This window comes from Corella eumyota, chromosome 4 (assembly GCF_963082875.1).
Source record: "Corella eumyota chromosome 4, kaCorEumy4.1, whole genome shotgun sequence".
NCBI classification, from domain to species: domain Eukaryota; kingdom Metazoa; phylum Chordata; class Ascidiacea; order Phlebobranchia; family Corellidae; genus Corella; species Corella eumyota.
The window spans coordinates 2,363,567-2,506,256 of NC_137493.1; the positions used below are offsets into that span (position 1 = coordinate 2,363,567).

At 27.3% G+C, this 142,690-nt stretch overlaps 17 protein-coding genes across 23 annotated transcripts; 8 read left to right on the plus strand and 9 right to left on the minus strand.

Annotated features, from left to right (window-relative positions):
- Positions 1–6,183: 6,183 nt before the first annotated feature.
- On the plus strand, positions 6,184–11,178 carry LOC145750084 (uncharacterized). Its single transcript, XM_082566021.1, has 5 exons — positions 6,184–8,164; positions 8,339–8,438; positions 8,545–9,604; positions 9,956–10,112; positions 10,439–11,178. Exons 1-5 carry the CDS (start codon positions 8,043–8,045, stop codon positions 10,701–10,703), a joined length of 1,704 nt encoding a protein of 567 aa, XP_082422147.1. The 5' UTR covers positions 6,184–8,042; the 3' UTR covers positions 10,704–11,178.
- A 4-nt stretch (positions 11,179–11,182) lies between these two features.
- Positions 11,183–13,348, plus strand: LOC145750085 (uncharacterized). The gene is made up of 3 exons (XM_082566022.1): positions 11,183–11,291; positions 11,438–11,625; positions 12,128–13,348. The coding sequence occupies exons 1-3, from the start codon at positions 11,275–11,277 to the stop codon at positions 12,721–12,723; spliced, it is 801 nt and encodes a 266-aa protein (XP_082422148.1). The 5' UTR covers positions 11,183–11,274; the 3' UTR covers positions 12,724–13,348.
- Positions 13,349–14,796: 1,448 nt separating this feature from the next.
- On the minus strand, positions 14,797–33,728 carry LOC145751647 (rap guanine nucleotide exchange factor 1-like). 4 transcript variants are annotated; one of them, XM_082567836.1, is made up of 27 exons: positions 33,542–33,728; positions 33,245–33,373; positions 32,934–33,034; positions 32,518–32,699; positions 31,905–32,038; positions 31,611–31,701; positions 30,582–30,665; positions 29,139–29,289; positions 28,010–28,178; positions 27,029–27,188; positions 26,308–26,421; positions 22,462–22,563; positions 22,083–22,177; positions 21,650–21,888; positions 21,262–21,450; positions 20,178–20,594; positions 19,853–19,964; positions 19,386–19,643; positions 19,092–19,173; positions 18,505–18,609; positions 18,092–18,277; positions 17,782–17,866; positions 17,467–17,640; positions 17,116–17,315; positions 16,860–16,991; positions 16,621–16,753; positions 14,797–16,098 (listed from the first exon to the last, which is right to left on the minus strand). In XM_082567836.1, the coding sequence occupies exons 1-27, from the start codon at positions 33,564–33,566 to the stop codon at positions 15,985–15,987; spliced, it is 3,963 nt and encodes a 1,320-aa protein (XP_082423962.1). In that variant the 5' UTR covers positions 33,567–33,728; the 3' UTR covers positions 14,797–15,984. The 4 variants fall into 4 exon arrangements, with proteins under 4 accessions (XP_082423962.1, XP_082423963.1, XP_082423964.1 ...); XM_082567837.1 differs by lacking the exon at positions 30,582–30,665; XM_082567838.1 differs by lacking the exon at positions 26,308–26,421.
- Positions 33,729–37,076: 3,348 nt separating this feature from the next.
- On the minus strand, positions 37,077–37,527 carry LOC145751193 (uncharacterized). Its single transcript, XM_082567296.1, has one exon. The coding sequence runs from the start codon at positions 37,455–37,457 to the stop codon at positions 37,140–37,142; it is 318 nt and encodes a 105-aa protein (XP_082423422.1). The 5' UTR covers positions 37,458–37,527; the 3' UTR covers positions 37,077–37,139.
- Positions 37,528–38,522: 995 nt separating this feature from the next.
- On the plus strand, positions 38,523–49,251 carry LOC145751445 (threonine--tRNA ligase 1, cytoplasmic-like). 2 transcript variants are annotated; one of them, XM_082567588.1, is made up of 18 exons: positions 38,523–38,606; positions 38,702–38,783; positions 38,953–39,078; positions 39,380–39,488; positions 43,834–43,954; positions 44,178–44,302; positions 44,578–44,713; positions 45,044–45,172; positions 45,389–45,496; positions 45,621–45,758; positions 46,095–46,261; positions 46,408–46,579; positions 46,848–46,976; positions 47,202–47,291; positions 47,450–47,538; positions 47,740–47,869; positions 48,181–48,402; positions 48,815–49,251. In XM_082567588.1, exons 1-18 carry the CDS (start codon positions 38,544–38,546, stop codon positions 48,920–48,922), a joined length of 2,244 nt encoding a protein of 747 aa, XP_082423714.1. In that variant the 5' UTR covers positions 38,523–38,543; the 3' UTR covers positions 48,923–49,251. The 2 variants fall into 2 exon arrangements, with proteins under 2 accessions (XP_082423714.1, XP_082423715.1); XM_082567589.1 differs by having other exon boundaries at positions 38,525–38,606; positions 38,690–38,783.
- LOC145751446 (uncharacterized) lies at positions 39,610–43,299 on the minus strand. The gene is made up of 8 exons (XM_082567590.1): positions 43,163–43,299; positions 42,895–43,009; positions 42,680–42,734; positions 42,350–42,464; positions 41,873–41,968; positions 41,580–41,680; positions 41,352–41,418; positions 39,610–41,251 (listed from the first exon to the last, which is right to left on the minus strand). The coding sequence occupies exons 1-8, from the start codon at positions 43,206–43,208 to the stop codon at positions 39,825–39,827; spliced, it is 2,022 nt and encodes a 673-aa protein (XP_082423716.1). The 5' UTR covers positions 43,209–43,299; the 3' UTR covers positions 39,610–39,824.
- LOC145751447 (uncharacterized) lies at positions 48,963–50,485 on the minus strand. The gene is made up of 3 exons (XM_082567591.1): positions 50,266–50,485; positions 49,730–49,885; positions 48,963–49,446 (listed from the first exon to the last, which is right to left on the minus strand). The coding sequence occupies exons 1-3, from the start codon at positions 50,460–50,462 to the stop codon at positions 49,281–49,283; spliced, it is 519 nt and encodes a 172-aa protein (XP_082423717.1). The 5' UTR covers positions 50,463–50,485; the 3' UTR covers positions 48,963–49,280.
- A 419-nt stretch (positions 50,486–50,904) lies between these two features.
- Positions 50,905–57,112, plus strand: LOC145749783 (DDB1- and CUL4-associated factor 8-like). 2 transcript variants are annotated; one of them, XM_082565644.1, is made up of 15 exons: positions 50,905–51,013; positions 51,264–51,498; positions 51,739–51,992; positions 52,107–52,178; positions 52,351–52,383; positions 52,555–52,790; positions 53,060–53,123; positions 53,287–53,495; positions 53,787–53,953; positions 54,151–54,371; positions 54,772–54,889; positions 55,241–55,364; positions 55,633–55,797; positions 55,993–56,096; positions 56,395–57,112. In XM_082565644.1, exons 2-15 carry the CDS (start codon positions 51,266–51,268, stop codon positions 56,498–56,500), a joined length of 2,106 nt encoding a protein of 701 aa, XP_082421770.1. In that variant the 5' UTR covers positions 50,905–51,013; positions 51,264–51,265; the 3' UTR covers positions 56,501–57,112. The 2 variants fall into 2 exon arrangements, with proteins under 2 accessions (XP_082421770.1, XP_082421771.1); XM_082565645.1 differs by having other exon boundaries at positions 56,398–57,112.
- A 163-nt stretch (positions 57,113–57,275) lies between these two features.
- LOC145749902 (N-terminal Xaa-Pro-Lys N-methyltransferase 1-like) lies at positions 57,276–58,320 on the minus strand. Its single transcript, XM_082565785.1, has 3 exons — positions 58,132–58,320; positions 57,704–57,956; positions 57,276–57,538 (listed from the first exon to the last, which is right to left on the minus strand). The coding sequence occupies exons 1-3, from the start codon at positions 58,303–58,305 to the stop codon at positions 57,276–57,278; spliced, it is 690 nt and encodes a 229-aa protein (XP_082421911.1). The 5' UTR covers positions 58,306–58,320.
- A 9-nt stretch (positions 58,321–58,329) lies between these two features.
- Positions 58,330–60,854, minus strand: LOC145749901 (uncharacterized). The gene has a single exon (XM_082565784.1). The coding sequence runs from the start codon at positions 60,761–60,763 to the stop codon at positions 58,628–58,630; it is 2,136 nt and encodes a 711-aa protein (XP_082421910.1). The 5' UTR covers positions 60,764–60,854; the 3' UTR covers positions 58,330–58,627.
- A 577-nt stretch (positions 60,855–61,431) lies between these two features.
- LOC145749792 (ATP-dependent DNA helicase DDX11-like) lies at positions 61,432–64,047 on the minus strand. The gene has a single exon (XM_082565654.1). The coding sequence runs from the start codon at positions 64,045–64,047 to the stop codon at positions 61,432–61,434; it is 2,616 nt and encodes an 871-aa protein (XP_082421780.1).
- Positions 64,048–64,568: 521 nt separating this feature from the next.
- LOC145751624 (GTP-binding protein 2-like) lies at positions 64,569–70,003 on the minus strand. Its single transcript, XM_082567810.1, has 10 exons — positions 69,670–70,003; positions 69,346–69,557; positions 69,112–69,223; positions 68,794–68,991; positions 67,754–67,928; positions 67,344–67,560; positions 67,013–67,151; positions 66,644–66,874; positions 65,700–65,870; positions 64,569–65,517 (listed from the first exon to the last, which is right to left on the minus strand). Exons 1-10 carry the CDS (start codon positions 69,838–69,840, stop codon positions 65,248–65,250), a joined length of 1,896 nt encoding a protein of 631 aa, XP_082423936.1. The 5' UTR covers positions 69,841–70,003; the 3' UTR covers positions 64,569–65,247.
- A 5,918-nt stretch (positions 70,004–75,921) lies between these two features.
- LOC145750454 (ciliogenesis-associated TTC17-interacting protein-like) lies at positions 75,922–77,170 on the minus strand. The gene has a single exon (XM_082566493.1). It carries the CDS (start codon positions 77,129–77,131, stop codon positions 76,070–76,072), a length of 1,062 nt encoding a protein of 353 aa, XP_082422619.1. The 5' UTR covers positions 77,132–77,170; the 3' UTR covers positions 75,922–76,069.
- A 2,646-nt stretch (positions 77,171–79,816) lies between these two features.
- LOC145749796 (uncharacterized) lies at positions 79,817–80,284 on the plus strand. The gene is made up of 2 exons (XM_082565659.1): positions 79,817–79,947; positions 80,089–80,284. The coding sequence occupies exons 1-2, from the start codon at positions 79,817–79,819 to the stop codon at positions 80,282–80,284; spliced, it is 327 nt and encodes a 108-aa protein (XP_082421785.1).
- An 8,834-nt stretch (positions 80,285–89,118) lies between these two features.
- Positions 89,119–94,449, plus strand: LOC145749797 (uncharacterized). The gene is made up of 12 exons (XM_082565660.1): positions 89,119–89,125; positions 89,214–89,239; positions 89,661–89,763; positions 90,147–90,251; positions 91,126–91,141; positions 91,458–91,590; positions 91,732–91,894; positions 92,472–92,502; positions 92,707–92,839; positions 93,222–93,360; positions 93,513–93,752; positions 94,313–94,449. The coding sequence occupies exons 1-12, from the start codon at positions 89,119–89,121 to the stop codon at positions 94,321–94,323; spliced, it is 1,107 nt and encodes a 368-aa protein (XP_082421786.1). The 3' UTR covers positions 94,324–94,449.
- Positions 94,450–95,063: 614 nt separating this feature from the next.
- Positions 95,064–97,124, plus strand: LOC145750219 (large ribosomal subunit protein eL33-like). The gene is made up of 5 exons (XM_082566199.1): positions 95,064–95,087; positions 95,306–95,340; positions 95,638–95,790; positions 96,371–96,515; positions 97,066–97,124. The coding sequence occupies exons 2-5, from the start codon at positions 95,330–95,332 to the stop codon at positions 97,087–97,089; spliced, it is 333 nt and encodes a 110-aa protein (XP_082422325.1). The 5' UTR covers positions 95,064–95,087; positions 95,306–95,329; the 3' UTR covers positions 97,090–97,124.
- A 1,385-nt stretch (positions 97,125–98,509) lies between these two features.
- On the plus strand, positions 98,510–106,920 carry LOC145750256 (uncharacterized). Of its 2 annotated transcripts, XM_082566246.1 has the most exons (16): positions 98,510–98,621; positions 99,036–99,219; positions 100,113–100,269; positions 100,792–100,952; positions 101,106–101,231; positions 101,640–101,724; positions 102,246–102,349; positions 102,591–102,755; positions 103,045–103,182; positions 103,628–103,756; positions 104,096–104,238; positions 104,630–104,843; positions 105,148–105,329; positions 105,802–105,940; positions 106,061–106,142; positions 106,233–106,920. In XM_082566246.1, the coding sequence occupies exons 1-16, from the start codon at positions 98,550–98,552 to the stop codon at positions 106,357–106,359; spliced, it is 2,208 nt and encodes a 735-aa protein (XP_082422372.1). In that variant the 5' UTR covers positions 98,510–98,549; the 3' UTR covers positions 106,360–106,920. The 2 variants fall into 2 exon arrangements, with proteins under 2 accessions (XP_082422372.1, XP_082422373.1); XM_082566247.1 differs by lacking the exon at positions 103,045–103,182.
- Positions 106,921–142,690: the final 35,770 nt, after the last annotated feature.

Consider the following 142,690-nt stretch of genomic DNA (forward strand, 5'->3'; position numbering starts at 1 on the left):
AAGTAATTTTCCTTTCTTAGCTGTTGTATGACGTCATATAATATAAATTGTTTATTAATTCTTGAACTTCTGCTTTCTAGGTGGTTTGTGCTTTAGTACGTCATAATATACTCTATCGATTATGTTGTAGAATTGTTGCAAAAACATAAGAATTGACGATTAAAGTTGATATGAACTAAGCATAGATTTTTAGAACCTTCTACCACGCGGTCCAGACAAGAAAAAGTCACGTGTCTCAGTTTCTAGAATTTCTTGCGCTTCTTGTAAACCCGGGGCCGAAAATTGAAATCTTGGCGCGAATTTAATCAACGCGCGCGCCTCTCCTGGTTGGTTAAAGAGATAAAATGTTTCTCTAGAAGAGAACTTGCGAATTTTTCTGTAGACACTTCACGTTTTATTTAATTTTTTTTTATTTCAAATAGTTTACGTTCTTTATGTGTTGATAGAAAATGGACTTGTATTTAATCCCCGCATTTTGGGTTAACAAAAATATACAACCTTTTACACAATATACAAACCTTTTACAAATATACAAACCTTTTAAAATAGTCGAAAGCATAAATTAAAATAAACTGTCAAATATTAAATCAGTTGTAAATATTTTGTTTTGTATGAGTTTTAATCTCTTATAAAGTTGGATTACTGATTCTTTTTTAATAAAAGTTAAAGACTTAAACATATTTGGTTGCCCTAAAAATTTTGTTTCGGTGATTTTGCAAAAATTAATATTTTTTGTCATAACTCTAGCGTAAATTAATAATTTTATTAATATATTGTAAAAACGCTTATCAGGCTAATTGAATTGCTTTAAAATAGTTGAATTTAAAATCTACAAAAAAAACTATTTGGTATTTTTGCGTTGAATATTCTATATGGCTTATAGCATGTAGGTCAAAGGTCGCTTAAAAAAGCCGTTGGAAAATGCTGTATATTTTGTTCTACTGAATATTGTTTTTAAATATTAGTTAGACCATTGCCAATATATAAAAAGTTGATTAATTTGATTTCGGTGATTTAAAAACAATATGTTTTATGTTAAAACTCACGCATATATTAATAATTTTAACTTTTTTGTAAATACACTTAATAGGCCGATATAAAAATTCCATAAATCATTTAAACGAACTTATAAACAAAGCTTGTTAAGAATGAAATATTTTTATAAACTTATAAACAAAGATTGTTAAGACTGAAATATTTTAAGTGTTTAAATTGAAACTTTTACTCAACCCCAATTATAAAATTTGTTTTAACTTAACCTTAAGTTTATTTTAATTTAATATTAATTTGTGCTATACTTCATCCGCTAGGTCATGACAATACGCCGTCTACACAAACAAGTACGCCACACAAATCGCTTAGCTCACCTTACAACCGACTATTACATGAACAAAGATATATTTAGTCTGGTAGTGTGATTAAGCGGTCATGGCAGCAGATTACGAACCGAAAGGTTTCGGGTTCGAGCCGCACCATTGTCACACTATTCGCCCTTGAGCCCGGCGTTTACGGATAGCTCATACGCGTCACAATATCACCCCTACCCAATACAAAATGTAAAAAAACAACTATATTTAAACACACCTTTTTATGTTGTTATAAATGGTAATGTTTATACAATAAAATATAAAATTGTTTATTATAATCATCTGTTTTTTTAACTAATGGAATATACTTTTTTTTTTATTAAAAAAATTGTTATTAGTGTATTTTTAAAAAAAAACAGAAACATTCAATCATTTAACCCCTAGCTATGTTTAACAAACATATTTTTTTACATGTCAGTAAAAAAAATTGTTTTGTGTAGGTATAAAATACAATACAAAGATATTTGATCTTCTTTGTTCGAGTAAATATAAGAAACCATTGACGTACATAGTCAGACAACGTATTCAGTAAATGTTGTTAACAACATTAAGATAAATGAGTTGTGAAACTAACCTTTTATTATTTTTAAAGCAAATAAAAACAGGAACAAAAGGTGATATGACATCAACTTTACCGACCTACAGTAGTGAATAAAATTTCAATACCTTTGGTTTCAATAAAAGGGACTGAGGTACATTTAAGATTACTAATACGTACTTGTTGACGCGGCAACGTTAGACGAGATAGGGTTATATGGATATAAAAGTAACCAGACAAAGTTATATTGCATAAAGTTGTTACATTTTTGTTAAAAAATGTTATGACAATAGAATTTTAAATAGTATAAAAAAACGGCTAATTAATTAAAATTTTATTAAAAACTGAAATTTAAACAGGTAATTTAGATAATATGTTACTGGGAATTATTTTTAAAAAGGTAGGTTAACAAAGTACAAATCCGTTTGTTATACAAGATAAATTTTCAGTTTTAAAAAATGGAGAACATTACATTTTTAAAGTACTACTTTAAATTTGTTGTACTTAGGCCAGAATACGATATTACTAAACAATTCCTACAAAATGAAAAAGACTTACAAAATAAAATGTTTAAAGACATTTTAAAAGAAACTAAACTGTTAAAGGATAGCGTCAGCGAAGTAGATTACGAATTATTTGTTTTATCAGTTGAAAGCGAAATTGCAACAAATCTTCAAAAAATGTGCGACATTAATGGAAAAGAAAAACAACCAAAAGAATCTGCAAAATTGCTTCACGAACTTGGTTTACTTTATTCGGGAAAACTTTGTGAAAAAAGTTTAAAGCGTAATATAAATGCATTTGATCTTTTTATCCCTTGGGGTAACGTTGTTACACTCAAACCAGAATACGAAACTGCAAAACAGCACTTAGAAAAGAATGCATTTATAAAAAAAAAGCAATCAGCACCCTTAAAAAATTTAATTCACATATTCGGCGCAACTTCCTGGCCTGAAAGTCCTGAAAAAATCAAATTGATACGATGTGCAGGTTTACTAAATGCAGCCATCGTCAGAAACCCTGAAAACGTTAAAAAAATAAAACAAGATCTTAAAAAATTCTGCTTTCAATTATTACAAACTGCTAATGCATCAAATACTAAAGTAAACTTGTTTGCAGTTGCAAATTGTATTAAGAATAATTTAACTAAGATAAGAGACAACGTTATACAAAAGTTGAATAAATTTGAACGCGTTCCATTAGAAATATCTAATGAGGACTTTGTTAAACTAAAAAAACTTGAAATCGAAAAGGTTATTAGTTTGCAAAATGAAATCACCGACAATTACAAAAGACTAATGTGTCAACTTAGTGAACTTTGTATAGAAATCATGGGTGAACCACCTTGTAAATATGCTTTGGTTGGACTTGGGTCACTTGTCCGAAAAGAAATTACTCCTTACTCTGATTTCGAAAATATCATTGTTTTAGAGGAAGGAATTCAACATTTAGAAAGTTATGAAACAACAAAGGAGTACTTTAGATGGTTTGCTGTGATTTTTCAAGTTGTATTAATTAACTTGGGAGAAACAATTATACCTTGTTTAGATATACCGTGTTTAAATGGATCAAAATCCAGTTTCAAGTTTTATGATGCTATTACACCACGTGGGGTTTCATCTGATGGGATGGTGCCTTATGCTTGTAAATCTCCTCTTGGAAGACAGTTCGAAACAGAAAATAAACCGTTTAAACTTGAACTTATTCAACCAGTTAGCATAATGGCAAGTTATGTTAACGAAGATGCAGACTTAAAGAATGGATATCATTTAGCCGATATGTTAATGACGACATGTTTTGTTGCCGGCGATCAGGATATTCACGATGATTTTCAAGAAAATGTATTAAAAAGGAATCCTGATAACAACTTTATCAAATCGACAGTACAAAGGGAAGTGGAAAAAAATACGTTCAATTTTTCTATAGATAAAGAAGTTGGGCATCCAAGAAGAAACTTGACAACAAACATTAAACGAATGTTATATCGTTCGTCAACTTTGTTTATCTCAGCTTTGGGAAAACTCAACGGAATCTTAGACCCTAGTTGCTTCGACATTTTGGATACTCTATTTCAACAAAATAAAATATTGGAAATGGATTGTTTAAATCTTAAGTTTGCTGTTGCAGTTGCTTGCGAATCCAGATTAAAAGTTTATAGTAAGAAAAGAAAACAAGATGATTATGTTGCATATTCTAAAGATTTTGATGAAATTCTACAGATATGTGATATAAGGCTCATTGTAGAATACTTGGCGATCGTGAATATTTTACAATTAAACATATTATCTGACCATCAACGTTATTGGTTTGACCACTTGGACATTTTCGAGGGATTTAAACTACTTGAATTATACCAACTAGCACAAGATTGGATATCTACGCAACAAGAAACGATGGATAAATCAACACAATATTGTTTTCTTGGGGTTTGTAAGTTAAATCTTGGCAATCACGAAGGAGCAATAAAAGACTTAGAATATGCATTAGAACTAAACTTATTTCCATCTTTTAGAAAATTTGAAATGTATCACCTATGTATCTTAAGCTTAGGAACAAGTAAGCGTGCTTTATATAAAGGTGAAGAAGAAAATCCCGAAAATAAAAACTGTTATGAATTTGAATTTAAAAAAGGAGTTACTGTATTCCTGCCTTTAGTAGTAGCAAAACCAAACATGGAAGATGAAGATATAGCATTATATGCATGTTCTACAAATGTAGTTAATTATACGAGAAAAGATTTTTCAGATATTTTCGGTTCAATTTTAAAGTCATTTAATCTTTTTGCATATACGACTGATGTGTTATTTAAACAAAATGAAATAACGTCGTTTTCCTTGTTATCACAAATTATGAAAATAATACCTGATGAATTTATTTGTAAAGAAGGTAAAGATCCAGTTAATTTAATGCAAGTTCCACTGTTAAAAGTAATTAATACATGGAACGAAGACCTTTTATCATTTTGTTCCCCAGTAAAGGGCAAAGTGGACTTTAAGGATGTACTTACTAGCATTGCTAAAACAATGATGGGTCAAGGGTTTGATTTTATATCAAACCCTGTGTTACCAAGAGAAGTGTTAAAAAGAGAGAAGGAAAAGCCTAAAACTGTTAAGTTAAGCGAACTTAAAAAAGAATTGTTTCAAACACGTGTAATAACGACACATCGTTTGATTTGTTTGGACTTACTCAAAGAGGATAAATATCAAAAACTAATGTTAGAATTATTTTGTTCACTACAAAAAGACAATGATTTCGAACATTTTAATAAAATTGTAGACGCTCAATATCCAACATATGAATCATTTTTGAAACGCTTAAAAAGTATTATAGCAAACTTGTTAACAGAAAAGATCCCTCCTTGCTGATCCACGCGAACAACTTTTACAAGTGTAAAACCAGCTGTACACAACATGTCTCTTTTTTTCAGCATTTTGTTTAGTTAAAATAACCACCACAAGCCTAATTCCCCGTTTTAATTAAGGTTACAAATTTAAATAAATATACGGGTAGTACTAAAATACGGGATACGAAAGGTTGCGGGGTGCGGGAAAAAATGTAAACGTCAACAAAAAAACGCTGAATGCGGAAAAGGACGGGATTTTTATACCCTTCCCCAATCTTCCCTTGCACTTTATAGTCGTTTTAGCATCATTCTATTTATTCCTATGCCTTTAACACCAATCCCGCATTGTCTCTAAGAACTTGAGGTAAATACTGCATTTATTCCACATTAAAGTACAAAAATGCCGTTCCATCCCGCATTCTGCGAATTTTTATTAACGTTTACATACGGCCCCGCACTATCCAGCATCCCGTACTTTAGTATAGTCCTAAATATACACAAGTTTATCATAATTTTTAAGGCTAAGAATTTTATTTGTTTATTTGCAACAATATTTTTAACCTACCTTTTTTGTTTTTTTTGAATTATGTTAATATGAACATTTTTGTGTTTTATAAGGTTGTGATTAAAACCTAAAAAAGTTCACCTGTTTTGTTTTTACATTTTTGCCTTTATATGTATATGAATTAAGTTTTATTCTTGTTTAGTTTTTGTTTTTACTTACAATAACAATTTAAACACTATATTGTCCTTGTGGTGTGATTTTAAATTTTATTTTGTTGGTAAAATTTATTATATTGCTAAAATAATAAACATTTTTTTTTAAATTACAACAGATACTGGAAAAATACAAAAGTTTCTAAATACAGAACAAAGGCTAAGAACGACAAACTTTTAACAATGATGTTGTATTATGTTACAACCTTCCACACACCTGGCAATTGCTCGGGTTTAATTAAAAAACTTTGTTTTTTAAAGATCAAATTACTAAGTTGCCATGACATCAGATAAATAAAGAAAAAAACATTGTAAATGATTAAACCTGGGTAAATTTACGCAAACTAGGTTTAAATATTAAACAACAAAATTCACATAATCTTGTTAGTTATTAAAAATAATGGCATAGAATTTAAAAAAATAAAATTTTGCCCTTCAAGAAAACGCGATTAAAATAGCCTTTTTTTGTTGGAACAATTCTAGGTATTTAAAACAAAAGTAATTGAAAGTCTCTATTAAGCGAGTCGCGTTTAAAAACAACATCTTAAACAACGACATTAACAATGTTGCTGTATCATATTACATTACATACCATCTGGAGTCTATTAGAAATAGATCGTCCTTGAATGTAATGACGTCATAAAGTACCGATTTACAACACTTGTTATATAACGGAATGCTATAGGCGGCACGACGTCTGCGCAAACTTAAAAAAAAACCTTAAAACCTATTCGATAAAGAGTGTAATAACCGTATTTAGTTCTGAACAGCAAGGCTAAAAAGTCATTCAAACTTTCCAAACACCAAACATAACCTAGTGGCGTCGATTCGCGAGCCGAAAGGTTTCGGGTCCAACCCTTTTTGTTATTTGCCTTTGCGCCCAGTGTCTACAGATAGACCAAACACGCCTTAATACCTCACTCTAACCCAAATAACATAAACCCTGTTAAGGTAGTATAGAAAAAATTATATTATAATAAATAAACAAACTTCTAAAACAATTAAATTGTGTACTATTAAAATTTAAACTACGAAATGCCGCTATATTATGTTCGTTGGTTAAAAGAGGAAAACTCGTAATATTTTATATTATCTAAAAACGCAGCTGTTTCGCCATTCTGTTTTTTTTTTCTATAACAATGTTGTTTGTACAGAGTTGAACTGGAAAGGGTTACAATACATAATGAGTTGGTATTTTTGACAGTTCACATTCTTTTAAGATATTCATTTTTGTTACGTCAGTGAAAATTAATATCCTGTAATTAAACAAAAGATTTCGAAGCGTTGCGATGTGTATTTGGTTGTCAATAAATATATCGAATATCTTTTATTTTATTCTCGTATGTATCACCATAGTAACATGGGTTCCAATTCGGTTTTGGTTCCCAATTTTAAGCGAGTTCCCTTTTTTTAAATTAAAAAAAATGTAATTCTGTCGTATTAACATGACATCACCGTTACGGTTTAGTAATAGATACTCTTCGACGTACATAAATTGTAGGCGAGGTAAAAAGAGTTATTTGAACAAACGCATAAATATAAAATCAATCACTAACGTAAAGTTATAATAAACATTGTATTGGTAATGTGGTTTTCTTATTTTAAATATTGAATAACTTACAATAGAACATCTTGTTTGAATGCAATAAAGACAAGACTTTATCACAACAAAATATTCTGTTCCAAATCAACATGAAAAATAAACATATTTTTGTAAATGTTAAAACTTGTGTTAATGTTCAAATAAAGAAATGCGGTTCATGCATGTAAAATGTTGCTTTATTTTATTAATTGTGGTGCAGTCGAAGTTGTATTTTAACTTAAATTGTTGACCTTATATTTATTATCTATGCTTGGACGACTAAAATTTTAAGTTCTTTGTAAATAAGAAGTCTTTAAAAATGCATTGCGATAAACAGAACACTAAGGCAAGCTAAGCAATTTGTTATCAATAGTTTCATGTAAAACATCTAATCAGATCACAAGATAAAAGGAGTATATTAAACTTTTACTATATAACTATTTAACCCAGAACAATACATATTTTTAAGTTACGAAACTTTTATTAACAGGCGTCATGGGGACATCTAGTAACAGTAAATCAGTGTTTTTTATTAACCAAAATACTGAGTTCGATTCTGTTATCGATTTAGGGGATATTTCAGGACCGATTTTAAAGCAAAAATATTGCAAATCAAGGTAACAAGTAATTTAATTTTTTTTCTACTACAATTTAGATAGTTTTAGTTAAAAATATTAGTTGAAGGCTCTCCTAATAAAACACAATTCTAAAAATGCTGTTGTTTTATGAAATATTATAGTTTAACTTAAGTATTTGCCCAAGATCTCAGGTATTTTTTTATTATTTTTCAGGTATATTAAAGTCTTAGCAATTATTCTTGCATTATTATTTCTACTTGTTATCGGAGTTATTGTGTGTACGAAGTTTGTTAGTGCAACGCCCAAAACCTCGGTAAAATTTGGTTTATTTAATTCGATTAAACTAATAAAGGCAATAAATTAACACAGGTTTTTATGTAACTGATTTTTTTCACAGATATTACTTAATTTTTTTGTAGGGGCAAGTCAGCAATACAAAAAACCAATCCTCTACTCCTTTACCCAGCTATACAAATAGTTCAAAAACCCACAATTTGGATTTTAAAAATCACCCAAGCAACAACAAAAATAATACACCTGGTGATATAGACAACAATAATAAAAACAACAACATTAGCTACAAGCGCAAGACTAACAAAAACGTCAGAGAATACAGCTACAACAGCAACTTTCTCGACTACAATGATGATAATATTACGACAATTGATCTTCTAAATGTTAAGATTCACGTAAACAAGATTTTCAAAGAAAATCAAATTTTGATGGAAAATTTACAAAACAATCTAACTTTTGCCAACAGTAAAATTGAACTTTTCGAAAAAGTTATCAAAAATCTAACGAACAAAATTGAATTAATGGGAAACAACTTGAACAAAAATATATTTAAATTACAGAAGAACTTCACTAACAAAATTGCTAAAGTTACATCAAAAATTGGCGAAAATTTTACTTCAATTTTGGGCTTGTTTAGACGTGAATTTATTAACTCAGTAAACACATCTCAAACCATAACCAACCAGCAGATTGGTAACATTAAACAAACCTTTATTGAAAAAATGGAAAAGTTTCAAAACAGTACATTATCGAAAATCCTAAAAATCAACAACAACTTTAAAGAAATGAATAATACAACTAACTTTTGGAATGAAAAAAATCAACTGGAGCTTGCCTCTGAACATAACAAAACTATTGACCAAATGTTTATTTCAATGCGCCAGGATTTTTTAAACTTTCAACTCAACAAAACTAAAGAAATTTTTAACATTCTAAATAGCTTTAATATCAGCAAAATAATAAACCTGATCTCCCCACAAATTCATGGTTTAATCAATCAAGAATTGGAGGCAAGAAAAAACGAATTCCTAAATATCTCAGCTTTTTTTACAAACCAAAAAATCATAGATGACAGAATCAAATATCGTTTAAACCATTTACAAAGAGAAAGTTCGCTACAAACTCCGTTAAAGAAAATTGTCAACCTAGAAACAACGATAAATTCACTGTCCAAGAAACTAGATGGTAATATTACATTTTAATAGTTTTTGTTGTTTTTCATGGTTAAAATATTGCATTTATTGTCATTCCGATCACTGTGGCACTTTAGAACGATTAAAGTGCTAATCATGTGTGTAAAATATAAATTGGCTTCAACTTTTCTTGTATTTAGTAATAACGCATTATACACGACGTAAAAAAAATTAACATAACAATGATACAGAACAACCGGTTCTTAATTGCGTTACATGTGATTAAGCACAATAATTATGTAAGCACAACTTAACCATAATGCTAATGTAAAGCACAAGTTGAATTAAGTGGCTAAAACAGCAATACCCTACTATACATTAAGCCTAAATATTTTGTGTTCAGGTAAAGCAGATTCTGGCTGGTTTCAAGCGACAAACGGCAACGCTTACTATGTAACAAATATACCGCGACAATCTTGGTTTGATGCTAAAAACGACTGTGCTCAAAGGGGAGCTCATTTAGCTTGTTTTGGACTGCGAAGCAACACAGCTTATACAGGGTAAACATATGTTGTATATTTAAATGTGCAAAGGGAGGGAAAATGAACAAATTAAGTGGGTATTTCCAACACAGAGCTTCTTATAAGCCAACTTGTTTCCTAATGCAAATAAAACTTTTTTTAAATTTAATACATTTTTAAATTAATGAATATTTGGTTTTAGTGACTATGCCATAATATACTTTAAAATTCTGCAAACATTATTATTTTAGGCGAATATAGCCTACATTTTTTAAACCTAATTTAAATTTAATAATTGTTGAATTTATAAACATTTTATTAGAAAGATAACACAAACACTTTAATAATATATAATATTTTGATAGGTATATATACCAGAACTTAATAAAACCAACTGGTAAGTCTGTATGGATAGGACTTCATGATTTTATAACAGAAGGCGACTGGCAATGGCTAGATGGCGTTAAACTACAGAAATCAAATGCAAAATGGGCACTTGGGCAACCTAACAACTATAAAGATGGCCAGGATTGTGCCCTAATGACCCTCTCTAATGGAAAATGGAATGATTTAAGTTGTAATGATAAAAGCAATGCATACCCAGCGTTATGCGAAAAAGTTAACGCCTAAACCTATTTTGTGTATAATTCTGTTTACAAATAAAACTGTATTAATATAGAACTAGTCACATGTTGTAAAAATCATTACGTTTTGTTGTAAACACTTTGGACAATACCAACATATACAATACTCTGTTTATTATTGATTATTAATGGATATTAAATAATAGACTTCCTTGTGTATAAAAATAAAACATGAAGTCGTTACTTCCTGCATAATAAGTTGGATGTAAAAAAATTACAAAACACTGACAAAATATATAAATTATGCTTACTTGTTTTTATGCTATTTTTCTGTGTGGTGTATTTTTTGTTTACTACTGTAAAATATTTGCAAAGAAATAAATTTGAAGATGTCAAGACAAATCTTGGTGATTTTTCTTGTATTTTTATTAACCAAAACTACAGGTAAAAATGGTTTATTAATTTATTTGTTGTTAGAAATTAAAATTGTCTAAATAATTAATGAGAATATTGCTTTAGGGGCAATTCTTGAGCATATTTGTGAAGGGAATTCAACTATTCTTGAATGTAAGAATGGACAAGTTATACAAATAGAAGACGCTTTCTATGGGAGAAATATGAAAGGAAATTCAATGTTAGTTATAACTTAAACTGTAAACTAACTAAAAATTAAAACAAATGTAAATACACTACGCAAACTCATCTATTAAGAATTTTAAACTGTAAAAGAATAAAGCTAAATAATATCAAAACTCTACACTAAATTATTATTTAATTAAGATGCTGTCCAAAAACTCCAAAGTGTAACAGAGACAACTGTAAAGCACAAAGCTCAATAGAAATTATTTCGAAGAGTTGCAATTGTAATAAAGCCTGTTCTATATTGGCGGACAATTCTATCTTTGAAGATCCCTGCGTAAATATATATAAATATGTTCAAGTGGAATACAATTGCGCAGACCCATGTGGTAAGTTAGTACTTTTAAATGCCTAAATTCTACATTTATATAACATATAATTTTCATATAATAAATTGTTTTACATTTTTGTACATTTTCTTCGTGACTTTTTTTGTAAAGAATAATAAATTTTAAATTAAAACTACGTTCTATTGGACAACACTAAAGTACGGGATGCGGGATAATGCGGGACCGTATGTAAACGTTAACGAAAATTCGCGGAATGCGGGACGGAACGAAATTTTTGCACTTTTCTGCGGGATGATTGCTGTTTTAATCTAAAGGGCCAAGGGGTGATGCGGAATTGACTTTAGTGGTCAAAAAATGATGCGAAATTGAATATAAAGCACAAGGAAAGATTGGGGGAGGGTATAAAATGTCCGTCCTTTTCCGCATTCAGCGTTTTTTTGTTGACGTTTACATACGGCCTCGGTATTTCCCGCACCCCGCAACTTCCCGCATCCCGTATTTTAGTACCACCCGTTCTATTTTAACAAATTATTGATAACAGATCACTGCTTTTCCTGTACAACAACAAACACGGCAACAACTTCAACGACTTCGAAGAACTCCATAAATACAGCAGCTTCTAAAACTCGTCTTCCTTGGAAAATTATACTAGGAGTTTGTCTCCTTATAATTGGTATGCTAGTTCTAACTATCGTTATAATTAAGAAACGGCAGCACGACAACAACTCTGTAGAATACAAAAACATGAACCACGATTCCGAAAGAAAAAATTATAGTCAAAACAATCCTGAACAATCAGCAAATATAGCTCCTAAAACTACCTCCGTTCAAACAAAAGTCATGGTAAGCAATGGTAAAGTTCACGAAAATCCCCCTAATCGTAACCACGGTAATATTAATACTAGTGACGTCATTAGGGCTGCGAATTACGAAATGGTTGACAATATTTTATATAATGATGACGGCAATGCTAGTGACGTCACTAATGCTCCGAATTACGAAATGGTTGACAATATTTTATACAATGGTGACGACAACACTAGTGACGTCACTAATGCTCCGAATTACGAAATGGTTTACAATATTTTATACAATGATAACGCCAATACCAGTGACGTCAGACGTCAATACCAGTGACGTCACTAATGCTCCGAAATACAAAATGGTTGACAATATTTTATATAATGACGACGTCAATACCAGTGACGTCACTAATGCTCCGAAATACAAATTGGTTTACAATATTTTATACAATGATGACGTCACTACCAGTGACGTCACTAATGCTCCGAAATACAAATTGGTTTACAATATTTTATACAATGATGACGTCACTACCAGTGACGTCACTAATGCTTCAAAAAACGAAATTGTTGACAATATTTTATATAATGATGACGTCAATACTAGTGACGTCACTAATGCTTAGAAATACGAAATGGTTGACAATATTTTATACAATGATGAAGTCACTACCAGTGACGTCACTAATGCTTCAAAAAACGAAGTTGTTGACAATATTTTATATAATGATGACGTCAATACTAGTGACGTCACTAATGCTTAGAAATACGAAATGGTTGACATTGGTTGATATTTTATACAAAATGGTTGATATTTTATACAATGGTAACGTCACTACCAGTGATGTATATGTAAATAAAAAAATGAACAACAAACAAAAAAATTTTGTATTTAGATTTTTTGTATGCACAAAGTTGTAAAGAGTTTTAACTGTCGACCAAAATAAAAAACACAAGTTCCTTAAATGCGTTTTTTTTATATTTGTGTTTTTGGTGTTATGCGGAACTTTTACATGTATTTATAGTATAATATAATTTCGAAAGAATATTTCTCATATGGTGAAATATAACGAACATAACTTTTTTACAGAAATTGTCGTAAACATCAAAGCATTTATAAAAAGTTTTCTTCTTTTGCAATTTAGCTTTATTAATATGTATTTTTGCTAAAAACAACTTTTAATAATGAGAAAGTCGTAAGACTACAAAGAATATCTTATTGCATTAGTTTTATTGTTATTAAAGGTTTTGTGTGTTTGCTTGAGTATTGCAATACCTAAAATTTTAAAGCATATTTTTTGTTAAAGCATATTTAACACGTACAAATGATATGCTGGCTTTGTTGTACGACATTTCAAGTAGTTCAAAATCAAAAGGGGTTGATGTCACAGATGAAATCCAAAAAATTAGGAACGTTCTGAAACTATATAAAGGCCCGATACCTATATATTCGCCAGAAAACGACAGAATTCGTCAAATAATAAAAAAAATTGAGAAAAAGCATTTTGAAAAAAAGATTTCCATTATTTTAAAATATATAAAAGAACTAATAGCTCTAGATATTTCTGTTAAAGATTTTTTTGGAGTTGAATCCGAAGAAGATTTTCTTAACATGCTACAAGACAAACCTTTTATATCTTGGTTGGCTGGTTCTCAAGACCAAACATGAACTTATTTTAAACAACATTTAAACAAGAATAATTAACCATTAAAAGTTTTGAAAACTAAAATTAATTTAATAACCATAGAAAGTATCTTTTTATACATAACACAACGTTTTCAAGGCTAAGAACCATTAACAGCAATAGAAAACAATAGTTTTACAAAATATTAAGTCATGTTTCTGTTAAAATAGATAAAATGGAAATTAAACTAACAGTTTTTTTGTGATTTTAAATCTTATTATGCTATTAGTATAACAATATTAACTTTAGTACAAAAATATTTAAACATGTGTTTTATTCCTAATTATTGTTGATATTTAAATCAAAATCTCATCAACAACTGTGTAAATAACATTAAGATAATAAATAATTTGTCAGAGAAAAAATGCTAACTAAAGAAAAACTTCAGGGAAATTATCATTGTTTCTGCGGGAAATAATGCTTATTTTTACGCAAATTTTATAAGTTGATACCTCGGATAAATATGTTAGAATGTACCGGACACTTAACTCAAAAATCCCGTCAAACAACATTAAACAACAACGGTCTTTAATCAACTGGTAACTGGTGTACGAATGTTTCTTGCCAAGACTTAAAAATTAAATTATCAAAATTTTAAAAACTATTTAATAACGACCTGCCTTTTAAAATTACTTTTAAACAAAACTCCAACAATGTTTAAGTTAAAAACATTTCTTAAATATTAACTTCTTTTTTTTTATAACACCAATCTTTAGTCACGTGATATTAGTATATTTAAGTAAACGAGTCAGATTAACCTATGACGTCACATAGGGTATGATGTCACATGACCTTAAAAAACAAACGAACTTGATAAGAAAAAAAACATTCTACTACGATATAAAATACTGCACAACAAAAAGCAAAATAGCACAATAAACATCTTATAACAAAAAATAATGACGTCATTACAATACAAAATGTAAACAAAAAAGTAACAATGTTAATAAAAAAGAAAATTTAAAACAAAAAAGTTGAATCTATGCAAATTTGTAAATTTTTGTTTGATATTATTGTTAGATAATTTAAATATACAACTCGTGAATAATGAATATTTATTGTTAAATTATTGACGTTAAAATTTAACAGGCCACCAGCACTTTTACACTCGCCATAAAAAAAAAATAAAAAAAAAATTGAAGAATCAAAAATTTGATTAAAAAATGGCTTAAACCTATTAAAAAAAAAGTTTGTAAAATTAACATGGTTTTTAGTTTTAGATAACGTAACAATTAGGAATTTTTTCGTAATTTAAAAACAACTTTTATCATAAAATAATAAAAAATACCACATTGCCCGACCAATAAATAAAAGCAGCGGTAGACAAAAATTTTAAAAACTTCACTTGAAACGTTAAAATACTGCAGTGGGTGACGTCACGTGACTCTAGGTAACCGTCACGTGATCCCTATAGCGACAACGAGTGTTAAAATTTGATATCCATAAATCACAATTATTTAATTAGATCTAGTAAGAAGTGCATTAAATATAATTTGCTAATTAGTAAAATAAAGAACAGTAGTAACTTCATAAAGGTAGTATTTTTATCACTTGATTGCAAACCTTATTAATATTAATTTATTCATTTAATTAACTTAAAAATGATTTATCAATTTTTTTTTGTAAATGACTTTAAAACGCACGCTATTGGTTAAAACGACAAAATCATTTTAACTTGGGTTGGGCAGTTCAGTCGATTTATTTGATTAAAAGTTTATTTTTATTATTTTTAAACTCTTGTAGTAATGGTATTAGGGTAATAGCTTATGTGTATACGATTTAAACTCTTAAAATCCCATTACTCTTTGGTATGGAGTCGGACTTTTCATAGTAACTAGTAACAAAGATTTTGCGAAAATGAATTTATTATGGCATGACTCTTTACCCCCATCTTGCGGATATTAAAATGACTAACTAGTTCCGTTAGTTTGAATGGAAACCTGGTCATCGTCCTTCGTCGACGTAGAAGCGGTGTCGGCTTCCCCAATTTGATCAATGGATGAAATGGTTACTTGGTCGTCCTCCTATAATATATCAGACAAGTTAGTATCAAATTAAGTATAATAAGAAATAAAGCTAATGGAGTTTGATGGCTGCTGGCTTGGAGTATTCCTTGTAGAGCATAAGACGCTATCCCTTATGGAGCAACAGACGCAGAAATATGTAGATTGTAGTGGTGTAACCCTTTACAGGAATAAAAGTGGCGTTCATGCATATAGAATAGAATTTCCAGTTAAGGATTGTAGCCAACTGAGATAGGGCCTGATAGAAAACAGTTCACAAACAAGTTCCATGATATATATGTTGCATCAAGAAATAGAATCGAAGAGTCTTAAGGCCAAATTAGAATCATATCATTTAAATACTATCTAGTCTTCTTAAAAATAAAAGGTATTGCAATATAAAAATGCTGTGAATCGAACCCAAGACCTTCTGGCAAACAGTCGAATACCATGACTTAAAATGCCACAATAAAATAACCAACAAATTTTATTTAAATATGATCTTAAGTTAAGTTAAAAATAACCCCCTAAAATTCAACTTACGATGGGTCGGCGTGGTCTTCTCACTCTCGGTTTAATTTCTAATGACAAATCCCACAATGCATCTTCGGATAAGTGCTCACTAAAGTGATCCAAAAATTTGATGACATCTTCATCACTCGTGAATAAATATTGACTAAAAAAAAAATTTAAATTAGATAATAGAATATGCGGAAAAGTTAATAAAAATCTGAAATTTTTTTTTTATAAGAGCCAAAAATGTCAAAAAGTGATTAATTTACCTCTGTTTAAATCTTCTCATGGTATCAAGGATGTTGAATTGCTGCCACCTCTTCCGGAAGTTGATGATCCCTGGAGCAAGTTCATCCTGGTTGCCAAGATGGATAAAAGTCAAATCCTGGAGAATCAATCCTCTGTTGGAAAAAAAATTTAATGTTAAAAAAAAAAATTTAAAAATTGTTTTTAAAAATATACAAAATAAAAGAATTTTATGAAATAAGTAACAAATACATTTTATAAATTAAAAATTTGACTTACAAGTAAGGTATGCAAGGTTGTGAAGCTTCCATTAATGCTTCCCTGTAAGTTCGAAATGACGAAGAACTGTCAATCAAAGCACAATATTCCTGTAAACCTTCACTCGTCTGTCGCTGCCACTCTAACCTCCTCACAGGGGCGCTATCGAGTGCAGAGAGCACGGCAAGGTAAGAGTTAAAGTTGTTTAATTTTCGCAAATGCTAAAAATAAAATATTTTAAAACAAAGTTTTAGTAAAACGATATTTTTAGACATAAATTTCAAATTAAATCTCCCTTAATTTTGTTACCTAAATAATATCTTTAGCAATTTAAAAAAGATCTTTAATATTTAGATAAAATTAAAGACTTACTCTCATGATTCGAATAAATTTGTTGAGTAATTTTTCACGATCTTGAGGTCTCTGTTGTTTCAAGATTACAGTTCTTGTCCAGTAAGACATCTTGTTAAAATGTTCGGTAAATCTTGTTAAATGCGGAGATAATTCTTCAGACTGCTCTTGAGCCCATTGTAAAACTTCAGGAATCTGAAAAATTAAACACTTAATAATTTTCAGTATAAAAAAAACTTTTAATTTTTAAGAAAAAAAATTTTTTTAGTGTAATTTTTTTTGAATTTATTTGTAATATTTTAATCAACTTGACTTTATTTATTTTATGTTACCTACCTCTATTCTTTGAAACATTTCAAGGTCAAGCAAGGTCATTTGTTCAGCTATTTTCTCACTACTGAAATCATGGATACTATGTACTCTGTAACACAAAATAAATCATGTTAGTAAAAGTTTGAAAAAATCAAACATAATCTAAAGAAAAAGGATTTTAAATAAATAGTATTCTAAAGAAAAAGGGTTGCAAAACCAGTAGTAAAACAGCTGAGTTATAATTTAAAAATCTACCATACAGCCGATTACCAAAATAACCTATTCACAACTATCTAAAACTTTATCTTTTTTTTTGTTTTTAACATTCACTTACTTTGAGTTTACGCTTAAGTTTGTCAATGGGCCCAACAGGTTATTTATTGAACTTGTTTTTCTATGTTCATATTTAGCCAGCACTTTGTTCCTTAACAACTTAGCTAATGTAAGTTCACTTCTACATAATAACTCGTATACCAGGTTCATTAAAATATCCAATATTGTGTCAGTGATATCTGCCAAGCTGTGAAACAAAAAGAAAAATTTATAAATTTGTTTGTATATTTGAATGTTTCAGCATGTCTAATTTAGCATAATATATAAATTAAGTGCATTAAAATTAGTTTTTTTTTACAATAATTACAAAGGCCATAGTTTTATTATCAATAAACGCTATAAAATAATAAAATACTGCTTTAATAATCACATTTAAATATTAAACAACATTTAATTTTATCTTGTTTTTATTACCTTAATTCGTCCACCACTCTTAGTATAAGGAAGAAGGCGTTCCTACTTGCTCTTTTACTCGGTCTATCTGCTTCGGTGTTAGATTCAGAACCAAACTCCGTATGCGTGATAACATCAATATTAAGGTTAAGGAAATATAAGATTATTTTTTTATTATTTTGTATATAAATTTATCCTCAATGTGGGAAAGTCGAATGCACGACTTAAACATAGAGTAACATCAGTTACTTAGACCCAGTTTCGAGTTGTCTTTAGCAGTTTGGGATATTATAGATTATAACTGCCCGATAATTATGCTGCTGATTAAGTACTGGCTTAGCAGGAGTTCATACCGTTTATAGCGCCTTACCCAAGGGCGCTACAGCATGAGATCAGTAGATATTGAACCCACGACCCCATGTGTGGTGTAGCAAGTGTTCTTACCACTACACCACGCTGCCGGTGTTTATATACTTTTTATATTTTAAGCTGTATTATTTTATTGAAAAACATTATTTAAATATTCACAATATTATTACTTATCATTCGTTTAAGGGTATGCGATGTAACTTAAAAAAAAGTTTTTTTTTTGAAATAAAAAAGGATATCTTTGCAGCAGCTTTTTAAGTAATTCCAGAGGTGTTATAAAAGTCCTGTAGGTTGTTAAGAAGGCTTCATAATATATCAGATCTAAAAATACAATTCCTTTATTTATATTCTTATAAGGTGGTAATACATAACCCAACATATGGTAAACAACTAAATACAATCAATTTAAAACAAAACATTTTTATAAAGCATTTTATTTAATTCTGTGTATTTCTAACTTTTCACTCTAATAAATTAAGCAGGAAAGAGTAGAAATCATTAAAATGGGGAAAAAAGTAATCCTAAAAACTTACTTTTTTTGTTTGAATCGGAAGCATAAACGATGAGAGCATCGACACACGCTCCACAAACTTCCGGAGTGTTCTGATCCTTGTGCTGAATGAAAGATAAATAAGTTGTCACATCTTCCTGCTCCAGAAGGTTGCCTGGATCCCCTGGAGGAAGGTTTGGGTCCTCTTTTGTGGTACTGGGGCGCCGGGAATGTGAAGATTTTTCTTCTGTTTTGGTAGGGGTAGAAGGGGGTTGAGAGTGAGTTGGGCTTGTAGGTTCATCTATCAAAAATAAAAAATTTAAAATTAAAAAAAATATAATTTAAATATTTTTCCAAAAACAGTTAAAAATGTATTTACACAAATAAAAGATAAAATTTAAACAAAAAACAAAAAAAAAATTTTTTTATTTTAAAAGTACAGTTAAAAGAATTTAGGTTTTAAAAATTATGTAAACCTTAGAAAACTTTCGAAATAAAATATTTTTTTACTTGTTGATGTAGTTGGTTGTTGTTGGTCAGCCTCGGTTGCAATTCCAGAATCAACCGAGGATAAACTCAGCATCGAAACTCCGTTTCTTGCAGGAGAAACTTCTGCTGGTCGCTGGAAAAAATATTAAAATTTTAACTTTTAGTAATTGTAAAAAAAAATAGTTTTTGACAAAAAACATGTTTTTTGAAAATAAATAAAAATAATAAAAAAATGTTAATTTTGTTTTATCATTTAAAAAAAAAAAATACAAAATATCCATGCACTTTTGATTTAAAGAATCAAAAAATAAATTTAAAACAAAAATTTTCGAGCTTTTATTTTTACCACAGTTGGTTCAACTCTTGCTGTTGTTTTTTTGGGTAAAGGAGGAACAAAATTTTGTTCGGAAAAATGTTCAGAATCAGCGACACCTACTGTAGTCCGTCGTGGTAGTCTATGATCCGTCGTATGAGTATCAAACCTAACATGAGTATGTTCGATATTATGAACTGTAGCACTTCTAGTTTGCCGATTTAATATCGAAGTCCGTCGAATACTTGAGTTACGTTTGGGTAAAAGAGGAGGGGGTTTTTCGGGGTCAACCCCGTTATGATGAACCCCATTTGAGGTTGGAAACATGAATATATTTTCTGCATCATTGGTTTTTATTGTTTGATTCATATGATGGGCTGTATGTGGTCTGTGATGGTTATATTCGTCCATAGGTGGCGATATAGAGCCAGGATTGCTAACCGTTCCTTTCTGTATACAACCAAACATAAAAAACTTAAAATTCATGCAACTTTTAAATTTTGATTGAACAAGATATAACAAAAAACAAGCAAAATCATAATTTAAAGTTTTATTAAATTTTTTAAAATAAAAAAAAAAAAGTTTTCATGCCTTTGTTTAACTTAAAATAGTTATTTTTAATGTTAGTTTTACTCTAGAATGTCAAATTTGAAATGTCATGGAAACACTAAATGTCACTTAAACTTTTCTCACCTTTGATTATTTGATTAACATTTAAAAAGCAGACAATATTCTTGTAGAAAATTTTAAAACGCAGTTTGTAAAGCAATATACTTTAGAAGTTAAAATTTAGCTAAAAAAGTTAAAATTTAGCTAAAATAAGAAGACCTTTTTTAAAATACAGATAGATACGTAGTTGGCCAAATGAGGACTTATAAGAAATGCGACCAAATTTCTTTGTTTAGACTAACACTGTATTTTAATCACAACTTAAATCTAAAACAACTAATTGGCAAATGCAGATATTAAGACTTAGATAAAATGCAATTTAATTTAATTCCTTGTTCAGACTAACAAGATTTTTAAATTACAACTCAAATTATCAAACATTTAAAAAAAATATTTGCAACACAAATAAACCAAAATTTATTAAAAAAAAAAAGATTTTCCAACTTACAAGTTTGGGTTTCTTAGGAGGAAGAGCAGGAGGTTTCTCCACCACAGAAGTTAGAGGAGTGGGAATAATAGATGAGGAGGAAGGAGTAAGGTCGGTCTCGGAGGAGGACATTGGAGTTGGGGTCCAGTATCCTGAAGATGTTGACGAGATCGTGGAGTCACGAAGAGCTTGTGGAGGAGGAGAAGTTGGCTAGAAATTAAATTAAAAAAAAAAACGATAAAAAATGACAAAAAATAAACAAATTAAAAAATGAAATAATTTTTAATAAAATTTAGTTTCTGTGGCATCTTTTTAGCAATTTATTTAATTTTATGACCTTAAGTTAAGTGGGAAATTATTTTTTGTAATTAGTTTTTAAAAATAACAACAAAACGTCCAGGAAACTCACCTGTGTGTTAAAGTTGTGACTTCCTATGTCACCAGAATGAGTCACTTCCTTGAAACTAGAGCCACGGCGATCTTTCGCCTCACCTAGTGGTGAGGAAGCGGGCATCGTGGATTGGTATCTCCGAAACTCTCCACCCGAAAACTTGTTGTTTTTGTACCTCCGAGCTGTCTCCCGGAAGATAGCTTTCATGGGAGGGGGTTGGGGTTCTTCTTGTTTGAATAATTGCATGTACAAGTCGACTAAAAATAAAAGTTTTAATATTTAAAACAAGTCTAAAAGGATAATAAATGAAAGTTTAAAGCCAAATAAAACCAAATAAACCTAGCCCTCAAGACATTGTTATGAATACTCCAATGTCAACAAAAGTGTGTTGACTTGGACCATTTAAGAATGCAAATATAGATAATAATATATGTAAGAAATAAAGTTTTACTTTTGTTCTTCTTGGTAGGAAGTGGAGGAGGCTCTTCATCATCGCTTCGATCCAGAAGACCTGCATCCGTGAAGTTGGAATTCTGCAACGACTTTCTGAAAAATAAAAACAAATACTTACAAATTTGTTTGTGTTGTTAATTTATTTAACTCCTTCAAAAAATAAAATATTCCAAAGTCTAATTATAATGCAAAATTAACAAAAAAGGATTAAAAGGGTTTAAAAATAAAATATGTTATCATATTTATATTACTTTTTGTAAATAAAATTATAATAAGTGTATATAAATCTCAAAGAAATGAATAAATAGACAAAACCTGTTATCATTTTTTAATTTTGGAGCAGTAAAAAAATTATCATACACTAAGAGAGTTTTTACCTGTGTAGTTTAACAGGCAGAGCTGGTGGTATTTCATACCCACTGTTGACTGATTGTCTTGATGTATTATCCTCCTCATAATTACTATTTGCTTGGGAGGAACTAAAATCAAATCAAAATTATTTAGAGTAAAAAAAAATTAAAAATTAAGACAACTATACAAATTAATTTTTGGTTTACTAGATTTTAATATTTGCAACTTAAAACTATAAAAAGTTTTTTATGTCATTAAAATTGTTAAGTTTTTATATGTATTAAAAGATATATCAAAAGCAAAATCTACTAAAAATGCAAATGTTTATATAATATTACCATATAAAGAAAAATTTTACCCATAAAAAGTCTAACAAAATGAATTTATTTTGATCTATGTATTGTACATAAATGGCATATTAAACTGCATTACAAATTTGAGTTAATTAATTAAACCAGTAAACAAATGAGTCATCAAAAATGACAACAGATTAAACTATGATGTCATAACATCGAAAAATGAGTCAAATATTTGTTGAAATTGGCCATAAAAAAATCAAAAACTTACAATACCATATATACTAAATTGTCATAATTTTAACAAAATACCAAAAATGGGATTTAAATTTAAATTTGTATGATTTCCATTGTTATTTTTGCTATCCGTTTGTTGGTAACAGTTCCTGCATAAATAAATTTTCCAATACATTATGTAATAGTATTGTTGGTGAATGATGTAATGATAATGCTGTTTGGGAAACTTTATAGGTGTTTTTTATTCCGATATTCCACAAATCACTGTCAATGCCTTTATTGTAAAACCATTTTGAAATAAAATTTAAACTATAGTTAACATTAATATTTAAATTATTGATTTAAAAAAATTAAAAAAATCAGTATTTTAATTTAGTCGTTTTCCAGATAATTAAACAACAACAACTAATTGTTAAATTAAGCGTCAATAATGAAAGTTAATTTAAATGCAAAGTTAACATTAATTTCTATCTCTTGAGAATAACCGCAACTTTAACAACCCAAACAACAAATTTAATTCTTAAGTTTTTAATTAATTTAAAAATGTAATTTTTTTCGAAAAATTTTCAATGCAAAACCATACAAAAATACATTATTTTAAATAGTAATCTATGCTTTGTATTTTTAGGGAATTACTGAGATTATAAATGTAAGTTAACTTGTAATAAAATGATGTACTATTAACAGCTGATTTATTAAAGTTTGAAGAAAACTAACAACTGCAATACACTTTATGGCAATTAATTATTTATATCTAATGGCTTATAATTATAAAACTTAAAAGCATAAAAAATTCTAAATAATCAATAAAAAATTAATTAGGAAAAAAAATGTTGCAAAACCAAAAAATATGTTTTTTAAAATAAATAAGATAAAGACGCAAACAATACGTATTTTTGGAAAGTTGTTTTAATTAAAACAACCAATTGTTTAATTTTATTTTGATAAAACAAACAAACTAAAAATAGAATTTAAAAAAACAAACTCAGCATAAGGTTATGTAAATTGTTGGCCCAAAATTTGAAAAAACAAACAAAATAGTAAAAGTTATAATATTTAAACAACTGATACAACACTTACGTTAAAGGAATGTATAACAAAAATGTGGTTATGCTACCTCTTTTTATTTACAAATAAATATTATCACAATACAACAAATTTGGACAAAATTCTCCATCCAAAAACTAACAAATATGTATATTAAAAAAGAAAAGCATTAATATATGTGAAAAACCTAGACTATGCCCAAATATTTATTTTACCAAGTAATAGTAAAAGGTTAATAAAAGATACAATATAAGGAAGTAGAATTGTGAGTCACTTTTTCACCTACTCACACTCAGTGAATAGAAATGTAAATTTTAAATAACTTAACACTTATTTGGTGTATATTATAACAATACCACACCTGATGGAGAAAAAATGGAAATATTGTATAATATATATTTATAATATAGTTCTTAAAAGAACTTAAAATTTTTATTTATTTTTTAAAGTTTTTGATAATAAAAAAAATTAGGAAATTGGGAAAAAATAATTAAATTCTTTAAAAAATAAAAACTTTATCCAAACAAACAAAACCACAAAGTTGTCGGCCAAATATTTAAAGTTTAAACCACAAGTTTAAACCAGGAAATCAATTTGTTTTTGCCAACCACTAAGGTAAAGTCTTAAACAGGTGCCACAAGTTTGACTTCCTCAAGCCTTACCTAAGAACCAAATTACTCAGTTACAATAATGTTATAAGTCACAACCCAGAGTTGCAAGTACGAAAATAGTTTCTTATCACGCTGGAAATCGCAGAATAATTTCCGGACGATAGCTTCCTATGACGCAAAGTGAACTCAGTGATGATTAAAATTAAAGAAAAATTGTTAAATAAAAGGGGGGAACGCTCTGATTAAAATAACTCAAAACGTAGTACAACGTATTTTGATTTTTCCTGTATTACAGGCACTCATAGGCGACGTGCCTTAGTAAGCAAATACAGACAAGTAAGCAAATACAGACAATTATAAAACTTTTATACTAAATAAAAAATTGTAAAACAAGTTATACAAGTTTTAAAAAACTGCCTAACATTCTTGTAAATGTACAAACTTAACAAAAATTGGCTTTTTTGGGAAAATTACAAAGGTTATTATCATGACACCCTACATGTTTTAGTATTGTTGCCTATACCTGTGTTGTTGTAATTGCTTATGACATAACAATGAGTAAAAAACAATATTTTGCAAATTTGTTGGAACCATGTTTTAAACATAGGCTAGACATACAGGATTCACCTGTGGTTTATGTTCAAAGTTCAATATCAAAACTTAATAAGAAAAGCACAGTTTTTTTTTACACAACACCAATTTTTTCACAAAAAAAAACGTATAAAAACTTTCCTACGGAAACGTAGTTAAAAAGTATTTATTTTCACTATCCCAGTCATCTACGTGTTAATGACATCATAGAAGCAATAACACTTCCTCTCAAAATATAAAACTTTCATAACTTCCAAGCAATTACATCATAGTTTATATTCATGTCAGTTTTCCTTATTAGGGGATTAAAATTTTCATACTTTTGTTTATGTTTTAAAATGTGGTTTACAGACCTCGTTTGAACTGATTATATTCAGGTTAATCCTATCAACTTTTAACTAATCTACAAACCCAAATAAATAATTGACAACAAAATAATTTCAGCACAATTTTAAATGAGTTTAAATAAAGTTTATATATACCTTTAAAAATAAACGAATTTAATTTAGAAAGTAACCAAATAACATCATTTTAACTCCAAAAATGTCAAGTTTCTGTATAATTAGGAACATAAAATAAATTCTTATTGTGATTTTTGATAACCAATTAAAAAGTTTAAATTAAAAGTTGACTTATAAATGAACTGGGTATTTTTATGTTTAATTATTTTAAAAGCATGATTAATAATTAGCACATGCAGATTATGATTAGTTAGCAATATGATTATGAGTGGGTAGAATTGCAATACCAATAAACCATTGATTATACCAATAATTACTTTGAACAAACTTGATCAAATTAATTAAATAAATATATAAAAGTTCATATTTTACATGTGTATTATACAATTAAGGTATAATTTGTTCAAGTCATAATACAAAGTGTCTATTTGTATATTGAACCAAGTTTAAAAAATATTTAACACTATTTTATGTAAACAATTTATTTAAAATATAACACTACAACATGTGTGCATACATTCGTAAATTAAACCAATGTTGTATGTGCAAATGCTATGTGATTACGTGTAAATCACTTGTACAAAAAGCTACTCGTCCACAACCTTTATTAAATGTATTATCAGGCTTACCTCTCAAATAGACAACCTGTAGAGCTGGCATGCCTGGGTGATCCCCATTCATTTGGAGTTAACAAGTCACCCGATTTGTAAAGAGGTGAAGATGGTGTATCATTCAAATTTAATCTAATTAATAACATGCACAATTCAGATGGTAATTACATGCAATAATTAACATTAGGATGATATGATTTTTTGTAAATAATTTCATAAAAATGCTTTTTATACGTATAATATAATGATGATAATGTTAAAATTAAATTAGTTATTTAAAGTTGCAAATATGATTTCTTTAATCAATTTTAATGCTAATTAATAACTATTTAATTAATAAATTACTTAACAAATGCACTGATTATATTAATACCAAGATGTTTTAATTAATGAAATAACAATTAAATCGAAAAAAATTGAGAGTAATTGCATTGATTTTGGAAACAATTATTTGGCTAAACTCAGTGGAAGAAATTAGGCACAACACATAGTTTGTCTTATTTAATATCTAGTATAACAAAAACCCTAATTCTTATCCTGATTTAAAGTATCCAATAATAAAAAAATAAAAAATTTACCTAAAACCGACTTAGCAACCTGTAATATAAAATGCCATTCCTAAAATGCTGAAAATTTCAACAATTTTAACTTTCTACCAATACCACCAATACAAGTTAGTAAAGGGTAAAATAGGTTCAAAATGTTATTACAATACTATTTTTTATATATATTCACTCACCTAACATGCATCAGAACATTGGGAAAGGAAAGGGGTCGATTGTTATGGGAACCATGTGAGTTGTCATAATCACCATCACCACTAGTTTTAATATTGTGTTTTCTTAAAATAATATTCGCCATTTCTGATATTTCACCATTAGACCCAACCTCACAACTATCTGTATATAGAAAAATACAAATTAGCAATCTTAAAATTAAAATTTGCAATGCAAAATATTTACAAAATCTTAAAAACCACTGAAAGTATTAAAGTTAGACTAAATTATATCATGAAGTCTGCTAAGAAAACATAAATTTCTAAAAAAAAGTGATTTAATGGTTGTACTACTTGTTTTAAGTGCAGAAAATATTCTTTTATGCAATTTAGGAACTAATTAACTATGCCACAATGACTTTAACAAGTTAAAAAAATTAATTAATTAAGTTGGATCCCTAGGTAGCCAAAACAGATTAATTACCAGCTTTTGACAATTTTAAAACTGCCAATTTGCCATTTAAGGAATGAAAAATAATCTCAAGAAATTTTGCAATGTTATATTAGAAAATCCAAAATTTTTTTAGCAACTTTGGTATTTTTTAACAGAATGGTAATGGTAGCAGACTATAAACAGTAATCCGCTAATAGAAAAATCCCTATTGGTCATGGGATTAATTTAAACCAACTGGTTAACTACAACACCCTAGAGACTTGGTTAAAGTTAATTTGTTTCATGTTTTCTTTGATCTCATTAATTTTACTTTCTTTTATCCTAATTTTACTTTTATCTTTTAACGTACAAGTTTAAAAAAAAACTTTTTTTTAGAGAATCCAATTGTAAATAATACCATCATAGTTATATTTAGCAATTACAAAAACACCTATATGTATAACCCACACAAAACACAACCAATGAACTAAATAAATAACAATGATATCACAAAAAAAACTAATTCCAAAAATAAAAAATAAATATCAACTTTAATTTTAATTTTTCGTTACCTGTTGTATCTGTGCTGACAACACTTGAACAAAAACTCGTTCTATCTCCACCTTCTCTGTGGTTAAAATGTTGAAGCAACATGTTTTGTTGCTGGAGTTCGCTGTGCTCCAACAAGGATTCTTCTGATCTGGTCAACCCAGTCACTCCAAATACAGTGTAGCTGTTACCCTGGAAAATAATATTCTTAATGAATTGGCACAAAAATTTAAATAGTGTTGGATTTAAAATAATAAAAACACCAAAAAATTTCAAAAAATAATAAAATATATTGTTTCTATTTCCAAATACTTTAAACTGAGACACCCCCAAAAAAGTTAATAAGATTCTAAAAAAAGGCTTTAGATAATAATTACACATTTCATTTTAAAAAATAAATCCAGTACATAACAATCAAATCACAATTTAAGACCAGATAAATTAAAGCCATAACAAGAAATACAAAACAATTAAAGAGGTGTTGTTTTGAAAGGAAATGGTTTAAAGTGACGACTTTTATTTATATTTCCTGAGCAGATATTCTATTTGTTTCTACTTAACCTGAACCCTAATTAATGTAAACAACAACTGATGGTAGCAGTAATAACAAAAAATAAATAAACATTTTAATAATTTAAAAATAGTGAGTAAAAATTTTTTGAAAGTCTAACACTTATTATTTTTCTTGGTATATTTTTCCCTTTTAAATGGTAGGAAATCTATAATCATTAAAAATTTAACAGCATCAAGTCAATTATTTCCTATTTTTACAATATTGTGACCTTATTTTACAGAAAATTAATCATCTTTTAAAGTGAAAATCCATTATAAGATTAACTATTGGCTTGTAACTAGTGTTGTTTTTAATTTAACTCACAACGTTTTATTAAAAAAATTGACAAACCACCAACATAATTGTTACAAAGACTACAAAGAAGTTATTCTTTTTGTTATTTAAAGTTTAAAAGTTGTTATATAAATTATAAAAAAAAATAAAATCCATACAAAACAAAACTTTATAAAACATAGCCTATAGATTTATAACAATCAACTGCAAGTGGGTTTTGCGACCATATTTCGACAATTAAAAAGCAGCACACAGAACGTTCAATCGATTAGTTATTAAATAATAAAAAATATTTAAACACTTACATCTTCAGCTGGGTTGAATGGCGATACAATCCCGACAGGTTTATGTTTTTTAGGGGGAATTGGGGGTACGGCACTGAAATTTATTCCTGAGGGTGGACCATTTGAGTTTTGAGGAGATACTTCGTTCTCTGGAATTCCGTTGCATTCAATTCTGTATAAATATCAATAAAAATATTATTTTTTTTTGTTTATAAAGTGTTTATAAAACTGTGTAATTTTTTGTGTTTATAATTATCAAAAAAAAAATTATGCTTTAGTTTGAAAGAGCCAAAAATTGTTAATCTTTTTTAAAATAAACATAATAATAAACAAGATTTAACAGAGAACAGTTTGGCCCAGATTAATTTGTAAATTAGTTTAACTATTTGTCCTAATATTTGGTGTGAATTTATTAACCTAGATTGTACTTAACAGGTCATAAATTACAAGTCAACTTAATTTACGAAATGTTTATTTTTTTATATTTTAAAAATTGTTGTAAAAAATTAAATATTAATTTTAGTGTAATTTTTAGTTTTGCTTTTTAATGTACACTAATATATTAGTATTTCTAAAAAAAACCTTATTATATAAATTTAAAATTAGTTAGTAAAACTTAAACCTTAACCAAATAAAACCCTTCACATTTTAATAAACAAATAAAAGTTAAACAAAGTAGTTAAAACCCACAACAACAATAAAAATAAAATTTAATTTAAAAATCCATCTGAGTGTTGTATAAAATATGGATTATTTTTAAACAACATAATGAAAAATCAATATAAAAATTTAGAGTTGAATTTTACCATTTTATTTCAATTTTTTATTTTGAATTTTAATATATACAAAAATAAATATAAGTTTGTAAATATTTGTGGTTGCAACAACTTTTATATGTGTTTCTAACCAGCGATTATAACACAAATAATTGCAATGGTGTGATGCCTGGAATGTGAAAAAAAATACAAAGTAAGCCAACTAATATGCAGTTGTTTAAATCCAATGTCAGTTTAACATTAACCAATTGTTTGTTTGTTTAGCAGACAGCAAAAGCTGCATTAAAATAATAAATTTGGTAAGTGAACACAATTATTTACATTGGATTCAACAAACAAATTAAACATTAAAAAGGCATTACTTTGTGTATTTAACAACATACAAATAATTATATTCTATGTTAAACAAAATTGTAAATAATCGAGCTAGAATATCTAATGCTATAACAGCACTATATTTCATTAACAAGTCATGCATTTACTATTGTCAACTATAATGCCAAGTCATGTAATTTAATGTAAAACAAACCATTTTTTCTGCCATTCTTGCGAAAAAATACAATTCACAAAAGAAAGTTACACATCTATTGCAAGTATGCTCTTATGTTGCAATTCATGCAAAATCAAAAGCAACTGAAAGTCATGCAAACGAAACCAACAACGCAAGCAAAACATGAAAGCAGGATACCTGCCAAAATTGTAAGCCAACGAAGAACTTCGAGGGTTATCAGAGGCATGCCGTGAAGCGCGAAAGAGCTCAATATCTGGCAAGCTAAGTGAAAAGCAATCAAAATGTTTACCACAACAATTTAAGAAACATAGTATGTGTTTAATGCACAATCAGGTTCAATGTATTTAAAATGACATTTACAGGTAAGGTAAGATTTGTGATATATTGTGTGCTTTAAAAACTATAAAAAACACAAAATGCAGTGAACCAAAAGAATAAGTGTTTTGGTTGGTAAATATTTAGATTGTGCCATAACAAACAATACCATGAAACTTTTTATTACTTTCTACTAAAATTGAAATGAATTCATGCATTAAAAATTGCGCTTTGATTTCTTAGGAATAGTAATGTAAGTTGTGAGTCACAAGCTTACAAAAAGTGCAAATAAACCTTATATTATATATAGCCTACACACTTAATACATTTCTATAAACAATTTTAAAGTTTAAATAATCCTTATATTTTTCAAATTCGAAAATTAGCAATTTAATAAGTCTTTGTTTAAAAGGATTAAGTTAAAGCTTAGACTTTGTGCCCACTGGATTATTACAAAACAGTAAACACAATCTCACTTCAAGTGACGTCACAAAACCAGCAGGATACTGGCTATGAAATCACTTTAAATGATTACAAACTGTGTGTAGGTGGAGGCATTTACGGAATTTCAAAGAAATTTATTTAAAGGATCAAGTTACATTTAATTATAATGGTCTTATTTGATCCCAATACGGTAATAGGTAAGTGTAGTAAGTTAACTTTTTTATTATTTGTAAAAAGTTTAAACTAATTGCTTTTAAATAAAAATTTATCTAAATTAAATAAGAGATTACCATGTTAAATACCAATTAGCCTGACTACTTTACCACAGCCAATTTAGTTTAGACATTATATCAAAAACACACCACTTAACTGTCTAACAGATCACAAAACTTTCCAACAACAAAGCCTTAAAATCAAACAAAAGATTTCATGCAAATATTTACAAACCTAACAGAACGGTTTGGTGACATAAAAGTTCGATCTTGAATTTTCTCCAAAGCCTCGTTTACCAATTCTTCAACACCTTTCTGAACTGAATCTACAAAAATAAATTGAAATAGGTTTACTCTTGTTTAGAAACATAAAAACATTACTACTAATGTTTTCACATTTTATTATTTTTAGTTACATTAAATGTATTTAATTTATTGGTATTTACAACAGAGTACTGGTACTACACATTAAAATTATATACATTTAGTAATTTAAATTATCAAAACATTTAATTTTGTTTTTACTTACCAATAATAGTTGGAACATTTTTAAGTTTCATATCAACAGTGTTTGTATCAGCCTCCAACAGCATTGTATCTGACCAATGAATAAGCTGAGCTAAACATTGAATTACATGGGTTCGACACGACATCAATGAAGCACTAAATGTTTAAAATTAAGTTACAAAAATAGAATAAAACAAAATCAAAAGTGGGCACAAAAACTATATATATATATACAATATTTCAATAAACATGTTTTGCCAATACCCTATTTTAAGTTGTCATTTTTGGTTTAATTATTTTAAATTTTTCTACAGGTATATTTTTTTTGGTAAATGAATCAATTTTGTGAGTCACTTTTATTTGAAAAATATAGATCAGAAATATAAAGGGATATTAAATATGTTCTGTATTAAATAACTAAAAAGATATATTTAGATTGAAGTTAATCTAGTTTTGCTTTTAAAAATAACTTTTTAATTAGTTCAGAGCAAAGTTAAAACAGCCCACTCTTTGTGAAACAATTTATTACTATCAAAATAAATGCTCAATTATCCAATTTTAGCCAAAAAACAACACGAACTTTTGATTAGGCCTATTCATGTTATTTACTACAACTTTTATAAACTACTTTTTACCTAAATTCTGGCGAATATTGGGCCCTTGACAATTTTTCTAAAATTGTGATCACAGATTCCAAAATTTTGGTTGCAGACTCAGAAAATTGATCGTTCATCTTACTTGAAACAATTGCTTTAAAATACATCAAAGCAACTTTAACTTCCTTAAAAGATTCCTGGATCTTTTCCTTGTCACTATCCTGTTAAAAAAATAAAGTTTTAATATATCGATATAAACAATTGAAAACTAACTCACCTAAAAAAAACTTATTTAAAAAAACAAATTTAAATGCAAAAATTTTCTAACAAAACAACTTTTATTTGGACATATGTTTATGCAACACTATTTAAATATATTTTAAATTTAAACCTAATAGTTAGTCCTTTTTAAAAAAGAATTTTTGTAAATTAAGACGAATAATATAAAGTCCCACCTTGTGTTTGTTCAAGTGATTTCCATTTCCTAGATCTTCAGTACTTCCAGATGGTGATTGATGAATGTGAAGTCGCTCTCTTTTATGCTGACCCCTCGCTCCTAAAAAAAAATGTTAATTGTAGTGCTTTGAATATTTTCAAATATTTCTTTAAAAGAAAATGTCTACAGAATTTATTTAAAAATAATTGAAAAATTTTTTTTTTGAAATTCATTTTAAAATAAATAATCATAGTAATAAATGTTATAATAGCAGTAGTTTAAAATGTAAATAAAAAAATCTTAATTAAAATAAAGTTTTTAATTTCTTACTATTTGGTTTAATCTTGTTGTATTTATCTTTATAAAATTCTTTTAAGGCAGAACTTTTAAATGAGTTTTTCAACATTTTTCCGGTGACTTTTAATTTTTTCGTCACGCGTTCTTGACTGCTTGGAGAGTCTAAATTTAAAAATTAATTGAAATTTTTTTTGAATTACAACATGAATTAAATGCAAGAACTATTTAAGTATAAATTACTAGCAGACTAAAAAGGCATCATAAATTAAGCATACTCAATTTAATTAAGCAAAGTAATTACTAAAAATACAATTAATTATTGCACTTTACCTCTTTTTTCTGCACTTTCGGACATTTTGAATTTATCCGAAAAAAGTTATTCCAAAAATAATTATTCTTGCATGATTGGTTTAATTATTGCCACTATTTATTTGTTTTTACTATAAAATCAAACTCTAACAAAAATCATTGCTTTTAACTAATAATCCAATTCCAATTTACAAAATATATGTTCCGTTCTATGTCTATAAATCCACAAATTCCATTAGAAAATCAGAAAATTAAGGTTCAAAAAAATGAGCTTATAAATAAATTCCTAATAACATAACCTATTAAAAAACTATTAAAAAATATTAAACAGCTTAAAGTCATTTTAATTATATTTGGTCGTTGCTTCAAACCGCAACAAAACAACAAACACTAAAAACAAATATCGCGACACAACACAATAGGACTTTATTACCGAACAGAAACTTCTGACGACAACAAACATCCCCTACTTAACGAACAGCGCCCCTGGTGTCACGGTTCGCCTAGTCGTTACCATTCAATTTTTTGAGGTTTTTGCTTTTATAAGGTATACTATGTAGTATAAAATCCAAATCCAAAACAGATTTATAGAAGAAAATATTTTAAAAAATACTTCAAAAAATATAGACTTTTGTAAAGAAGTCGAAAACTAGACAGCACCTTTCCTCATAAGCCGTCAGCTAAAAAAAAAGCAAGCCTTGGTTAGTTTTTCATAAAATGTGACTTTTTTAGGTAAAACTACCGAAATTCATCTTAAAAAAAGACCAGAAGCAATAATAAACTAACTTTTAACCTTGTGTAGGCTTTAACACGTTAGGCTTTTGTGTTTTATTAAGTTTTTGTGGATTTAGAAATGTATTCAGCTTATGGGGCTGGCGGCGATGGCCAGCACATGGCGAAGTCACTGTTTAGCTGGAATCCACTTCGTTTGCCAAATTCAGCCTTGAATCCTGCTTTATGGAGATACAAGCAGAAGTTAAACGTTTATCCACGTATTAATTTTCAGGAACAGCGCAGGTATTGTAGTTGTACTTTCTTGCCAACGTGTTAAGTTAATATAGATGACTATTTAAATGTCAATTTAACGTAACTTTAGCTGTTACATGTTACATTGACAAAATTTTGTGTTGCCCGTTGTACGTTTTTATAGTACTTTGCATCAACGAGTACAAGCTGGGTACTGTACGTTAAATGAATTAATAGAAAAACCAACTTTAGGACCTGTTTTAGCGACAAGGTAAATTATTATTAAAATTAATAGGTTTTTCTATGGTATATTAAATCAATTTGTATTTTAGGCCTTCCGGAACTAAAATAACTAATGGGGCTGGAGACGCCAGACGTTGTGATAATTTGGCAGGTATAGGCTACATTTTATTTTTTTTTATAAACAGTTTTGACTATATAGCCCTTTTGGTTACATAAAGATAAAAAAAAATTACACTTTAAAATGTCAAAGGAAGTTAAGTCTCAGCTACATTTATAGTTGTTTTTGATTAAAGGCTTAAGGTTCATATACACAGATTCACAGACAAAAACTGTGGAAAGAACAGTCTTTAATACCCCGAATAATAGGGCCACCAATATTCCAACAAGCGGTTGTAGTCAAGACAAAATACCTGGGTTGAAATCCCCAAAAACTAACAGTGAAAGATTATTTTTGGAGAGATTTCAGAAAATTTTAGATAAAACCGTTCAGCTTTATGACGATCTTTACCAAAACAAAGGCCCAAGGTATACTGATCATTTAGCATTCACTTAATCTTTTTTACGTCAATCCATGTATTGGTTTAAAGAAAAGACTGTTGTATATTACAAATCACAGAAAGTGACAAGCCTAAGCGTCAAGATGACCCTAAACTGTTTAGAATTCTAGCTGTAAAAGATAAAAAATCGATCTAAAAAACGAATTTCCTATTTTTACATTAAAAATTTGTGATTGTATCCAATGTATCTATTAATATAATTAAGTCACAGGTTTCGATATTCCCGCGACCACTACCAAACTGCTATAAAAAAGTTATTGGAAAAATCAAGAAAGTTCTTTTTCCAACTCGAAAGCAAAGCTGTGCGCGAAATATTAACAACAAACAAGAAATGGGAATCAACCGCTGACGTAGAAAATATATTTAATCATGACGTAAGAAATAAAACTTAAAAAAAAGTTTAAAAAATATTTTCAATGCCGTTTATGCCTAAAGTTTATATATATATTAGTATTTAACAATGGCGGAAAATCTGGCAATGCATCTACTCCAATTAATCTTGGCTTATAGTGATCGTGGATTTGTTTGTGTAGATCAAGCTGAACCTTTAAGGTGAATTTGTGTGTTATAAGATTAAAAACCTTATTTAGATGTTAATTAGTAAGTTAGTTTTTAATTAGAAATTATATTTTTACTATTTTTTTTATTACAAGAATATTGTATTTAAAAAACTGACACACATGACTTTAAATTTTCAGTTTAGCGTCTTACTATCGGGGAGAATTTCGACTAGGACAAGCAATGGTAATGTCAGGAGTTTATCAGATTCATGTTCAATCATTTCAGTATACAACACTCACAAACCTTCTTCAACTATCTAACTGCCCTCTACAATCAGTTAAAATTGGTCATAAAAGTAAATGGAAGGGAAATTTATCTTGGTATGCGATGTATTGTTAAGTTTAACTATAGGTTAATAAGGAAGATTAAATTTTTATAATGACGTCACTCTCAGAAAGCTATTCTTACGATGACGTCATTTTTTACTACTTTTAGCAATGAGTTTGAAAACTTGGACATCGATATTTTCGATCGAGCTTTTCACGACGGGAAATCCCCACGCAGTCTTCGTGACGAACCGATGACGTCAGAAGAGATTGAGGATACCTCACAATACCTAAAAATATTGCGATGGCAGGTTTGCTTTAAACAAAACCCAGACCAAGAGGATGAAAGGTAAAGGTTATTTAAGTTATTAATATCTAATGAACTTAAATGCTTTTAAACTTTCATTTAACTTGTTGTTTTAGTTACTATTTATGCTGTAAAGCTATCAGACCACAATTAAAAGCTCCGAAATATATATTTCAATCCGATTCTGTTAATTATTACTTTGGAAAATTCTGCTCACCCAAAATGAAGTAAGTGTCTACTTTTTTATATAACTGGTCAAATTTGTGCGTTTTGTTTTTCTAATTAAATTAACTACATATTTACATGTTTTTAAGTTTTCAAAACCCCTCAATTGACGAAATATTCCTGGATTGTAGACCAGTTGGTAGATTTGATATTTTGCATTATTTTGGAATAGTTTTTCCAACATACCACCATGTTATCGGGGTACTAGTTGACTACCTTAGGCACAAACGTTTTAAAAGAACAATATTTTAACTAAAGGGCAGGCTACTCTTTCTTTCACCCAGTTCTTTCAAATTCATGTTATTTTGTTATAGGTTTCTTTAAAAGAAAACTATGTATAGCTATAAAATAGCAAGAAAAGTTGTAATATATAAATTTAGTTTTTACTTAGTAACAGAAATTTTTATTTGCTTGCTTTGAAAAACGCAGAACAATGTATATATCTTTAAATAAACACAAACAAAAATTAAAATCTAAATATCAAGATGTAAAATTTAGTTGTATCTTCCTTCGGCGTAGATTTCGGCTAAAAGATTTTGAACCGGTGGTCGTTCTTGAAAGCTTTCTTTAGCTTCTTTAGTAACTGTCATAAACAGATGTTGATTCTTATTCCATTTAACTTTGTCGTCCACAACCTTTTGGCTGCTTCTAGTTGTCCGGGTTGCTCTAATCTCAGGCTTGTTCCAGTTATGTACTAGAATTGATGTTGTCATGGAGCCGACCAGAGCACATGACCCAACAATAGCCCACAATGCTGAATGTTGTTTAAGCAGTCCAACGCTGTCAACAACCATTTTTTTGGTGAACACCATTTTGCTGGTTTTGTTTCGATTTATTTTAAATAAAACTTACGTAAAAGTATTTAAGAACTTTCAGGTTGTATTAAGCTAAATAAAGTAAAATATATTATAACAAAACTTAACAACTATTTTAAACTTTACTTACTACTAACGAAATGTATATAACCTAATTAAATATGCAATTAACAAACAGTAATTTTAAAAGCTAATTATTTTTGACAAATATTTGTTTTGTTTACACATTTTATCTAACTCTTATGACGCAACCATGTGTTTTGTTTCCTTATATACAGAATATAATTGCAAAACCAGATGTGATTAGCAACGTTATTAGTGGTAACAGATTGGAAATTGGGTCAAGTATTAACACCATGTTCAAGTTTATGTAAAGTGTTAAAATTACTTTCGACGCCTAATAAAATACATAACATTTGTTATACCAATACAATAGACTTTAAACCAATACATAATACCGCAGCTCATGTTTGAAAATGTTAATTTTATGATAATTTTGAATTTATAAGAACTACCAAAATATATTAAAACAAAATAATATTTTAATGGAAAAAGTCACTACTTAAAAAAAGTATCTACCAGCACATTTCTGAAGACACGTTGCGTCATCATGTTACGTTTGTTTTGATTTTTAAATGGAACAGAAAACGTTTATTTTTTTTTTTTGATTTCCTGGGTGTTTTGTTTACATCTCTAAAACATAGTTGGGTTTATGTTAAATGTGGAATCTTGTATATTACGCCTAGTACAGATTTAGGCGTTATGTTAGAAGTTGGAAACCACACATGAGGTCAAGGGTTCAATCCCCACTGATCTCATGCTGTAGCTTCCTTGAGTAAGGTGCTATAAACGGTTTGAACTCCTGCTGAGCCAATACTTAATCAGCAGCATAATAACCGGGCAATTATAATCTATAATATCCCAAACTGCCACAGGCAACTTGAGACTGGGTCGGAGTAACTGATTTTTTTTACTATACACAAAATTGTTTTGTATAAGAAATAATGATTATTAAACAAATAAATGTCCAGAACAAAACAACTAAAACTTAATTTTTTTGCAGTAGTTGATTAGGAATTTTTTATGCTGTTAAAATCTGTTCTTTTAAGAATTGGATCTGCTAGAAAATTTAATCAAATAAAGTTGGTAAGATTGAACATGTTTTAATTATGTTTATTTTTATAACCTAATATTTATGAATAATTCTGATAATTTTTATTAATGTTCAGATATTGTTATAGGCAACATATAGCAGCAAGCAATTTATGATGGATAATAAGGAAAATCAATCTAAGAAACCAACTCAACAAAAAGGGAAAAAGGGTAAGTTTCTGGCCGGCGTTGTTATTAATTGAAAAATAAAATTTAGGAGAAAAACGCTATTAATATGTTTTAAATACTCCAATGCATATGTATATATTTTTTTTATCTGTTAATATACAAAAATATAAATGCAACATCGTGAATAATAATTTTTATGTGCACTGTTAAGGTAAGAAAGGGGGTGGTAATAATAATTCATCTGTAACCAAAGAACTAAACCCCTGGCCATCTTACATTCAAGAAAGATTAGATCTTTACGATCAACTAAAAATCGAATCAGATCAAATACTAGCAGGTCTCAATTTTTAACTTGTTATAAAGGTTATTTACTTGTGATTATAAATATTATTATTGTATGCTGTCTCTAATTTCTACTGGTTTGCTCATAAAATTTATTAAATTAATCATATATATAAAAAAGTATGGTAATGCTTTATTAGTTACATAAGTGTCTAAAAAATTTATAAAATATCTACCAAAAAGTTACCTCAACTTATCACCACATTGTTACATACTACATAAATAAAACTAAAATACCATGACAAACCTATTATAAAAGAATTATTTATAAAGTATATTACTGATTTTGTTTACAGAAAAGCGAGAATCTTGTTCAGAACCAATCTGCATAACTTTACCTGATGGAAAAGTTGTGGATGGAAAGTCATGGGTATCAACTCCTTACACTATTGCTCAAGGAATAAGGTATTTTGTTTTACAAATCTATGTTTTTTGTTCTAGCACGTAGATTATTTTAAAGCACAAGACTGAGTTAGTTTGTTCTAAAGTTCTATTCAACTATAAGGGGCTTTTTGTTGATTGTTAATAAGTTTTTATTTACACTCATAATATATAACTATACCAAACAATTATTCACAATTTTTTTTCTTTCTCTACAATGTTTAAAACCAAACTATAAGGGCGCAACAAAACTATATAAGATGAACATTTAAAATTTAACATATGTTAAGAATATAAATACAATTAGTTTTTATGCTGTATATACACATTAGTAGCAAATACGGACTAATAGTTTTGTATTCATGGAACCATTAACTTAGCTGCCAGATTTTCAAGTCCAAGATTTTCAAGTTCCTCTTGTTTTGTTGTTTGTTTGTCTTCAATTTCAATGTTATCTGATAATTTATCTGTGACATCATCACTGGAACCTGTGACGTTATCTTCCGTTATTGTCATCTTCTCAGAGTCATTGTTGATGGAGGTATCTGCTGTATCATCATTTTGTTCGATGACATCATCATTGCTCTGGTCACTTGTATTATCATCATTATGATGAACACTGACTACAACCTGCTCTTTATGATCATTAACAACATCCTCATTATTCTTTGGTTTGTCCTCACTTGAAGAGCCATCATATTTTTCGTGGTTTATGACATCATCAATAAGGTGGACAACAGAATTATGTTCTTGTTCTATGATGTCATCACTCTTCTGCATGCTAACACTTTCTACCTTTTCTTCTTCGTTACTTTCCTTATTTCCTTCTATACTTTTTATGACATCACATTCACCGAGTTGAATTGTAATGTCATCGGGTTTGACAACCACTTCATTGTTTGGTATGGCCGCATTATCTTCAGGTAGACTTGTGATGTCATCATTAGAAACCACTGCTTCATCTTGTGGTGCGTTGCCATTCATCTGCTTTGGTGTAACATCATTGCTTTCCGGCATTGAGATAGCATCACTAGGTGGAGGGCTTGAATTTTCATTTTGTTGTGCTTTGACCTCATCATTTGGTGTTGAAACTATTTCATCGTCACTTTGTTGTATTATGATATCATCATAGGAGATTGGAATGTATGAAGTTGGTTGATCTTTTTTTCGCTCTTCAGCCAATAATTTCTTCTCAACATACTTCTTTTTCTTCTTAGCCTTTGTGTTTGATGTTGATTTCTTTGCTTTTTTAACTCTTTTTGGTTTTGGACTAGCTTGTGGAGTTGCTAAACTAGAAGAAGGTAAATTTTCTTGTGCGGTTTCTTCTAATATTGGTGGAGTTGTTAGAATCATGGGAGTTGAAGTTAAAGGGGTTTCATAAGTAGCATCATATGTGGATTTAGGTAAAGTTTTAGGCATGGAAGGGATAGTGACTGTTGTGTGGGCAGTAGAAATAACAGGACTTGTAGCAGAAGTATTTACCTCATTAGAAGAAATAGAGGAAGCAGATGAAACGTTTTCTGGTATTTCAGTGATTGGTGAAGGGATGTTACTGGTTGCTTGCGAACTATTTTCATTTATTCTCGGGAGCGAGAGTAAAGATGCTGTTATCACATGACTCGGTATTTCCTCTTCCACCACTGGGGGAGCCGTTGGAGTCGGTTCTATGTGCTCGTAGATTGAGTTGTAATCATCAGTGTCGTTTGTTGTTGGATTGTTGATCGACAAACTTGTTGATTGTATGTTGTGTCGTGATGTTGAGGACTGATTTTGTTGACTGTTGTGTGCTAAAAAATAATTAAAATTTTATTTTCTTAATTTAACAAAAAGATTTCAATTTTTGTTTGCTGATTTTTAAATTTTTTGAAGGTAATTAATTAAAATTACCTGGAAGTCGGGAAGATGCTAACGAAGCTCTAATAGATTCTTGTGCATGCCGATTTATGTTTGCTTTCTATAAAATGAAGTATAAAAATTAATTATCTCCTGTTTTACAATTTTCAAAGACTCAAAGTGAGAAATTGATTGTACTGGTGTACAAATCTATGTATGGAATTCCTTTAGTTAGATGTTTTATTATTACATCATAAAATTAAAAAATCCAAATCTTTTCACCTGTAACTGTCTGAGTTGTGCCTCATGAGTTTCATACATGGGGAATCCTGGTCTTGGGCGAACTGTATGTGAACTCATACCAGAATAATCCATTGGACCCCCTGGGTTATAGAATAATTTGTGTGTTTTTATTAGCGATCTATGCAGTTTAAATTGTTTAAGGGTAATGCTATGGTATTACCTAATTTAAAGCTATAATTTGCACTGTTATACTATATAATTACTGACTAGCTGTAGACAATTTATTTGCCTAGTTTAAAATATCAGACTTATTGGTTAATATTAAAAATTACTTTGGCTTTCAATAGGAATATGTGATCGATATTGATCGGGTGCAGGGATGGGGGTTTGTACTTCTTCTTGGTATGGGGGTGGGAGGGAAGGGGTGCCTTAAAAATAAAGTCTTTGATTATTATAATGTTTAAAAACACTTTTTTATTTAAAAACCTAAAATTTTTTAAAATTAAAATCAAGTTAGGTTGTAGCTCTTAGTTTGATTAAAGTTAAAGCACTAATTTTGCTATATTTGTGTTAACTAAATTATTTCTAAATTGTGACATAATTAGCATCAAGTTTTAATTTATTTATTTAAATAATGTTAGTTTTTTTGTTGGTTTTGGTGTGACAGATGTATTTTTTTCTTTATATTGGTTATGATTCAAAGATTATTAAATAGTCCAGCTTAATATGCCACCAGTTCATTTTTTGTATTATGGTTTTGCTGAGCACCTAATTATTTTACGCAGCATAAATTACTTAATTATACTCACGAACAACGTAGGATCTGAGGTCTACGGGTTCAGTAGATGTTGGTAGTAAATAGGGGTGAGATTCAGGGTTTGTAGCGATGATTGGGGGGCTGGTGTGTGCCACTGTTGTTGGTCTCTGAATGTTAAATATTAGTGTTAACTTACATTTTTTTTCTCTCGAATAAATTTGTTTTTTTGATTGTCAGATTATTTGTATCAAATTATTTTCACAATTTTTTTTTTTTTATAAAAGGCTATCATATATAGTATAAAAAAGCTTTTTGTTTTTTTTTTATCTATGGATTTTGTTTTTTAAACTTTTCGAAGTTTTGTGAATTGAAAAGTTGTTACCGTTTCACTTTCTATTATTTGTTGGGCTTGGGGATTATCATTTCCCCTTATTCGACTAAAACATAAATGTAATTGTTAGGTAATTATAACACAATTATCCAAATTAATGTAATTGCTGTCTTAACAATATTAAGGAGGGTTTAAATTCACAGCAAAATTTTTATTTTATGTCATTAAATTAAAACATTTAAAAAAGAGAAATTTCTTGTTATTACTTGTCTTCAGCTCTTGCTTCTTTTCTTGCCTTCCTTCTTGCATATTTCACAACTTTAGTATCCCAAAACACTGCACTGGACACAACAAAGGCAATAAACAATGCCATTCCAGCAACTTAAAAAAAACAGACGAAATTTTATTAAAAAATATAAATTAAAAAAAAATGGTTTAGAAACAAAAATAAAACAAAACAATTTTTATTTTTTGATTTAAATAGATTTAGATTTTATTTTTATTACCATTTAAATTAGTCATATAATTATTTACCTGACCCCAAGCTAATGTAAAGATATTCCACTGCTTCTAACGCCATATTTATATTCAAAACACTTTTAAAAATATTAAAAAATCAACAACTTAAAACAAATCTAAAAAAACACGATATGTTAACCTGAAAAATTTACACATTAAGCCTGGTAACTTAGGTGTGTATTTAAAAAACTGTTACACTTTTGTTGTACTTAGAATAAAGAATAATGTTGCACACAAATAGTCGTTATGCCTGGCTTGATATCACATGAGCACTAAATATAGGGGAGCATTCAACCAGAAATATGGTTTCTTGGTTACTTTTTTTGCTACGTAATTCCCCCTGTATTGTAAGATTCTTGTGATTTAAGTTATAAATATATTCCCAAGGATTTAATTTATGCACAAGCTAACAAAACAACTATACATTTATGTAAAAATACCAAGAACTTTGTAAATAATAATTTATTCTTACTTTTGCAGAATTTTTATTTTATTGTTTATTTTAGATAACTCTATCCATTCTATACTGTTGCTAAAATTTTAAAGTAACATATTATTAGTTACAATAATTGTAGCAATTTTTAGCATAAACTTAAACACAATTTCTATATAAATGATTTCAATGTAACATTACGATTAAATATTGAATTTTTCTTTTTTAATTTACTTCAATATTTTGTTTCCAGCCAAGGCCTAGCAGATAACACTGTGGTTGCGAAAGTGAATAATGTGGTGTGGGATCTGGATAGACCACTAGAGGGGGATAGTAAGCTGCAGTTACTCAAGTTCGATGATGAAGAAGCTCAGGTTAAAATCAAAACTTTAATTATTTTATATTTTTACTAAAAATAAGGAGAAGGCTACAGTACAAAACAAAATTCTTACTCTTTTTAATGTTTATTTTCCCCCAAAAAATTGACTAAAATATCACATTTTAGACCATCTCCCTATTTTAATTTACTGATAAATGCTAGGCAAATAGGGGCCTTTATTTAAATGCAATTTACTATAGTATTTAATTTATTAATAGGCAGTATACTGGCATTCTACTGCTCATATATTGGGTGAAGCTATGGAGAGAACTTATGATGGATGTTTGTGTTATGGACCTCCTATTGAACAAGGATTTTATTATGATATGTTTATGGATGAAACGTAAGTGTAAAAATCTAGATCTTAAATGCAATATTAAAGTGTAACTAATGAGTGAAATTAATGAAACCTTTAGTTGATATAGTTTGTTATATAGTTTAATTTAAACTGTATTAAAATACCAGCAAACTTAGGGAAAAAAAACAACCTAAAATTAATTTAAACTTTTTTTAAAGTCAATCAAAGTTATTGTGCCTATCTTAATTAAATTTTTTTCAAATTAAGTTACAAAAAACATTTATCCTTAATTTTAATATTACATTTTCTTTTAATTTCAGGCAAGTTTCAGATAAGAATGACTTCCCAGCAATAGAAGGAATAATGAAGTCAATATTAAAGGAAAAACAACCATTTGAAAGATTAGTTGTCACCAAGGAAAATCTATTAAAGATGTTTGCTTACAACAAGTTTAAGGTAAAAGTAATATGCATGTGTAAGAAATAACTGTATAATTTCCTATTTAAGTTTTAATATACAACCTTCCACAAACTCAACCAAAACTCACAAAAAAACTCAACCAAAACTCACAAAAATCTTATACAAAACTCAATCGGTTCACTTTACTATCTGCCTAGATACTTTTACAAGAAATTTTTACTATAATATACCGAGAGGAGCTTGTACCATTTACAGCACCTAACTTAGGTACACTGTAGAAGCCATAGGAATCAAACCTAGGACCTTATGTAGTGAAGCCAAGTATTCTATCTATTCATAATTATAACCACTTGACCATTGTTGTAGTTAAGGATCTTGAACGAGAAAGTTACGACCCCAACTACAACAGTTTATAGATGTGGGCCTCTTATTGATTTATGCAGAGGACCTCATGTTAGACATACTGGAAAAATTAAGGCTTTTCAGCTTTACAAGGTACATGGAATACTGTAATATTTTAAACTAAACATATTCAGAGTTTTACTAGTGCAGAAAATAATGTTTTTGTCAAGACTATAGTTAAAAAAATTACATTTTAGCTAGAACAAAATTTTTAATAAAATACAAATTTCAAATCAGTTTTATTTTGGCTTTCTTTTACTTATTTTTAAAAAATAATATTTATTAAAAACTGTTTAATTTTTTTGACAGAACTCGGCAACTTACTGGGAAGGAAAAGCTGAGATGGAATCCCTGCAGAGGATTTACGGAATAAGTTTCCCTGATAAGAAGGAGCTAAAACAATGGCAACAATTCCAAGTAAACACTTTTAAATGTTAGATCATGTTAATTTGAAGTCCTTACCTTATTTATATTCAATAAACAATCTTGTTGGCAAAATTTGATTTTTTAATTTTAATTTTTTTTTTAATTTTTTTTTCAGGAAGAAGCAAAGCAGAGAGATCACAGAAGAATTGGAAGAGAGCAGGAACTTTTCTTCTTCCACGAATTGAGTCCTGGAAGTTGCTTCTTCTTTCCTAGAGGAGCTTTTATCTATAACACCCTTATCAACTTCATCAGAGTAAGAATTACTTTCCAATTTTGAAAAAAGTATTACATAATTGTCAAAATATTGGTCAACTTTAGGAACTTAACATAAAGTAACATCAGTTACCCCCACCCAGTATGAAGTTGCCTTTGGCAGTTAGAGGTATTATAGATTATGATAATCAAGCTGCTGATTAATTGTTCACTTAGCAGAAGTTCATACTGTTCATAGTGCCTTACTCAAGGGCGCTACAGCATGTGGCCAATATGGATTGAACACAGGACCTCATGTAGTGAAACTAAGTGTTCTGACCACTACACAACACAGCCACTTGCTTTTTGATCTTTAAAAAAATAATTTTTTTTCAAGAGTGAATACAGAAAGAGAGGTTTCCAAGAAGTAATCACTCCAAATATTTACAACTCAAAAGTTTGGATCACGTCCGGACATTGGCAACATTATGCTGACAATATATTCAAGTGTGAAATTGAAAAAGATATGTTTGCACTAAAGCCAATGAACTGTCCAGGACATTGGTTAGTATATTTAGTATGTTTTTTATTGTTTATTTATTTTAAATGTATAGAGAATTGCTTCACAACCTTTTGACAATATCTCAAAATATTTTTGACAATATCTCAAAAATTGACATTATCTCAAAATACTTTTCAAAATAAAATAGTTTGATGTTTGCGCATCGCAATCGTTCTTGGAGGGAGTTGCCGCTGCGGTTTGCCGACTTTGGAGTTTTGCATCGAAATGAGTTATCTGGAGCGTTAACTGGACTCACGAGAGTGCGAAGGTTTCAACAAGATGATGCTCATATATTTTGTAGACCTGAACAAATTAAACAGGTTTGTGGTTAAATTGTAATATTATGTTTGGTATAGTAAGTTGTAGTTAATGTATATAAGTATTATGAATATAATTTTGAAGTTGTAAATAATAATTGTTTTGCCAGTGGTCTATGCTCAATAATATTACATTTTTATTTATACAGTTTATTTGTTTTAATTAAACTTTATCACTACCAAGTTTGACTTTAGATAAAAATTTAATTTGTTGATAAATCTATGGTATAAAACAGAAATAAAATTTAAAATTTTTGAAATGTTTTTTCAGGAAATTCTCGGAGCATTTGATTTTCTTAAAACAGTTTACGATATTTTCGGTTTCACTTTTAAACTCTTCCTTTCCACCAGACCTGAGAAATATATGGGGGATATTGAGATGTGGAACGATGCAGAAAAGGTGGGATTAAGTTGTTTCATTTTTTTTAATTTAAAATTACCTTTTTTTAAATATATCTTTTTTTAAGGTTTTAAATGTACACAAAAGATATCACTTACATATAGTTTATTTATATACTGTTAATTATATTAAAGATATACATGAACAATGGTAGTAAAAAAAATCAAAATTATTAATTTAATAACCATCAAAATTTAACTTGCTAGTTCTCATTATATTAAATAGACATTGGAGGAATGTTTAAATGAGTTCAACAACCCATGGAAGTTAAATCCTGGGGATGGAGCTTTCTATGGACCCAAGATTGATATTCAGGTTAAAATATTAACTTATTGGTTAATTTTAACCCATATAGTAATCATAAAAAAACTATATTTAAGGTTTTTTGCCAAGAGTTAAACTTGTATTACTTGTGTCAAAATAATAAAAAAATGTTATTGGTGTGATAATAATAGTTTGTTATAATGTCATAGATCTTGGATGCACTGAGAAGACCACATCAATGTGCAACCATTCAACTTGACTTTCAACTTCCAATTAGATTTGATCTCAATTATGTCTCGTAAGTATTCAAATTGTATTCTAAGATTTCAAAATATTTATCTAGATAAATTCCAAGTCTTGCTTGTTAAAATTTATTGTATTTATATTAGAATTCAACTTGTTTGTATAATATTTAAAATTTAATTTAAATTTCCATTTTCTTTTATATCACACAAGTTTAAATATCATTTTGGTAATTTTTCTATTTTCCTATCCATAGTGGGGAAGGAACTGAAAAGAAACGTCCGGTGATAATTCATCGAGCTATACTAGGTTCAGTTGAAAGAATAATGGCAGTTCTTACTGAAAATTTTGGAGGAAAGTGGCCTCTATGGCTCTCACCTAGACAGGTTTGATGCTTTGATGTTATGTTTATTTTTTTCAGGTTGTGAGTAGCATAATGGTATAAGGCAAAAGGTATTAAAACTTTATATATATTTAATAAAATCAGTTTTGGGTTTAATTTCTACCGTTTTTATATAAGGTATTTAAGCAGAGCAAAAACTGTTCCCTTGCTAAAATTATTAAAACTGTCTTAGATAAGTATTGTAAAAGTAACAATGTCAATTAATATAATTTAACCCTTAAGTTTTATTAAACTATATGCAGATAATATTTTATTTCTTAATATTATTTTATTTTCTTAATTTTACACATTAAGGTTATGATATTATCTGTGTCCGGCAAATTTGATGACTATGCAGATTCTGTCCGCCAACAACTTCATGACGCAGGATTTCAGGTGGACATGGAGCATGACCCTGGTTTGACCTTGAACAAAAAGATCCGAAATGCTCAGGTTGAACAATATAACTTTATTTGTGTTGTTGGAGAGAGGGAGCAAGAGAATGGGACGGTTAACATTCGCACAAGAGATAACAAGGTAAAATGTTAAGTTTTAACATCCTATGACGAAATTGATATGTAATAGAGTAAACAATATATAATTATATATATATAAAAATTTCCAAGTATGATTAATTTATATGCCTATAACTTATTAAAACTGACCGAATGTGGTGTGGGGTTAAATTTTATCAGGCAAATATGAGTGAAGTGTTGTGACCATATTATGACCTTTAAAATGCCATATTATGACCATTAAAATTAAGTAATAATAATAACATTAATAGAAGGGTATATAACTTAAAAGATTAGAAAATAAGATTTTAAATGGAGAAATATATTAAAACAAATTTTTTTCCATGGTAAAACATGTTTTTTTGGGCAAAGTGGTCTTTTCTTGATAAAAGTAATTCTAAAGTTGTAAAAAACTTTAACAATTTTTAACGTAGGTACATGGTGAGCACAGTGTAGAAAATGTGATCAAAAAACTGAGACATCTAGTGGACACTAAACATAAGAACGCAGAAGACGCTTTTGATGATCCACAAGAAAATTAGAATTTTAATTTATTAACTAGATGTAGTTTTGTAAGCCTGAGATTTTCCATCGCTAACCTAAAATAATTTCATACAACAATGTAGTCATGACAACATTTTAGATTTTGTATTTTTGTTCCATAAATTTTAAAGCAAAATTGTAAATGCAAATTTTTATTTGCACATTAGTATTGCAATCTCGAATATTCCAATAATAGTTAATACCTATTAGACCTAGCATTTATGGTTGATTTTTACTACTACCTGTTCCAAAACGTTACAGATTTTGGTTTTGTATATATTTAACATCATCACATGGTGAAATAAAAAAACAAACATGAAAGTAAAAACATTGTATGATATATTTAGTTTTTATCAACTATGAAGAATCCTTTTTCTCTTTTAAACCGAATCCTTCAATTTTGTTCCATTCTTCCCAATTTTCTTTAGTTGGTGGCCAAAAATCGGGGAATTTTTTAGGTATACTACATTCAGCTAACTTTTGATAAACTCTTTTGTTCTTGAAGTATTCACTTTCTATCCATCTGAGCAAAAAAACAGTTTCAGAAACTGGTTTGTTTTGTTAATTTATATACTTGAAATTTTAAAAACTGGGGCACCAAACACTAAGGGTAAAAAAGAGATAAATTTTTAGTTTTGAAAGTTGTATTTTTATTATACAAAATCCAAACAACACATTGCCCTTGGCAGTTTATTTTAAGGGCATTTTTTTAAGTTGAGGCCATTTAATAACATAAGGCAGGTATAAGATGAAAATATATTATTTATTTATAATACATGAATTATTTTGTTTTTATATTTTCTTACTTGCTGTCATTCTCCAAGCAGCTCCATCTTTTATCGAAGTGAACATGAGGTTTCATTTTAATTCTGTATTTCAAACTTCTCTTTTGTTGAATGTCTTCTTTGTTCACCATTTTATAAATATCTAGCTTTGTTTTAATCAATTTGGATGATAGTGTTCTGTATAAAAATAAACTTTTAATGGTTTAAGGTCTATAACTTAAAAAACATTAATGGGTAAGCAACCTTAAATTAGGTCAAAGTGTTTGTTTAATGATCATTATTTATCAGATCTTACGTAGAAACGTGACCAATGTAGAAAGGTATTACTTTTACAAAATTTTAAACTAAACTTCACCCCAACTTTTTAATACAAGAGTTAAGGTAGTATTTAAAATTGAATTCTACAGAACCACAAAATAACAGCTCTATACCTTACATGGGATCCTAAATATTTTATATAGGCTATATCAGGCATAAATTAATAAACTTATGAATATTAAAAAAGGCGCTTTAAAATGGAGTAAAAATGATGTAACTTGTGATATAACAAAACCTACTTTTCTTCTTCTTTTGATAAGTAGGGTCGCGTCAACCACATTTCGTTTGTACATTCAACTTTTAGTGCATCAACAAACTTCTCTCTTTCCATAGCAGTAATCCTATGGGGTACTTGGGACTTTCCCCTGTGTGGGTCTCCTCTAACTATTTTATATCTTCTTTGCTTCCCAAGACGCAACAATAAAGTTAACCTCATTTTTATAAGAAGAACTATCTGACTATTTCTAAAATTAATAAAATATGTTGAATTAATTTGATGGACAATTATAATATTGATATGATAATTGCTCAACATAATTATATAATTTGTTGTAAGTAAAACGTATTTTGTTGAGTTAACTTGCTTTGCTCATACTTAAAAATTCGCAGCAATTATCTGAAAACATTTATAAACTTGCTTAAAAAAGTTCACGTGAGACTGTTTACAAAATAAACTTTAACGTGCTATTTTAAATACGGTAATGACGCTACTTTTTTAACATTTATGTTTGGTACTTTTTTAACATTTAATTTGTTTTCATTAAAACACTTTTTAATTTTAAACAAAAAACCTAATTATAATATGTATTTGTTATTTAAATTTAAACGTTAATCTAATGAATGATTTGATTTACTTTTATGCAAATTGTGAAGCATTTTTTATTAACATTAACCTGCTCAGTAGAGCGCAAACGTTTTGTTTTGTTTGTTAACGTGTTTTTCTTATCTGTTTTAGACGAAACTGTGCAAGAAACAAAGAAAAATTCAGTAAGCATTTGCAATACATTACTTATTTTTTACTTTAAAATATTATTTTGTAGTTGTAAAGAAAATTAAATGCAAGTATTCTAATCAATGCAAAATTGCATTAAAATTTGTAAAAAATTATTATTGTTGCTTTATCTTTAATTATGAATAACTAACGTCTAACAATATAAACATTTTACCTATTTTTAATATTTATATTTTTTGTAAATTATATTTTGTTTATTGAAATTTATTTTTAACACATATTTAGCAATGGAAAATATCACGACAAAAGAAAAAGAAGAAGAAAAATATTTCTCCTCCAAGGAGGAGGCGGAGGAGGAAGACATAAATGATTCCGGGTTTGTTACCGGAGGCTCTGTTTCCATAGCTACTCCCACTAGTGTTGAAAAAATGGATTTAAATGACGAAGCATTTGAAAAACAAATAAATGTAGATCTTGACTTTGATGTTTCAGCTTCAAAAGAATTATCTTCAAATAATTGGTTTGTTATTTTAAACATTTAAAATATTTCAATTTATTTGTGGTTAATGTAGTTTTTAGTTTTTAATTTTTTTTTCATTTTAAAACTTTTAAATGTTTTGCTATTGTGCGGTAAACTGCAATTTTTTTACATTTTCGCCCAATACTTAATCAAAACCATTTTATGGACTCATTAAAATATTGTTAATATATGAAGTAACAATTGACCAGACTATAATATCTTTGATTAATATTTAATTAGTGAAATAAATCAATCTGGTGGAGAAAATGATCAATCAACTTCAACTAAAAACTCTGACAACAAATCAGATTCTGAGATCTGTGATGGGGTGGTGGGAAAATGTAAAATAAATGCACAAAATGACGAAGTGAAATCGTTATTTAAAAGACCAAGACATAAAATAAACCCGAAAAATTTAAGAGAAAAATTAAACCAAGAAGAAAATGTTGAATTAGAGGAATCTTTACCTTCAGATGCAAAGAAACAAAAACAAGGTAAAAATTATTTTAATTGGCTAATTTTTATAATTTGGAAAAACTGGATTTAATTTACACCCAACATATGAATATATTCTAGGTATTAAAGTTAACTTTAACATAATTTAATAGAAAAACAGACAAATGCAAAAGAAAAAGAAAACAAAGGTTCCAATGAAGAAACTTCTTTAATCAATGATAAAGGTTTTATTTTTTTAGTTCCTGTGTTAAAATTAATTTCTTTAAAACTTATATAATTGAATTGTTAAAAAAAATTATTTATTACTTGATTTTTCTATTTTATTGCTTTATAGAATTTTTGGTTAACTATTAACTTTTCTTTTTTTTTCATTGTGTAATTTAAATTTTTCTGTAGATTCTGATTTAGACAATTCTTCAAACAGTGAAGGTATTTTATGTTACTTTTATTTTAAAGATTACATAAATTTATGCAGAATGTATGTTTAATTAAAATACTGATATACCAAAACAGACTGTCTAAAACATCTTAACACCAATTATGGTATATTGTAGAAAAAAATTAAGCCATCTTTGACTCAGAAAAATTTTAATTTTTTAGATCAACACGATACTGAACATCTTTTTTCGGACTGGACTGATGATGATAGTGAAGAAGAAGAAAAGGAGGAAGAGGCAGAAGAAGAGAAACCAAAGAAGAGCAAGGAGGAGATAGAGGAAGAGGATCGGATCTGGTTGGAGAAGGATGTTGATAAACTTCCAAAAATCAATTGGAGAGTGTTAAGAGAGTTAAAAGGAAGAGAAATGGGGTTTAAACAACATAATTGGACATACAGGGTAAAAAAAATTAATATTTGCTTTTAATACTTACATTTTACAAAGCTACAATTAAAACAATCATTTTTAAATATTTCAATTTTAAAATTTCTTTTGTGAATGTATATATATATATACACTTGATTTTAAAACACTAAGTTTTCACCTTTTTATATATAAATTCACTTAATAATTCTAGTTTTTGGTTTTGTTTTTCTTGGTTGTATTGTACAAAACTAAAGAATGGAAGCACTGTTAGCTTCTGATAATTTTTGTTTTAAATGTTTTAGGTTCGTGGGGCTAGAGCAATGGTTAAAAGATTGGAATTAATGTGGACAATGGACAAACATGAAGGTGATAAAGATATAAACAAATAATTTAATTTTTTTCCATTTAGGAATTTGTTTAATAAAAATTTTAAAATTTTTCAAGGTTAGTGGCTAAAAGTTTTCATGTTTAGTAATTTTAAAGTTTTAAAAAGTGACCACTTAAACATACAGATTATTTTTATTTAAAGGCTGTGTGAATGCAATCAACTTTAACCAAACTGGGACCCTATTAGCATCAGGAAGTGACGACCTTAAGGTGATATTATGGGACTGGTGCAGCAAGGGTGGTTACCCTGTCGTGACCTATGACTCTGGTCACAGAAGTAATGTGTTCCAGGCCAAGTTTATGCCAGATTGCGGTGACTCGACTGTTGTTAGCTCAGCTAGAGATGGTGAGGTAAAAATGACCGAAATTATGAAATTTCTTTTAAGTGAAGAATATTGGTTGTCTTGATATTTTACCTTTAAAATCTTTGATCACTTACACTTGACTTATTAGTGATTTCTTACTAAAATTTATGCACTAAGAATATTAAATTCATATCCACATAATTTTTTTGTGTTAAAAAAAAGTTAAGAATTTTAACAGCAGTATTTTTAAAATATCAAGTACCAAATATATTTTTCTTTATGTGTTTAACTGGACAAATCTTGGTAAATTTTTTTTAAATTGAGAAATTGTTTAAAGGTAAGAGTCGCTGATATATCGAGCACTGGAACTTGTAAAGGAACAAAGAAAGTTGCTCAACATCGAGGTTCAGCTCATAAATTAAGTTTAGATCCAGGTTCAAGATCAACACTGCTCTCATGTGGTGAGGATGGTGTTGTCATGGGGATCGATCTCAGACAAAAAAAGTAAATTTTTAACAGTTAAAAAATGTTGTTTTTAATTTTTTTAAATTTAATTTGATTTAATATAAAGAAAACACGGTTTTAATTATAAAGTGTACAAATTATTAAGTAAATTATTAGTTATTTTAATATTTATCAATGTATTTGTTTGATCTGTTTCACACCAAAAAAATTAACAATTTAAATATTTAAACAAACAGGTCGTCAGAAAAACTTGTCACAGTTAAATCTGGGATTCGTAAAATCCCTCTTTATTCCATCCACAACAATCCCTTAATTTCCAACCAGTTTGCAGTAAGTGGGAGGGATCAATTTGCTCGAGTGTTCGATGTTCGAATGTTGACAGAAACTGACGGAAACACTGAACCCGTGAAAACGTTTTGTCCGGATAGGTTGAAAAATGCCAGCGGGGATGCTAAAGGTTTTAATCTTATTTTAATTAAACTTAAATTGTAATTAGTCTTTTGGGATTTTACAAAAAAATAACCATGCAATCTTTGCATGGAATCCTCTGTTAAATGTATCAATTTTTTACTAATTAACATATTATTGTGCATAATGGGAGTTACATACATGCATGACTTATTCACAGGCCTTTTAAAAAAGCTGCTATTTGTGGTGCATAAGGTAAAAAACTATGGCTAATTTTTTGTTATATCACATAATGACGAGCAATGAAACAGTAACTGGCTAAATATTGGGTGAAATTGCAGTTTGTAGATTGGGTATGCAACTGGTATTGATAATGAAAATAAAGTATTTTAATTTATATTTTTAAAATTTAAAACATTGATCTCTAAACGCCTTTTTAAACTTTCTAGTTAACATAACATGTTTGATGTACAACTGGTGTGGTAGTGAACTGCTTTGTAGTTACAACGATGACGATATTTACTTGTTCGATGTTTCCCATTCTTCTGGTGCTGAATATATTAAACGGTAACTTTTTTGGTTTTAACAAAGTTTTAAAACATTTTTAAGTCAACTGAAAGCTGTAAATTTATGATAAAATAGATCTGTTAAAAGGTTTGTAGTTGTGTTGAAATAAGCCTAAAATTTTAAATTTATTAATATTAAGCTTAGTTGCTGATATATTTATATATGTTGATCCAATTTATTGGCCTGCAAAATAAATAAACTGCCAGTTGTGGTGCAGAGGGGAATATTAGTTGAGAGTTTCGACTGTATTATTACAATTAAATTCCTGATCATTAGCCTGTTATCAACTAGTTATTTTAAAGTTTTAAAATCTATATAAAATTAAAAGTGTAACAAATTTTTTTTGTACAGATACAAGGGCCATAGAAATAATGTCACAGTAAAAGGAGTCAACTTTTATGGTCCAAGATCTCAGTATATTATATCGGGGAGTGATTGTGGGAATATTTTCTTCTGGGAAAAACAATCGGCAAAGGTAATAACGAGAGTAACATAATAATGAAAAATATTTCAAAATAATTGGTCACTAGTAAGGTATTGTTTTTAAATTCTTATAATTCGTGAGTTGTATTTACGCATAATGCCTTTTTATTTTTGATTTAAAAAGAGACGTTGTATTTTAATCCTAGCTAAAATTTTATATAAGTTAAGGCTTTTAATGCTAATAATATATCTATATATCTATATATATGTGTTTATATTATGTATTTCATTTATAGTGAAGAAAATATTTCATTTTTTAGATAATCCACCTTAAAGCAGGGGATGAGGGGGGTGTAGTAAATGCATTAGAACCCCACCCTAGCTTGCCAGTATTAGCCACCAGTGGATTGGATCATAATATTAAACTTTGGTCTCCTACTGGAGAGTCCTTCGAAACTTGTGAAGAAAAAACTAAAATTAAAGAAGTAAGTGTTTTAAATAAAAAATAAATACTATGCTTTGTACTTTTTTTTAATGGGTATTATTACTTTTAGGATCATCCAAATTTGAAATTTATTTTTTTATATATTTATAATTTACGTATATGTAGCAAAATGGTTAAAAGTTAATTTTTGTTTTACTTGTATCGATAACCAATATCCATTTAATGTTATTTACAGACAATGATAAAGAACCACCGAGAAAGTGTAGATGAAAGAGATAATATGCCTGATATGATAGATGGTCACATGCTCTGGTTTTTAATGAGATCTTTAAGAAGCAGGTAATATATTTAAGTTTTAGTTTGGTGTATATATAAATATATATGTCTTAAATAAGATAAAATTAAACTGTAACAACCAAACCAACCACATATATAGGTAATATATATTTAGTGTAGTATTGCCATCTCTTAAAATTACATCCAACCTAATAATAGTACTGTTGTAAATTTAATGTATTTTTTGGTTTATGCCGTTTTTTAATAATAAAAGCAGATGCCTATTTGTAGGTAATTGCGTTTAATTAAAATGTTGGCTCTAACTTGTAACCTATTATTTAATATTATTTTTGTAATTTAGAAGAACGCAATCGCGAAGAGATGAGGAAAATAATGAGGACAGTTCGGAAACAAATTCAAGTGATTCTGATGAAGAAAGCCAACAACCAAGTTGTAACCAATCATAACTTCTTCATATTTGGACAAAATCATTGAATTTTAAGCAGGGTAATAAGGTTAGGTTGTTTATCTTTATTATAGTACAGGCCTTTATTAAGTTAACTGTACGGGGATTTTGCTGAGTTGTGTTTGAGGTTTTGAGGTCAAATTATCGACATTTAAGTGAATGTTTATGGCATTGTGGCACATAGTTACATTTGATCTTAAACAGGTTGGTTAAGGCTTTGTTGATAAGCCCAATGAGTGAACTAAAAATGACTTTTTAAAACAAGTGGTTGTTGTCTTAAATGAGTTGAGCATAAAAAAGGGTTATGCATAAATTGTCAAAGTTTATTTAATAAACATTTACATATTGAATTACGGATACTTAATATAAAACTTATGTTTTTTCTAACTTTTTTTAAACTACTTGAATTTTGAATTTTTTACGGCATTTGAATTTTCCAACAAATTTTTTTTCTTGAATTATGAAATATTTTACTTCGTTTTGCCAATGTGCATGCTCTTTGTTTGCAAGTGATAAACTGTTTTAAACATTTTCTTGCTTTTTCTGGCTTTACTTTTTGCCAAAGATTTGTTTGAAATTCTATTTATTTCTGAGCTACTGTGACAATAAAAATTCAGCTTTACTGTAACAGATTATTGTTAAGCATTTATTCCCTTTTCCATTTAAACTGTTTAAAATTGTATAGATTTAAAATGGAATTTTTGGTAAGTTAAATTTTTTTTATTTTGGCGATAAAATCAGTTGCAATACAGATAAAATAAAAATACGAATAAACATTATCTCGGCACCAAAGCAGTCATTATAACATTATAAAGTTCTGGAGGAAAGTTGTTTTGCCTTTCTTCTTTAACAACTTTTAAACCAGATGATGAATAAATTAGAATTAAGTCTTCAGGATTTCTTGTAACGCTGCTGTCTACATCATCTAATTCAACTTCACAAATTGCAACATTGTCTTTAATTACAATCACTCCATTGTCGCGTAATGCTTTTTTACATTCTTGTAAAAATTTTATAAAATGTTCGTCGGTAAGATGTCCTAAAAGGAGAGAAAAAATGGTGTAACCCACGAGGTAGCTTTTCTAGTAAAACTATAATATATTTATTAACACCCAAAACTACTCAGCAGAAATTTAAGGTTATAGTTTTATTAATTAGGTGTCAACTAGATGATAGTGAAACATCTTAAATTAAAGAGACGTACCTGTAACCCACTGTACCCATATGAGGTCATATGATTTCTCTTTTAGCTTTAAATCTTGGAGGCCACAACAATAATAATTTTGAACCCTCGTAGCTCCATCTCCCAAATATGTTTTAGCTTGATCAAGAAATATGTTATTTACCTCAGCCAGGTCAACGTTATTGAACATTGGTAGTAAAAGATGTTTTGAAACTCGGCCAATTCCTGACCCACAATCTAAGGCATTGTTTAACTTCATTTTTCCATGAGGTGGCTAAAATGAAGATACATAATATTAGTAACTTTTATGGTAAAAATTTAGGTATATATTGTTTGAATTTTTAAGTTTACTTTTTTGATTTTGATAACTTTTGTATATTTTTTGGTTATTTTAAAATAGATATACATCTGTAGCCTAATACTTATATAACAAATTTTAATAAAATCACCTTTATAAATTCTTTAAGAAAGTCTTTAGACCCCTGGATATCAGTGTGATTAATATGTCCATACCCTCCTAACATTCCGTTTATATTTGCTTCTATACCTTGCCAGTATGAGAGAGCTTTACCATAAAATTGTTCCTCAGATGAGACTTTGTCACATCCAGTTACGAGACTCATTTTTATTAGTTTTGTATTTTTATCTACCAAACACAAAAAACATAATATTGCAGTTGCGATTTTCACACCATTTTCTCCTACAATAATGACAAATATAATACAGAACACACTTAGAAATGAATGGCTGCATAAAGTTATAATAATACCAATCTTACACTTTTAGACTACTTGATGAAAATAATAGAAGTACAATTTAAGTAGCACAACTGTTTTGGCAGATTAATAAAAAGAACTTATAGAAAACGCAGGGCAGTAACAACTCAAATAAACATTTGATAATGGAAATTATGTACAAAATATTTACAGTGGGATAGGAGTTAGTTTAAATTGTTCGTTCAGTTTTCCATTGCTCTACAGCCCTCATTTCTTTAACTTCAAACACCAGTAAAATTCCAACAACGAGGTTAACGCAGATGAAAAACGCTAAAATCCATCGACACAGTCGACTGTTTTCAACTTTTTCAACACTTTTCATTGTGATTGAAGTTATAGTTGAAATTGTGGATTGGGGCGATGCAGTTATCATGTCATCTTTTGGTTTCGGTTTTCGCCTCGGAGTCCGCGGCATCGAGTTATCATCATCACTCAGATCGAGCCTCATTCGGTCACCAGCCTGACTCACACTATCATGAATCGAAATATCGAGTTCATCCGATTTTTGCTCCCAACTTGTTTGATGTTTTTCGTATTCATCGTGTTCCATAATCGTGTCATCAAATTCAAAGTTCATCATCGTGTGGTTATTTCGTTTCTGTTTCGCAGTAACTACGTTCCAGTTTAACTTTGCTGGGCTGATCAAAGGACGCTTGGCTTTACGAACTTCAGGCTTTGAAGACGCATTAGTGACACTTAGTAGTTGTGATGACCTTTGCCAGCTCATAGCAGGACTTATTGCTGCAGGGAAACTTGCAACAGAGCGGTGAGCACTGTGCCTCATTGTAGGTGCGTTAACAACAGTACTGGTGGTGTATCTTTGAAATGGAACATTGTTTGCTGTTGTTGGAAAACGTACAAAATCAGATGTGCCTCCTCCTGGTTGATGTCCTGATGTCAGTGAGAGAAGACTGGAGGATCTGGATGGAGGTGGAGTATGAAGAGCAGATGATAAGGTGTTGGTGCTGTAACTACTTGGTTGTTTGAACACACTTTGCGACTGATCCTTTAGGTTTAAAGCACAGAGACTTCCATTTAAATCTGGGTTTGTGTGTAGTTTCTTAAATGGAGGAGATTCTTCTTCTTTTTCACTGTGAATCTCATCATCAGAAAACATTGTATCATCTCTTGTCGTTTTTCTAACAAATTTCTTTCTTGGTTTTGTTTTACTTGAACTTGGTTTAATTGAGCTTGTTTTAGCACCAGATTGTTTCGTATATTGGTAACTCAAACCATTAAAAATTACCAGTAAAACCATTAACAATGGCTTGTATACAAATGACAGAACATAAAACAGCATTTGAAAATAACTTGTCTTATTTTCTTTACCAATTGTATTGGTATCACCACTAGGAAAATAGGGTGTTAAATGTTGTGCATATTTAGAGAATTTTGCAGAAAAGGACAAATTTTGATGATGATATTCTGAGTAAATAACACAACACACTAACACCCAAAAAGCAGCACACAAGTAAGTAGCTTTACAAATTTTTCTTTGCAATGATAATGCTAATATTGTGCAAGTTAATCCAGTGTAAGATAATGATGGCAAAAAATCTGTTTTTTGGAAGAAATTCCCCAGTACAAAAGATGGAATCGGAATTGGAATTAAACCTCTGATGTATTGTTGAAAATATAATCCAGCAACTAAGATCGATAAAACAAAAATTGAGAACCATAAAAATATATTAAACCTAGTTTCACTTGGTTGGACGATTAAGTTTGATTTTTTAATTTGATTTTGAATCTTAAAGTTTTGGCATTGCTGCCTAGCCTTGATACTGCCTCGAATAATCGTATCTTGCATTTTAATATGGCGATCAGTAGCAGATTGGCATTTTGGACACAGAGCATATAAAATCTCCAATTTTTTCTTGAACGCTTGCACTTCCTCATCGAAATTCTCTTCTGCAATTGGTTCGAATTGTGAGATCTGCTTCACTTTAAGCAGTTGATTTCTAGAGCATTTACTGCATAGTTTTAGATGTTGTTCAACCACAGAAGCATAATTTTCCTTCGGTTTTGAACCAATTTGGGACGCATTCAAAGTTTCGTCATGCATTCGCGGTAATTCATTATTATAATCACCGCTCTTTGTAAAACCATTGTACTGCTGGCAATGTGAACACGTCCACGCATTTTTCTTTTTGTAAGGGACGACAGAATTCGAATTACAGAACCAGCAATTTACTTTGGTTTTTCCGAAAAGTTTTTTCCATACGTAATATGCTAAAATTGTTACAAATATTACAATGCTTGATGTGATGAATTGAACGCGATTTAAACGCGATATTTGCAACAACATCTTAATATGTTGAACATAAAACAAACACTAATCACTTAAATAAATTAAAATGTTATGTCATGGTTTTAATTACTTCATTTGAAAGCAATTTTTAAATATTTTTCAAAGATTTATTTTTAATTTTTACAGCGCGGCGGTATCCATATAATCAAATTATTAGAGCGTGTTATTTATTTTTTGTTTATCCTCATATTCTAAAATTTGGTAAAAAACGTGTGAATTGAAACGAAAACTGAAAGAAGTTCTACTATTTATATGTATCCTGTTAAAAGTCATCAACGATTACGTGAAATGATGTTTATACGAAAAAGATTGGAATTACAACATAAGAAAATAAAAAGTGAGTAGCATTTTTAAGATTTTTTGTTAGAACACAAATGTTTTACTCTTAAATTTTAGGTCATCTTCTATTCATTTGTGAACATATTGCCATTGTTTTATTTATCATAAGTTATATTTGTAATATTGTTATTATGGCCTAGTTGACTTGACTTGTAATATTAGAAAGAAAAATTTTAAATTTAATTCCTCTTAAAATGCTATACCTTTCGCAAAACAAGATATGCATTATTAGTTTAAACATTTTATTTTAGTGAGTCAGTAACCGAAAATATTCAAACTATAAATTTCATTGCAACAAAATATGAAACGCACACATTTTATTTAAATTAATTCAGTTTGTGTTGATTAAAAAATTGTTTAATCGATAAAAATGCTTTACTAAAGTTATCTGCTTTGTTTAAATGTTGTGATATCCAAGATGGAAGTTGATTAATCACTTTTAAGTTGTTGTAACGTTTGTCTAATAACAAAATTGAAGCATAATCATTTTTATGTCTAATTGCCCGACCGATAGATTGGTTTACACCCTTCATACAAGCATTTTCATAGAAAACTTGGCCTGCATTAACACCGTTAATTTTTGGCATGTTTTGGTTAAGATGAGTCATCTTTTCTTTTAATTCGGGTGAGTGTAAGTTAGGGTATGGCATACCAACCATGACAACTAATCTTCCAAGGTCGTCAGAGAAGTTTATACCCTCACTCATTTTACCCCCCACAACACAAAGTAAAATACTTCCATTCACTCTCCCAGGGTTAGCTTTGGAGTTCTTTATACAGTTGTCATAACCTTGTAGCACTAAGTTTACTTCACTTGATTTCTTTGGTTCTCTAAAAACCCTTTTCTTAACTTCTAAGCGTCGAATCAACCCAGAGTTCTCCCATCTTTCATACACCGTGTTCTCATAATTATAAGAAGGAAAAAAACACACAATTCCACCTGGTACAATATTGCATAAGTTCACCAATAACCTTCCCAATTCATCGATTAATTTAAAACTTTTTCGATTTTCAAATGTAAAATCGAACAGCACTTCACCAGGTCCCTTTGAAAGCGCAATGGGTAACAGCTGATTGGCTCCATTAATCACATGACCACATGTAAACTCAGTGATGCGAGAGCGATGATTTTCTCCAATTATTTGGTTAATTAAACAAGATGAAGGTTGCATTGTTCCTCCGGCAATAATAATAGATCTCGCTTCATCTAAAACAGCTTTAAAACTATCAGCAGGGTTCAATAGGTTAAACTTTACAACACATTCATTATTTCCATTGTTTGTTAAAATTACTTTTCCATTTTTACTTGTAGATGATAAGGCAAGAAAAAAAGATTCAATAATCATAAGGGGAGACTTAACAACAACTTTGTTGTTTTCTGTTTCTTCCTTTGACTTCATTCCATTTAAAAATGTAGAAAGAGTTGATTTTTTTTCAGGTTTATTAACAACAACATTAAAATGTTCGGTAAAACCCATTAACTTTTTGGCTAGCATGCTTCTTTGGCAATATCTAAGCAGTTTAAAAAAGTTAATATTGTCCAAGTTTGTTTTAAATAAAAACTCGTTCACAGTAACAATTAAACTTTGATCTTTTACAGATTCTTTCATTGTGTTTTCAAATTGTTGTAACACAAATATCAGTTGTTTAACATAAAACAAATTCTTGGCTTTTAATCGTGTATTAAATTTTTGTGCATATTGATTTAATTGGTTAACAGTATAACTTACTTGACTCTGTGTGATTTGACAACTATACATTTGGTTAATTGCCTCAACCAAGTTATGAGCTTCGTCAATAATTATGACAGAATCTTTAATGTTAATACCACTCAGTTCTCGAGTTTTTTCATGAAGTAAAGTTTGGTATGGAAGAACGATTAAATGTGATAACAATGATGCCTTTCTTGCAGCATAATAAGGACAAGCGCAGGTCCTTTTACCCTCAGTTACTATATCTTCTATGTCCCGAACCTCACTTAAAATCATGTTAGTTAAGGATGAAATACCATCGTTGTTAAGGTAATATTCACATTTTGTTTTAGATTTTGTTCGCCTTTTTCTTTTAGTTGGTTTATCTTCTAGTCCCAAATCATTTTCTTTTTTCTTTGTGGCGTTTTTCTGCATTTCAAGGCAAGCTTCATTCATTTGCTGCACAGATTTCAGTTTTTTAACATCTTCATTGACACACAAATTATTTCTTGAACCCAATGTTGCTAAAGTTACTGGAAAATCAGACTCAGTTTTACCGAAAGGCGATTTTTGAACTTCATGCACAAATTGTGATAATTGTGAATGGGTTCTACTGCAGTAATATATTCTTGTGAAATTTTCCTCGTTATCTTTCGAATTATCATTATTTTCATCCTCGCTTTTGTAATCTTCCAGTGCAAATGCCATGTGGTCTAAATCAGTTTCATTATTTGTATAATTGTCATAATTATCAAGATCTTTTTTGGCCATTTTCATTAACATTTCTGTTTCATCTTGACCACGTTTTCGCTTAAAGTTTTTCTTTTGCGTTTCAAATTCGTGAGTTCCATTACGTATTTTTTGAAACATCTTATTACGTTTTGTGACAATTTCACTACTCGATTTTGCAGCTTTGATTTTTACTTCTAATTTTTGTTTTTCTACAAAATCCATAACCCAAGATGGTTCAGCATTATTCAATGAATTTCTTTTAATAGGGCTAGCAGAAATATTACCATTTTTTAGTTCTTTAGATTCATGATCACGCAACCATGTTAGCGACCCACAAATTAAAGACAACGATTTTCCTGTCCCAGTTGGGCTTTCAAAAATTGCAATTTTCCTTTCTTCTATTGCATTGTACAAAGCCCTCATGAAATCAAGTTGTATAGAATAAGGTTCAAAAGGAAAAGGGAACTCGTTTGGTGCAATTGAAGTATTCTTGTTAACCGTGTTATTTTCTTTATCCATTTTCTAAAAAATTATTAAATTTATTTATGTATTTACATATTTTAACATTTGCTTTACCTTTACAAAGACTAATTTTTTAATTCTTTAATAATTGAGCATTAGACAAATTATAATTTATTAAATATTAGTATGTTAACACGATAAAGAGATACTATTATAAAACTTAAACAACGCTATAACGCACGTTGTAAATGTAAAAGTTTGTTTTGATTTTTCCCGCGCTTTAAATAAGAGTGATAACTAACATGAGTCTAAAAAGCCGCGTTGCAATAAATAACGTAAATTTCATTATTTAAATACCACCATCTCCGTATAATGTAAAGCAGTAAACAAATAATATAAAGGCCAATCTAAAAATTGTTTTAATAATTTAATTAGACTATATATATAAGCGTTTGTAATTTTTTTTTATGGTTTAAATCTCTATTTAAATTATAAGCCAAGTTTAGGGACTATAATTTTTTGTTGAATTGTCATAGCTTAATGTAAAAAGTAATAATAAAAAACACAAGATTTATGCCATTTTATTTTATTCAATCAAAACAAAACTATTTAAACAGCACTACATGATAAAATTTGTAGTTTAAAAAACAAAACTTAAAAAGTGTATAAACGTTATTATAACGAAATGACATTTATTTCAATAATAAATATATATGTTGATGGTTTTATTTAGGGCAACTAATTCTTATATAAATTTGTACAGATGTGAAACAACATTGTTAATATACCTTTATACATTTATAAAAATAAACACCATTTTTAAAAAAGTTATTTATAAAATGTACACGTTGTACAAAAAATAACATCATATAAAAATATACGTTTTTTAAAACAAAATTTAAATGATACCACAGAAGCTAATACTTAGCTTTGGCAGTAAGAATAATATTTTAAATATAAATTGATTTTAGGGGCAGTGCCAAACGGGCGTTAACACAAACAAAGTAAAGGTGCTTTTAAATGTTTATTTTTTGTAGTAAACGCTCGTTAAAAATTGATAGAAATTTAACTTAAAAATTACGTATTTTTTGCTGTAATTTTCCATTAAAATATATCTTCTGACGTCACATTCTGCGAAAAAATAAAACATTGCCTATACGATAAGACTCCGCAATACCACAACACACTTACAATATTTACTAACAAGTTAAAATTTACGTTAAAAACACAGTACAAATATAAAAAGCGTTTAAAATTTTATCGATCCATATGTTGCCTTTTAGGTGACACCGGCCCGCTTGGTGGCGAGGGAGGGTCTTTGTCAGGGGGTGATAGGCTCAAAACACGTCGTGATCTTCGTTTAGGGCTTTTATGGTGGCTAGGGTGGTAGGGGTAAATTTTTGTAACTTGGCCGATCCCCTTGGTCGACCTTTCCCTGAATAAAAGGGTGGAACCTTCCCGGAGGTATTCGGGCACGCAAGCGAACCGGAACGTGACCTTAGCTTGCTCGTTTAATGAAATGGAGCCCTGTGAAAATATTAATTAGGTTAAGTTAATTACCAAGTAGAGTAGTGACGTAACGATTATCCCAAAAAACACTATGATTAATTATAAAAAGTCTTAATACTTTATACAATGACTTTACTAATTACTCACAAATTAACACCTACTTAATGACGTACAAAACGTGATTATGACGTCACACTCACCTCGTCGTTGTGTATTGTTTCAATAAGCGCTGTTTGTCGAACGTTGCCCACATGCACTGTTGCCTGAAAACCCTCTGATAGAACGGTAGTCGGGTGGTAAAGTAAAAATACTGAGGCCTCAAATCTTAAACTACAACCAGGTTGAGCTTCAGAGGTGACTATTACCATTCCCTGTAAATAAAACGTCAAAACATTATTATATCATATATTGTGCACTGTTATATAATCATTATGCGTTACTATGTGTAAGTAGAAAATGAAAATTGGGAATATTATCAATATTGCTCTCACTGTCGTATATGTTTAAATATTAGGTTTATATTGACAAATTTATATGATTAAGGGAAATCGAAATTTCATGTGTATTGCGCCATATCATACGTTACCGTTTTTGTATCTGAAAACGCTTCGTTGTATGCTTTTCGTGATTATTATAGAGCTATTAACTTTAATCACCAAAAATCAATAACACTGGCATCATTAAGGCCAAACAACATACAATATATATTTCAAAAACATATTGTATATGGTGTATTTATTAATAAACCAACAGTTTCATACGTTGTTTAGTCTACGGGTTTAAAAGTCAGATAAATGTAAAGGTAATTTGATATCCAGATATTATGTTATTTTGATTCTTTGTTAAAGTATTCTATTTTGAAATTTGATTTCTTTAAAACAATATTGTCAACAGATCTTAAATCAATAGAAATAGGATAATTTTAATAAATTAAAATACTTTAAATTAATATTTATTTAGTTCTGGTGTATGTTTATACATCTAACTAAACACAGTTTATCGATATCTTTTTAAAATCAATATTTAAATAAAATCAATCAGTTTCTTGATATTTACGAAAATAAAACCAATCAATTTATTGCTAAGAAATGTTGCAATATATATGTGACATCTTAACAAAATACCAACTTTTAAATCCACATACCTTTCTTATAACATCTTTGTCAATATCATTCAAAGAAAGAGAAGCAGCTTGACCTGCTCTCACTACTCTACATGGAGCTCTGTTTCTTTGTATGGTTGTCACGGTAACAGGAAGGTACTGTCCTTCGTTGGTGGGACCAATAAGAAGGTTGTCATGTTCGCAGATGGAACCATGGAGTAAGGTTCCACCTACAACAGCACCAACTTCTGGCACCGAGAATACTTCATCAACCTAAGCAAAAAAAATTACATTTAAAAAAAATCCCTTATTTAAAAAAAAAATCTCTGATTTTAAAAAGAAGCAATACTAATGTCTTTTTCAAAATGTAAGTTTTTTGCTTGAAAGCTTTAATTGGGACACCAAACTTACCTGAAACTCAGTTGGTTTTTGCATTAGTTCTTCCTGTTCTCTTACATTCTTCTGTGGAGGTAAAACATTGAAGAACTTGGTCAATAACGGGAGATTTTCCCCAGTCACACTTGATACCTTGAACACTGGAACGATTTTACTAAAAAACAAAAGTCAAGTTTAATATGTCTGTTAACAAAAGTCCAATTCTCTGTTTACAAGGGGGGGGGAACCATTAGTTTTAATAGAATTAATCCAATTCCTTTTCCAAAAATTAGAATGGTGCCTTACATTTAATAAATCTTTTTGTTTTTCTCTGATAATGTTGTATAATTTATATATAAGTCACTACCTCTCTCCAGCCATTCCTGATGCTGCGGTGTAAGCATCATCCTCCGATCTTACCCTGAAAGGAATCCTTCCGCATCCAGCTGATGAGAGAAGTTGCTCCAACTGCCGACATGCTCTCTCGGAGACCGACTCCGGACATAGATCTATCTTGGTTACCACAGCAATGGTGGGAACACCAAGTGCAAAAGCGAGACCAAGATGTTCTCTTGTTGTACCAGCTAAAAAAATGTAATTTAAGATTTTTTAAACCATAATTTAACATTTACATAATTCCATCTAATCACATTTTTAAATACTTTACTTTTTAGTTTACAGAAAACATATTAAAATCAAGATACTATAAACAAAACTTGAAAAAAGCTTTAATTTACCATTATCATAGTTCTAAATATACCCAAACTCTTTACTCACCTACTCCACGATTAGCGCTGACAACTAACACAGCAAAGTCAGGATGGTGTGAGGTTAGACCAAAAATGGTTGTCTTTAAATACTTGTGATGCCCGGCAAGGTCAATGAAGGTGATTATCTTGGAAGCTGTTGAACAAATATCTTCTGCTGTTTGGGATTCTTCATAATTTATAACCTGTGAAAATTGTAAAAAAAGGATGGTCAAATATAAATTTGCAAATTTAATAAACTGTAAATTTTTTTAAAATTTAATATGACTAATTAAGTTTTTAAATCTTAAATGGATAAGTTATAAAGTCATGGCATGTTTATTATAAAAATCGTGTTTTTAAATTATTAATTAATAATAAGTTTAAATGTAGAATTTTGTTTATGATATGAAGCAAACTAAATCACAAACTAATTGGTAAAAAAAATTTAACAGGAAATTATCAATAATTAGTTAACTGACTGACAACCACATAACATGTATACAGTAAATAAAGTGAATCATTGTGTTTTTATTATTATTTAAATCCAAAAAAAAATTTTAAGAAAAAAAACACAATAGGCCTACTTAAATGTCCCTAAAATTGCAATAATAATATTACCAAGTTAAACATGAAATTACTTTGCTTGGGAAATTAAAACTGTGTCAAAAATATAAACTTTTTTTAATATAAATACAACACACAAGTACACCTTTTAAAGTAAATTATCAGATAGTATAAGCTATGTTTTATTGGAAATAGCTAAAAGTCTTAATTATTTTAGCAGATTTTGGTTAGTTAAGAAGGTGGTAAAATATAACATTAGTCTAAAAACATTGAATTATTGTAATGAAATTGAATTTGTGCAATTGCTATGTTAGCAATTTTTGTGTGGCACTAATTTTTATAGATGTTTTATGATTTATAGTTATTGACTTATATTTTTTTTTCTAAAAACTTTTTTGACAGTTTAAATTATTAACCTTATCATATTTTAAATGCCAATTTGTGTGGCTTACTTACACATTTATTTGTTAGATATTGCTTGACATTTATAACCCTTTTACTTACATTTCCTTTGCTGTCAAATCCTAAAATTTCGTGACTAATGCAAGAAGTTCGACCTGATTGAATCTCATGCAAATGTCGAAACAAATTCAGTCGTGCTTGGCCTCTTCCATTGTCCAAAGGACCTTGGGTTAAAACGCCAAGTAATGTTGATTTGCCTGAGTCAGCATTGCCAAGAACTGATATCCTTATGTCCAAAAACTAAAAAAACATTGGATTTTTTAAGTACCAAAGCATCGCGTTATTGAGCTGTTGGCTAGTATAGTATATAAGATACTGCACAAATTTATTCTTAATCAGTGAGCGAGTATTTCTTTTTACCTGTTGGTCATCAGGAACTTTTCTTACTAACAGTTCCGCAACTTGTTTTCTTTCACCCAAAACTTCAGAATTGACCTCACGCTTTCGTAGCACCGTTAAATTTGCCCCCAATCTTGAAAAAAAATTTAAAAAATTATTTCTACTCACTCTTATCAGTATCATGTCTTATAAAAAGGCAATAAAATAAGTGAGAAAGGTTTTTTATTTTATTGCTAGGGTACTAAAATGTGTTACTTGTCAGCCATAATGTTCATCGTTGCCATGGTTTCATCCATTTCTTGGTCAGTTAACCCTGCACAAACCCCATTATCTTCAACCCCGATCTTGTAGATTGCTTCACCCTGACCCTCTTGTAATCTCCACTTCATTTGGGTGACCAGGTGTTCAATTCGTGACATTGTGGGGCTAATAAGTTTGAGTTTGTATTCTACATTTCCTTCCTCTTCCTAAAACAAACAAGTTGGTTTAGTACAAAACATAGCAGAAATTTGGAATTTTTAATTTTTTACAACAATTAAATTTTAAAAAGTTGAGGATATTAAAATGCGCAAATTTTACTTCGGGAGGTAAATTCCCAGTCCAGTCAGCCATTGTTGTTTTTTTCAGTATTTCTTTTTTCAAATTCTTTGTTGTTTCACTGTTTTGTGTTTGATGTTTTGTTGTCTTTATTTTAGATTGATTTGTTTCTTTCTTTACTTGGTCAGTAGGGGTTTTAGATGTACTTTCCATTATGCGATTGTTATTAATATTGCTTTTAAGCAATCTTGTTTTACAGTGTTCTTATAATCATTATACTTATGGTAAACTTATTTGCCTTTGCTTGATTAATTTTCCATATCCAAATTTTTCTTTTAAAAATCGTAAACAAATAAACCTACTTTTGACTTTTATATAAATTACACTAAAAAAATAGAAAACAAATTGCATTACTAAAATTTGTTATGCCACTTAGTTGGACTTACAAACTGACTTTGAAACTGATAATTTAGAATGACGTTTATTTTATAAATAACCTTAACATGCAGACATGCAAAATGAACCGTTAAATCACTGTAGTACACATACACCGAGGATTCTATCCATGCAGACTTAACATGAGTAAGAGAACATTACAATAAACCTAATACATTTAACGTATTAAACTTAAGTCTCATTAAATTAAGTCGTCAGTCTTTATTAACACTTGTGAAGTCATAACAATAACATTGCATCAGCTGATCGAGAAACCGGCGAATGACGCGAAGCCATTACTACGTAGCTAAAAATAAACAATGCCCACGTATTGACCAATAAGCGTCCGGCGTAATGGCGCAACACGTTGTAAAAAATAAATGTTTTATTTCAAAAATATTGCATCAGTTTAAATGCATTGGACCTTAAATTGTTACATCAATTACCAAAAATATAAAATTTATAACCTTAACCATAAGAAAATGATCAAATATACAAATTTTCTTGCTCTTGTGAGGATAAACTAAAAATAGTTTTAGCTGTTCATCAAGTCAAGTACATTTACATGAGCACCCACTTAAAATTCATGTCATCTGCTATTTAAACACAAAAGAACACCAAGTACAAAAAACATCCACCATGTACTAACTAAATAGTTTGTTTAATATAAACCCAACATGTATCAAAAGAATTTATTATATCATTGCTTCACAAACTATGTTTTAACACTTTAAAATGTTTTATAGGCTACATGGTATTATTTTAACTATTAAAAATTTAATTAAATGTTGAGATTTTTAATCTTATACTTATTTTAAATATAACAGAACTGTGTTGTTTTTAAAAAAATTCCAATCCTTTGTTGTGCAATTTAAAAATATTACCTTTGCATAATATATATTAAGCCGAGTTCTTAATTATAATTTATTATATCACTTTTTTGTTAGGTGTAATAGTAAACAAAAATTAAACTAATAAAAACATTATTCCTCTACCCACTTACTTTTTTCCCACACAAATTAATATTGTTTTTTATTGCACAGTTTGTTGTAAATGTTGAAATGTTGATATTAAAAAATTGTGTGGTTTAAACATTTTTACTAGTGATTATAAAAGAAAAACCAATACAGCTGGAAAAAATTATAAAAATTCATTTAGATTTTTATCTGGATGAGTACTTAGTTAAATAATTTGTAACATTTAATACTTTGTTTAAAATTATGCTTAAAAACATATTTTTTATATTTATTCTGTATTTAGTAAATACAGTATTGTCGGAACAACCAAGTGCAGCAGGTAACAACAAATAGTTTTATCATGAAATTAAAATATTTATTATTTAAAAAATAAATTTCCATTTTTTTAGCAATTTTTACCTATGCTGGCTTCTCTTTTTCATTATTTACTGATGCTCCTTTAACCTGGTCTGAAGCTCGAGATGCTTGTTCACAATATGCTGGTGGTGTTACTGTTCAAGTTACAACCCTGGAACTACAGAATCAAATTAATAATGCTTTAGAAGATTTGTCCAGTGATCCAGTGGCTGGTGCAAGTCTTGAATCCAGCTCTGGTGTTGGTTATTGGACAAGTGGTTTGTTAGAAGTTGGTGCCACAGAAGTAACATGGGATGGTGCAACATTGGTTGCTTCAGGTGCTGCAAGTTTTAGTAACTTTGCCACAAATGTAGAAAGTAATAGTGGAGGGGATATGTGTGTAGTTATACAGGGTAGGAGTAACAACGATGGTACTTCAAATCTAGGAAAATGGTTTTCAGATTCATGCACACAAAAACATAATTATATATGTCAAGGTTTGTAAAATGTAATATTATAATATAAAGGCGGTTTAAAATCGTATTTTTTAGTTTAAAATAATGTTTGTTATTAATTTTTTATAATTTGCAACTGGTTTAAAAATGTGTTATTTTTTTATACTACCTCACAGCATCGTGCGTTACTCAAACCTGTTTTAATGGAGGAACATGTGAAATTCGCGATGGAATTCCTGTGTGCATTTGCCCACCTGACTTTATTGGAAGGAAATGTAGATTTTGTAAGTTAAAGTGTACACTTTTCTTTTTATTCCACTTGTAACAGGTTTTATACAATAATAATTAACAATAAGGCTTTTTAATATTACAAATTATGATATTTTTTTATTTAAATTTACCAACTCTATCATTTTTGTATCATTTTTGTATATATTTAAGTTTTTTTAAAGATATTAAAAATTTATTTTATTTTCAGTAAAATCAAGTTATTCTCCAATGACACCCATAAGTGCAAATGATTATGTTTTAACCTGTACTGTGCAAGGCAATCCTTTAATATCATGGTCAATTTCAACTGAAGATGGAAACAAGCCTGTTGCAGATGACAACGAAGAATATAGAATATCAACAACTACAGCAGAAAGCGAAGTAACAAGTACATTAACTGTATCAAAAGGTGGAATGTGTTTGGGTGTCGACAGCTTCATTTGCGTTGGAAATATTATCTCTGAAAGTGGGCAAACTGTTAGCAGTTTACCAGCAATATTTCAAGTTATCCCAGCCCAAGGTTCGTTAAAAATAATGCTTTTTGAAGTTTTTATATGTTAGTGTTTTTTTTGTTTTTTTTTGTATCTTTATCTTCGATGTGGGAAAGTCGAATGCTCGACCTAAACATAGAGTAACATCAGTTACAGTTACTCCGACTCAGTCTTGAGTAGCCTTAGGCAGCTTGGGATCGGATTATAATTGCCCGATAATTATACTGCTGATTAGGTGCTGGCTCAGCAGGAGTTCAAACCGTTTAAAACGCCTTACTAAATGGCGCTACAGCATGAAATCAGTAGGGATTGAACCCATGACTTCATCAGTGGTGTAGCAAGTGTTCTTACCACTACACCATGCTGCCAGTTGGGTTTAAATCTTTATTTTAATCTTGTTTAAGGTCCATCTATCATTGATGCAACAACTCTAATTTGCAGTGTTCAGTATTCATCAATAACAGTGTATTGGACAACATCTGATGATTTGCTTTTGATTCCCCATCAAGTCACAATTTCCAACCCTAATTTAAACCATAATATTAACCAAACAAAAGAGGTGTTTGCTAATAAAACAAACACCTTAACACAATTTGAAGGTTTACTAGGAGATACTACTTATGAAATACAGGTTTGAGGTGTTTTTAATTTAATTAAATACTTTTATTTGGTAAAGATTTATATTTATTATTTACATTAAATTTCATAATTAGTTTGGGCAATTTTAATTTTCTTTTGGCCTAATTTTCTTTTTACAAAATTGCAGATTTCTGTGATAGCACCAGATTGTTTAAAGCCTTTTACTACTGTATATGCAATTACTACTGGAACAACTGAACCAAAAGTTGAAAATGTTGTATTTGCTTACAATTTAGTTACTGAAGTGTGTGAACTCACATGGCAATATGCATCTGGCTTTGAAGCAGTTAATTTTTTTGTAAGTTTTATTCTTGTTCAACTGTTTTGGTAAAATTTAGTTTTATTGCGCCTTAAATTGGAACAGTTTATTATATTAAGCCATAGATCAAGCATCTACAATTTTAACATGCAGAAGTTAATATATTTTTTACAGATAAATGTTACAAGTTCAGTTAAAGATATTAAAAATGATCTGATTGGGTTTTTACCAAATCAAAACAAAAGTTTTGATGCAGTTGTGACAGGAGCACAATCTTTTAAATTCCCTGCTCTCCCAAATCGAAAACACAATGTTTCAATATATACACCGACTTGTGTTCATATAAAAGACCCTGTTTTTGCTAAAGGAAATTGTGAAACTCCACCAGCAATAATTTACGGTAAACCTTTGTTAGTATAAATGAAATAATTTTAAAATTTTTGGAGTTTTTTAATTATTTAATATATAATATTAATTTATAAATTAATGATTTGTTTAATTACTATATTTTAGAATATATTTTATTGTAGACATTAATTGTTACAGAAACAAGTCTACCAGCCCCAATCTTGGTAAATAATTCTTTAAATGAAAGTAAAAGAGAAGTGATAATTCAACCTGTTGACAATAGTGATGTAACAGCCAAGTAAATAATAGCTAAACTCATTCATACATATATTTGTTACTCTTAGTATCAATTAAATGTTGCTTATAATATTATAAAATTTTTGAATATTTTTAAAATCTAATTAGAGGTTAATTTTTTAGTTGTTACTTCCTGATATTACAATCTCAATGTGATGGTAACACAAGTAAATTGAATGATACTATTTTGCTGCAAGATGTTCAAACAGCTACTTCTGATGACTATGATACAAATAAACCTTATTTTGCGTATGCTAAAAGGTATACAAGAAAATTATTTTAAATTAAAAAATGTTTTGTTTATAAAGAAAATATATTTTTAATTTTATATTATTTTAATCCACCAGCATAGACAACTCTTAAACAATTCTTTAAAATTTAATGCTATTGCTTTACAGTAGGTATGATAATGAAGAAATTTTATTGGGAAACAAAACAATAACAAAATGTAGTTTTGGGGAACTCACAATTGTTGCTAACAACAGACTGTTAAAAGAAGGCAAAAATTACAGGTAAAATATTTTTAAATAAAAATGTTTTACATTTTTTATTTAATTATGTTTAATTTTACATTTTTTATTTTATCATGTTCCAGACACCTAGTTTTTTAAAAATTAATCAACAAAGACAATATTCAGTTTTATATTTAGTGCTTTCGCTATAGCAATTTTCCCAACTTCAAATGGAATTTCAGTGATTCGAAGTCCTATTATAAATATTCCAGGAATACCCATTTTACCAAGTATGCAGTTTGTTCCTAAATTGATTACCCTAATGTAATATGTTTTGTCAGATTTAATAAAAAATAAACAAATAGTTAATAAATATTTTTTAGTCCCCCCTCCCTCCTGTCCAAGCAGAGCTCGTTTAGTTGCCACCTTAGCTACCACTGAACCTTTGCTGTTTGTTGTTATCTTGTTATTGGCATTCTACTTACACCAGCTTAAAAAGTAAAAAAATTAAAATCTAATATATTTTAAATTTATTTTATTTATTTGAATTTGTTTAGGATTTTATTTTGATTTCTATGTACAAATTTACTTTTTTTTTGTATATTTCTTTACCCTCGATGTGGGAAAGTCGAATGCGCAACTTAAACCTAGAGTAACATCAGTTATTCCGACCCAGTCTCGAGTTGCCTTTGCCAGTTTGGAATATTATTGATTATAATTGCCCGATAAATATATTGCTGATTATATGCTGGCTTAGCAGAAGTTCACTGCATTTTTAGCGCTTTACTCAATGGCACTACAGCATGAGATCAGTGGGGATGGAACCTATGACTTATGTATAGTGTAGCAAGTGTTCTTACCACTACACCACACAATAAAGGCATAAATTTTAATGTTACTTGATGGCTAAATCAATTAAACCCCAATTTTTTGTTTTGAATTTAGAGAACGGAAAAGGAAACAAATAACAAAAATAGCTAAAATCGCTGCAACACAAGCCAGTGGTCAACCCAAACCAACAGTAACAGAAACACCAACAAAAGTTACAACCTCAATCAGACTTGTTGTTGATGAGGACTAGATTGTATCTTTTTTACTTAAAGCAAATATTTGTTTTGAAATTTAAAATGAATTCTTTTTTAATTTGTTTTAAAAATATTAAGTGCAATAGTTCAATATATGTGCAATATTATTACTATTAACCTAACTTTAAAAATATGTAAAACTGTTATTTTTTGTTGTCCTTTTTATTCTATTTTTTGATTTTTACTTTTATAAATAACCTTGTAATATGAATTTATATAACCAGATGCAATCTACTTATAATATATCATGTAATCTCAACAATTCTTCTTTATTTTAAGTATAAATTTAAATGATTTCACCATAAGAATACAGCATAGACTATAAATCAGAATACTATTTAATTTATTTCTTACAGTAAAGTATAACGTAAAATTTAATTAAACAAACTAAATGAATTTCAGTTTTCAGTTGCAGAATGTTTGTAAGAAGATTGTTCTGGAACAGAAGAGGAAAAGGTTGAAAAAAATTCGGCTGCAAATCCGACCACATCATCTGGTTTCCGTAGCAACAAGAATTGAAAGAAGTCAGCAAGAAGAGTTGAAGCGTCGGGGTGCTCGCGCAAATATGTCTCGTGCCCCGCTTTTAACTCTTCTTTTCTTTGTAAATACCTGGAATTTAACTCCATATCCTCTTCCCAGTTTAAAGTTTTTTTCCCGAAAACAGGTTTTAGTTCCAGTTCTTCACGCTCAATCAAGCGTGGGACTTTCATAAGGGTTGCAACAGCCGGGGATCCGACTTGAATCCTCATTGTTAGGTGACCATCTTCCATGAAGTAAGATTGCCAAGAATGTGGCAAATCTCCAAACGACATCACACTTCGTTCTATGCCAGTTACAGTTAACTCCTTGCTTCCAACTTGTTGTTTACGTTTTGGTAAAGGTTTGTAAACTGATTGCACCAAGTTGTTTGAGTCAGAATCGACAGTAACGAATGTAATTTCTTCGTGAAAACTACTTCGAATTAACATTCTTTGTATCAAGATATTAAGTCCTTCGGTCACAAAACCTTCAAGATTTTCTTTAGGAAATTTGTAAGTTGTTTTTTTAATTTCTTCACCTTGTGTAACTTGTCGTTTAACTGTTAATTCCCCGGTCTCTTGATCTGTTGTCATTTCAGTTTTCTTTTCCAATTCATTGCCAGGAACTTTAACATACTCATGATGATCCTGACTAATCAATTTTAAACTGTCTACATCAACATAAGTTGTAATACTTGTGCCCATTGGAATATCGTCCACCTTGCCATGACTGCTTGCATGTATCAGCAAAAAAATATTCCCACCTTTAGATATTTTTTCAACATTTGTTGTAAATTCTCCGATTGTTTTTCCGTCATCTGAAATGGTTACGAGGTTGTCTTCAAAAATGCAAAGATCTAAGGTTTCTTTGTCGATATTTTGTAGAAATTTCACAGCTGATTCCGAAGCACAAATGTTAGAATCACTTGTAATGTTTTCCATATTTTAGAATTAAGTTTAAGCTCAGAAATATAAAAATTACATCTTTACAAAAAAGAAAAAAAAAGGTTATTATAGATTTACAAAAAAGGTTATTATAAAAAGAAAAAGTTTTTATTTGTTAAAAACATTTGTTAGAACATAATTATTTTAAGAGTAAAATGTTACTTAAATTACTACTACGTATACATAACAAAAGTTTTAAACTTAAAGGCGACAGACTCGCAGAATGTTGCAAAAATGTCATATTTGCTTTAATTGCCCGTGGAATTTAAGCATTTTTTATTAATATTTAAGCTCCGTTGATATATTTAAACCATTGAATATATTTTTGGATGGGCAATTAATTTTTTATCGCAAAAAAAAACAAAACATTCACACCTAGAATTAGTTTTACGATGTTTTTATAATTTATTATTGCTTGTCTTTGTTACTATAGAAACGACGCGGTTGTTGCAATGACCGTTTTGTAGCCACGATTTAAAAAAAGCAATTTTGTGGTTACAACTCTCACTATAACATACATGGTTTTAAGTTTAAAATATTTTTCGAAATAGAAATATAAATTCAACCACGGCGCTGTGAAGCGTTTACACTTTAATCACGACATAAAGGTATATATTACAACCATCTTAGGTAATGTTTGGGGAGTACTAACCTCTGGTAATCATTGTTATTATTTAAACCAAAAACTTATCGAAAGATTATTAATGTCTCCATCATGTTAATTATATTTAGAAATGCCAAAATATGTCATTTTACTGTTAAGTATTTGATTATTTTAATTCTTCGCATGAACAAAATAAAAAACGAATGTCCTATTTTTATACGAAAGTGATCTTATTAAAAAGTAGTTTAAAGTTGGCATAAGTTTCCGGGATTCAATTTTAAGTTCTCCATTTCGAGTTGGATAGTTAATTAGAATAGGGAAGTAAGGTTACAAGCTTTATTGGCTTACATATGCGTTTCTATAATATCATGCTGAGCGAGTAGAATAAATCCAACTCGTGACTACATTTCAATTGGATTAACAGCATGATGTAGAGTGATCCTTATTAAAAGTATATTAAAAAGTAAAAATGTAGGTCTACCAAAGAGATTTATAACATGTTTATTTAACGTTGTTTTTATTCAATATTTTGAATAAGATATTTATTGATGTTATAATACAATCTTAATATGAGTAACTTTTATTGATTTAATTTAATGCACAACTTGAATTTACTTAAACAAAACAAACTTTATTTAAAAATAAAAAACAAACATATTTTTTGCATTGATTTTTTATAACGCGAATTAATATAAAGATGTGTCAAAGTTGTAAAATAACATTATAATAAATATAAGCATTGTTGCGTAAAATTTAAATCGCAACTTAATTGCCTTGCTTAAAATTTAAACAAAAGAGCATTTTTTATTCGGTTTTAAAACGCACGAGCGACTTTAGGTTTATGAGTAATCACTTTACTTAAACAAAAACTTTTGACAGCGCAAGTTCGCGTTATTCAATTGTCTTATCTTTATGACATATTGCTTCTGCTCCAAAAAACAACAAACAAAAATCATCTTGAACTCGATTTCAAATCATAAAATATAATAATTAAAAACGCGACTAATTATAAAGTTATTTTTACATGTATCATTAGTTTTACTTATTTTAAATATAAACAACAGTAATTGTCTAATGCGGATCTTAATCCTTATAATTTGTATGTCTAAATCGACCATTAGTATTGTAGTTACGTGTATTGAACAATTTGTTTATATTTACTCGTTGTAAATTAAAAATCGGAGAACTAATGTGGCGCCAAAAGGATTAAATCCCAAATCTCGAATTGTTATTTTGTTTCTAAAAGTAAACTTTGCATTTAATGGCGCCGCATTGTCTAGACCTTATTTGCAATTGCGATTAGAGTTTCAAAAATTAGTAAAATTAAATTTAGAATTATCCAAAAAAGTAAAAATGTTTAAATTTTAATAAATTTAAAAGCAACTACTTTTTAAAAAGTATAATTTTTTATAATTTAAAATGAAAATTTATTTGTTAAATTCATGAAGTTTTAAAAAGATTTAAAATTAATATGTTGCCTTTTAAAGTATTTATACACACTTTTAGGAAAGTGTAACTTTTTAGTATTTGCTAAAATATAATTTTTTTTTGGTTTAAAATGAGTTTTTATTATACAAATTCGTTTGGCTTGTTTTAATAAAAAATAGGTGTTTATTTAACAATTCAATTTTAGGCACTTAAAGCTTTTTTTATTTCGTCATTTGTCTAGAAATAATTGTTACCGCTTGAAATAGAAATAATTAATTTTCTTATATTTACAGTTCCCACAACTTTAACTAAAACAAACAAATTTTATTTTGAAACAAATTTAACTTTCCCATTACCTCACGGTCATAACAAGTTGTTGTTGTTGTTGTTTAACTTTTGTCAAACAAACACGAAATAACGGGAGGATATGAGAGCAAATAGATAAGTCTGCAGCCTGGTTTCAATGGGATAGGAAGTTAATTAACTTTTCCGGTGCTCCGTTCACGCGAGAGAGAAAGTTTTAAAAAGAAAAAGGGAAAAGAAAAAGAGAGAGTGGAGAATTATATAAAACGCCACTAAACGGCGTTTAGTACACATTCAATTTTATTTCAATTACATTGAGTTTAAGTTAAAAAGATTTATTCAAAAAAATGGTTAAAGGACCAAAAGTTATGCTTAAAAGTGAAAGTGGACGATATGATCCCATGACAAGAAAAATTGTTCAAAAAAGTAAATCGATTCAGAAGTTAAATCAAGTTGATACCGAAGCAAATGAATTAAGGTAATAACTTTTGTTTACTTATTTATTTACATCTTTAAAAGTGTAAAATATTTTTTAACTGCAAATTTATTTTATTTGGCTGCTTTATAAAAAAAAAAGTTTATTTTATATTTTATTAACAGTTTAATTTATTTTTTGCAGATTTCTTTATAGTAAATTACAACAAATTATTCCAACTTGTCAAACGAAACCACAAACAACAAGTGTCGATATTGTTCTAAGCGCAGTTGATTATATTCGGGAACTTCATTTAATGCTGGAGAACAAAGAAAAAAATAAATTTCAAAATGTCGATCAAAAAATTCGAAAACCTCTTACAAACTTGACAGCAAATTAATCTAAAAGATAATCTTAAAGGTAAAAATAAATTCAACTTATTTTTAATGTGTTTTACTAAACTTTTGATTTTCTAACGTTTATGTCATTTTTATTCGTAAATATAGTTTGCTAAGTTGCAGTTTTTTAATTAATTTATTTTATATAGATTTGTTCAAAGTTCAACTACGTCACAAGGCACGAGATAGCTGGGTCACGTGATCAAAGTAACGAGATAGACAAGAATCGTTGACCAAGAAAAAAACAAATTCGGGTTAATAGAAGACAACATTTCTGATTCGTTTTTGTTGCTAAAAGACAATTTGTATTTTTCTTTATGTTATTTTTTGTAATAAAAACAAATGACAAACCAAGCCTTATTTTTTATGCTAATAACTTATTATCATCTATATATCGACCTTTAAAAAAATTTCAATAGCGTATAACTTAAAAGCTGGTATGCATTTTATTTTTAAACACTTTTTAATGATAAGTTAAAATGCTATATAAAAAAATTTACAAAACTGCAAAGTTGAAATAAAATTAGCCATTATATAATAATTTGGATCACGTATGTTGTCCGGCTCTTGACAAAACAACGTTCGGTTTACCATAAGAAAGAATTCTCTAGAACCGTGTTCCGTAGGAAAGAATTTAGGAGGGCCGTAATCCGTAGGAAAGAATTAAGGACGTAGTGTAATTATGTTTTGTCTAGAACCGGACAACACACGTGACCCAATATATTCATAGTAGTTGCAATGGTTCTATAAAAAAAGGGTTATACAATATTTAAAGGGAAAAAAGAACGGACAAATTTACGTGACGTGCATTTTAATTTTTATTTTATTTATGGTTAGGTTTAAAAATTTCTTTTGTTATGTAATTTTAAAGCGCATTTAAAGCGCAAACTGTTTCACATCGCATTTAAAGCGCAAACTGTATTTAAAGCGCAAACTACAAAGCGCATTTAAAGCGCAAACTGTTTCACATGTTTAAGCTACCTGAAAACGTCAGAGATTGGTGTTTTAGCACGAAACCTATCGGGCTATATCTTTATGTTGTCAAAAGTTGTAGATGAGTTATAAAAAATGTATTAAATATTTATTTTAAAATTTGCCTTAAATATTATTTAAACACTCGGTAGATGGCGCTAACGAGTCTTTTTTGTTATTCTTGACCGCGGTTTAAGATTCAGTTTTAATAAAATTATATTTTGTAGTAAAAAATAATTTTGTCTTATTAAAACTAATCATTTATATGAAAAATAATTTTAAAAGGTATATTATATGGGTAAGTCATTAACCGTTCTATTTTTAAATTTCTTCAGAATCGCTTTAAATTTTTAGTTACTGCATTATTTTAATTTTTTATTTTTTAACGAAATAATTTTTTAAATTAATAACAATAAATATATGGCAAAAACTGTTTCAATTTAAAGTTTAAATTAATTTAATGTTTGCAAAATAATAAAAAAATTACAACTTAACTTTTTATTACGTATTAATGACGTCATAGTTATTATTTTTAAAATCCTGCGCAGCCAGGCAGAAATTTATAATCTAATTTTAATCGACATTCGAACCCATTTTTTGTATTATGACATAACAATGGTCATTCATATAAATAACTAAGATTATATTCTCGAATCAAAATAATTCAAATCGACATTTTAATTCCGCGATTCGAAAATCAAAAATGGGATTACTTTTTAGTCGTAGAAACTCTATTTTAATTTGAATAAAAATAATTTAATATTTATTGCTTTATTGTAGTTGAATAATCACAAGAATTATAACAAAAAATTCCATTAGAATTAAGTTCGTTTTTTAATTGTAAATTATCGATAAAATAAAAACACATATAAAATGTATTCAAAATATGTTACTTTAGGTTGTTAGTTTATTATAGAATTAAATATTAATGAATATATTGAGTCAGCTTGTTTCAATCTATATTTATCGCGATTTTATAGACAGCTATGGTTGTTTAAGAAATAACGAATTTAATTATTTTTTAATTTTAATAAATATTAAATTTTGGGTTTGGTGACCATGCCATAACATATTTAAAATCTTTATGTAAACATTAATACTTTTGGCATGTTTTAAATCATTAAATTGATTTTGTTATTTTTCCCGTCGCATTGTTGTAATATTAATTGTATATCGTATTTATTATTTACTTTTATCAATGTGCGAAAAACCATAATAAAAAAAAAAAAATTATAACAAAAATTTTAAAGTTTTAATTTGAAGCACAATTAAAAATTTATTTTTTGAATTTTTAATTTAAGTTTTTAATTTTTTATATTTATTATTTTATGGAAAAAATGATGGGAAAATATATTACACGAGATTAGTAAATTTAACATCATTCATTTGTAAATTATCTCCATAATCCTTTTTTTGTTTTAATTTATCTTTTATTTGCAATCCACAAACAAGGCATGCGAAAATTCAAAAAACACGGAATTGTTTTTAATATTTAAATTCTAATAATCTCAAAATTATTTTGTAAAAGTATTTCTGTTATATTAATATTAAAACATATTTTTATAATATCAATAACGTACCAGATTTTTTTTTAAATATAATAAATTTGTAAACTGATTTCCTAATTTAAAATTAATTTTAATTATCAGAAACTAAATTAACCAATTAAATAAATACGGATAAATTCTCACGTTTAGTTAATTAATTAAATATTCAGTTAACAAACTAACAAGATAAACGTACTACTTAATCCTCGCATTATTTATTTAAAATGTGAATTCTCGTAAAATATCGTTTAATTAGTAGCATCACACGCTGATTTAAAAAACTGTTTAAATTATTAATTTGTGATATTAAATCAAAAATTTATTTAATAAAATTTAGACGACAAATTTTGCTTAAAAATACAAGTTGATATTTAATAAAAACGATTGGCTAATTTTCTAGGCGTGTTTTACTTACATAAAGCTAATGTTTTATTCTTTTATACTAAATTAAATATACTTTCACTTGACCTTTAGGAAGGGTATATTTTAATAAAAATTGTGAACAATTAAATATTTTATTGGCTAATTTAGTGGGGGTGTGTATTACTTAAATATAGAAATTTATTCAAAGCCTTTTCAATAAAATAAAGTAACTAAAAATTCGAAGGTATTCAGCGTTTACGTTTTCATTGTGAGTAAATCGTGTAACTACTTTTAGCTTTCTCTGTTTACAAGTCGTTGGGAAAATAAGCAATTACCGCTATGTGGTGTGTTATTATATCCTTGAATAATAGCCAGACGATCCCAGAGCGTTGAATGGGGCTAAATATGTTTAAGTGACATTTAAAGCGCCGTGAAAAGGGTCTGACGCGTCTCCCGATTATTCTATCAAGAGTAGGTGGCCATTTTTGCGATATCCCTAATCCGCTGCTTATTAACTGCGTCCAAAGTCAATCAAAAATTAATAAGCGAGCAAGCAGCTAATGCTACGTTTGTAGACGACGGTTAAACGCTATATTCTCGTGTGAAAGTTGAATATTTTCGACTTTTAAATATATGGACTTCCAACCAACATTTATCCCCAACAAAACATTTAGAAAATGATCGGGTATAAATTTCAATAGATAAGCTTCGCTATTTCGCATAAAAACTCGCGTATTAAGGCGTTCTATTATGTCTATGGGTATAGTTAGACACAACCATATTTATAACAATAAAACGCGAGATTACGCCAGAAATGAAAGGATCAGAAATTATTTTTGGCCGTTTTTTTGTGTTCACGTTTAAATGAATTGGAACCACGTTTTTTTTCGGTAGTAAGATAATGTTTATTGGATTAAGAAAAGGAAAAAAGGGAAGCGCATGCGCACTTGCTCTCTCTTTGCGTGCATAAAACGGAGAATATAATTAACAATTTATTCATATGCTGTTATAGGTTTTAAGGTGCACATCAAATTTTTGGGAATTTATATTAAATTTAAAGAAAAAGTTAAAGAGATTCGATCAAGAAAAATGTCGATTGAAAATTTAAAAATTGTAGTTGATGACGTGGAACAAGAAATTGATGACGTAACGCCAACGTCACCAAAAGTAAATCAAAACAATCGGAAAAAGCCGAAGTTTAGCATCGATAACATTTTGAAAATGGAAATCAAATCTAGAAAATCGCATTCTTCGGAAAATGACAGCGATTCATACCAATCTTCACCGAGTCCTATAAACTACTCCATTGACAACGCTCCAATCGAAGTGAAAACAAGAAGTTTTCTTTTTGGGCGACAGAAGAGTTGGTCTCCCAACAAAACATCTTCCCCAAATCGTCAGAGCACAAGTCCGACCTCGAGTGATGGAGAAATTTCGAACCCTTTTCTTCCTCTCCACCAACTTTCGGGCGATCTTTCGAAATTACCTTCTACTATTTTGCAGAATCAGGGATACGGCTTAAACGCGTTTGGTAAGTAAATTTTTATTTAAAAACTTAAAGAAACAAAAAGTTAACAAACTTACTTAAATTTAAAACTTTTAAGTAAAAATAAAATTTTAATAAAAAAAAAATTTTTCATTAAAAATAAAAGACAAAAAGTTAAATAACTTTTACATGAACTGTAGTTAAATTTTTTTCGAGGTTATAATTTCTTGCAATGTTAAACTTTTTCGCAACTAAACACGCAAATAAGGCTTAAAAATATATATTTTTCGACCTGCGTTTTTTCAGTTTTTTTTAAATTTTTTTTAAAAATTTTAGGCCAATCAAATCTTATGTACCATCCTTATCTATCTTCCATCTGGCAAACTATGATGTCAAGAAACAAAATATTTCAACAGAGTCCACCAGCTTCATTTGTTCCGTTTAATTTTGCCAGAAATAACGAAGTAAAAACCTCACATGAAAGAGGTAAATAAATCGAGTTATTTTTTTTATAATAAAATAGATAATTTTTATCAAAAAAAAAAAATTTTTTCAAAGAAATACTTTAACAAACTTTTTAAAAATAATTTTTTTTAGAAGAAATAGCTCCGGAGGAGGAATTTTGGTTTAAATCCAGGGAATCAAAGGAGGACAACTTTAATCGAAAACGACTTTTATCCTCCAACAAAAACAAGAAACCCAGAAAGGCGAGAACTGCTTTTACAGACGATCAACTTGTCCAACTTGAAAAAAGTTTTGACGGACAAAAGTAAGTTTTTCTTTATTTTTAAATATTTTTTAAAATTGTTAATTTGTTAAAGTATTCTATTAGACATTAAATCGCTATTCTTTAGTTAAAGTATTTTTTATTTTTAAAATAGCACTAAAATAGTTTTCCATACGTGGGTTTTATCATTATTTTTATTAATATATTTCGCTTTTTATTGTCCGCCATTTTAATTTTTTAATCCCCTTATTTTTTAGATATTTATCTGTACAAGATCGCATGGAATTGGCTCACAAGTTAAACTTAACTGACACCCAAGTTAAGACTTGGTATCAAAATAGAAGGTAAATATAAATTAAAAATTAAATAAAGTTTTTACACAAGTTGTATCACTAATTTAAATTAAAACAATAAGTTAATTTTTTATAATATTTATTAAATCTATAAAATGCTTCTAAAATTTGGTTAAAATTTATTTTTTAAATAAACAATTTTAAAAACGCGTCTAAAATATTTATATTTTCCCATGTGGCTAATTGTACACGCGCCTGCCTTGTTAAAAATAAACAAGGAATTTAACTCGATTTAAATTTCCCATAAGCACGAATTAACGGCGCGATTATTTGAACGCTAATAAGTCTCGAAGGACAAAATATTTCACTTAAAAATGAACGTTTATTAGAAGATATAATTAACTTAGAATTAGGTTTAATTGGGCGACAGTAAATTTGTGTTTATTGGAAATTAGCGAAAAAAATGACTTTTAATAATTAGTCGTAATGACGGAGTAAAAAATAAATAAAAATATTAAAAGAATTGAAAAAAAAAAAATTTAATAATTACATGTTACATTGCTTTTAAATAGTTAGATTAAAGTTATAATTTTTGACACAGTTTACTAAATATATTAAACTGCGCTTAAATAAAAAATGTTTAAATTGTATTAAAATAGTCTTATGTGTCAATGATATTTAAAAATAAATTTTACAAGCGCATAAGTTTTTATATTTTAAAGTTCAATTAATTTCAACTTTAATTAATTTTTTAATTTTTTTTAGAACAAAATGGAAACGACAAACTGCTGTTGGACTTGAGTTGTTGGCGGAGACCGGAAATTATGCCGCCCTTGAGCAAGTCTTACCCCAATCCCATCCTTTATTACAGCGACCTGTACTTAACAGTTTATTACAGTTACAACAATACAACACAGGTATTAATTGTTTTTTTTTTAAATTAATTACTTCTTTTTGAAATTTCATAAAAAAAATTTTAAATAAAAGTGTATGTAAATGCTATTTAAGGCTACTCTTATACTTATACTTTGGTTTACATAAAAACTACAAGTTTTTACTTAATTAAACAATTAACGATTTTTAGGAGTACAACAACGTTCTATTATTCCCATGCTCTGTCAAATGTACGGAAGTAACTCCCAAGTGCTGCCAACTAGCGGCAAAATACCTTTTGGTGAAACTCAAAGTTCGCCGCTTGGGTTTTCCGATAAATTTTCCACAGGTAAGTTCTATTTTTGTTTCGGTATTTTTTATGCTGACTAGAATGAAAAAAAAAATTAAAACTGTTATTAGTTGCTGTGTAGTTGATTGATTAAAAATATTAATAATGTTTTTCTTTTTTCAGATAATTACAAAACAATGAAGGCCAACTGAGCTCGACAATTTAAATTTTTTTTTACTTTTTTTTAGTTTTCTGTTAATCATATAATTGTGTTGGTTTAGACGAGCTTTGCTTAACTTCAAATAATGACTTATACTTTAAAATCTTGTTTTCTTTAAGATTTATTTAAATATTCATTGTAAATATTTAGTATTTGTATTTTATTGTTCCATTATCGTATTAATTCAATGCCACTGTTACAGATTTCTTCAAAACGTGTATTTAATTCATTTGTTTAAATTCTTCTATTTCTAATAATAACACATTTAAATGTTCTTAAAATAAATATTATTAATTAATGTAAAATTGATAATAAAAAATTTGTTTTTGAAAATATACTAAATAAAAATCCAACAGGTAAGACTTGTAACAGTTACGGTCGCTACTCTTGTTATTATAGGGAGATCACCTTATTACATATTCATATTTTACACGTGTTATTTAGTTTGTCATTAAAATTTAAATATTTAAATAAAAAACATTGACAAAACAACAATGCAACATTTTCAAATTAAGTTCAAATTTAACTGTAGTTGATTATTGGCAGACACTGGTTAGAAATGCTGTAAAAAAACAGCAATGCCAATACACAGAATAATTTTAAAAATTTTTTTTTTTTATTTTGGTTTTTCGCGCATTGATAAAAGTAAATAATAAATACGATATACAATTAATATTACAACAATGCGACGGGAAAAAATGACAAAATCAATTTAATGATTTAAAACATGTCAAAAGTATTAATGTTTACATGAAGATTTTAATTATTTTATGGCATGGTCACCAAACCCAATTATAATCAACAGTCTGACAGTATTCCAAACTAAAGTCAATTCAAGACAAGGTCAGGGTAATAAACGGTACTCTATGTTTAGATTTTTTTATTTAGTCAAAAATAAATATATAATAAGAAACAGAAAAAATTGGAAATAAATTATTAAAAAAGTTATAATTTAAAGTTCTGCTCTATTGCTTGATAAATTGCATTTAAAAAAAACAAGTCAAAAGAAAGGATCTTTATTACTTTCGCACGCCCGAATTTAACAAGGCGTTATAACCTAAGTATGGCAATTGTTCAACCAGACATTAAAAATTAGTTGAAATATGTTTTAATGAGTATAACTTTGTTAATGGGTAAACTGAATATGTGAGGGTTAGGGTAAGGGTTTAATTTATGCAACCTCTTTGTTTAATTACATGTGTCATATTTCGGTTACACACCCTGTTTATGTAGGGCGTGCGAAACTAATAGAGATCCAAAAGAAATTGGCAAATAGCATTTAAATTTTAATTAAAAAATATTTTACAACAAGTTTTTTAAATGACATTATTAATACAACAAAAATCATAATTTAACTAAAAAAGTTAATAGTTTTTAATAAATGTTGTATATTAAAAATATTAAATTGGATATTAATAATAAATTTAGCATAATAAAGTTTTAAAAAAAAAACATTCTGTCATTTATTTTAATAGCCTAGTCTACTTAAATTTAACAATTTAATTTTAAAATTAAATTTTTATTTTTTTAATAAAAATTTATTTATTTTTGTAATAAGAAAATCGTTGTTTAATATATTTTATATTTTAAGATTTTAATTAAGTTTAACGATTTTAATTTTTAAATTAAGAATAAATGTTTAACTGATATATGTTTCATTATATGGTTTTTTGAAAGTATGAAAGACAGTTAGGCATTATTAAATTCTTTCATATTTTATGATCATCAGTTTATTATAACTCTTAAAAACAAATTAACAAAATATAAAAAGTTTATTACCTGTCTGTTGGGTACTAGACAGTTTTTATAGCCAAAAATTAAAACTAATAAAATATTTTTAATTTCAAAATCAAGATGAAGTTTAATTTTTATTTTAATAATATCTCGTAAACTTCTAATTTTAAAACAACCATGATTTAACAAGCAGTGAAAATTCTATAAAAGCACGGTAAGTCTGAGCATTGTTTTATAACTTTTGATTAGTATAAAGTTTATATTATTGTAGTCTTTACTTTGAAAGAAATACAAAAATGAAGATGTTTGTTAGTTGTGTTGTGTTCATATTAATGACTGGTTAGTACTTAGTTTTTTATTTATTTATTTTTGATCACTTTTTTTATTAATTTTTTAGTTATACTAACAAACTTTTACTTTTTTTAAGTGTTTGGTGCACCAGCTGCGGGCGAAGTAAGTAATAATTTTTAAATGTTTTCATATTTTTTTAAAGTTATAAATTTGCTTTTTATATGTTGTTATAACATATCGATTGTTCGACTGTCTGTTACTCTTATATTTCAAATTATATATACATAATGAACCTTAGTGTATAGGCCTACAAAACAAAAAAAATTCTGTTTGTGTACCACTGGCATATTTCAGTTAAGAGTTTTGAAAATATAAATATATTAAAAACTGACTTAAGAGTTGGCTTTCGACTAGTACAAAAAAAAAGATTACTGAAAAATCTCAGAAAACCTATTTTTTAAAATAAGTTAGTTTCTTAAATTTTTGATATAATTATTTTTGTAAACGTATATGTTTTAAATTTCGACAAATGTAATGACCTATTTTTTGTTCGTTTTTAATTCAAATATATCTTTTATTAAAGCTTCCCATACCATGTCCTTTAATCATTTGCGATGCTGAATTATTGGGATGCTCGTCTGGAGTCCTTGCCAAAAATGAACTTGATTGTGATTTGTGTCAATGTGGTACGTTAAAAAATTATTGTTTTTATACTAGTGAAAATTAATTTATTTTTAATAACTTTTTTTTATATATATTATATATATATATACCTATTTTAAATAGGCTAAAAAATTAAAACTGAATTCTTTTTAAAAACTGGACTTTCCTTTAGTGCAGACATTTATTTTTTATTTGTATACCTAAAAACAATTTTTTTAAATAATAGTTTATAATAGTCCATTGTGTAAAATGTTTAAAATGCTTTTCATTTAAATTTATTCTAACTTAGAAATTACCAGCTTATTTTTTTGTATAACTTTTGAGTATATGATTAAGTATCCTATTTCAAGCTTTGTCATTAAAAAAACGTATTTTGCTTTAGTAATAATATCTTTTATTTTTCTAGAGTGTATTCCATTAGCAGAGGAATGTACATTGGCCAACTTTGAAGATTGTGAAGTGTTAGCAACTGTTGGTCAAGATGGCTGCCCAATTTGCGAGTGCTTGTATTGTAAGTGTTTAAATTTCTTTAAAATTACAAAAAGTAAACCAAATTTTGGTCACCAGGGCTTATTTTTATTCCAAACAAATTTACTTATAAATGTAAAATAAATGGCAGTGTGGTGTGGTGGTCTGAACACTTTCTACACTACATGAGATCTTGGCTTTGATCCCAAAGGCTCCCATGCTGTAGCACCCTTAAAGGTGATATAAACGGTATAAACTCCTGCTGAGCCAGCACTTAATCATCAGCATAATTAAGTTAGCTTAATTGCTGGGCAAATATAATCTATAATATCCCAAACTGCCAAAAAGCAACTCGTGACTAGGTTGGGGTAATGGTTTTAAGTTGTGAAGTCGACCTTCCACATCGAGGATAAATTATTTAAAGAAAAATGTAAAATTAAAACTTTTTTTTTTAGTATTAAAAAAATAGTAAACTATCTTGATATTTTCATATTAAAAATCAATAAAAGTTTAATTAAACTGTATTTTAAAAGTTTTATTATTAGTTCAATACTGTTCTCACTTAAAATAAATTTAATTGGCAGAGCGCATATTAACAAGTCGTTAAAATATATATTAGGTATATTAAATATAATTATGTTTTACAACAAAAAAACCTAATAATATTTGATTTTTTTTATTAGGGTTGCTCAATTTTATAAGTTATTTAACTTTCTTGTAATAAATATTTTATTAAATATTTTTATACATTTAATATATATATATCTGCCTGTCAAAACTAAATTAAGACACTTTGTACATATACTTTATTAAAGTATAATAATTAAAATAAAATGAAAGGACATGACAAAGTAAGTTTTGCTTTAATAATATTTTTTAAATTTAAGTTATATTAATACTTTACTTTTACTTTGCAGATACCCCAAAGAAAAGGTAAGCATCTAACTACTTGGCTTCTAAATTTTAAATCGAATGTATTTCTGTTTTGAAATAGGCTGATAATGAATTTAATTGTTATTTTTTTTTATTAATAAATACCTTGCAATTAAATCATGTGCAGTTATATTACGTGGTAATTTTTATTGGATAAAAATAAACCCTATTTTTTTTGTATTTATTTATTCTCTAAACGACCTAAACATAAAGTAACATCAGTTAACATAAAGTAACATCACCTGACTTAGTTTGAAGTTGCCTTCTCAGTTTCGAATAAAATTGCTTTTAAATAAATGTATTTTTCACACTATAGGAGTGCTTGCAACCCCCCGGTTTACCCAGGAATATGTCGAAGTCATATCCCTAGATATTATTATGACAAAAAAGAGAAGAAGTGTGCTAGATTTGTGTATGGTGGATGTCATGCAAATGAAAATAACTTTCAGGTAGCTTATTGTTTGATAAAACTTTTCGAACTGGGATGTGAAGTTATTTTATTGTGTTTTTATTATTAAATTGATGCATTTAAAATGGTATTTACTCTTTTGCTACTTCATCTTTTGATATTTTATTTATCTTTGTTACAGTCTGAGCAACAGTGCTTTGATACTTGCATAAAGAAGGAAACTAAATGGGAAAACAAACCGGTAGTTTGTGAGAATCTTGACTGCACAGCCAAAGAATTGGATTGTAAGACCGGCCAACTTGCTAAAAGTGAACTCGGATGTCCAGTTTGTGAATGTGCTGATGGTAAACTAAGTTTATTAAAATTCACATTCAAAAAATTTTTATAAATTAAATTTTTTTGTTAACATACACTCATTAATTTTTTTAAATTTATGTTTTATTAGCGCTCATGCTGTAGCGCCCATGAGTAAGGCGCTATAAGCGGTATAAACTCCTGCTGAGCCAACACTTAATCAGCAGCATAATTATCGGGCAATTATAATCTATAATATCCCATACTGCCACAGGCAACTCGAGACTGGGTCGGAGTAACTGAAATATATACAAAAAAAAAAAAAATAAAATTCACATTCAAAAATTTTTTTTAACTCAAATTTTTTTGTTAACATACAGTCATTAAATTTTTTAATTTATGCTCATGAATTTTTTTTTAACTCACACTTCTAATTTTGTTAAAACTCACATGCAGGAAATTTTTTTTAACTCTCACTCATTAAATTTTGCTACTCAAACTCATAAAATTTTTTCCTACTTACATGAAGTTGATTTTAACTTACACTTTACCCTTGTTGTTTTAAATATTTATGAACCATGTTACAATAGTTAATTTATAAAAATTGAATAAAAAATTTATTTTTAGCTCCTGGAAATCGCAATGGACAAGTTTCTGAGTAAGAAATTTTAGTTTAACTCAATTTTTTATTTTTTATAAACAGTAATATTTTTTATAAACTTTGTTTTAGATTCATGCAAATTATAACTCTTATTCCCAATCACTAAAACAATGCTTAATTATCCAAAAAATAACTCTGTGATAATTTTTAAAACAATTTTAATCGATATTATTTACCATTCTATTTTTACTTATATAAAAGTGAATTGTGTCTCAATGAACCTGATCCTGGATTTTGTTTCGGGTTTTTCATACGATATTATTTCGATCGTAAACTTAAAAGTTGTCAACCATTTATCTATGGAGGCTGCGCGGGGAATGAAAACAACTTTATAGTAAAATTTCCTAATATTTATATTTGAACTAAGTTTTTTATTAAACCTGCTTTCAAATCCATATTTTCTTATTAATTTATTCCAAGCCTAAACATAAGATTTGTTTTTTTGGCAAATTGTAACATTATTATTATTATTTTTTGGCAATTTGTAATAAATTATTATTTTTTGGCATTTTGTAATATTATTATTATTATTTTGCCTGATAATTAACCTACTCAAGAATATTACAACATGGAAGCACTGGGAATCAAATCGAGGATCGCTTGTAGTAAAGCAAAGTGTTTTAACCTTTACACCATGCCGCCAGGATTATTTATTATGTCTTAATTTAAGACTATTGGCAATTTACTTGTTTAATTTTTATTATTTATATTTGCAGACTGAAGATGAATGTAATAACAAATGTTATTTGGGTTCTGAACCTCCAGCAACAACGACAATTTTGCCACCAACAACACCAGGACCAGTGGTTTGTCCTGCTTTAGACTGTGGCACCCCTGAAGAAATGAACTGTTTAGGTTTGATTTTATTTTACTACATTATGCGATTTTATTAAGCATAATTGTTCTAATTAAATTGTTGAATTAAAGTATAAGTGACATATGCATAAAAAAGTAATAGTTTTCAAATAAGTTCTTAACTATTAAACAATTAAACTATTTTTTGTTAGGTTCATTTGCTGTCGATGAAAATGGTTGTGAGATTTGTGCTTGTGGTCCAGTATACTGCCCTCTGTTATTCTGTAATCTTGAATGTGCCAGTGGTGTGCTTGCTGTTAATGATATTGGTTGTCAGATATGTTCTTGTAGCCCACTTGTGCCATGTCCTTATCATGGTTGTACTGCAGAAAATATGGAATGTGCTTCAGGCAGTTTGGTTAAGATTGGAGAATGTGATCAGTGCCAATGTGGTAGGTTCAAATATATAAATAATTTTTAAATATTTATTTATCCTTGATGTGGAAAGGTCGACTTTACAACCTTAACGGTAAGTAATGTCAGTTTCTCTGACCCTGACTTAAGTTGCCCTTGGCAGTTTTGAATGGGCAGCTTGGTGTAGTGGTAAGAACACTTGCTACACCACACATGAGGTCGTAGGTTCAATCCCCAGTGATCTCATGCTGTAGCGCCCTTGAGTAAGGCGCTATAAACGGTATGAACTTCTGCTGAGCCAGCACTTAATCAGCAGCATAATTATCGGGCAATTATAATCTATAATATCCCAAACTGCCACAGGCAACTCGAGACTGGGTCGGGGTAACTGATGTTACTCTATGTTTAAGTAGCGCATTCGACTTTTCCACTTCGACCTTACTTAAAGGCGCTACAGCATAAGAGCAGTGGGAACCGAACCTAAGACTTCATATAGTGAATCCTAGTTCTGACCACTACATCACGCTGCAGATTGAAGGATTTTAACTATTTACACATTTATGATTTTATGCCTTTTTAACAATGATCTTTTTTTTAGTTGAAGCATAAGAAAATGCCATCTTTGGGAAAAAAATCTTGGATCTTTTTTAAATTGTTTTTCTTAATTAATCATTTTATGTATCTCATTTTTTTTAATTATTGCATCACTTGTTTTATGATAACAATATAAAGCCCATTTTAGTATATTTTTTTCCGAAGTTTAAATATGTTTTGTTTAAATATCGGCTTCTTTATATTTGTAAATTTTTGACTATAAAATACTTTAAATAAATGTTTTACTATTCTTTTTTTGCAATATCATGCTTGCTTTATCCAAAAATTATTTTTATTTGTTCATGTCTAAAATAAATCAATTATACCTTAATATTTTGTTATTTTTAAACCATTTAACAATGTTTAAGGGCAAGTTTTAGGGATAAGAATATAAAAAAACAATACATGAACACATTCTATCATAATTGTTTAAATTTACTTATTTATAAAATTTAATGTATGAAATAACACTTTGTTTAAATGCAGAAAAAATGGTAGGCTTCTTTTATTTTAACTGAGTTTTTTTTCGATTGAAGTTTTAAAATATAAACCTTAGCACCACTAAACTTTGGTTTTAATGAACCTGAGTAATTTACAGCGTGAATTTGGAAGATATTTACTAACACATAACAATGCAATACAAAATTAAACTAAATTTCCTTTTTTTAAAGTTTTGTAACGTTGAGGATAAAAAAAAAGATTGAATCGCAGTGAATATTACACGATGTAAATATATGGCGCCTCCGCTGGTGTCTCTCTCTTTTCTATCCAACCATCAGGTTAGCCATGTTAGTTAGCTTAACTTATACTTTAAATGAATTTTTAGCAACATTTTTAAAACAATAATGTGTATAATAGGTTTTTATATAGTTGCATTTAAGCTCTTGACGTTTCTTTTTAATTAAAATTATCAATATATACCGATTAAAGCGGATAAATTTTTGTTGAAAGATTTTAGAAAATGTTACGTTTTTATTAACTTACGTTTCTTGTTTAGGTAAGGATTTAGCCGACAATAAAGATGACAGACAGGTAAATTATTAGTGTTTCTGTGTATGTAAAATGTTGCCTAAAAATTATAATGTTTAAGTACTTTTTTTGTAAGTTTGTATGGAAATAAAAAACTAAATATTTTTTTATTAATTAAAAATATGTCAAAATTAGCATGCAATACCCAATCCAGTAGGGCAAAACGAGATTTGCTTAATCAAAATTGTTAACTTTTTCTATATTTTAAACTCATTGTTACTGTGTTTATCTTTCATTGTTGAAGTTTTAAAAGAAATTAACGTAACACTAAGGTAATGTTCTTAAATTTTCAATAAACAGGTTGTGGTGTAAAGCTGTATTCACCGGTTTCACCCGAGGTTTGAGAAACCAACACGAAAACACTTCTCTTTTACGAATTGAAGGAGTTACATCTAAAGAAGCAACTTCTTTTTATCTCGGCAAAAGATGTGCTTATGTTTACAAAGCCAAGCGGTAAGTGATTCTTTTTGTTTTTTGTTATATATCTAAGATTTTATTTTGCATTAAATGCGGCCCTACTATTTACCACACAGGACCGCACAGAACAACATAGGCAATACAAAACAATACATTTACTACACAAAAGAAAAATTAAATACGGAAATCGCGTAGACTGTTTTTTTTAATTTAAGGCAACTAGGGCCATTTTTCATAAGAGGGTTAGGGCTGGGGTTAATAAAAAGTGTCTTTTTGTCGGTATTTGTTTTTTTTATCAAATGACAGTAAAAACAGTCAACGCATTCTGTATGGTAGTCCTGCGAGGTAAATAGTCGGTGCTCCTGTGTGGTCCTGAGTGCCAATTAGTAGGACTCTATTAAATGTTTTAATAGAACCCATGTTTTTATATGTATTTGTCTATTTGTTGTTTATGAACTATAGTGTCGTAAAGTTTATAACCTGTGTTTAATACATGTGCGTAAAAATTTATTCATGTTTTTATTTAAATATATAATATTTTAGACTTATTTTTAACCAAACTTATAAGTGTTTTCTATGTTTTTTTTTTACTATAATTTTGAATTTTGATCCACAGAAAGACTCGAACTCCTCGAGGTGAACCCAACCACACGAGGGTGATATGGGGCAAGGTTGTACGTTCCCATGGTAACAGTGGAATCGTGCGAGCCCAGTTTAAGAGCAATCTTCCCGCTAAAGCTATCGGTCACAGAATCAGAGTTGTGAGTATTTTATCATTTCTTTTTAAAACTTTTTGTTTTACTGCTATTAAATTCGCATTTTCCGTACTTTAAAATATTTTTATACATGATGGTTGAAGTATCGAACATTAGACTATATTTACAAAATATAAAAGATTGAATGGATCGCATGTATTTTAAATAGGTTGGGGTTAAGATTTAATTTATCAAATTCTTTTGCCCCACGTTGACCCATTTGATAAATTCAATAACCATTTAATGTACACTTATCCATTTAACCCAGTATGCTTTATAGGCACCTGACATTATACTTTCATTTGCATTAAAACTGCTTGTTTTTTTCATTTATACTTCTAGTAAGATATTACTTTAGAAAAACTTTTTTTATTAATTATTTAACTTATTCATAATTTTGAAATCTACTTTGTGGTTATCTGTGGTGTTTTATACCCTGGGTATGGTGTTATATACTTTGGGTATGTTATATACCTTGGGGTATATAACAACGTTTGTGTAAAATTACATGTTTATCAAATTATCCACTTTTGTAACCAAAATTTTATTTTTTTAGATGATGTATCCTTCATCTATTTAAACTTTGGATCAATAAAAATACAACAAAATTCTCAATTTTTGTATTACCAAATAGAATAAAAAAACATGCTAGATAATTTTACAGATTTTAAGAAAGGGTTGTACTTTTAGCAAAATACAGTTAAGCGCTTGTTGCAAACCTTTAGAGACATAAATATTGTTTTCAGGGCATGCATATACAAGACAAAATAAAATATTTTGACATACAATAAACCTTACAATAAAATCTTGTAGCATTTCGTAAAAACTTTTACAAAAATTGTGTTTTAACACATCGCACTGTAAATTATTGGTTAATTAGGATGGCAATGGAAAATTTTTCTGCCTTAAAAACAAACCGCCATGTGGCGCTAAGGAGCCAGGCGTTTTTTTATAAATGAGTAGATAGGTTTTGGGTTTAAACCGCACCAATGCCACGCTAGTTGCCCAAGAAACCGGATTTCACAAATGGGTTAACACGTAACAACAGCAAACCCATTTGAGTACAAGAAATCTAAGTATAAAAACGTATCAAGATAACTTTCAAAAGTTAAGTTTTGTTACCATAAAATACTCTTAACAATTGTTTATGGCAATAAATGACAATTTAGTTTAAACATACATGAAGTTTAAAAAGTAAAAACATTTTCATTCGGTGCCAATTTAGAATTGCAATAATTTATAAAGCATATATTATTCTGTTGTTTTCAAATCTGTTAAATTAAAACTATGACCAAATACCTTTATTTAACCTTAACTCATTTTCTATATCACTATTACAACGAGTTCATCATTAGGTAATACGTCATAGGGTAAGTAAAAAAGTTTATTTTTGATGCGTTAAAAATATCACGTTTACAAAATAAACCAACGTTAGATAGGAAACTGTGAAAAGTTGAACGGAAGTTGATTTTAAAATTATCAAAAACTCGTTTTGAGGTCTTATTTGGTCACTGATTACTAAGGAGTTTTTAAACCATTGTTAAATTTCTTAAAAATATTTGCTACACTACCACTATATTTGGACCTGCAAAACTATAAATTTCAACATAAACAATAGAACAAAACACGTGATACATTACTAAAACTATACAAAAATTTTCTACTATTAATATCCATTGTCAAACACAATGACTTCAATAGTATGAGTGTCCTAGTACTGGTTACCACTATTCTATGTAACGTGGGCTTCTATAAGTATACGTAAAGGGAAATTACGTCATAATGTCCGGTTAATTAGCAGCAGATGGTGTAAACAACAAACAAATCAGGTACACTTGTCAAGATATAAGACAGTTTGTAAATTGTAGCCAACTTATATTTGTAGAAGGGTGTTAAGAAAGTTACATTATGTAAACTTATTACTTGAGAAAGGAAAAAGTAATTTGTTTATTATTCTTTTTGCGTGAAAGGATTTTCCTTAAAAAATATTGTTTTACAGATATAATTATAAAGTTAACAGCATAAACAAAATTTATTATAATGATTTTTATTGCTAAATTACTAAGTTTTTTAGCAATAATACTTTCAGATTTACATTTAATCAGCGCAGAGGTAAATATTATGTTTGTTATTGAAATTACGTATATAATTAAATCACTAAAACGTAAATAGCAGAGTATCCGCGTGGAGAATTTTATTTTAAGTTTATAGTTAAAAAAACCAACATTTATCTAAATAGATTTAAGTTCTAGAAGACTAAAAACATGCTTTTTATTTTTGTAACACCAGTTTTACTTATAAAAATTAACAAAAGTTTTACTTATATATTTTTAACAAAATTTTTATTATAATGATACTAACGCAAGTTACACAAATTTATAAACTTTTTTAACATTATTTATGATTTTTGTAAAAGTAAATGCCACATTAAACGACAATTATTAATAAAGCAAATATTAAAAAATTTAAAAATACTTTTATAAGCGAAATATTTATTTTTTTAAATATTTTTTTTTTTTTTAACAGGATGAAATGATCGATGTTTTATCATATATGTCGCGATATTCTTCATTCGCGATAACTCCCAAGCTCTCTGGAAGTGTAAGCGGAGGAGGCACATTCGATGAAAATGTTAAAGATGTTCAGAATTCTCCTCTTTTCATGGAAGGAATAATGATGATCCAACGCGCTGCCGGGTTGCCTCTAACAGGTAAATTTCACATAATTTAGTTCTGTTAATAACTTATATCAAAATGTGATTTTTTTGTGATTTTTTAAATTTTGTAAAAAAAAAACAAAATTTATTCGTTTAAGGGATTACAAAATTTAACGTAGAAACGACCATATAAGACTTAATCTATTTTTATTATTATTTTGTGTTAAAATAAAATATAAATAGATTGAAGAGGGTTAAAATGCCAAGTTTAGCTTTTAGTAATTCTTTTTTAGCCTTACCCTTTCTTTTATACTACATTGTAACGTTTTTGTTGCATTATCTTTAGATTATATTAAGTTTCTATTCTATTCAACTACATTGTATTTTTTTCCTGTTTAGTTTTAAGCTATTAAAAAGCCCATTTATTGATACCCTTAAAAACTATATTTGTGTCTTAGTGTAATCTTTTCAATGTTATTATATTCCAAAAGGTTGCCCTGTTTTTCTTATTTGTGCAACAAGTTACATCATAATACAATAACTAAATATGACTCTGTAACCTCACAAAATGGACCAGCAGCGTGGTGAAGTGGTAAAAACAATTGCTACACCACATATAAGGTCGTGGGTTCAATCCCCACTGATCTCATGCTGTAGCGCCCTTGACTATGGCGCTGTAAACTGTATAAAGTTCTGCTGAGCCAGCAATTAATCTGCAGCATAATTACTGGGCAATTATAATAATATCCCGAACTGCCACAGGCAACTGAAGACTGGGTCGGAGTAACTTATGTTACTCAATGTTTAAGTCGCGCATTCGACTTTCTCACATCGAGGATAAATATATATACAAAAAAGTGTTAATATTATGCATAACTCCCCCTCCCCCCCAAACGCACGATAAAAAAACTCCTAGATTGGACTAAATCTTTTATATTTGTGTTTAGGTAAAATAACTCCCGATTTGGTCGAGGTGGTGAAGTCACCGAGATGTGGCATGAGTGACCCGGAGCCACAGAACAACGGTTTAGCAAATTACGTGACACAATCGAGTTGGTCAAGAAATCTTGATCGAAAAACGAAAACTTATCCGATCGAATACTCGTAAGTTTAATTTTGTAGTGGGAATTTCGGATATAACTTTAATTGTAATTTACTGGCATTTTGTCCCAATTTAACTATATGGGATTAAACATATTTCGTTAAAAATTATTTAAGGAAAATTTAAAATATGTTTTAAAATTGTTAGTTAAAACTAACAGTTGATAAATAATATTGTAATGAAACTAATGTTTATACTTTATCATATAGAACTTAAATTGTATTTTACCGGCATTTTGCTTAATTTTAAAATTTTATGAGTCTAAAAAATCTCTTAAAAACTGTTTAAAGAAAATTATTAATATGTTGTTACTAACGTATTGTTAATTAAAACAAAATAGTTGTTAATTTTAATAAGCAATAAATGAGTCACTAATTTAATTATTATTAAAACAATTAACATTACAGAAAAATGCAACTTTTTTAATTTTATGATATTTTACACTAATACGCTTTATAAAAAAAATTTTTTTATAAAAAAATTAAATTTATTTTACCTGTTGTCTTATAATTCCTATTTTTTAGATTTTTTACATCGACTTTTCCGCAAACCAACTACATAACAAAGCGACAAACTAAGAAGGGAATTGTGGCGGCGATGTGTCTGTGGGAACTTAACTCAAATGTTCGATTTATTGCTGCAAAAGACGAAATTAAAACAAGCATAACTATAAGCTTTGAAAAAGGTTAGTTTAAAGTTTGTAAAAAAAATATTTGTATCAAATCTAAAATACTAAAGCAAAGGTCACCAACCTAATTAAAATAAAACATTTGTCCCATTTTACTTTTTAATAAAAACAACTATGAAATACTAAACTATTGCTTTAACTTTCATATAGCTGACCACAACGATGGATTTAATTTCGACGGAGCTTCAGGTGTTCTTGCCCATGCTTTTTATCCAACAAATGGTCGTCTTCATTTTGATAAATTGGAACCCTGGTACTTAGCAGAAGATGAAAAGAGTAAGTTAATAAATTTTTTTTGATAACGGTAAAAAATTGTGATATTTTGTATACCCTTTTTTGATGAATTATTAATTAAATACTGTTACTCTCCATGAGGTCCTGGGTTCAATCCTCACTGCTCCCATGCTGTAGCACTCTTATAAAGGGCGATATAAACTTCTTCTAAGCCAGCGGTAAATCAGCAGTTAAACTATTGGGCAATTAAATTATAATCTATGATATCCCAAACCGCTAAAGTCAACTCGAGACTTAATCGCTCGTTGAGGATAAAGATATATAAGTTATTACGGAACAAAAAACTTTGTATTAAGCTTTAAAAAATTAGGGACAGTTAAGTAGAGGGTTGTAAGCCACATTTGCATGCCTAAAAGTACTTACACACAATATAAATGTATCTCATTTTAGATGAATATGGTAAGAAAGATGTTTTCACAGTTGCTGCCCATGAGTTTGGACATATTCTTGGTCTCGAACATTCCTCTGTATCTAGGTAAGTTAAAATAAAAATAACGAACCACCCGCCCTAACACACTTGAAATTGATTAAACAACATACATTGTTACGTATTGAATTTTAGGTTCAATCTTTATTTATACAAAAACAATATTTTTTAGCTCATTCAAACAGAACCTAATAAATACACAAAATATTTAAATATGCATTTAGCACTGAAAAAGAACTAGTTCAAAAAACTTACATACAAAAAACACAACTCGCAAACAATAAAGATAACAGTAGGGGTAAACACGTGACTAGAAGAAATAAAAGGTGTAAGCACGTGACTAAAAAATAGATAACGACAGTCCATAATTGTTACAATAATATGTTTAAAAATAAGTTTTTAAATCAAATCGGAGAAGTACTTTATTGTGGTAGGGTAAAGGTAGTCACAAAACATTAAACCCATTGTTATTATTAAACATTTAATTTTTACTCTTACAGTAAAATTGTTATTTAAAAACCCTACTCGCCTTCCTCTGTTTTAATTGTTTATAATTTTTATTATTTTAGCGCGTTAATGGCTCCATTTTACAAATTTATGGGTTCTTACAAAACTTACATACTACCAGATGACGATATTGAAGGCGTACAAAGTTTGTATGGGTACAGTAAAAGTAAGTGGCTTGAAATATTGCCAGGCGGTTGTTGACAGTTTTGGGAATGTAAAGCGCTCAATTAAAACTAGATTAATTAAATACAAAACTCAGAAATAACTATTTATTTAATGAATGATTAAAATTTAACGATTAGTGTGGAATAAAAATTTTTTTGCACGGAGTGAGCTTTGCTTCTTTTAAAGTTATATAGTTTTTAAAATTGCAAGTTATATATGGTTACCATTTGTGTTATATCCAGGTGCCAGACATCATGGTCTAACAGCTTGTCTTCGTTTACGTTCTGAGTTTGGTGAAAAAATGACTGAAACTAACTTAAAACCAGACTCAGGACCAAGCAGAATACCAACAACCACAACAACAGCCAGAACAAGGTCTACAACAACAACCAGAAAAACAACTCCAGGTAATTTACGTTTTGCGATCATTTTGTAGTTAATGAGTTCAAAAAATAAAAAATAATCATTTTTTACGCGTTTTATTGTTACCGCTGGTTGGCGCTCACAAGCTGTTTTTACGTCTGAAGCTTTACTTACCGCCTGCCTCGTTTTTCGCGTTTTCTTTCTTAAAGCCAAGTAGTTCCTTTTCTGATACGTTTACTAACTGGCTTAAAGTCAAAGCTTTTATTTCAACTTTAGTATATGTTGGCTGTAGCTTTAAATATAGGAATAGTCATTGTTGGACGTTTTTAACAGCTAAAAAAGAGAACTGTGTGGATATTTGGGGAGAAAGTAATTGCAAGCAGTTAATAAAAGGAACTGATTTGTGTACAAGTAATAGCCACAAAGATAGTTTGCAAATTAATTGTAAACAGACTTGTGGATATTGCCAAGGTATTAAACGGTGTGTTTTGGCTTAAGAGGTGTTTTAAAGCACAATTATTTTAATTTGATAAAACAAAGTATTCGATGCTTATAATTCAATATATTACTGGTGATATTTTAAATGGGGTGAATGTGTTATATTTTGGTGTTGTTGTTTTTTTTTGCGTTCTTGAATTTCTTAAAATTCTTTGATTTATGTTAAATTTTACAATTACGTTCACAAAGCTATTAATATAATTTAAGAAGTTTTTTCTTGGGTTTAAAACTGTTTAATTTTTAACTTATTAGGCGCACGTATAAGATTTTGTTTTAAATATTAACATTAAAACAGGTATAAGCAAAACTTTGTTTTAAATAAACTTGGTTTAGTAAATGTATATTTAAACCATTTAACAATACTCCTACTGATACTTTTAATCTTATATTCAAACCATTGACAATTTTAACTTTATAGAAGTTTGCGATGATAGTCCAGATCTTGGAAAAGATTGCCCAGCATGGAAGAAGTTAGGATATTGCACAAATAAACAACAAGCTCAGGCTATGAGCAGGGTGTGCAAGAAAACATGTGGTGATTGCCCGAGTAAGTGTAGTGTTATTTAAATCAAGGAGTTTCTGTGTTCACCGTTTCGAGTCTTGTCTAGTTGTATTTTCTCTATTTAATAACAAAACTCGATTAAAATATACAAAAAAATTGTTCAATGTTAAGGCTACAACAATTTGTAATTCTGACAATTGCCAAGGTTACTAGACGAAGATCAAAACCAGTTTGGTAGTAAGACGTCTGTAATGGTGCTGATCAGAAAAATGTTCTTGTAATGCATTAAAGTTATTGACCGTTTTTTTTTTACTTCAGTAATGTGTTTATTTGCATAATTATTTGCATTTAAGCTAAATGTTATTTTTTGAAATTTATTTTTAGCTGTTGAAAAAGAAAAAGGAAAATCTTTCGGACCAAAAGGTCGAAGTAGTTACAATGCCGATCGAGTCTGTAATGTCGATCAGTTTGATACGGTTGCGACCTTATTTGATCAAAGGAATTATTTCCATGCCTACTTCGGAAAAGTAAGACAAAAAGTTAAAGTTAATTTTTATCTAATGTTAATTTTTGTACACACTAGTTAATAATAACCCCCTCTACAGGCGGTATTTGAATTTGATATCAACTAATATTCAATGCAATAACTTTCTCATGCGAAAACATGTGGTAGTTTTGCCTATTTTGTAGACCCATAAATTAGACATATATATTTAAATATATAATAATATATTATCCACTAAAATTTATTACATATATATAATTACTAAAAATCATGTAAAACAACCTATTAAAATACAAAGTTTTTATTAAAATAATTTTTTAAAAGTAATTTAAAAGTTGTATCAAATTTAGAATGAATTATAAATTAAATTTTAGTTGAATATTGCTTTAAATTTTAAACTAAATCCGTTATAGGACGGTTACTATTTTCCTATGGACGTGGTTGTCAAACATTCGAGTTTATCTTTACTAAACTCCACCGAAGAGCTAGATTCGTATTTAAACTGGAGAACGGACCCCAAATCAATCGCACCAGCTGTTTATAACTACGATCGAAATGGATTTCTGGATCGCAGTGAAGGAATAACAACACTGATATATACAAGGCAATTTTTTATTGCATTTAGAGGCAAGTTAAATGATTTTTTTTAATTTAGAGCATTTGATAGTTCAAGGTACAAGAATTCATAGGACTTACAAAAAATAGTGCATTAAACTTATTGTTAAAGCATAGCATATCTGGATGGCATTAGGTTTTTGGGTAAAAAGTTTTGGGTTCGAGCCTCACCAATGCCACATTATTTGGACCCGAGCCTGGTGTTTCCTTGTAGCTTTAACATATTCTACTAACACACTTCTTTTAACTATTAGCGCGGGTAGTACGTATTTAAGTGTAAACAGCTGAATAAAAAGGACATATTTTTTCTTTGTAGATGACGGAACGTTGGATATCTACCAAAATGATGGCCCAAGTATTCGATATTTAAGAAATGCTCCGATTCAGGAAATCTTCAAAGGTTATCCCTACTTATCCCTGGATGCTGCGTATGTGGAGGAAGGTAGAGATCAAAGCGTTTTCAGTCTGTTCAAAGGAAATCTTATTTGGCAGTTTGAGGTAAAAATATTAAAAAGTTAACTTTAGTTAAATATAAAGAATGATTGCTGAGTCGGCCTAAAAAATATATAACGTGTAGTAGAGCCCAAAAAATATATAACGTGTAGTAGAGCCTTTATGGTGTCACAAAAATATACTCATGGTTTAGTTTATTCAGTTTTAACAAAGTCATGATCTTATTTAAATAGAATCGTCATATTGCATATATAACAAAAAAATAAAATAAAATAAGTAATAATCCAGTCCAAAACTACACAGTTAAATTAAGTACTTAGCTAAACTAAAAAGAGAAGGTGTACAACTTAATTATAGACCAAGAAAAAAGCAGGGTACAAGACTTACACCACATCTCACACACACAAAATTAAGATAAGAACCCACGTGACGTTAAGATACTGTACAATGGCAAGCGAAAAAATAATGTATATACACTAAATAAGCTGTAATTTTTTTTAAAATTGATTCATTCAAGGGGGAGCTGCTTACAGGAAGTCAACAGTATAGAGAAACTTGGCGTTCATTTATGCCAATCACATCACGACAGGGAGTAGATATTAAAGAGTGGCATGGCGTTGGTGCTAGTTATGTGGATGCAGTGTTTAAATACAAAGGTAAAATAAATATAAAACAATTGTGTATGTTTAAAAATGGCGTTAAACTTGTGTTTAAAAACTTTAATTATTTTAACATTTTTTTATTTTAAATTTAAATGAAAAGTATTTTTGTTTCAGGTGTTCCTTATTTTCTTAAAAAGAATGTTTTTTGGCCTGCAGACGACTCGGAACCTTTTAAACTAAGAGATATAACCTACAAGTAAGTATAACCTTTTGTAAACACCACACACAATTTAATGGTCATTAAATTATAAACAAACCTAATTTGGTATATTTAAATATTTTAAAGTTTTTTCCGATGTTGGAAGGAAGATCCAAATCCAAGTTCGATTCCGCAAGGCGGAGGTTCTTCCGCGTTATCCGCAATATCCATTTTCTTTTATTTTTCATTCTTCCTTTCTTTGTTCTTTGTTTGAGAACTTCAACTCTTTAAAAACGAAACAAAAAATCGTGTTACGAAACAACGTGTATTTATTTAATTGTGGGTGGTAAAGGGTTATCCTATGCTTAGGGTAATTCAAGTCACAAAAATTGACTTAAAATCATGTAATAGGTTAAATTAATTTTGTTAAATGTTTGAACCCAATTGTAAATTTAAATCAGTTTAACAAATTAAGTTATTTTTTATCCTTTTTTTAGTTTTTATTATTTAATTCAATTTGATCACCAACTTTAAACTTATGACAAGCTTTTCAGACAACATTTTTTTTAATTTTAAAACAAATTGGTAATGTTATTGTTACAAGAAAGGGACATGGAAATAGCCATGAAATGATGCCATATTAAAAATTGGTACTGCAATTTACATTGTACCTGTTACTGTTAATATATTGCAAACCAATCTTATTTAAATGTTAAAATAGTGCAATATCGTACTTGTAAAAGTCACTGTGTTTATCATCGTGTTTATAATAATGTTTATTTAAATAGTTGGTGTATATATAGAAGTTCTACTTAAATAAAATGTAATACTGAATAACCGTACAAAATTGGTACATTTATTAAAAGATTAAGGGTAAACTAGCATTGTTATAAAACACAAACATTTTTTATTACATTGTCATACGATTTACTGAAGTTATATAAAACAAAAAATCATATATCGTTTACACATACACATTAATTTAATTTAAATTCGAAAAATCAGTGAACAAAATTGTGCCTTGATATATATATTCTTTTGCTATTTTGTTTGCTATATTTGGTTTTAAATGCCATTTAGTTTTTGGCCACTTAAAAACTTCGGCTGAGCGTTTGCATTTGGCGGAAAAATCGCATAATATTTCCCGCCGTTTTAGATATTTTTACTCGGGGGATTTTCATATAACACTCGCCGTAAAAATAAGAATTAAATGATAAAAAGTAGACTAAAGTTGTGTTCAAGCCGGAAGTTTCCTATTTTGCTTGTGGAAAAATATATGAAATTTGTTTTATGTTTAATCCAGCTAAGGTTCGAATTCTTTGTCGGATTCTTCTTCTTCTGAGTGTTCTTCTAATGAAAAATATTCTAATATTGCACTTGTTTCTTCTTCTGCTAACTCAGCAATATCTTCATCATCAAGCTCGTTCAAAACCTTAAAAACATTCTCCTTTTCATCAGGATCGTCAAAACTTATTAAATGTTCTAGTATACCTAAACTGCAAAGTTTTTTGTTGAATTTCAACGCGACGGTGAATAAATTTAATAAAATTTCTCCTTTCAGAAGACCATGGCAAAAATTTTGGCTCTCTTTGAAAAAGGTGTCAAGTCTTTGCTCCAAAGAATTGTCATGTGAACTGTCAAGAGCAAATAGTTCAAGGAAATCTCGTTCAGATTTGCTTACTTTAGCTATATTTTGTTGAAACACTTGTGTATCTTCAAAAATTGGAGCCATATCGCGTACGAGTGAAACGTAAGCTTTAAGAAATTGACTGTGTAGTTCTTCTGGAATATTTTTAAAATCGTTTAATTTAAAGTCGCTATTTTTAAATGATTTTGTAGAGATTGGTTGATATTTTGTGAAGGTTAAAAAAGTTAATTTATGTGTTAAGTCGCCATCTAGGGAGAGAAGTAAATTTTGTACCATTCGTTCAGTTGGGACAAACTTTTGGGTAGTGGAACCCATTACAAGATCTTCACTCTTTTTTAAATGTTTTATACGACCTTGTAAATTTTTATTATGAAAAAATAGTGCTTCTTCGTTTTGATTCAATGCAGATTTACTTAAACTTAAACAATAGTAACACGTTGAATTTAAAAATTCTTTAGAATCTTCTGGGAATGAATTAACTTGCAGGGCATGTTCCAAGTCTTTTATTGATTCCTCATGTTTGTTAAGATATAATTTGCAAACTCCAAGTAAACAATGAAAAGTTGAATCATCCATTGTCTTTTGGTGCATGTTTATCCAATTAATTGCAGGTTGAAAGGCTGCCAAACATTTAAACGCTTCAAAAATATTTAAATAAGTGATTGAAAATCCGTTTTCAATGTCGACAATGTTCTGCTGTATTTTAGATACGATTGCAATATATTCTACCATGCTTCTTAGATCACAAATTTCAAGAATTTCATCAACATCTTTAGAATATGCAACAGAATCATCTTGTTTTCCTTTTGTGCTGTAAACTTTTAATCTGGATTCACAAGCAACAGCAATAGCAAACTTAAGATTTAGACAATCAGTTTCCGATAGTTTATCCTGCTTATATAAAGTATCCAGAATGTCGAAACAATTAGGGTCTAAGATTTGGTTAAATTTTCCTAAAGCTGAGATAAAAAAAGTTGATGAACGATATAACATTCGTTTAATGTTTGCTGTTGGGTTTCTACAATAAACACCAGTTTCAATTTGTATTGAAAAATCAAAACGTTTTTCCTCTATTTGCTTACGTATAACCGTTATAATCGTTTCCACATTTTGTTGTTTAAACACACTTTTTTGAAAATCATTGTAGATATCTTGATAACCAGATAAGAAACATGACGTCATTAACATATCAGCCAAATGGTATCCATTTTTTAAGTCTGCATCTTCGTTAACATAACTTGCCATTATACTAACTGGTTGAATAAGTTCAAGTTTAAACGGTCTGTTTTCTGTTTCGAACGGTCTTCCAAGTGGAGATTTACAAGCATAAGGCACCATCCCATCAGATGAAACCCCACGTGGTGTAATAGCATCATAAAACTTGAAACTGGATTGTGAACCATTTAAACACGGTATATCTAAACAAGGAATAATTGTTTCTCCTAAGTTAATTAATACAACTTGAAAAATGACAGCAAACCATCTAAAATAATCCTTTGTTGTTTCACAACTTTCTAAATCTTGAATTCCTTCTTCTAAGATAATAATGTTCTCAAAATCAGAGTAAGGAGTAATTTCTTTTCGGGCAAGGGATCCAAGTCCAACCAAAGCATATTTACAAGGTGGTTCACCCATGATATCTACACATACTTCACTTAGTTGAAACATTAGTCTTTTGTAATTCTCAGTGATTTCATTTTGTAAACTAATAACTTTTTCGATTTTAAGTTTCTTTAATTTCACGAAGTCTTCATCTGATATTTCTAACGAAACGGGTTCCAAATTCTTTAACTCTCGTTTAACTTCGTCTCTGATCTTGGTGAGATCATTTTTAAAACGATTTGCTACAGTAATCAAGTTTACTTCAGTATTTTGTGCATTAGCAGTTTGTAATAATTGAGAGCAGAATTGTTCAAGATCTTGTTGAATTTTTTCCACATTTTTAGGCTTTCTTAGAATTGCTGAATTTAGTAAAGCTGCACTTCGAATTAAACTAATTTTATCAGGACCCTTATTCCAATAAATTAAACCAAGTTTGTGAAGTAACTTTGCTGATTCTTGTGGTTGTTTTTCTTTTCCATTTTCGTCGCAAATTTTCTGAAGTTGTTTTGCAATTTGTTCTTCACTAAAGGCCACTTCTTCTCTAAGAAATGTTTTACTGGCGTTCTGGCTCATTATTATTTTTATAAATTTTGTTTGCAAGAGCTTACAATTTATTAAATAGGTGGTGGTGTTGATATTATTTAAAAATAACTGTTTTTTGTCAAAACTTTTTAAATATTGCAACACCAGGATGACTTTAAATAAATATTTTTCGGTCGTAACGCAAACACCGGAGATAATTATGTAACCTTTAGACTTGTTTTGTAAAAATTTACTGATAACATATTGAAATATTTATTTTGCAGTAAGTCAAATATTTTTTCTGGTGTACAAAGTGTTCGTTTATTTTATCACTGTTCGATAAATTATATTTAGCGGCGGGTTCAAAAAGGGGCTTGTGATGTACTTTTGAATAATTCGAATCTAATTCGACTTTAAAACAAATTAACGTTTGCAAATTAAAAATCACTGTAACAATTTAAGGTAATTTTATAATATAATTCATACTCTATTAATATAAAATTCTTTTTAATATAATATGTTCTATAAACGTTACAAAATTGTTAATAAAAAATAAAATATTTTAAATTAAATAACTACAAGTCTATTAAACTGTGCTATATTTGTGGTAATACACAAACACTTGGTTACATTGGCATGGTACCGTGCGTGTATACAAATATTGCAACACTGGAACAAATATTGCAACACTAGTTTATTAGCATGGTACCGTGCGTGTATACCAATATTGCAACACTAGAACGATCGCAAAACAAATATCTTTCTATTATTAAAAAAGTAAATTTAAGTTGATCTATTTACCGCCATAATAAATATGGTTTTGTCGAAGGCCTAATTATACAATATCGTTATTAAACATAGTTTAAAATATTTGACCTTAAAACAAATAAGCTTTTCGAAGTAAAATAACTATGATATAAAATCGATTTTACCATTTTCGTTTTACTTAAAAGCTTTTATACTGTTTAACACTTTTTGAATAATATTAATACATACCTTTGTAATTTTTGTCAAAACAATAAAATTTGTGTTTTTTAAAATTTTGCATATCGTTTCTTCAGTAATAAATTTACGTGACATTGTCAAGAAAAAATGTGACATAATCGGTTTTAATGCTTTGGACTACTTTAATGTAATTTTAAATGTCTAAACAAATTATATTTATCTGAACAAAAATGTTAACTATACCGATTTTTATTCAGAGTTAAACACTTGGATTTTTTTAAATTATAAATGCGTAAGCGCTTGAATATGGTTGTAAATCGATCAAAAAAGCGGATCAGTTGTTTGCTTATTTATAACTATCAATATTTAATCTCATTTAAACTGTAGCTTTACGCAACTTGCACCTTAAATGTATTTAAAAATATAACACAAATTTGATAAAAGATTTGTACACAATTAAAATATAATAAGTAAATGGTTACTGTATGGGATTAAAAGGCGATATTAAGCAATAAAATGTCAATTTAGTTTCCTTTTATTTGTCGTTTTTTTCTCATGTACTTTATTTGAGAACTTTAACTCTTGAAAAACAAGAAAAACAAGTTATGTAACAAATTATAATTTCATAAGTTTAGTTACGACTAAATAGAGACAACACTACAATTACTTTTTCGTTTTAATGGTTAGATTATTTTTTGTTTAATGATATAGAGCCAACATTTACAAATTATTTGGCCCAGTTTATAATTTTTTTTATTTAATTTTAGTAAAAACTTTTTCTTGGATTTGGTGTTAAATAAATAACAATTTGTTATAGATTTAAATTATGAAAGAATGTGTTCCTTATTAAAGTGATAACTTACATCTTTGGTATAAATTTATTCTGCAAAAAATGTAGCCTGCTTCGCAAGAGGTAGCAACTGTTTAATTTGTAGCCTTAACTGTAGTTATTTAGAAAAAGTAAGTAGCTTTCTAATGTGTGGCCCCAACTGTACTTATATAATCAATTTAACTTTACCAAAATACCTGCAGCGGCCTAATAAACGTATTTTAAAAATATTATTTCAAAATATTAATATTCATAAAAGTTATGAGCATATTTCATAAAAATCGCCAAATCTTAAAATTCAAAATTTATGGTCTAATTACAAGCGCATTGGTTAAACTTAAATACGTATTAAAGAAATTTGCAAAAATATTCAAAAACAAAAAAGTTAGATCGAATTTTTAGTTTCACTAATTCTGACGTCAGTTGAGTCTGTGACGTCATATACGTATATAGTTTTAAAATAAAAATTAAAAAAAAAATTTTCAAATTTTAATTAAACTTTACCAAAATAACTGCAGGGGCCTAATAAACGTATTTTAAAAATATTATTTCAAAATATTAATATCCATAAAAGTTATGAGCATATTTTATAAAAATCGCCAAATCTCAAAATTTAAAATTTATGGTCTAATTACAAGCGCATTGGTTAAACTTAAATACGTATAAAAGAAATTTGCAAAAATATTCAAAAACAAAAAAGTTAGATCGAATTTTTAGTTTCACTAATTCTGACGTCATGTGACCCTGTGTCGTCATATACATATATAGTTTTAAATAAAAATAAAAATTTTTCTTTTTAAAATTTAATTTAAATTTACCTAAATACCTGCAGCTGCCAAATAAACGTATTTTAAAAATATTATTTCAAAATATTAATATTCATAAAAGTTATGAGCATATTTCATAAAAATCGCCAAATCTCAAAATTTAAAATTTATGGTCTAATTACAAGCGCATTGGTTAAACTTAAATACGTATAAAAGAAATTTGCAAAAATATTCAAAAACAAAAAAGTTAGATCGAATTTTTAGTTTCACTAATTCTGACGTCATGTGACCCTGTGCTGTCATATACATATATAGTTTTAAATAAAAATAAAAATTTTTCTTTTTAAATTTTAATTTAAATTTACCTAAATACCTGCAGCGGCCTAATAAACGTATTTTAAAAATATTATTTCAAAATATTAATATTCATAAAAGTTATGAGTATATTTCATAAAATTCGCCAAATCTCAAAATTTAAAATTTATGGTCTAATTACAAGCGCATTGGTTAAACTTAAATACGTATAAAAGAAATTTGCAAAAATATTCAAAAACAAAAAAGTTAGATCGAATTTTTAGTTTCACTAATTCTGACGTCATGTGACCCTGTGTCGTCATATACATATATAGTTTTGAATAAAAATAATTTTTTTTTTTCAAATTTTAATTTAAATTTACCAAAATACCTGCAGCGGCCTAATAAACGTATTTTAAAAATATTATTTCAAAATATTAATATTCATAAAAGTTATTTGCATATTTCATAAAAATCGCCAAATCTCAAAATTTAAAATTTATGGTCTAATTACAAGCGCATTGGTTAAACTTAAATACGTATAAAAGAAATTTGCAAAAATATTCAAAAACAAAAAAGTTAGATCGAATTTTTAGTTTCACTAATTCTGACGTCATGTGAGTCTGTGACGTCATATACGTATATAGTTTTAAATAAAAATAAAATTTTTTTTTTAAATTTTAATTTAAATTTACCTAAATACCTGCAGCGGCCTAATAAACGTATTTTAAAAATATTATTTCAAAATATTAATATTCATAAAAGTTATGAGCATATTTCATAAAAATCGCCAAATCTCAAAATTTAAAATTTATGGTCTAATTACAAGCGCATTGGTTAAACTTAAATACGTATTAAAGAAATTTGCAAAAATATTCAAAAACAAAAAAGTTAGATCGAATTTTTAGTTTCACTAATTCTGACGTCATGTGACCCTGTGTCGTCATATACATATATAGTTTTAAATAAAAATAATTTTTATTTTTTTAAATTTTAATTTAAATTTACCTAAATACCTGCAGCGGCCTAATAAACGTATTTTAAAAATATTATTTCAAAATATTAATATTCATAAAAGTTATGAGCATATTTCATAAAAATCGCCAAATCTCAAAATTTAAAATTTATGGTCTAATTACAAGCGCATTGGTTAAACTTAAATACATATAAAATAAATTTGCAAAAATATTCAAAAACAAAAAAGTCAGATCGAATTTTTAGTTTCACTAATTCTGACGTCATGTGACCCTGTGTCGTCATATACATATATAGTTTTAAATAAAAATAAATTTTTTTTTTTTTAATTTTAATTTAAATTTACCAAAATACCTGCAGCGGCCTAATAAACGTATTTTAAAAATATTATTTCAAAATATTAATATTCACAAAAGTTATGAGCATATTTCATAAAAATCGCCAAATCTTAAATTTTAAAATTTATGGTCTGATTACAAGCGCATTGGTTAAACTTAAATACGTATAAAAGAAATTTGCAAAAATATTCAAAAACAAAAAAGTTAGATCGAATTTTTAGTTTCACTAATTCTGACGTCAGTTGAGTCTGTGACGTCATATACGTATATAGTTTTAAAATAAAAATTAAAAAAAATTTTTTCAAATTTTAATTAAACTTTACCAAAATAACTGCAGGGGCCTAATAAACGTATTTTAAAAATATTATTTCAAAATATTAATATTCATAAAAGTTATGAGTATATTTCATAAAATTCGCCAAATCTCAAAATTTAAAATTTATGGTCTAATTACAAGCGCATTGGTTAAACTTAAATACGTATAAAAGAAATTTGCAAAAATATTCAAAAACAAAAAAGTTAGATCGAATTTTTAGTTTCACTAATTCTGACGTCATGTGACCCTGTGTCGTCATATACATATATAGTTTTGAATAAAAATAATTTTTTTTTTTCAAATTTTAATTTAAATTTACCAAAATACCTGCAGCGGCCTAATAAACGTATTTTAAAAATATTATTTCAAAATATTAATATTCATAAAAGTTATTTGCATATTTCATAAAAATCGCCAAATCTCAAAATTTAAAATTTATGGTCTAATTACAAGCGCATTGGTTAAACTTAAATACGTATAAAAGAAATTTGCAAAAATATTCAAAAACAAAAAAGTTAGATCGAATTTTTAGTTTCACTAATTCTGACGTCATGTGAGTCTGTGACGTCATATACGTATATAGTTTTAAATAAAAATAAAATTTTTTTTTTAAATTTTAATTTAAATTTACCTAAATACCTGCAGCGGCCTAATAAACGTATTTTAAAAATATTATTTCAAAATATTAATATTCATAAAAGTTATGAGCATATTTCATAAAAATCGCCAAATCTCAAAATTTAAAATTTATGGTCTAATTACAAGCGCATTGGTTAAACTTAAATACGTATTAAAGAAATTTGCAAAAATATTCAAAAACAAAAAAGTTAGATCGAATTTTTAGTTTCACTAATTCTGACGTCATGTGACCCTGTGTCGTCATATACATATATAGTTTTAAATAAAAATAATTTTTATTTTTTTAAATTTTAATTTAAATTTACCTAAATACCTGCAGCGGCCTAATAAACGTATTTTAAAAATATTATTTCAAAATATTAATATTCATAAAAGTTATGAGCATATTTCATAAAAATCGCCAAATCTCAAAATTTAAAATTTATGGTCTAATTACAAGCGCATTGGTTAAACTTAAATACATATAAAATAAATTTGCAAAAATATTCAAAAACAAAAAAGTCAGATCGAATTTTTAGTTTCACTAATTCTGACGTCATGTGACCCTGTCTCGTCATATACATATATAGTTTTAAATAAAAATAAATTTTTTTTTTTTTAATTTTAATTTAAATTTACCAAAATACCTGCAGCGGCCTAATAAACGTATTTTAAAAATATTATTTCAAAATATTAATATTCACAAAAGTTATGAGCATATTTCATAAAAATCGCCAAATCTTAAATTTTAAAATTTATGGTCTGATTACAAGCGCATTGGTTAAACTTAAATACGTATAAAAGAAATTTGCAAAAATATTCAAAAACAAAAAAGTTAGATCGAATTTTTAGTTTCACTAATTCTGACGTCAGTTGAGTCTGTGACGTCATATACGTATATAGTTTTAAAATAAAAATTAAAAAAAATTTTTTCAAATTTTAATTAAACTTTACCAAAATAACTGCAGGGGCCTAATAAACGTATTTTAAAAATATTATTTCAAAATATTAATATTCATAAAAGTTATGAGTATATTTCATAAAATTCGCCAAATCTCAAAATTTAAAATTTATGGTCTAATTACAAGCGCATTGGTTAAACTTAAATACGTATAAAAGAAATTTGCAAAAATATTCAAAAACAAAAAAGTTAGATCGAATTTTTAGTTTCACTAATTCTGACGTCATGTGACCCTGTGTCGTCATATACATATATAGTTTTGAATAAAAATAATTTTTTTTTTTCATATTTTAATTTAAATTTACCAAAATACCTGCAGCGGCCTAATAAACGTATTTTAAAAATATTATTTCAAAATATTAATATTCACAAAAGTTATGAGCATATTTCATAAAAATCGCCAAATCTTAAATTTTAAAATTTATGGTCTGATTACAAGCGCATTGGTTAAACTTAAATACGTATAAAAGAAATTTGCAAAAATATTCAAAAACAAAAAAGTTAGATCGAATTTTTAGTTTCACTAATTCTGACGTCAGTTGAGTCTGTGACGTCATATACGTATATAGTTTTAAAATAAAAATTAAAAAAAAATTTTTCAAATTTTAATTAAACTTTACCAAAATAACTGCAGGGGCCTAATAAACGTATTTTAAAAATATTATTTCAAAATATTAATATCCATAAAAGTTATGAGCATATTTTATAAAAATCGCCAAATCTCAAAATTTAAAATTTATGGTCTAATTACAAGCGCATTGGTTAAACTTAAATACGTATAAAAGAAATTTGCAAAAATATTCAAAAACAAAAAAGTTAGATCGAATTTTTAGTTTCACTAATTCTGACGTCATGTGACCCTGTGTCGTCATATACATATATAGTTTTAAATAAAAATAAAAATTTTTCTTTTTAAAATTTAATTTAAATTTACCTAAATACCTGCAGCGGCCTAATAAACGTATTTTAAAAATATTATTTCAAAATATTAATATTCATAAAAGTTATGAGCATATTTCATAAAAATCGCCAAATCTCAAAATTTAAAATTTATGGTCTAATTACAAGCGCATTGGTTAAACTTAAATACGTATAAAAGAAATTTGCAAAAATATTCAAAAACAAAAAAGTTAGATCGAATTTTTAGTTTCACTAATTCTGACGTCATGTGACCCTGTGCTGTCATATACATATATAGTTTTAAATAAAAATAAAAATTTTTCTTTTTAAATTTTAATTTAAATTTACCTAAATACCTGCAGCGGCCTAATAAACGTATTTTAAAAATATTATTTCAAAATATTAATATTCATAAAAGTTATGAGTATATTTCATAAAATTCGCCAAATCTCAAAATTTAAAATATATGGTCTAATTACAAGCGCATTGGTTAAACTTAAATACGTATAAAAGAAATTTGCAAAAATATTCAAAAACAAAAAAGTTAGATCGAATTTTTAGTTTCACTAATTCTGACGTCATGTGACCCTGTGTCGTCATATACATATATAGTTTTGAATAAAAATAATTTTTTTTTTTCATATTTTAATTTAAATTTACCAAAATACCTGCAGCGGCCTAATAAACGTATTTTAAAAATATTATTTCAAAATATTAATATTCATAAAAGTTATGAGCATATTTCATAAAAATCGCCAAATCTCAAAATTTAAAATTTATGGTCTAATTACAAGCGCATTGGTTAAACTTAAATACGTATAAAAGAAATTTGCAAAAATATTCAAAAACAAAAAAGTTAGATCGAATTTTTAGTTTCACTAATTCTGACGTCATGTGAGTCTGTGACGTCATATACGTATATAGTTTTAAATAAAAATAAAAAATTTTTTTTTTAAATTTTAATTTAAATTTACCTAAATACCTGCAGCGGCCTAATAAACGTATTTTAAAAATATTATTTCAAAATATTAATATTCATAAAAGTTATGAGCATATTTCATAAAAATCGCCAAATCTCAAAATTTAAAATTTATGGTCTAATTACAAGCGCATTGGTTAAACTTAAATACATATAAAATAAATTTGCAAAAATATTCAAAAACAAAAAAGTCAGATCGAATTTTTAGTTTCACTAATTCTGACGTCATGTGACCCTGTGTCGTCATATACATATATAGTTTTAAATAAAAATAAAATTTTTTTTTTTTAATTTTAATTTAAATTTACCAAAATACATGCAGCGGCCTAATAAACGTATTTTAAAAATATTATTTCAAAATATTAATATTCACAAAAGTTATGAGCATATTTCATAAAAATCGCCAAATCTCAAATTTTAAAATTTATGGTCTGATTACAAGCGCATTGGTTAAACTTAAATACGTATAAAAGAAATTTGCAAAAATATTCAAAAACAAAAAAGTTAGATCGAATTTTTAGTTTCACTAATTCTGACGTCAGTTGAGTCTGTGACGTCATATACGTATATAGTTTTAAAATAAAAATTAAAAAAAAAATTTTCAAATTTTAATTAAACTTTACCAAAATAACTGCAGGGGCCTAATAAACGTATTTTAAAAATATTATTTCAAAATATTAATATCCATAAAAGTTATGAGCATATTTTATAAAAATCGCCAAATCTCAAAATTTAAAATTTATGGTCTAATTACAAGCGCATTGGTTAAACTTAAATACGTATAAAAGAAATTTGCGAAAATATTCAAAAACAAAAAAGTTAGATCGAATTTTTAGTTTCACTAATTCTGACGTCATGTGACCCTGTTTCGTCATATACATATATAGTTTTAAATAAAAATAAAAATTTTACTTTTTAAAATTTAATTTAAATTTACCTAAATACCTGCAGCGGCCTAATAAACGTATTTTAAAAATATTATTTCAAAATATTAATATTCATAAAAGTTATGAGCATATTTCATAAAAATCGCCAAATCTCAAAATTTAAACTTTATGGTCTAATTACAAGCGCATTGGTTAAACTTAAATACGTATAAAAGAAATTTGCAAAAATATTCAAAAACAAAACAGTTAGATCGAATTTTTAGTTTTACTAATTCTGACGTCATGTGACCCTGTGTCGTCATATACATATATAGTTTTGAATAAAAATAATTTTTTTTTTTTAAATTTTAATTTAAATTTACCTAAATACCTGCAGCGGCCTAATAAACGTATTTTAAAAATATTATTTCAAAATATTAATATTCACAAAAGTTATGAGCATATTTCATAAAAATCGCCAAATCTCAAATTTTAAAATTTATGGTCTGATTACAAGCGCATTGGTTAAACTTAAATACGTATAAAAGAAATTTGCAAAAATATTCAAAAACAAAAAAGTTAGATCGAATTTTTAGTTTCACTAATTCTGACGTCAGTTGAGTCTGTGACGTCATATACGTATATAGTTTTAAAATATAAATTAAAAAAAAAATTTTCAAAATTTAATTAAACTTTACCAAAATAACTGCAGGGGCCTAATAAACGTATTTTAAAAATATTATTTCAAAATATTAATATTCATAAAAGTTATGAGCATATTTCATAAAAATCGCCAAATCTCAAAATTTAAAATTGATGGTCTAATTACAAGCGCATTGGTTAAACTTAAATACGTATTAAAGAAATTTTCAAAAATATTCAAAAACAAAAAAATTAGATCGAATTTTTAGTTTCACTAATTCTGACGTCATGTGACCCTGTGTCGTCATATACATATATAGTTTTAAATAAAAATAATTTTTATTTTTTTAAATTTTAATTTAAATTTACCTAAATACCTGCAGCGGCCTAATAAACGTATTTTAAAAATATTATTTCAAAATATTAATATTCATAAAAGTTATGAGTATATTTCATAAAATTCGCCAAATCTCAAAATTTAAAATTTATGGTCTAATTACAAGCGCATTGGTTAAACTTAAATACGTATAAAAGAAATTTGCAAAAATATTCAAAAACAAAAAAGTTAGATCGAATTTTTAGTTTCACTAATTCTGACGTCATGTGACCCTGTGTCGTCATATACATATATAGTTTTGAATAAAAATAATTTTTTTTTTTCATATTTTAATTTAAATTTACCAAAATACCTGCAGCGGCCTAATAAACGTATTTTAAAAATATTATTTCAAAATATTAATATTCACAAAAGTTATGAGCATATTTCATAAAAATCGCCAAATCTTAAATTTTAAAATTTATGGTCTGATTACAAGCGCATTGGTTAAACTTAAATACGTATAAAAGAAATTTGCAAAAATATTCAAAAACAAAAAAGTTAGATCGAATTTTTAGTTTCACTAATTCTGACGTCAGTTGAGTCTGTGACGTCATATACGTATATAGTTTTAAAATAAAAATTAAAAAAAATTTTTTCAAATTTTAATTAAACTTTACCAAAATAACTGCAGGGGCCTAATAAACGTATTTTAAAAATATTATTTCAAAATATTAATATCCATAAAAGTTATGAGCATATTTTATAAAAATCGCCAAATCTCAAAATTTAAAATTTATGGTCTAATTACAAGCACATTGGTTAAACTTAAATACGTATAAAAGAAATTTGCAAAAATATTCAAAAACAAAAAAGTTAGATCGAATTTTTAGTTTCACTAATTCTGACGTCATGTGACCCTGTGTCGTCATATACATATATAGTTTTAAATAAAAATAAAAATTTTTCTTTTTAAAATTTAATTTAAATTTACCTAAATACCTGCAGCGGCCTAATAAACGTATTTTAAAAATATTATTTCAAAATATTAATATTCATAAAAGTTATGAGCATATTTCATAAAAATCGCCAAATCTCAAAATTTAAAATTTATGGTCTAATTACAAGCGCATTGGTTAAACTTAAATACGTATAAAAGAAATTTGCAAAAATATTCAAAAACAAAAAAGTTAGATCGAATTTTTAGTTTCACTAATTCTGACGTCATGTGACCCTGTGCTGTCATATACATATATAGTTTTAAATAAAAATAAAAATTTTTCTTTTTAAATTTTAATTTAAATTTACCTAAATACCTGCAGCGGCCTAATAAACGTATTTTAAAAATATTATTTCAAAATATTAATATTCATAAAAGTTATGAGTATATTTCATAAAATTCGCCAAATCTCAAAATTTAAAATATATGGTCTAATTACAAGCGCATTGGTTAAACTTAAATACGTATAAAAGAAATTTGCAAAAATATTCAAAAACAAAAAAGTTAGATCGAATTTTTAGTTTCACTAATTCTGACGTCATGTGACCCTGTGTCGTCATATACATATATAGTTTTGAATAAAAATAATTTTTTTTTTTCATATTTTAATTTAAATTTACCAAAATACCTGCAGCGGCCTAATAAACGTATTTTAAAAATATTATTTCAAAATATTAATATTCATAAAAGTTATGAGCATATTTCATAAAAATCGCCAAATCTCAAAATTTAAAATTTATGGTCTAATTACAAGCGCATTGGTTAAACTTAAATACGTATAAAAGAAATTTGCAAAAATATTCAAAAACAAAAAAGTTAGATCGAATTTTTAGTTTCACTAATTCTGACGTCATGTGACCCTGTGCTGTCATATACATATATAGTTTTAAATAAAAATAAAAATTTTTCTTTTTAAATTTTAATTTAAATTTACCTAAATACCTGCAGCGGCCTAATAAACGTATTTTAAAAATATTATTTCAAAATATTAATATTCATAAAAGTTATGAGTATATTTCATAAAATTCGCCAAATCTCAAAATTTAAAATATATGGTCTAATTACAAGCGCATTGGTTAAACTTAAATACGTATAAAAGAAATTTGCAAAAATATTCAAAAACAAAAAAGTTAGATCGAATTTTTAGTTTCACTAATTCTGACGTCATGTGACCCTGTGTCGTCATATACATATATAGTTTTGAATAAAAATAATTTTTTTTTTTCATATTTTAATTTAAATTTACCAAAATACCTGCAGCGGCCTAATAAACGTATTTTAAAAATATTATTTCAAAATATTAATATTCATAAAAGTTATGAGCATATTTCATAAAAATCGCCAAATCTCAAAATTTAAAATTTATGGTCTAATTACAAGCGCATTGGTTAAACTTAAATACGTATAAAAGAAATTTGCAAAAATATTCAAAAACAAAAAAGTTAGATCGAATTTTTAGTTTCACTGATTCTGACGTCATGTGAGTCTGTGACGTCATATACGTATATAGTTTTAAATAAAAATAAAAAATTTTTTTTTTAAATTTTAATTTAAATTTACCTAAATACCTGCAGCGGCCTAATAAACGTATTTTAAAAATATTATTTCAAAATATTAATATTCATAAAAGTTATGAGCATATTTCATAAAAATCGCCAAATCTCAAAATTTAAAATTTATGGTCTAATTACAAGCGCATTGGTTAAACTTAAATACATATAAAATAAATTTGCAAAAATATTCAAAAACAAAAAAGTCAGATCGAATTTTTAGTTTCACTAATTCTGACGTCATGTGACCCTGTGTCGTCATATACATATATAGTTTTAAATAAAAATAAAATTTTTTTTTTTTAATTTTAATTTAAATTTACCAAAATACATGCAGCGGCCTAATAAACGTATTTTAAAAATATTATTTCAAAATATTAATATTCACAAAAGTTATGAGCATATTTCATAAAAATCGCCAAATCTCAAATTTTAAAATTTATGGTCTGATTACAAGCGCATTGGTTAAACTTAAATACGTATAAAAGAAATTTGCAAAAATATTCAAAAACAAAAAAGTTAGATCGAATTTTTAGTTTCACTAATTCTGACGTCAGTTGAGTCTGTGACGTCATATACGTATATAGTTTTAAAATAAAAATTAAAAAAAAAATTTTCAAATTTTAATTAAACTTTACCAAAATAACTGCAGGGGCCTAATAAACGTATTTTAAAAATATTATTTCAAAATATTAATATCCATAAAAGTTATGAGCATATTTCATAAAAATCGCCAAATCTCAAATTTTAAAATGTATGGTCTGATTACAAGCGCATTGGTTAAACTTAAATACGTATAAAAGAAATTTGCAAAAATATTCAAAAACAAAAAAGTTAGATCGAATTTTTAGTTTCACTAATTCTGACGTCAGTTGAGTCTGTGACGTCATATACGTATATAGTTTTAAAATATAAATTAAAAAAAAAATTTTCAAAATTTAATTAAACTTTACCAAAATAACTGCAGCGGCCTAATAAACGTATTTTAAAAATATTATTTCAAAATATTAATATTCATAAAAGTTATGAGCATATTTTATAAAAATCGCCAAATCTCAAAATTTAAAATACATGGTCTAATTACAAGCGCATTGGTTAAACTTAAATACGTATAGAAGAAATTTGCAAAAATATTCAAAAACAAAAAAGTTAGATCGAATTTTTAGTTTCACTAATTCTGACGTCATGTGACCCTGTGTCGTCATATACATATATAGTTTTAAATAAAAATAAAAATTTTTCTTTTCAAATTTTAATTTTAATTTACCAAAATACATGCAGCGGCCTAATAAACGTATTTTAAAAATATTATTTCAAAATATTAATATCCACAAAAGTTATGAGTATATTTCATAAAATTCGCCAAATCTCAAAATTTAAAATATATGGTCTAATTACAAGCGCATTGGTTAAACTTAAATACGTATAAAAGAAATTTGCAAAAATATTCAAAAACAAAAAAGTTAGATCGAATTTTTAGTTTCACTAATTCTGACGTCATGTGACCCTGTGTCGTCATATACATATATAGTTTTGAATAAAAATAATTTTTTTTTTTCATATTTTAATTTAAATTTACCAAAATACCTGCAGCGGCCTAATAAACGTATTTTAAAAATATTATTTCAAAATATTAATATTCATAAAAGTTATGAGCATATTTCATAAAAATCGCCAAATCTCAAAATTTAAAATTTATGGTCTAATTACAAGCGCATTGGTTAAACTTAAATACGTATAAAAGAAATTTGCAAAAATATTCAAAAACAAAAAAGTTAGATCGAATTTTTAGTTTCACTGATTCTGACGTCATGTGAGTCTGTGACGTCATATACGTATATAGTTTTAAATAAAAATAAAAAATTTTTTTTTTAAATTTTAATTTAAATTTACCTAAATACCTGCAGCGGCCTAATAAACGTATTTTAAAAATATTATTTCAAAATATTAATATTCATAAAAGTTATGAGCATATTTCATAAAAATCGCCAAATCTCAAAATTTAAAATTTATGGTCTAATTACAAGCGCATTGGTTAAACTTAAATACATATAAAATAAATTTGCAAAAATATTCAAAAACAAAAAAGTCAGATCGAATTTTTAGTTTCACTAATTCTGACGTCATGTGACCCTGTGTCGTCATATACATATATAGTTTTAAATAAAAATAAAATTTTTTTTTTTTAATTTTAATTTAAATTTACCAAAATACATGCAGCGGCCTAATAAACGTATTTTAAAAATATTATTTCAAAATATTAATATTCACAAAAGTTATGAGCATATTTCATAAAAATCGCCAAATCTCAAATTTTAAAATTTATGGTCTGATTACAAGCGCATTGGTTAAACTTAAATACGTATAAAAGAAATTTGCAAAAATATTCAAAAACAAAAAAGTTAGATCGAATTTTTAGTTTCACTAATTCTGACGTCAGTTGAGTCTGTGACGTCATATACGTATATAGTTTTAAAATAAAAATTAAAAAAAAAATTTTCAAATTTTAATTAAACTTTACCAAAATAACTGCAGGGGCCTAATAAACGTATTTTAAAAATATTATTTCAAAATATTAATATCCATAAAAGTTATGAGCATATTTCATAAAAATCGCCAAATCTCAAATTTTAAAATTTATGGTCTGATTACAAGCGCATTGGTTAAACTTAAATACGTATAAAAGAAATTTGCAAAAATATTCAAAAACAAAAAAGTTAGATCGAATTTTTAGTTTCACTAATTCTGACGTCAGTTGAGTCTGTGACGTCATATACGTATATAGTTTTAAAATATAAATTAAAAAAAAAATTTTCAAAATTTAATTAAACTTTACCAAAATAACTGCAGCGGCCTAATAAACGTATTTTAAAAATATTATTTCAAAATATTAATATTCATAAAAGTTATGAGCATATTTTATAAAAATCGCCAAATCTCAAAATTTAAAATACATGGTCTAATTACAAGCGCATTGGTTAAACTTAAATACGTATAGAAGAAATTTGCAAAAATATTCAAAAACAAAAAAGTTAGATCGAATTTTTAGTTTCACTAATTCTGACGTCATGTGACCCTGTGTCGTCATATACATATATAGTTTTAAATAAAAATAAAAATTTTTCTTTTCAAATTTTAATTTTAATTTACCTAAATACCTGCAGCGGCCTAATAAACGTATTTTAAAAATATTATTTCAAAATATTAATATTCATAAAAGTTATGAGTATATTTCATAAAATTCGCCAAATCTCAAAATTTAAAATTGATGGTCTAATTACAAGCGCATTGGTTAAACTTAAATACGTATAAAAGAAATTTGCAAAAATATTCAAAAACAAAAAAGTTAGATCGAATTTTTAGTTTCACTAATTCTGACGTCAGTTGAGTCTGTGACGTCATATACGTATATAGTTTTAAAATAAAAATTAAAAAAAATTTTTTCAAATTTTAATTAAACTTTACCAAAATAACTGCAGGGGCCTAATAAACGTATTTTAAAAATATTATTTCAAAATATTAATATCCATAAAAGTTATGAGCATATTTTATAAAAATCGTCAAATCTCAAAATTTAAAATTTATGGTCTAATTACAAGCGCATTGGTTAAACTTAAATACGTATAAAAGAAATTTGCAAAAATATTCAAAAACAAAAAAGTTAGATCGAATTTTTAGTTTCACTAATTCTGACGTCATGTGACCCTGTGTCGTCATATACATATATAGTTTTGAATAAAAATAATTTTTTTTTTTAAATTTTAATTTAAATTTACCAAAATACCTGCAGCGGCCTAATAAACGTATTTTAAAAATATTATTTCAAAATATTAATATTCACAAAAGTTATGAGCATATTTCATAAAAATCGCCAAATCTCAAATTTTAAAATTTATGGTCTGATTACAAGCGCATTGGTTAAACTTAAATACGTATAAAAGAAATTTGCAAAAATATTCAAAAACAAAAAAGTTAGATCGAATTTTTAGTTTCACTAATTCTGACGTCAGTTGAGTCTGTGACGTCATATACGTATATAGTTTTAAAATAAAAATTAAAAAAAATTTTTTCAAATTTTAATTAAACTTTACCAAAATAACTGCAGGGGCCTAATAAACGTATTTTAAAAATATTATTTCAAAATATTAATATCCATAAAAGTTATGAGCATATTTTATAAAAATCGCCAAATCTCAAAATTTAAAATTTATGGTCTAATTACAAGCGCATTGGTTAAACTTAAATACGTATAAAAGAAATTTGAAAAAATATTCAAAAACAAAAAAGTTAGATCGAATTTTTAGTTTCACTAATTCTGACGTCATGTGACCCTGTGTCGTCATATACATATATAGTTTTGAATAAAAATAATTTTTTTTTTTTAAATTTTAATTTAAATTTACCAAAATACCTGCAGCGGCCTAATAAACGTATTTTAAAAATATTATTTCAAAATGTTAATATTCACAAAAGTTATGAGCATATTTCATAAAAATCGCCAAATCTCAAATTTTAAAATTTATGGTCTGATTACAAGCGCATTGGTTAAACTTAAATACGTATAAAAGAAATTTGCAAAAATATTCAAAAACAAAAAAGTTAGATCGAATTTTTAGTTTCACTAATTCTGACGTCAGTTGAGTCTGTGACGTCATATACGTATATAGTTTTAAAATAAAAATTAAAAAAAATTTTTTCAAATTTTAATTAAACTTTACCAAAATAACTGCAGGGGCCTAATAAACGTATTTTAAAAATATTATTTCAAAATATTAATATTCATAAAAGTTATGAGCATATTTTATAAAAATCGCCAAATCTCAAAATTTAAAATTTATGGTCTAATTACAAGCGCATTGGTTAAACTTAAATACGTATAAAAGAAATTTGCAAAAATATTCAAAAACAAAAAAGTTAGATCAAATTTTTAGTTTCACTAATTCTGACGTCAGTTGAGTCTGTGACGTCATATACGTATATAGTTTTAAAATAAAAATTAAAAAAAATTTTTTCAAATTTTAATTAAACTTTACCAAAATAACTGCAGGGGCCTAATAAACGTATTTTAAAAATATTATTTCAAAATATTAATATCCATAAAAGTTATAAGCAAATTTTATAAAAATCGCCAAATCTCAAAATTTAAAATTTATGGTCTAATTACAAGCGCATTGGTTAAACTTAAATACGTATAAAAGAAATTTGCAAAAATATTCAAAAACAAAAAAGTTAGATCAAATTTTTAGTTTCACGAATTCTGACGTCATGTGACCCTGTGTCTTTTATAAAAATCGCCAAATCTCAAAATTTAAAATTGATGGTCTAATTACAAGCGCTTTGGTTAAACTTAAATACGTATAAAAGAAATTTGCAAAAATATTCAAAAACAAAAAAGTTAGATCGAATTTTTAGTTTCACTAATTCTGACGTCATTTTACCCTGTGTCGTCATATACATATATAGTTTTGAATAAAAATAATTTTTTTTTTTTAAATTTTAATTTAAATTTACCTAAATACCTGCAGCGGCCTAATAAACGTATTTTAAAAATATTATTTCAAAATGTTAATATTCATAAAAGTTATGAGCATATTTCATAAAAATCGCCAAATCTCAAAATTTAAAATTTATGGTCTAATTACAAGCGCATTGGTTAAACTTAAATACGTATAAAATAAATTTGCAAAAATATTCAAAAACAAAAAAGTCAGATCGAATTTTTAGTTTCACTAATTCTGACGTCATGTGACCCTGTGTCGTCATATACATATATAGTTTTAAATAAAAATAAATTTTTTTTTTTAAATTTTAATTTAAATTTACCAAAATACCTGCAGCGGCCTAATAAACGTACTTTAAAAATATTATTTCAAAATATTAAAATTCACAAAAGTTATGAGCATATTTCATAAAAATCGCCAAATCTCAAAATTTAAAATTGATGGTCTGATTACAAGCGCATTGGTTAAACTTAAATACGTATAAAAGAAATTTGCAAAAATATTCAAAAACAAAAAAGTTAGATCGAATTTTTAGTTTCACTAATTCTGACGTCAGTTGAGTCTGTGACGTCATATACGTATATAGTTTTAAAATATAAATTAAAAAAAAAATTTTCAAATTTTAATTAAACTTTACCAAAATAACTGCAGGGGCCTAATAAACGTATTTTAAAAATATTATTTCAAAATATTAATATTCATAAAAGTTATGAGCATATTTTATAAAAATCGCCAAATCTCAAAATTTAAAATACATGGTCTAATTACAAGCGCATTGGTTAAACTTAAATACGTATAGAAGAAATTTGCAAAAATATTCAAAAACAAAAAAGTTAGATCGAATTTTTAGTTTCACTAATTCTGACGTCATGTGACCCTGTGTCGTCATATACATATATAGTTTTAAATAAAAATAAAATATTTTCTTTTTAAAATTTAATTTAAATTTACCTAAATACCTGCAGCGGCCTAATAAACGTATTTTAAAAATATTATTTCAAAATATTAATATTCATAAAAGTTATGAGCATATTTCATAAAAATCGCCAAATCTCAAAATTTAAAATTTATGGTCTAATTACAAGCGCATTGGTTAAACTTAAATACGTATAAAAGAAATTTGCAAAAATATTCAAAAACAAAAAAGTTAGATCGAATTTTTAGTTTCACTAATTCTGACGTCATGTGACCCTGTGTCGTCATATACATATATAGTTTTGAATAAAAATAATTTTTTTTTTTTAAATTTTAATTTAAATTTACCAAAATACCTGCAGCGGCCTAATAAACGTATTTTAAAAATATTATTTCAAAATATTAATATTCACAAAAGTTATGAGCATATTTCATAAAAATCGCCAAATCTCAAATTTTAAAATTTATGGTCTGATTACAAGCGCATTGGTTAAACTTAAATACGTATAAAAGAAATTTGCAAAAATATTCAAAAACAAAAAAGTTAGATCGAATTTTTAGTTTCACTAATTCTGACGTCAGTTGAGTCTGTGACGTCATATACGTATATAGTTTTAAAATAAAAATTAAAAAAAATTTTTTCAAATTTTAATTAAACTTTACCAAAATAACTGCAGGGGCCTAATAAACGTATTTTAAAAATATTATTTTAAAATATTAATATTCATAAAAGTTATGAGCATATTTTATAAAAATCGCCAAAACTCAAAATTTAAAATTTATGGTCTAATTACAAGCGCATTGGTTAAACTTAAATACGTATAAAAGAAATTTGCAAAAATATTCAAAAACAAAAAAGTTAGATCAAATTTTTAGTTTCACGAATTCTGACGTCATGTGACCCTGTGACTTTTATAAAAATCGCCAAATCTCAAAATTTAAAATTTATGGTCTAATTACAAGCGCATTGGTTAAACTTAAATACGTATAAAAGAAATTTGCAAAAATATTCAAAAACAAAAAAGTTAGATCGAATTTTTAGTTTCACTAATTCTGACGTCAAGTGACCCTGTGTCGTCATATACATATATAGTTTTAAATAAAAATAATTTTTTTTTTTTTTAAATTTTAATTAAAATTTACCTAAATACCTGCAGCTGCCTAATAAACGTATTTTAAAAATATTATTTCAAAATATTAATATTCATAAAAGTTATGAGCATATTTCATAAAAATCGCCAAATCTCAAAATTTAAAATTTATGGTCTAATTACAAGCGCATTGGTTAAACTTAAATACGTATAAAAGAAATTTGCAAAAATATTCAAAAACAAAAAAGTTAGATCGAATTTTTAGTTTCACTAATTCTGACGTCATGTGACCCTGTGTCGTCATATACATATATAGTTTTAAATAAAAATAAAAATTTTTCTTTTTAAAATTTAATTTAAATTTACCTAAATACCTGCAGCGGCCTAATAAACGTATTTTAAAAATATTATTTCAAAATATTAATATTCATAAAAGTTATGAGCATATTTCATAAAAATCGCCAAATTTCAAAATTTAAAATTTATGGTCTAATTACAAGCGCATTGGTTAAACTTAAATACGTATAAAAGAAATTTGCAAAAATATTCAAAAACAAAAAAGTTAGATCGAATTTTTAGTTTCACTAATTCTGACGTCATGTGACCCTGTGCTGTCATATACATATATAGTTTTAAATAAAAATAAAAATTTTTCTTTTTAAATTTTAATTTAAATTTACCTAAATACCTGCAGCGGCCTAATAAACGTATTTTAAAAATATTATTTCAAAATATTAATATTCATAAAAGTTATGAGTATATTTCATAAAATTCGCCAAATCTCAAAATTTAAAATATATGGTCTAATTACAAGCGCATTGGTTAAACTTAAATACGTATAAAAGAAATTTGCAAAAATATTCAAAAACAAAAAAGTTAGATCGAATTTTTAGTTTCACTAATTCTGACGTCATGTGACCCTGTGTCGTCATATACATATATAGTTTTGAATAAAAATAATTTTTTTTTTTCATATTTTAATTTAAATTTACCAAAATACCTGCAGCGGCCTAATAAACGTATTTTAAAAATATTATTTCAAAATATTAATATTCATAAAAGTTATGAGCATATTTCATAAAAATCGCCAAATCTCAAAATTTAAAATTTATGGTCTAATTACAAGCGCATTGGTTAAACTTAAATACGTATAAAAGAAATTTGCAAAAATATTCAAAAACAAAAAAGTTAGATCGAATTTTTAGTTTCACTAATTCTGACGTCATGTGATTCTGTGACGTCATATACGTATATAGTTTTAAATAAAAATAAAAAATTTTTTTTTTAAATTTTAATTTAAATTTACCTAAATACCTGCAGCGGCCTAATAAACGTATTTTAAAAATATTATTTCAAAATATTAATATTCATAAAAGTTATGAGCATATTTCATAAAAATCGCCAAATCTCAAAATTTAAAATTTATGGTCTAATTACAAGCGCATTGGTTAAACTTAAATACATATAAAATAAATTTGCAAAAATATTCAAAAACAAAAAAGTCAGATCGAATTTTTAGTTTCACTAATTCTGACGTCATGTGACCCTGTGTCGTCATATACATATATAGTTTTAAATAAAAATAAAATTTTTTTTTTTTAATTTTAATTTAAATTTACCAAAATACATGCAGCGGCCTAATAAACGTATTTTAAAAATATTATTTCAAAATATTAATATTCACAAAAGTTATGAGCATATTTCATAAAAATCGCCAAATCTCAAATTTTAAAATTTATGGTCTGATTACAAGCGCATTGGTTAAACTTAAATACGTATAAAAGAAATTTGCAAAAATATTCAAAAACAAAAAAGTTAGATCGAATTTTTAGTTTCCCTAATTCTGACGTCAGTTGAGTCTGTGACGTCATATACGTATATAGTTTTAAAATATAAATTAAAAAAAAAATTTTCAAAATTTAATTAAACTTTACCAAAATAACTGCAGGGGCCTAATAAACGTATTTTAAAAATATTATTTCAAAATATTAATATTCATAAAAGTTATGAGCATATTTTATAAAAATCGCCAAATCTCAAAATTTAAAATACATGGTCTAATTACAAGCGCATTGGTTAAACTTAAATACGTATAGAAGAAATTTGCAAAAATATTCAAAAACAAAAAAGTTAGATCGAATTTTTAGTTTCACTAATTCTGACGTCATGTGACCCTGTGTCGTCATATACATATATAGTTTTAAATAAAAATAAAAATTTTTCTTTTCAAATTTTAATTTTAATTTACCTAAATACCTGCAGCGGCCTAATAAACGTATTTTAAAAATATTATTTCAAAATATTAATATTCATAAAAGTTATGAGTATATTTCATAAAATTCGCCAAATCTCAAAATTTAAAATTTATGGTCTAATTACAAGCGCATTGGTTAAACTTAAATACGTATAAAAGAAATTTGCAAAAATATTCAAAAACAAAAAAGTTAGATCGAATTTTTAGTTTCACTAATTCTGACGTCAGTTGAGTCTGTGACGTCATATACGTATATAGTTTTAAAATAAAAATTAAAAAAAATTTTTTCAAATTTTAATTAAACTTTACCAAAATAACTGCAGGGGCCTAATAAACGTATTTTAAAAATATTATTTCAAAATATTAATATCCATAAAAGTTATGAGCATATTTTATAAAAATCGTCAAATTTCAAAATTTAAAATTTATGGTCTAATTACAAGCGCATTGGTTAAACTTAAATACGTATAAAAGAAATTTGCAAAAATATTCAAAAACAAAAAAGTTAGATCGAATTTTTAGTTTCACTAATTCTGACGTCATGTGACCCTGTGTCGTCATATACATATATAGTTTTGAATAAAAATAATTTTTTTTTTTAAATTTTAATTTAAATTTACCAAAATACCTGCAGCGGCCTAATAAACGTATTTTAAAAATATTATTTCAAAATATTAATATTCACAAAAGTTATGAGCATATTTCATAAAAATCGCCAAATCTCAAATTTTAAAATCTATGGTCTGATTACAAGCGCATTGGTTAAACTTAAATACGTATAAAAGAAATTTGCAAAAATATTCAAAAACAAAAAAGTTAGATCGAATTTTTAGTTTCACTAATTCTGACGTCAGTTGAGTCTGTGACGTCATATACGTATATAGTTTTAAAATAAAAATTAAAAAAAATTTTTTCAAATTTTAATTAAACTTTACCAAAATAACTGCAGGGGCCTAATAAACGTATTTTAAAAATATTATTTCAAAATATTAATATCCATAAAAGTTATGAGCATATTTTATAAAAATCGCCAAATCTCAAAATTTAAAATTTATGGTCTAATTACAAGCGCATTGGTTAAACTTAAATACGTATAAAAGAAATTTGCAAAAATATTCAAAAACAAAAAAGTTAGATCGAATTTTTAGTTTCACTAATTCTGACGTCATGTGACCCTGTGTCGTCATATACATATATAGTTTTGAATAAAAATAATTTTTTTTTTTTAAATTTTAATTTAAATTTACCAAAATACCTGCAGCGGCCTAATAAACGTATTTTAAAAATATTATTTCAAAATATTAATATTCACAAAAGTTATGAGCATATTTCATAAAAATCGCCAAATCTCAAATTTTAAAATTGATGGTCTGATTACAAGCGCATTGGTTAAACTTAAATACGTATAAAAGAAATTTGCAAAAATATTCAAAAACAAAAAAGTTAGATCGAATTTTTAGTTTCACTAATTCTGACGTCAGTTGAGTCTGTGACGTCATATACGTATATAGTTTTAAAATAAAAATTAAAAAAAATTTTTTCAAATTTTAATTAAACTTTACCAAAATAACTGCAGGGGCCTAATAAACGTATTTTAAAAATATTATTTCAAAATATTAATATCCATAAAAGTTATAAGCAAATTTTATAAAAATCGCCAAATCTCAAAATTTAAAATTTATGGTCTAATTACAAGCGCATTGGTTAAACTTAAATACGTACAAAAGAAATTTGCAAAAATATTCAAAAACAAAAAAGTTAGATCAAATTTTTAGTTTCACGAATTCTGACGTCATGTGACCCTGTGTCTTTTATAAAAATCGCCAAATCTCAAAATTTAAAATTGATGGTCTAATTACAAGCGCTTTGGTTAAACTTAAATACGTATAAAAGAAATTTGCAAAAATATTCAAAAACAAAAAAGTTAGATCGAATTTTTAGTTTCACTAATTCTGACGTCATTTTACCCTGTGTCGTTATATACATATATAGTTTTGAATAAAAATAATTTTTTTTTTTTAAATTTTAATTTAAATTTACCTAAATACCTGCAGCGGCCTAATAAACGTATTTTAAAAATATTATTTCAAAATGTTAATATTCATAAAAGTTATGAGCATATTTCATAAAAATCGCCAAATCTCAAAATTTAAAATTTATGGTCTAATTACAAGCGCATTGGTTAAACTTAAATACGTATAAAATAAATTTGCAAAAATATTCAAAAACAAAAAAGTCAGATCGAATTTTTAGTTTCACTAATTCTGACGTCATGTGACCCTGTGTCGTCATATACATATATAGTTTTAAATAAAAATAAATTTTTTTTTTTTTAATTTTAATTTAAATTTACCAAAATACCTGCAGCGGCCTAATAAACGTATTTTAAAAATATTATTTCAAAATATTAATATTCACAAAAGTTATGAGCATATTTCATAAAAATCGCCAAATCTCAAATTTTAAAATTTATGGTCTGATTACAAGCGCATTGGTTAAACTTAAATACGTATAAAAGAAATTTGCAAAAATATTCAAAAACAAAAAAGTTAGATCGAATTTTTAGTTTCACTAATTCTGACGTCAGTTGAGTCTGTGACGTCATATACGTATATAGTTTTAAAATAAAAATTAAAAAAAAAATTTTCAAATTTTAATTAAACTTTACCAAAATAACTGCAGGGGCCTAATAAACGTATTTTAAAAATATTATTTCAAAATATTAATATCCATAAAAGTTATGAGCATATTTTATAAAAATCGCCAAATCTCAAAATTTAAAATTTATGGTCTAATTACAAGCGCATTGGTTAAACTTAAATACGTATAAAAGAAATTTGCAAAAATATTCAAAAACAAAAAAGTTAGATCGAATTTTTAGTTTCACTAATTCTGACGTCAAGTGACCCTGTGTCGTCATATACATATATAGTTTTAAATAAAAATAAAAATTTTTCTTTTTAAATTTTAATTTAAATTTACCTAAATACCTGCAGCGGCCTAATAAACGTATTTTAAAAATATTATTTCAAAATATTAATATTCATAAAAGTTATGAGCATATTTCATAAAAATCGCCAAATCTCAAAATTTAAAATTTATGGTCTAATTACAAGCGCATTGGTTAAATTTAAATACGTATAAAAGAAATTTGCAAAAATATTCAAAAACAAAAAAGTCAGATCGAATTTTTAGTTTCACTAATTCTGACGTCATGTGAGTCTGTGTCGTCATATACATATATAGTTTTAAATAAAAATAATTTTTTTTTTTTTAAATTTTAATTTAAATTTACCAAAATACCTGCAGCGGCCTATTAAACGTATTTTAAAAATATTATTTCAAAATATTAATATTCATAAAAGTTATGAGCATATTTCATAAAAATCGCCAAATCTCAAAATTTAAAATTTATGGTCTAATTACAAGCGCATTGGTTAAACTTAAATACGTATAAAAGAAATTTGCAAAAATATTCAAAAACAAAAAGGTTAGATCGAATTTTTAGTTTCACTAATTCTGACGTCATGTGACCCTGTGTCGTCATATACATATATAGTTTTGAATAAAAATAATTTTTTTTTTTTAAATTTTAATTTAAATTTACCTAAGTACCTGCAGCGGCCTAATAAACGTATTTTAAAAATATTATTTCAAAATATTAATATTCATAAAAGTTATGAGCATATTTCATAAAAATCGCCAAATCTCAAAATTTAAAATTTATGGTCTAATTACAAGCGCATTGGTTAAACTTAAATACGTATAAAAGAAATTTGCAAAAATATTCAAAAACAAAAAAGTTAGATCGAATTTTTATTATCACTAATTCTGACGTCATGTGAGTCTGTGATGTCATATACGTATATAGTTTTAAATAAAAATAAACTTTTTTTTTTTAAATTGTAATTTAAATTTACCTAAATACCTGCAGCGGCCTAATAAACGTATTTTAAAAATATTATTTCAAAATATTAATATTCATAAAAGTTATGAGTATATTTCATAAAAATCGCCAAATCTCAAAATTTAAAATTTATGGTCTAATTACAAGCGCATTGGTTAAACTTAAATACGTATTAAAGAAATTTGCAAAAATATTCAAAAACAAAAAAGTTAGATCGAATTTTTAGTTTCACTAATTCTGACGTCAGTTGAGTCTGTGACGTCATATACGTATATAGTTTTAAAATAAATATTACAAAAAAATTTTTCAAATTTTAATTAAATTTTAACAAAATAACTGCAGGGTCCTAATAAACGTATTTTAAAAATATTATTTCAAAATATTAATATCCATAAAAGTTATGAGCATAATTTATAAAAATCGCCAAATCTCAAAATTTAAAATTTATGGTCTAATTACAAGCGCATTGGTTAAACTTAAATACGTATAAAAGAAATTTGCAAAAATATTCAAAAACAAAAAAGTTAGATCGAATTTTTAGTTTCACTAATTCTGACGTCAGGTGAGTCTGTGACGTCATATACATATATAGTTTTAAATAAAAATAAAATTTTTTTTTTAAAAATTTTAATTTAAATTTACCTAAATACCTGCAGCGGCCTAATAAACGTATTTTAAAAATATTATTTCAAAATATTAATATTCAAAAAAGTTATGAGCATATTTCATAAAAATTGCCAAATCTCAAAATTTAAAATTTATGGTCTAATTACAAGCGCATTGGTTAAACTTAAATACGTATAAAAGAAATTTGCAAAAATATTCAAAAACAAAAAAGTTAGATCGAATTTTTAGTTTCACTAATTCTGAAGTCATGTGACCCTGTGTCGTCATATACATATATAGTTTTGAATAAAAATAATTTTTTTTTTTTTTAATTTTAATTTAAATTTACCTAAATACCTGCAGCGGCCTAATAAACGTATTTTAAAAATATTATTTCAAAATATTAATATTCATAAAAGTTATGAGCATATTTCATAAAAATCGCTAAATCTCAAAATTTAAAATTTATGGTCTAATTACAAGCGCATTGGTTAAACTTAAATACGTATAAAAGAAATTTGCAAAAATATTCAAAAACAAAAAAGTTAGATCGAATTTTTAGTTTCACTAATTCTGACGTCATGTGACCCCGTGTCGTCATATACATATATAGTTTTAAATAAAAATATTTTTTTTTTTTTAATTTTAATTTAAATTTACCAAAATACCTGCAGGGGCCTAATAAACGTATTTTACAAATATTATTTCAAAATATTAATATTCACAAAAGTTATGAGCATATTTCATAAAAATCGCCAAATCTCAAATTTTAAAATTGATGGTCTGATTACAAGCGCATTGGTTAAACTTAAATACGTATAAAAGAAATTTGCAAAAATATTCAAAAACAAAAAAGTTAGATCGAATTTTTAGTTTCACTAATTCTGACGTCATGTGACCCTGTGTCGTCATATACATATATAGTTTTAAATAAAAATAAAAATTTTTCTTTTTAAATTTTAATTTTAATTTACCTAAATACCTGCAGCGGCCTAATAAACGTATTTTAAAAATATTATTTCAAAATATTAATATTCATAAAAGTTAGGAGTATATTTCATAAAATTCGCCAAATCTCAAAATTTAAAATTTATGGTCTAATTACAAGCGCATTGATTAAACTTAAATACGTATAAAAGAAATTTGCAAAAATATTCAAAAACAAAAAAGTTAGATCGAATTTTTAGTTTCACTAATTCTGACGTCAGTTGAGTCTGTGACGTCATATACGTATATAGTTTTAAAATAAAAATTAAAAAAAATTTTTTCAAATTTTAATTAAACTTTACCAAAATAACTGCAGGGGCCTAATAAACGTATTTTAAAAATATTATTTCAAAATATTAATATCCATAAAAGTTATGAGCATATTTTATAAAAATCGTCAAATCTCAAAATTTAAAATTTATGGTCTAATTACAAGCGCATTGGTTAAACTTAAATACGTATAAAAGAAATTTGCAAAAATATTCAAAAACAAAAAAGTTAGATCGAATTTTTAGTTTCACTAATTCTGACGTCATGTGACCCTGTGTCGTCATATACATATATAGTTTTAAATAAAAATAAAAATTTTTCTTTTTAAATTTTAATTTTAATTTACCTAAATACCTGCAGCGGCCTAATAAACGTATTTTAAAAATATTATTTCAAAATATTAATATTCATAAAAGTTAGGAGTATATTTCATAAAATTCGCCAAATCTCAAAATTTAAAATTTATGGTCTAATTACAAGCGCATTGATTAAACTTAAATACGTATAAAAGAAATTTGCAAAAATATTCAAAAACAAAAAAGTTAGATCGAATTTTTAGTTTCACTAATTCTGACGTCAGTTGAGTCTGTGACGTCATATACGTATATAGTTTTAAAATAAAAATTAAAAAAAATTTTTTCAAATTTTAATTAAACTTTACCAAAATAACTGCAGGGGCCTAATAAACGTATTTTAAAAATATTATTTCAAAATATTAATATCCATAAAAGTTATGAGCATATTTTATAAAAATCGTCAAATCTCAAAATTTAAAATTTATGGTCTAATTACAAGCGCATTGGTTAAACTTAAATACGTATAAAAGAAATTTGCAAAAATATTCAAAAACAAAAAAGTTAGATCGAATTTTTAGTTTCACTAATTCTGACGTCATGTGACCCTGTGTCGTCATATACATATATAGTTTTGAATAAAAATAATTTTTTTTTTTAAATTTTAATTTAAATTTACCAAAATACCTGCAGCGGCCTAATAAACGTATTTTAAAAATATTATTTCAAAATATTAATATTCACAAAAGTTATGAGCATATTTCATAAAAATTGCCAAATCTCAAATTTTAAAATTTATGGTCTGATTACAAGCGCATTGGTTAAACTTAAATACGTATAAAAGAAATTTGCAAAAATATTCAAAAACAAAAAAGTTAGATCGAATTTTTAGTTTCACTAATTCTGACGTCAGTTGAGTCTGTGACGTCATATACGTATATAGTTTTAAAATAAAAATTAAAAAAAATTTTTTCAAATTTTAATTAAACTTTACCAAAATAACTGCAGGGGCCTAATAAACGTATTTTAAAAATATTATTTCAAAATATTAATATCCATAAAAGTTATGAGCATATTTTATAAAAATCGCCAAATCTCAAAATTTAAAATTTATGGTCTAATTACAAGCGCATTGGTTAAACTTAAATACGTATAAAAGAAATTTGAAAAAATATTCAAAAACAAAAAAGTTAGATCGAATTTTTAGTTTCACTAATTCTGACGTCATGTGACCCTGTGTCGTCATATACATATATAGTTTTGAATAAAAATAATTTTTTTTTTTTAAATTTTAATTTAAATTTACCAAAATACCTGCAGCGGCCTAATAAACGTATTTTAAAAATATTATTTCAAAATGTTAATATTCACAAAAGTTATGAGCATATTTCATAAAAATCGCCAAATCTCAAATTTTAAAATTTATGGTCTGATTACAAGCGCATTGGTTAAACTTAAATACGTATAAAAGAAATTTGCAAAAATATTCAAAAACAAAAAAGTTAGATCGAATTTTTAGTTTCACTAATTCTGACGTCAGTTGAGTCTGTGACGTCATATACGTATATAGTTTTAAAATAAAAATTAAAAAAAATTTTTTCAAATTTTAATTAAACTTTACCAAAATAACTGCAGGGGCCTAATAAACGTATTTTAAAAATATTATTTCAAAATATTAATATCCATAAAAGTTATGAGCATATTTTATAAAAATCGCCAAATCTCAAAATTTAAAATTTATGGTCTAATTACAAGCGCATTGGTTAAACTTAAATACGTATAAAAGAAATTTGAAAAAATATTCAAAAACAAAAAAGTTAGATCGAATTTTTAGTTTCACTAATTCTGACGTCATGTGACCCTGTGTCGTCATATACATATATAGTTTTGAATAAAAATAATTTTTTTTTTTTAAATTTTAATTTAAATTTACCAAAATACCTGCAGCGGCCTAATAAACGTATTTTAAAAATATTATTTCAAAATGTTAATATTCACAAAAGTTATGAGCATATTTCATAAAAATCGCCAAATCTCAAATTTTAAAATTTATGGTCTGATTACAAGCGCATTAATTAAACTTAAATACGTATAAAAGAAATTTGCAAAAATATTCAAAAACAAAAAAGTTAGATCGAATTTTTAGTTTCACTAATTCTGACGTCATGTGACCCTGTGTCGTCATATACATATATAGTTTTGAATAAAAATAATTTTTTTTTTTAAATTTTAATTTAAATTTACCAAAATACCTGCAGCGGCCTAATAAACGTATTTTAAAAATATTATTTCAAAATATTAATATTCACAAAAGTTATGAGCATATTTCATAAAAATCGCCAAATCTCAAATTTTAAAATTTATGGTCTGATTACAAGCGCATTGGTTAAACTTAAATACGTATAAAAGAAATTTGCAAAAATATTCAAAAACAAAAAAGTTAGATCGAATTTTTAGTTTCACTAATTCTGACGTCAGTTGAGTCTGTGACGTCATATACGTATATAGTTTTAAAATAAAAATTAAAAAAAATTTTTTCAAATTTTAATTAAACTTTACCAAAATAACTGCAGGGGCCTAATAAACGTATTTTAAAAATATTATTTCAAAATATTAATATCCATAAAAGTTATGAGCATATTTTATAAAAATCGCCAAATCTCAAAATTTAAAATTTATGGTCTAATTACAAGCGCATTGGTTAAACTTAAATACGTATAAAAGAAATTTGAAAAAATATTCAAAAACAAAAAAGTTAGATCGAATTTTTAGTTTCACTAATTCTGACGTCATGTGACCCTGTGTCGTCATATACATATATAGTTTTGAATAAAAATAATTTTTTTTTTTTAAATTTTAATTTAAATTTACCAAAATACCTGCAGCGGCCTAATAAACGTATTTTAAAAATATTATTTCAAAATATTAATATTCACAAAAGTTATGAGCATATTTCATAAAAATCGCCAAATCTCAAATTTTAAAATTTATGGTCTGATTACAAGCGCATTGGTTAAACTTAAATACGTATAAAAGAAATTTGCAAAAATATTCAAAAACAAAAAAGTTAGATCGAATTTTTAGTTTCACTAATTCTGACGTCATGTGACCCTGTGTCGTCATATACATATATAGTTTTGAATAAAAATAATTTTTTTTTTTAAATTTTAATTTAAATTTACCAAAATACCTGCAGCGGCCTAATAAACGTATTTTAAAAATATTATTTCAAAATATTAATATTCACAAAAGTTATGAGCATATTTCATAAAAATCGCCAAATCTCAAATTTTAAAATTTATGGTCTGATTACAAGCGCATTGGTTAAACTTAAATACGTATAAAAGAAATTTGCAAAAATATTCAAAAACAAAAAAGTTAGATCGAATTTTTAGTTTCACTAATTCTGACGTCAGTTGAGTCTGTGACGTCATATACGTATATAGTTTTAAAATAAAAATTAAAAAAAATTTTTTCAAATTTTAATTAAACTTTACCAAAATAACTGCAGGGGCCTAATAAACGTATTTTAAAAATATTATTTCAAAATATTAATATCCATAAAAGTTATGAGCATATTTTATAAAAATCGCCAAATCTCAAAATTTAAAATTTATGGTCTAATTACAAGCGCATTGGTTAAACTTAAATACGTATAAAAGAAATTTGAAAAAATATTCAAAAACAAAAAAGTTAGATCGAATTTTTAGTTTCACTAATTCTGACGTCATGTGACCCTGTGTCGTCATATACATATATAGTTTTGAATAAAAATAATTTTTTTTTTTTAAATTTTAATTTAAATTTACCAAAATACCTGCAGCGGCCTAATAAACGTATTTTAAAAATATTATTTCAAAATATTAATATTCACAAAAGTTATGAGCATATTTCATAAAAATTGTCAAATCTCAAATTTTAAAATTCATGGTCTGATTACAAGCGCATTGGTTAAACTTAAATACGTATAAAAGAAATTTGCAAAAATATTCAAAAACAAAAAAGTTAGATCGAATTTTTAGTTTCACTAATTCTGACGTCAGTTGAGTCTGTGACGTCATATACGTATATAGTTTTAAAATAAAAATTAAAAAAAATTTTTTCAAATTTTAATTAAACTTTACCAAAATAACTGCAGGGGCCTAATAAACGTATTTTAAAAATATTATTTCAAAATATTAATATCCATAAAAGTTATGAGCATATTTTATAAAAATCGCCAAATCTCAAAATTTAAAATTTATGGTCTAATTACAAGCGCATTGGTTAAACTTAAATACGTATAAAAGAAATTTGAAAAAATATTCAAAAACAAAAAAGTTAGATCGAATTTTTAGTTTCACTAATTCTGACGTCATGTGACCCTGTGTCGTCATATACATATATAGTTTTGAATAAAAATAATTTTTTTTTTTTAAATTTTAATTTAAATTTACCAAAATACCTGCAGCGGCCTAATAAACGTATTTTAAAAATATTATTTCAAAATGTTAATATTCACAAAAGTTATGAGCATATTTCATAAAAATCGCCAAATCTCAAATTTTAAAATTTATGGTCTGATTACAAGCGCATTGGTTAAACTTAAATACGTATAAAAGAAATTTGCAAAAATATTCAAAAACAAAAAAGTTAGATCGAATTTTTAGTTTCACTAATTCTGACGTCAGTTGAGTCTGTGACGTCATATACGTATATAGTTTTAAAATAAAA

Bases quoted from the DNA above. Each gene is read 5' to 3' on its own strand.
- LOC145750084 (XM_082566021.1), top strand. From the start codon at position 8,043: ATGGGGACATCTAGTAACAGTAAATCAGTGTTTTTTATTAACCAAAAT. The intron at 9,605-9,955 runs GTAATATTACAT...TTTTGTGTTCAG, and splicing joins ACTGTCCAAGAAACTAGATG to GTAAAGCAGATTCTGGCTGG. The intron at 10,113-10,438 runs GTAAACATATGT...ATATTTTGATAG, and splicing joins AGCAACACAGCTTATACAGG to GTATATATACCAGAACTTAA.
- LOC145750085 (XM_082566022.1), top strand. The intron at 11,626-12,127 runs GTAAGTTAGTAC...TATTGATAACAG, and splicing joins CAATTGCGCAGACCCATGTG to ATCACTGCTTTTCCTGTACA.
- LOC145751647 (XM_082567836.1), bottom strand. From the start codon at position 33,566: ATGTCCGAAAGTGCAGAAAAAAGAG. The intron at 28,179-29,138 runs GTAAGTGTTTAA...ATTATTTTCCAG, and splicing joins CATTCAACCCAGCTGAAGAT to GGTAACAGCTACACTGTATT. The intron at 20,595-21,261 runs GTAAGTTGGAAA...GGTTGTATACAG, and splicing joins CTCCTAAGAAACCCAAACTT to AAAGGAACGGTTAGCAATCC.
- LOC145751193 (XM_082567296.1), bottom strand. From the start codon at position 37,457: ATGGTGTTCACCAAAAAAATGGTTGTTGACAGCGTTGGACTGCTTAAA.
- LOC145751445 (XM_082567588.1), top strand. From the start codon at position 38,544: ATGCTGTTAAAATCTGTTCTTTTAAGAATTGGATCTGCTAGAAAATTT. The intron at 44,714-45,043 runs GTAAAAGTAATA...CCATTGTTGTAG, and splicing joins TTGCTTACAACAAGTTTAAG to TTAAGGATCTTGAACGAGAA. The intron at 46,580-46,847 runs GTTTGTGGTTAA...ATGTTTTTTCAG, and splicing joins GACCTGAACAAATTAAACAG to GAAATTCTCGGAGCATTTGA.
- LOC145751446 (XM_082567590.1), bottom strand. From the start codon at position 43,208: ATGGCGTTAGAAGCAGTGGAATATCTTTACATTAGCTTGGGGTCAG. The intron at 43,010-43,162 runs GTAAATAATTAT...GTTTTTTTTAAG, and splicing joins TTACATTAGCTTGGGGTCAG to TTGCTGGAATGGCATTGTTT. The intron at 41,419-41,579 runs GTGAAAAGATTT...TTCATTTTATAG, and splicing joins CACAACTCAGACAGTTACAG to AAAGCAAACATAAATCGGCA.
- LOC145751447 (XM_082567591.1), bottom strand. From the start codon at position 50,462: ATGAGGTTAACTTTATTGTTGCGTCTTGGGAAGCAAAGAAGATATAAA. The intron at 49,886-50,265 runs GTAGGTTTTGTT...ATTTTTATACAG, and splicing joins TTATCAAAAGAAGAAGAAAA to AACACTATCATCCAAATTGA. The intron at 49,447-49,729 runs GTAAGAAAATAT...TTTTTTGCTCAG, and splicing joins TGCTTGGAGAATGACAGCAA to ATGGATAGAAAGTGAATACT.
- LOC145749783 (XM_082565644.1), top strand. From the start codon at position 51,266: ATGGAAAATATCACGACAAAAGAAAAAGAAGAAGAAAAATATTTCTCC. The intron at 53,496-53,786 runs GTAAAAATGACC...AATTGTTTAAAG, and splicing joins GCTCAGCTAGAGATGGTGAG to GTAAGAGTCGCTGATATATC. The intron at 54,372-54,771 runs GTTTTAATCTTA...TAAACTTTCTAG, and splicing joins TGCCAGCGGGGATGCTAAAG to TTAACATAACATGTTTGATG.
- LOC145749902 (XM_082565785.1), bottom strand. From the start codon at position 58,305: ATGAGTCTCGTAACTGGATGTGACAAAGTCTCATCTGAGGAACAATTT. The intron at 57,957-58,131 runs GTGATTTTATTA...TCTTCATTTTAG, and splicing joins TTCTTAAAGAATTTATAAAG to CCACCTCATGGAAAAATGAA. The intron at 57,539-57,703 runs GTACGTCTCTTT...CTCTCCTTTTAG, and splicing joins ATGGGTACAGTGGGTTACAG to GACATCTTACCGACGAACAT.
- LOC145749901 (XM_082565784.1), bottom strand. From the start codon at position 60,763: ATGTTGTTGCAAATATCGCGTTTAAATCGCGTTCAATTCATCACATCA.
- LOC145749792 (XM_082565654.1), bottom strand. From the start codon at position 64,047: ATGGATAAAGAAAATAACACGGTTAACAAGAATACTTCAATTGCACCA.
- LOC145751624 (XM_082567810.1), bottom strand. From the start codon at position 69,840: ATGGAAAGTACATCTAAAACCCCTACTGACCAAGTAAAGAAAGAAACA. The intron at 69,558-69,669 runs GTAAAATTTGCG...TGTTTGTTTTAG, and splicing joins CTGGGAATTTACCTCCCGAA to GAAGAGGAAGGAAATGTAGA. The intron at 68,992-69,111 runs GTAAAAAGAAAT...ATGTTTTTTTAG, and splicing joins AAGTTCCTGATGACCAACAG to TTTTTGGACATAAGGATATC.
- LOC145750454 (XM_082566493.1), bottom strand. From the start codon at position 77,131: ATGGAAAACATTACAAGTGATTCTAACATTTGTGCTTCGGAATCAGCT.
- LOC145749796 (XM_082565659.1), top strand. From the start codon at position 79,817: ATGGTTAAAGGACCAAAAGTTATGCTTAAAAGTGAAAGTGGACGATAT. The intron at 79,948-80,088 runs GTAATAACTTTT...TATTTTTTGCAG, and splicing joins ACCGAAGCAAATGAATTAAG to ATTTCTTTATAGTAAATTAC.
- LOC145749797 (XM_082565660.1), top strand. The intron at 91,591-91,731 runs GTAGCTTATTGT...TCTTTGTTACAG, and splicing joins CAAATGAAAATAACTTTCAG to TCTGAGCAACAGTGCTTTGA. The intron at 93,361-93,512 runs GTTTGATTTTAT...ATTTTTTGTTAG, and splicing joins TGAAGAAATGAACTGTTTAG to GTTCATTTGCTGTCGATGAA.
- LOC145750219 (XM_082566199.1), top strand. The intron at 95,791-96,370 runs GTAAGTGATTCT...TTTGATCCACAG, and splicing joins TATGTTTACAAAGCCAAGCG to AAAGACTCGAACTCCTCGAG. The intron at 96,516-97,065 runs GTGAGTATTTTA...TTATTTTTTTAG, and splicing joins TCGGTCACAGAATCAGAGTT to ATGATGTATCCTTCATCTAT.
- LOC145750256 (XM_082566246.1), top strand. From the start codon at position 98,550: ATGATTTTTATTGCTAAATTACTAAGTTTTTTAGCAATAATACTTTCA. The intron at 101,232-101,639 runs GTAAGTTAATAA...ATCTCATTTTAG, and splicing joins CTTAGCAGAAGATGAAAAGA to ATGAATATGGTAAGAAAGAT. The intron at 104,239-104,629 runs GTAAGACAAAAA...AATCCGTTATAG, and splicing joins TCCATGCCTACTTCGGAAAA to GACGGTTACTATTTTCCTAT.